The sequence below is a fragment of the Schistocerca americana genome, chromosome 2 (assembly GCF_021461395.2).
Source record: "Schistocerca americana isolate TAMUIC-IGC-003095 chromosome 2, iqSchAmer2.1, whole genome shotgun sequence".
Taxonomy (NCBI): domain Eukaryota; kingdom Metazoa; phylum Arthropoda; class Insecta; order Orthoptera; family Acrididae; genus Schistocerca; species Schistocerca americana.
In genome coordinates this window covers 452,513,933-452,658,111 of record NC_060120.1, presented here as the reverse complement: position 1 = coordinate 452,658,111, position 144,179 = coordinate 452,513,933, and the positions used below count along the sequence as shown (strand labels likewise).

General features: G+C 39.6%; 1 protein-coding gene across 1 annotated transcript; it reads left to right on the top strand.

The window, feature by feature from the left end:
• Positions 1-47,571: 47,571 nt before the first annotated feature.
• On the top strand, positions 47,572-130,800 carry LOC124595442 (probable aconitate hydratase, mitochondrial). Its single transcript, XM_047134186.1, has 15 exons — positions 47,572-47,867; positions 50,548-50,708; positions 50,967-51,192; positions 52,257-52,382; positions 64,539-64,697; positions 73,387-73,537; positions 79,630-79,805; positions 85,061-85,190; positions 99,730-99,887; positions 102,202-102,460; positions 103,810-104,015; positions 118,755-118,852; positions 120,066-120,202; positions 125,204-125,415; positions 129,314-130,800. The coding sequence occupies exons 1-15, from the start codon at positions 47,838-47,840 to the stop codon at positions 129,452-129,454; spliced, it is 2,370 nt and encodes a 789-aa protein (XP_046990142.1). The 5' UTR covers positions 47,572-47,837; the 3' UTR covers positions 129,455-130,800.
• Positions 130,801-144,179: the final 13,379 nt, after the last annotated feature.

Sequence of the window (144,179 nt, the reverse complement as noted above, 5' to 3'; positions counted from 1 at the left end):
CTTAGACCAACAAAGAAAATCAGCCTAATACTCTGATCTGTGAAGGATGAACGCCCTCCTCTGTCGGCATGTGGTGTATACAAAATTCCGTGAACATGTGGTGAAGTTTATATTGGAACTACCAAGAGGAGCGTAAATACACGGCTAAAAGAGCACAAAAGTCTTTGCCGACTAGGAAAAATAGAGAAATCAGCTGTAGCAGGGCATCCTCTTCAGTCAGGAAACCACCAAGTGAAGTTTTCTGAAACACAAATTTTATCTACGACGTCAAATTATTATCCATGACTATGCAGAGAAGCCATTGAAATTTATAAGCATCAGGATAATTTTAACAGAAAAGAGGAGGTAATGAAACTTAGCGACATATGGACAGAAACTCTGCAGAATAGCTAGACAATTTTATCTTTGACAAGACGGCAATCGATGGTTAAGTTTTATCTTTGACAAGGATCATCTCTGCTTATCACGTGTTACTTCGACCACGCCCCCGTTCTTACAGTATATATGTCGCTCTCGAATGTCCGACTAGTCAGTCGGCAAGACTCAGCGGAGGAGATGTCCAGCGTAGTTCTGGACGAAATGTCAGGAACAGAAGAGTTTCTTGGACCACGACCTCACATCCTGAAAGGTTTACCAACAATTATGCGTGTAAACGTTTATGCATTGTGTTGTACAGGTGCTGGTTGTCAGTTTGTGGGATGGAGTTCAATGCCTGTTACACTTGGTTCGTCAATACAGGGATGGTTGCACAAGTGGACACAGATCTTGTCATCAAGTCGGCCAAGACAACATGTTAACTCTCTGTAGACCATGTTGGGTTACAACAGCGGTATGTGGTCGATCGTTGTTCTGTTGGAAAACACCCCCTAGAGTACTGTTCATGAATGACAGAACAACAGGTCGAATCACCAGACTGGCTACAAATTTGCAGTCAGGTCGTGTGGGATAACCATGAGAGTGCTCCTGCTGTCGTACAAAATCGCCAGAGCTCCACTAGGGTGCGCAGATTTGAGTGAGGCCTTCTAATATCTTCGAGAAGTAGAAGTTCGTTTGCGTTATTGTAGCGACGAACACATTGAAGTCGTTTCTTCAGTTTCAGAGGGTAATAGGCAATGATTGGCTCCCTTTCATTAACATCATTCATCGACTGCAGACCAGTCGCTACTACTTTACCTAACCAAACCAATAATTGTACCTTTGAAAACACATATTGTGCACCTTCATTTATGCCAGTCGGTACTAAAAAGTAGAAATCAAGAAAACAATGCAATAAATCCATTAATGTGGACAGATCTCAAGTTTTAGAAGCAAACAAAGTGTTATAGATGACATCAAAGTTGAGTAAGCCTTTTTTCGAAGTTTATAACCTATTTCCTCATTATGAGGTGTACTGAAGTGGCATTTTTGTTGATATCGAGCTTAATTTGAAGAATCATTCTGCTTTTTCCTGTTCCAGATTTTTAATTTTTGTTTCAGTCTAACATTGTGGGACTGTGAATAAATCATTTTTGTAAATATTTTCTAGCTTCATTTCGTAAATCCTTGAATACACTGGATGTAATTTCCTATTGTTGAATCAAAGTGACATCCATATTTATATTAATAACACACAAGGATGTACTTTGTACATACAATTGAAATTCGCTTAGCCCTACTGTCTGCCTTTCAGCTACTTATGTAATTTACCTTAAAGATAAAAAGTGGTTAACTAATGTTCAGTATAGTGTGGTTCTCTGGGCCTGGTTGCGGATTTACTTCAACTATCAGTCTTTTGAGATACAATAAGGTTTATTTACTTCTTGTCAGATTTATGAGGGTGGTATGAAAAGTTCTCGGAATCACCACGAGAGGTCAGCGCTAGCGCAATGAGTTGTTCACGTGATATTCTTTGGACCATTGCCTGTAAACAAGTGCTACATCAGTGCTCTTGGAAGAGAGCTGTGGCGGTAAGGTTGCCATATGCCACGGATTTCACTGACAGTCCGCGATTTTAGGGTAAATGAAAACGTCCGGGCCGAAAAGGCAAATGTCCGGGATATTTACTGGATTTGAAGTCAACTTACGGTAATTTCAAAAATTGCTGCCAAAGAAGCATGAATATGTTATCTCTTGCCTTCACATTATATAAAATCCAAACAGAACAGAACAGCTTTCGAGATATGGAAACAATGGGCAGTCAGGCTCAGGCGTACGGTACATCCTCTTCCATTTGCGAGATTGCGAATTGTCGATACAGTGGGCGGTCAGTCATCTCTGGCAATGAAGAGTATTATCCTTTTTGATTAGCTTGTTGAATGTTCGCATGGTTTGTTGTGCTTGCGATTTCGTTGTGTTACATTGTATTAAATAGTTGTTATTATTTGCCTGGTGGTTTAATATTGTCGGCTAGACGGAAGGTTAAGTACAGGGAGGAATATACTGAACAGTTTCCAAGTATAAAGCGAGGAAGAACTGAATACAAAGCTTTCTGCAAAATTTGCGGGTGAGTAACATTACGATTATACACAGACCCATTGAAATCGTTGTTTTCCTAGAAAAATTATTCTATTATACGTTTTTCCTCTTCACAGTTCCTACATTTCAATCAGTAATGGAGGTAGACGTGATATTAACGACCACGTGCAATTGAAAAAGCATAGACGGCAGTGGGTTCATCATCTTCCAAACAGCTCACCAGCTTTTTCAAAACACAGACAGATGGTAATAAAGTAGCTGCAGCAGAAGCTGCATTTGCATTACACTGTGTCAAGCACCATCATTCATACAACTCAAGTTCTTGCACATCAAAAATTATCTCTCACGTTTTTAGTGACTCGAAAGTTGCAGTAAACTTCTCCAGCGGCAAAACTAAAACAGAAACCATCGTTAATAAAGTGATATCACCGTTCATTGAAGACAGAACAAGGAACAGTCTATCGAAGGCCAATTATGTTAGCATTAGCACTGATGCTATCAACCACAAGTGTTTGAATATATTTCCTGTTCTCGTGCAGTATTTTGATTATGACGAAGGTGTCCAAAGTAGATTGTTAAATTTAAATGAATGTGACATTGAGGATTCTAGTACAATAACTGAGTGTGTACACAGTGCCATTTTACAACATGGGCTTAGTGATAGGGTATCTGCTTTTGGTGGAGATAACACAAATACTAACATCGGGGGTGTTGCGAGAAAAGGAGAAAACAATGTGTACAAGAAACTGAAAAGGGAAATTTTAGGAGTAGGTTGTCCAGCTCATATTTTGCATAATGCAATTCATACTGGTGCAGATGTCCTCTCTTATGATATTGAGAGCATTATCATAAAGGTTTTTAATTATTTCTCCATATATACTGTTCGTGTAGCATCACTAAAAGAATTTTCAGAATTTGTTGATGTGACACATAAGGACCTACTTAGACATGTAACAACCAGGTGGCTCACCATGTTTCCTGCTATAGAGAGGTTCATCCACATGTTTAAGGCACTTAAGTCTTACTTTCTTTCACTTGATACATGCCCTTCCCTTCTCAAGAAATTCTTTTCTGATTCTGTTGGTGAAATGTATCTGCTCTTCTTGTATGCACAAATGAATCCTTTCCAGAGGGCAGTTAGCAGCATTGAGAGGGAAGACATATCAGTGAATGAGGTAAGACTGGAGCTAGAAAATATACTGCAAATTTTAGGAGAGAGAAAACAGTGTGTTTTCGTTACGTCTAAAGTTAAAGAATTAATGTCTGACCTCACACAATATCAGCAGTCTACATTTCTAGGGGAAGTCTCTCTTTTCTATCAAACTGTTATTGATTACTTGATAAACTGGAGTAAGCCCTTGTCTGATATTAAACATTTTGGCTGGATTTTGCTAAAGACTGTACCTTCATGGGAAGATGTTGAAAAGACATTCAAGTGGATGCATGAAAACACAAGCTGTAAATTGAATTAGTCCCTTCTCTGTGACCAAGTACTGAAATTAAAATGTGTTTTGAGGGAGGTCAAAGATGAAAGTTTTGAGAATATGATGTCACATAAGAAATGGGTGTTCTTCATTCATAATTGTATTTCTAGTGAGCAGTATTCAGAGTTGCTGAAAATTGTGGAATTTTATTTCTCCATTCCCAGTCGTAACACCAATGTAGAGAGAGTCCTTTCCCTCATGAATTCTCAGAGATCAGAAGAAAGGAATAGGTTAACAGTAAAATCAATTAATGCAATGATGCAAATACGGTACAATATGAAAAATGTAAGTTGCAGTGAATTTCATAAACTGGTTGAGAATCAGATTATAAGAAAAGCTCAAATGATGACAATAGAACTTCGTGTACTGAATAATGTAATGAATATTCTTATTTTTTGTAATAAATGTTTTTTAATGAGGCAGTCCTTCCTAAACTCTGGATCATTGATTAAATGCTCATTTCCCTTAGTTTATGGGCATGAGGACTCCTTATTCCTCTTATTTCCTTCGATCATCTACGGTGACTGTAAGTTTTGTCCTGGTTTTGGATTCCGAGATTATGGCAACCCTATGTGGCGGTGATGTGGCTCTGTTGTTGTTCCCACATAGTGATTTGCGAAGATGGAAAAAATCGAGATTCGAGCAGTGATTAATTACTTCGTAAAGAAAGGTATGAAAGCAAAGGACATTCATGCCGATTTCCAGAATACACTGAGGGACTCTGCTCATACATATTAAGCTGTTGCCAAGTGGAAAAATGAATTTAAATTTGGTTGGGAGAGCTTGGATGATGATACGCGCAGTTATCGGCCAAGATGTGTCACTACTCCAGAAATCATTGCAAAAGTGCACAAAATAGTCATGGAGAATCGCCGATTGAAAGTGCGTGAAATTGCTCACGTTTTCCAGATGTCATCTGAAAGGGTATATCACATTTTAACTGAAGAATTAGAAATGAAAAAATTATCTGGAAGATGGGTGCCGTGACTCTTGATGCATGAGCATGAACATATTGGAACAATGTTTGGCTCGTTTTAGGACAAACGAACAAGATTTTTCGCGCCTTTTTTTGACCACAGATGAAACTTGGGTGCACTTCTATATCCCACAGACAAAATAAGAGTCAAAGCAGTGGAAACATGCTGATTCTCCACCAAAGAAAGCAAAGACAATTCCTTCGGGGCGTGGGGGGGGAGGGGGGGGGAATGTCATGGCATCAGTTTTCTGGGATGCGAAATTGATTCTGTTTGTAGATTATCTCCCCACTGGGCAAACAATTACTGGAGAATACTGAGCTAACCTCCTGGAGAAATTGCGACAAAAGATATGAGAAAAAAGGCCAGGTTTAGCAAGGAAGAAAGTCACCTTCCATCAAGACAATGCGCGCCCACACATGAGTCGTCGCCATGGCAAAATTACACGAACTAAGATATGAATTGTTGCTACACCTGCCTTATTCACCTGATATGGTTCCGTCAGACATCCTTCTCTTCCCAAAACTGAAAATTTTTCTTGGCAGACGAAATTTCACTTCAAACGAAGAACTGATAGCCAGAGCTGACATCTATTTTGCAGGCCTGGAGGAAACTCATTTTCGAGATGGGATCAAATCACTGGAGCATCGTTGGACTAAATGCATTAATCTACAAGGAGACTACAATGAAAAATGAAAAAAAAAGTTTCAGTGATGTAAGTACTTTTTTTCTATTTCGTTCTGAGAACTTTTCATACCACCCTCGTAGTTCTTGGGGTAGAACAAGTTTTCAGATTCAACAAATCAGTTTAACTAGCCCAGTACTGGAAAATGTTTTACGGACGCCCATAGTCATAATGCAAACAATTCACCAAACATTGTCAACACCCTCTATGAGCGTTGCTTCCTCATCAGACTCCCGGAACTACCCACATTGGTTTTGTGACATTGGAACTTTAGCGTAGTGCAGTGTATTCTGAGGTGCAGGATATTGTGCAGTCTTCTTACAGCAAGTTTTTCAAGCGACTCTGTGGCCCAGTGATGAAGTAACCCAGTAACCAGGCCCAGAGGACCGCAAGATGCCGACCGGCCGCCGTGTCATCCTCTGCCATATGGGGTCATTCGGGTGCGGTATGAAGGGGCATGGGATCGGCACATCGTTCTCCTGGCTGTTGTTTTTTCAGACCTTTGGAGCCGCTGCTTCTCAATCAAGGAGCTCCTCAATTGGCATCATGAGGCCTAGTGGACCGTGGGTCCTCCGCACAGATGTCAGACGCGCTGACCATTCCACTAGGGAAGTCGACCAGTAGTAGAAGGCCAGATTATAAATCCAAAGGTCACAAATTCGATTCCTGGTCACTCCTAGGATTTAAATCTGTCACTTGCCACTTCTTTCACCTCTGGCAATGTTTGTTGATGAGAAAATTGCCCATTTGCACCGTGGCTTGGAGACCACAGTAAACACTGGAGTAAATCACTTCAAAGGATGGAGCAAATCAATGGCATACCACCTCAATAAGGCTATGCCTAGTAAAGCACTGTGGCATTCACACGAACCGTTGGATTGATGACAGCTTTATTTGAGTCAGTGATCGTCGAGATGCATTTCAACTTCCTGGCAGAGTGTCTACACTACTGTCAAAGGGCCTTCTACTACAAACAAGGTCAAGATATGAGTTATCAATATAAACGTGTGGTATCTGCATGATAAACGTTCAACTTATATCACGGGAAATTCTACAGCATGTGATTAACAAACGTTTCTCCGCCAGAGGATAGAGCGAAGAGGACCTCAAAGCTGTTAGTCCCATTTCTCTGATCTGACACCACGAGGTACATTGTTTACAAGTACACGTCTGTTACGCCGATTACATGAAGGGCCATATAAGAGCAGCATGTTCGAACATTTCATCGCAAATATTAAGTAATATTCAGCGATAGCTGCATACTTGACTGGTAGCTTGTACCGAAACTAACGACAATCATTTTGAAGACACCTGGTAAAAGAATACAATAGCTATGACAGGAATAGATACAAGGTATGTTTTAGGTGATATTTAACAAAATGAAATTGTTTTTGGAATCACCGAACAGCTCCTTCATTTCGTGAGCAACTGTCTGTACTTCCTGTTTGTGACAACACTTTACGGCGTAACGACGTTATGTTACGAAATTTTTGTAGCAGAACTCCACGCCATTCTCTGTTATGGTTCAGATCACCCTACTATTACTTTCAAAGTGAAACCGGCATTTAACATGTTTTCTAAACATTTTTTCTAAATTTTTACTGTATGAAAACTTAGGTATGTGAGGAACAAAGAGCTTTCCGTCTGAAGCAATTGATTATATGTCGAGTGAGTGGCTGCCGTAGATCCATGACTGACAGAAAACGTGGTGGAATTAAACAACGTTATATCACAGTAGGTGATAACAGGCGTCCCCGACCATAGCAACAGTTCGTAATCGAGAATTTTGTGTAGCGCTGAAAATGCACCTGTCCATACAGAAAGGTTCATTGCACAGTGATTCGAATAAAATCCAGTAGATTTGGCAGTCTTGCTCATAAAGCCCTAGTACGATCCGCATGTTTGGAATGGAACAAAATGGTTCAAATGACTCTGAGCACTATGGGACTTAATTTCTGAGGTCATCAGTCCCCTAGAACTTAGAACTACTTAAACCTAACTAGCCTAAGGACATCACACACATCCATGCCCGAAGCAGGATTCGAAACTGCGACCGTAGCGGTCGCGCGGTTCCAGACTGTAGCGCCTAGAACCGCTCGGCCACTCCGGCCGGCAGAATAGAACAGAAAGGGTATGATTGCCAGCCAGGTAAATTACTTTAAAAACGTTAACTTAGTTGCATATCTTGTCAAACTTCCCCTATTATTAACCAGCCGCCTTGAGGAAGTGTAGTAACACTGTGTGTAAGAGATTTAAAGTACCTCCATGCCCTGAAGTGTGAGCTGTAATGACTTCTTGGTAGAATAACGCTGCGCACATCTTATCGTATTAGAGTTCTTGATTCCTGAATGAAGAGATTGCGAGCCGGATTACCTGCGGCTGCTGTTTTCAGTTTCCACGCTACTTTTGAAAGTACGTTAGTCCAGTCTAGAACGAACGTATTATTTTCACTTTCAGGATGTATTGCAGAATGCATCAACATCACCTGCTGCCTTCTTCAGATGTAATTGTTCTCTCGCATGATGAGCGGTCTTCCTGGAATCCTACGTACAATTGGTTTATATTTCAGCAAAATATTCGGAAATCTGTTATTGTTCATTTGTTCAATATGCTCCTTCCGTTTTAGTTTAACGTCCTGTATTCTGTTTTATACAGAAAATTTCCATTCTTCGGCATCTCATTTCTTAGTTTTTAATTGGGGAGTGAATATAGATTTTAAAAATCTCACCTCGGCGACTTCTGATTTTCCTCCGTCTGCTCTGTTTACTGTCTAATGTGATGGCAGTCCTGCCATCATATTAGAGAACTTCAGTTGTAGTGATTTCTCCATTTTTCCCCTAACGTCCTTTTGCTTGAACCCGGCGTCACTTTAAATATACTTATTATGCTGGTGAGCTCCATTCTTTCAGCATAAGATACATTACACCCTTATCAGAGTCCGCAGCTTGTGGTCGTGTGGTAGCGTTCTCGCTTCACACGCCCGGGTTCCCGGGTTCGATTCCCGGCGGGGTCGGAGATTTTCTCTGCCTCGTGATGACTGGGTGTTGTGTGATGTCCTTAGGTTAGTTAGGTTTAAGTAGTTCTAAGTTCTAGGGGACTGATGACCATAGATGTTAAGTCCCATAGTGCTCAGAGCCATTTGAACCCTTATCAGTTGTAACTGAGTATTTGTTCCACAGTTACATCGGTTGTAAATACACTAGTTACTTTTCAAACGTTGTATTGTTTCCATCGGAAGCTCATCGCCTTGCTCTTGGTCACTGGTACCTTCAGCTTAAAATTTTAGGTTTCTGCAACAAATTGATGTCAGTTGTGTAGGCGTGAAACTTTGTTCATTAAACTTACAGTTCCTCTTGAAAGCAATAGGATCTCTCTCCAATACACAATCAACGAATTGTTGTACTACCTACGCAGGATAAGTAAGAAACAGAGTATAACGTAACTGTTCTACCCATAGGTGCCAGGCACTCAGGCAATTAATATTATCTTTCAGATGTGCAGGTGGCGTAGTTTTTCACCGCAGCCGGCCGAAGTGGCCGTGCGGTTAAAGGCGCTGCAGTCTGGAACCGCAGGACCGCTACGGTCGCAGGTTCGAATCCTGCCTCGGGCATGGATGTTTGTGATGTCCTTAGGTTAGTTAGGTTTAACTAGTTCTAAGTTCTAGGGGACTAATGACCTCAGCAGTTGAGTCCCATAGTGCTCAGAGCCATTTGAACCATTATTTTCACCGCAAGCTCTGACGCTGATAATAATCCGTCAACTTGTGTACGACCTTGCTGTCCTTATCAGTACGTAGTCAACAAGTCAGTTACGTAACCCACGTTGACAGACTCTGACGTCCACATTGCTGTGCAGCTTGATTTTCTACGTATTTGGGCTGTGCGAGGCTGTTAGATAAGGCGTAATTTTCTACGGCACTCATGCCTAATTAGGCACAATTTTCTCCACTGTCGAGATAAGACACCCAGCATCACGTTACTGACGAGCCGTAGGTAGAAGTCGGGAGCCCACTGCGTTAGTGCCGAATATGGCCGCAGGAAGATTTCTCGATGCAATTTTCAGCAAGCTCGCTTTACAAATACTTTGTTAGCTAACAGAATACGACTCGATTTGTTGATAAGATAATGTGAACTCGCCATTCTCAAACAGCTGAGTTACAACTTGGGGAAAGTAGGATGTCTGAACGTATAGTTTTTCTTAAAGGTTAATAGCTGGATAAGAAAGCACGATCAGTGTTTGAGGTCCCGTCGGCAGCAAGGTCATCCAAGATTAAGCATAAGCTCAGACTTTCATGAATGTGGAAGGAAATCGGCCGAGTCTTTTTCAGGGGAATCATCCTGATATTTTCCGTGAGGGATTCACGAACACCACAGTAAACGCACATAACGATGGATGGACTGGGGCTTGAACCGCTGTTCTTCCGACTGTGAGTCAAGAGGGTTAATCACGGAACCACCTCGTTCGACCAGCTGCATAAGAGATGCTTGGAGAGTCGGACGTTGTGCTTTAGACAATATAATACTGAATGTATAGACTGCGTACTTTTTTGAATACTTGCTATTTCCTTTTCGTCCCTTCTTTAGTTCTTCTTTTGCATATCCTGCTCCATCCTCTACCGTCCCCATGCTTCAAACTGACAAGCGTGTGATTTTCAAATTCGATTATACTCATATACACTGATGTCGATTCAATAAGAGATCTCCAGATCCACTAAACAACGTGAAGCACGGCGCTAATTGTGGACAAAAAGGTTCTATGTCATCACGGAGATACGTTGAAACATGCCCATCGACTTATTGTGTCACTTGGACGTCATTTTTGTTGCTCCATTATCGCGTCTGCCACGCTAAAATTTACTGTGCACTAAATTTTGGAGAAGTGGACCAAGCGAACTGTCTTATTTCATTTATTCCTATCGGTGCTGTTTTATTTTTCCTTACTCTGTATTTCATAAGTGAGTGTCTTTAGATGACTGTGTGGGTGTTTGATAATTAACGAAGCATGCAGGCAGAGAAGGGAATGGGCCATATGAGACTCGGGATGAGAGAGGTGGTTGGTAGTTTCAAGCCCAACAAATCTCCGATACTCTACTTTTTTAACAGAGGAACGAGTCTTTTCAGCATTTCGCTTTAGACACGACAGAGAAAGGAACAGACAATGATAAGGATAAAAAATTGAGGCAAAGTGAGAGTGTGATTTGACAGTTCGAAACCAATGAACCTTTCCACTCTGCTTTTTGAACAGAGGAACCGTTCTCTAGATAGCGTGATGGTAGACACGGCAGAGAAGAAGACACCTTCGTACAGGGATAAAAAAAAGTTAGGAAGGGTGCAAGAGATTTTGGTTGCTCATTTCGAAGTAAACGAATCCACCTTCCTTCTATTTTTAACAGCAGAGGAGTCATTCCGCCTGTGGGGGTGTTTTCGGAAAACTTTTGGCGAACTGGGTAAGAGGGCAGATGTGTTCATCAGAGAGGTTTTTCGTGGTTTCGGGGAAAAGATACCAGAATGTGTTAGCTTTGTGATTTAGCGTTTTAGATTACGATTGTTTCAGCTCAGTTATGTTAGTGAAATGTTTCGTGTTGTTATTCCCTTTTACTGGCGTTTTGGATTCGATAAGACTTTCGTGGGACTTCCATTCTACATTAGGTAGTACAATTTCCCCACGCTGTCACCGTTGTTTTATCGTAGTGAGCAGTAATTAACAGAAAGACATGTTGTCTATGTGTATCTGCGATGAATACGAGAGAATAATAATTTTTCTTTGTCACAAATGATTACCTCAGTTCCTCCTCAAAGAGTGCTTCTTTGACGTTTTAACTGAATTTTAAAGTATTGCGTGTTAGGGGAACACTTTTTGTTGTTGTAAATGTTCTGATTCAGATTTTGTGGTGAATCATCTGACCTTGCTTAAAGGAATAAAAGACACGCAATGTATAAATTGTGGAAGCGTTTCACTGTTATGCGAAGAGATCCCGCGCATTTCCGAGACTTTACCCACACCAAAACTTGCATAAACAGAAATAGTAGGAGAGGTTTTATAGTAATTCCTTTCAGTATTTAATCACGTCTGAACTGAATTATGCACAATACGTCCAAACGCTATTTGCACTCGACCATGTCACTTCCCAACACCTGTTTGCTTGTAAGTCTTTATAGCGTATTGCGCCAAAGAAACTGGTACACCTGCCTAATATCATGTAGGGCCCCCGTGAACACGCAGAAATGCCGCAACACGACGTGGCATGAACTGACTACTGACTGAATAGTGCTGGAGGGCATTGACACCATTAATCCTGCAGGGCTATCCTTAAATCCGTAAGAGTACGAGGGGTTGGAAATCTCTTCTGAACAGCACGTTGCAGAGTATCTCACATATGCTCAGTAATGTTCATGTCTGGGGAGTTTGGTGGCCAGCGGAAGTTTTTAAAGCCAGAAGAGTGTTCCTGGAGCCACTCCGAGGCAATCCTGGAAGTGTGGGGTGCCGCATTGTCCTGCTGGAATTGCCGCAGTCCGTCGGAATGCACAATGGACATGAATGGATGCAGGTGATCAGACAGGACGGTTACGTACGTGTCAACTGCCAGACTCGTATCTAGACATATCAGGGGTCTCATATCACTCCAACTGCACACGTCCCACACCATTACATAGAGCCTCCATCAGCTTGAACAGTCCCCTGCTGACACGCAGAGTCCATGGATTCATGGTGTTGTCTCCATACCCATACACGTCCATCCGCTCGATACAACTTGAAACGAGACTCGTCCGACCACGCAACATGTTTCCAGCCGTCAACAGTGCAATGTCTGTGTTGACGGACCCAGGCGAGGCGGAAAGCTTTCTGCCGTGCAGTCATCAAGGGTGTAACCTCCCCACAAAAATTTACATGAATGACAATATTATTTAAGAATGCTAATGGACATTGCTCTAAGCGTAACCTGCCCACAATGAAATGTACTGACAATGGCAACAAAATGTGAAATACGCAATCTGACTCAAATATAAATTCTTCACAAAATTTAAAGTCCGTTCAGTGACAAGAAAATACAATTAAACCGAAATATCGGTCTTTGGCCCTGTGTAAAACAATCAGAGTTAAAGTCTTACCTCAGAATAAATGGATGTCACATTTCTGCTCTTTTTGTTGCGCACCGCTTGGAGGAACTGCATTGCAAATGATAATATTCCTTTTTTTTTTTTTTTTTTTTTTTTTTTTTTTTGTGATTTTACTGAAAATTTTCTTTAAAAAAAATGGAGTGAAATAGGAAGTGCAACGAAATCTTTAGTTCAATAAAAATTAAATTTTTGAAAAAATGCTTTTGAAATAAAATTATTATTGGGGGACTTGTTGGAGAATAATTACAATAAATAAATTTTTACATTATCTAATGATTATATTAATTAATAGTATACCTTATTCACCATCTTGACCAGTGTTGCCGACCGCCTACATCACACAACCGCACTGGGCTGCTACTACTGACCGACCGCTCTGCATGACGACTATTAGCGTACAGCACGCGACGACTACTGACAGAGTACTGCTCTCAACTAGACAGAGCTACAGACTCGCAACGACTACTCGACAGACTCGCAACGACTAATCGACAGACTCGCAACGACAGACTGACAGACTGAGAACCGCTCGCAACACTCGCGCGGTCAAGCGCATACTCTCTGGTCACAGATGCTACAATGCCTCGCCATCGCTGCTATGTTACATACGTGTTTCATAACCCTCCACTGGGGGGGCAAAAATTTGGCAGCGATGGTGAGTCATTTGGACTTGCCAAGCGCGGCAAAATTTTTCTTTGATTAACAAAATTCTACAACTTACAGAATATTTAAATGTTGTGCACACGCACTAAGTACAAAATATATCAGACAAAGACAAAATGTGAGTACAAAACATAGTAGCAAATCAGAAAAATGTATATACAAAGTATTTGACAGATAACAAAGTGCACAGGCACTGAAAAAAATTCTTTAGCATATTCAGAACAAATAAACAGACTGGCAAAATATTATGTTGACAAGTGACATGAGTGCACATGCATTGCAGTTGAGAACATATCAGTAAATGATGAAATGTATGTACAATTAGTAACAAATGACATAAGTGCATACGCATTGAAGTATTGAATATACAGTATAGTACAAATCATATTGAAAAATAAGAAAAGTGCACAGGCACTGAAGTTCAATAGAAAACATATTAACACCTAACATAAGTGCACATGTACTGTAGTTCAGAACATATCATAAAAATAAAAATGTATATACAATATAAAAGACAAGAGTGTACATATACTGTACTTCAGAACAAATCGAAAAATGTCTTTAGCATTTTGGCAATAAATAAACATAATGGCAAAAAAATCATGTCCAAAGTGCACACGCACTGAAGAAATGTCTTTAGCATTTTCACAACAAATAAACATAATGGCAAAAAAAAATCATGTCGACCAGTGCCATAAGTGTACTCGCACTGGAGTTCAACAAATCGAAAAAATGTATAACCTATGAACATAAATGATGTAACCAAAAAAAATTTTTTTTTTCTTTATGTGACAAGAATCAGGATAGGAAAGGGAAGGATTGCATCATGGTTGTAGCACTTTAGATTGCACACAGCTGTTCTGAAAGTCCATATCTTTCCACAGAAGTACAACACCAAGTGACACAACTTGAAGATCTTTTCCCATCAGAATTTATCAGTGTAGCCAAGACACTGAACTGTCGTAGTAATGTTCCATGTTTTCATTTTGGCAGTACATTAGGTACACCAAACAGTGGGACCATAATAACGTCTTCATTGCTCACGGTGGTGGACAGCATGTCATGTCAACACCACGCTCTTACAAGGCACACCAACGTAGAATTAGTGCATAACTAAAGATAGTGCTCCATGATCACTGGGATAAACAGGACAAAATGGACATTGCAGTAATTCAGGGTAGTCAGCTTATGAGGTGAAGGACATCAAGTCACATAATATTGACAATTACAGACTTAATTAGCAGTTTGTGGCATTCATAGCCCAGTTATTGAACATTTCTGTACCAAGTATGTAGTATTACAGAAAAATGTTCATTAATTGTTTTACATAGAATCAGTAGCCTTCTTTTCCTGGTTACAAAGTATTATGAAATAATAGCATTCTTTTCGGTTACAGAGTATAAGTAAGAATCATTAACCTTCTCCTAATTACAGTTAATTAATCATTTGTCATTCCAATAATAATCATTAGCCTTTTCCTAATTACAGTTAATTAATCATTTGTCGTTAATTAATCATTTGTCTAATTACAGTTAATTAATCATTTGTCATTCTAATATAGTAAGAATCATTAGTCTTCTCCTAATTACAAAGCATTATTAAACAGTAATTAAGATTCATTAGCCTTCTAATTACAAAACATCCTAATTACAGTTAATTAATCATTTGTCATTCCAATCTATTAAGAATCATTAGCCTTCTTCTAATTACAAAGCATTATTAAACAGTCACATTCTTTTCTGGTTACAAAGTATCAACATTGGAAACAAGAGCTAATCAATGGCATAATTAATAACAATTCTTCAAGTGACATTAATTATTGGCACTCAGTGGCCAGCAAGTATTGAATAGAATAAAACATAGTTCATCATTCAGTATTATTCAGATCATCACGAAGTCATTATTAAAAATCAGTTAATTACAGTCATAGCATTAATAATCACAGGCATTATAAGTAGTCTCATTACAATAAATAGTGGCAGTTATTAGCTAGTGACAAAGCATTATCTTAAATATATACTTTTTTTTTTGTCTCATTAAGACGTCATTACTCAAGTGACATACTATTCAGAGCTAATCAGTATTATTCAGAATTTTCTCAAACTGGTATCACTACTTGGGACTGGTAATACTTTTTTTTTTTTTTTTTTTTGTTAGCAATGCATTGCGTTGGGATCGATAATTAATTGCTGAGGCATAACACTATTTGCTTTTGACCTATTGCTGCAAATGAGGACAGGTAACGTCATTCGTCATGAGTCAGCTGTAGCAAGGTTATGTAACAAGGCAGTATATGTGATCACATTCATAAACGATAAACACAAATGGGTAAAAAAAAAAAAATGCAAGTACAAGAACAAGTATAATAACTAACAGGTTTAGTAAGTATCATGAAAAGCTTCTCCTGGAAAAAATACAAAATGGATTATTGACCTGAAAGAAGAAACGCACACTATGCTGAAAAGTAGTGAACTTCGAATTAACAGGTAGTGAAATGTGTATAAAATGTGTTCCATAGCTGTCCTTTCCAAAACTTTCTGTCATCCTACTATGCAATGTAACACCTGCTGTCAAAGCAAACTGCAACAAATACTTAAATAACTACGTAGCATAAATACATAACTTCAACACTATCCTCATCTGTAAAGAAAACTTCATTATCCATATCATCATAACTTCACTATTATCATCACCTGTAAAGAAAAACTTCATTATTTATAATACCATTTCCTTCATCATTATTCATCAGTATTCATTATCATCTGCAAAAAATCACTTCACTACTCATTACCTAACTATTCCTTATCTCTAGCATATTTCATCATTAAAACTAAGATGTGTAGTTCAGTCTGACAGCCTGCATCAATCACCTTGTATTCTGAAAGAAAAAATTAGTTAAGACTGCTATTCTACGATGAGTATAGTATATTCTTGTTAATGTTTGTTAATCCTGATCCATTTACTCTTCCTCATAAAGTCATTGCATCTCCTTTCGTTTATTCCGTAGGTGAAATTCCCATTTCTGTTGAATTTATTTCTTACATGCATCATTTCTTTCTGAAATTGATGACAGAGATTAATGTCCTGCATTTAAATCATATACCCACTAAATAAGGACTGGTTTATGGTAACATACTTAAGCATACAGCATAACATGACAGAAAACGTAATATGTCAAAGGCATTGACAGTGTTCAGAGGCAAAATGTACAGATAATAATACAATGCAGTAGCAAAAAAAAAATGTAAAACAGTCACGATGTTGAGATGTCATAGGGCAAAAAAAAAAAAAAGTCAAATTCGACTGGTGTGTGTTATATCTTAACTATTGCACAGTGCATACCAACAAAACTGAGAACAATCTTACATAAAAGGACAAAATGTGACGTTCGTTGTGTTCAGCTTGTATAGAGGCGAGAATTAAAGACTTTAATGGAAAAAAATGTAATGAAATTAACATGTCATTAGCTAACATTGCATAATTAGTCATAAAATACGTAAGTTCATCTGGAAAAATATGCACGGTCTGATGTGTAACGACAAGAAAAGCGATCTGCTAACCTTACCTTGCCGGGCACTTGCCAAGAAAAAATACGATAATCATCAGTAATTAGTCACGTGAAATAATTGCATTAGTAAATGGCATCATAGTGTGTTGAATCATACAGTGGTTTCACTCAATAAACGGTTTAATGTTTGAGATATCGTGATTGCCTTTCGATTTTCTAGTTCTCAAAGTTTCGACGTGTACAACATTGGGGTGAGGGATGCTGCGAATCCGATACGGACCTGCGTATAGAAGTTCAAATTTACTGCACTTACCTTTTAATTTGCTGGATAAATAGTGTGTACGTACTAATATCTTCTGTCCAACGTGAAAGTCGCGGCGTGTACAAACCTGTTTTTGCTGTCTTCTCCGGCGCTCTGCGGCACGTTTGATGTTCTTCAGCGCAATGTCAATTATTTCGTGGTGTCTTAGTCACCTACATTTGGGTAATTTTACTAATTCTTTAATTTTGTTCGCTGGTTCAACGTTTTTCAGTATAACAGTCGGAGGTAGCATAGTGGATTCATTTGGAATGGAATTAATTACATCTTGGAATGAGAATATGTGTGTGTCCCAATCAATATGTCTTTTGTGGCAGTATATTCGGCACAGTTTACCAATTTCTTTCATTAATCTTTCACAAGGGTTCGAAGAAGCGTGGTACTTGGATATATAGATCGGAGAAATGTTTCTGGCTCGTAACATACGTGTCCATACGCCACATCGAAATTGTGATCCATTATCAGAAATTACTTTCATTACATGCCCTACATGAGATAGAAAATGTTTTACAAATGCTTTCGAAACAGTTTTAGCAGTAGCTTTGCGTAACGGAGTGAAAGTAACAAATTTTGAAGTGAGCTCAACAGCGACAAATATGTAGCAAAAACCTCTGTTAGTTCTGGGAATCGGACCAAAAATGTCTACTGCGGCCATGTGTCTTAATTTAACAGGTATAATGGGATATAAAGGAGGAATATGTGAAGTGGTGTCTGATTTAGCTTTCTGGCAAATTTTACAAGACGCTAAAACTCGTCGTATACGTTTTTCCATGTTAGTAAAATAACAGTTCTGTCTCAGTATAAGAAAACATTTTCGTGCTCCGTAATGTGCGTAACTTAAATGATTGTACCAAATTAATTTGTTAACCAGTTCGTCAGGAATGCATAATAACCAATTGTTGCTATCAGGATGAGAGCGGCGAAACAGAACGTCATTGCGTACAGTGTAGTGGTTCCTAATCGTAACATTATTCTTATCTTGCCAAAGCTGTTTAATTTCTTTCCACACGTTGTCTTTGTTTTGTTCTTGTGCTATGTCCTGTAATGACGATGAAATAAAGTTTTCAAATGCAACTTGCTGAATGTACATGACACTGAAATTTGTTTTGCAGAAGTTGGTTGCTACGTCTTGCTGATTGTTGCCGAGAGAACGCGATAGTGCGTCTGCTATAACATTTTGTGTGCCGGGAATATGAACAATCGTAAAATTAAATTCTTGTAAATATAGTTTCCATCTACTTAATCTGTCGTGAGTAAATTTAGTTGAAAGCAAAAATTGTATTGCTCTGTGGTCTGTGTGGACGGTGGTATGTCTGCCGTAAAGAAAATGCCTAAATCTCGTAAAAGCCCATACAACACATAATGTTTCCAATTCTGTAACGGAGTAATTTCGTTCAGCAGGTGACAGAATGCGGCTTGCAAATGCGATGTTTTTAATTACTATTGAACCATCTTCTTCAATTTCCTGGAAAATATGTACGCCCAAAGCGGTGTTCGAACTGTCAGTGGCAATGGAAAAATTTCTAGTAAGATCTGGGTGCGATAAAAGTGGTGCATTCAACAGAGCATGTTTCAGGTTCACAAATTCAGAATGTGCTTGCTTATCCCAAGACCAAATAGGGTTTTTACCTGTTAATTGACATAATCTAGGCGTGTCTAAAGCGGAGTGATGAATAAATTTACGAAAAAAGTTAATTAAGCCCAAAAAACTGCGTAATTGCTTCTTCGTCGTAGGAACACTAATGTCACGTAGAGCTTGAAGTTTTTCCGGATCAGGTGCAATGCCTTCTGCTGAAATTACGTGTCCAAGAAATTTTAGAGAAGTTTTGCCAAAATGCGATTTACTGAGGTTAACTGTAAGTCCTTGTGCACGAAAAGTTTGTAACAGTTGTTCAAGAATCAGATTGTGTTCAGACCAGTTAGCTTCTGCAATAAGAATATCGTCTACATACGTCGTAATTCTGTCCTTAATGCAAACGTGTGTCGGATGTCGTCAAAATTAATAACATTTTCGTGAAGAAGATTCTGCGTGTCAAAATTATTGCTTACGTTACTGTAATATGCAATCTGTGCTGTATCTGGTTAAAATCTATCGTACGTGTTGTTATTTACGGGAGGATGCTGTGGCATATCCATTATATGAACTGCTCTGTTATTTCTTACTGACGTATTACGCTATAGATGACACCTATTGTCTGTTTCATTCATCACAATATGTTGTTGCTGGTGTTGTTGCTGCTCATAAGATCGACTGTTATTAAATGTACGCTGAAAATTGTGCTCATCATTTTTTTTACGTCTGTCATGATAGTAATTTCTATACGGCGCATTGCGATACGAGTTGAAATAGCGTGTTGTCTATACGTAGTTATTTCTTTGCTGCCATGCGTTACTATTTGTTGGACCTGGGACTATACGTGCACGCGGCGGAACATTAAAGTTTGGTTGACCTTGTAGACTGCATTGTTGGTTAGGTATGCTAAGCGGTTGACTTTCATGCTATTGTGGTGAAAAACGTCTATTGTTACCAAAAAATGCGTTTGCTGTTAACTTTACACATACTGTTGATTACGATTTTATCTGTTATTAAAGTTACGGTGGTTCTGGAGTGCCTAAAGAATGTTGTCACTTTCAGTAAAAATATTTGTCATATCCGGTTTTCATTACTCGTTTCTTAATACTAGGTAGAGCAATAGTTAAAGAGCAATTTTGATAGATATAAAGGATAGTAGAAGAAAAGGCAGCAGTGCAGAAAACTAAAGATGAAACAGCACTACTACAGCTCGGGGCCCTATGCTCGCTACGGCACATATTCATTAAAGCGTAATGAATCCCCTGAGGTCAATTACGCACTGCAAATAAATTTTAGCTTTTGCGTTGCAAGCAATAGCGGAAAAATTCCAAAAGTAAATAGTTGTATCCATGTTAATTCAAGTTTCCTTATTACGGGCAATGCTGATGAAAATACAAAAATAAATTGTCGCATCTGGTTCAAAGCTAGCTTTTGCATTACAGGTAATAGCGGTGAATGTACAAAGATAAATTGTCGTATACAGTGCAAAGCGTGTACCTGTACGCTGTCATTATTAAGTTCTTTACATTTTCTTACAAATGCAAATTGCTCGAAATCTACGTTCTCGTCACTCGGTTTGATAACACGTTCAGGTTTGTGTGTGAATCTGTTCGTCTGTGTCATTTCGGATTTCAAGTTGCGTAGCTTTTCATATTTTAAGTCGCGTGGCTTTTCGGATTTTACTTCGCGTAGTCTCTGTAAATTATTCACATTATACACGCTGCGTGTGTCAGACTCATGTTCAAAAAGTGGCGTCTGTTGTGGCATGTTATTAACTGAAATGTTTTTCATCTCTGTTACTTCTTGTTGTAAATTTGATAACTTCCTACGTAACGTGTTGTTAGATGAATCGATCTTATTAATTGTCTGCTGTAAATTTTGAAATTCAGGTGTTTGGATAAATGAAACCGGTGCAGTATCGTCTGATTTATTGTCATTAGTATTTTCGATAACATCAATACGACTGGCCAATTCATCACATTTTTCAGTCAGTATTTTAACCTGATCGTCGGTTTTAGAATCGGACGCATTAATCTGTTTTTGCAACTTACGCGTAGTTTCGCTCAGTTTTTTAACATCAGCTTTGATGACATCGCAATCCTGTGTTAGATCTAATTGTTCGAATCTGTCTGTCACTGTTTGAATATTTACTGTGTGTGTATCTGTTTTTGATTTAAGGTCAGAAATTTCATCCCGTAATTCCGCGTTCAATTGTTCTATGGTATTAATTTTGTCGGACACTGTAGTAATATTATTGTCTACATACGTTTTCGCTTTCGCGAACATTTTACGTTTGTCCTCTTGTCTTTGTGCAGTGATTGTTTCCATAACCTGACGTTTTACTTTGTTTTGATCCTGAATAAATCTGCGGAAACGCGTATCACTGTTCTGTATGTGCTGATTAAAGCGCTCGTTCAACTGAGTGTTCTGTTGTTCAAATTTCGCGTCTATCTTTGCGTCCATTGTGCGCGAAAGTTCTACCGTCATTGCTTTAAACTCATCCCGTAATTGTGTAGCTTTTTCAGAGCATTGTTTAGCGACTCCGCTAATTTCGTCTCTGAGTGTGTCTGTTGCGGCTGTTTGCATTTCTCTTAATTCCTGCGCAACAGACTTAATTTCTTCGCTATTTTTTTTTTGAACAAGCTTCAATTTCCACGCGCAGCTGTTCCTTAGTGTCATGGCACTGCGCGGCAACGGCTCTAATTTGTTCACTAAGCTGTCTGGAATTGTCGTCTAATTTTTTATTAAGTTGTTTGAGATTTTCGTCATTATTGTCAAGTTTTTCATTTAAGTGTTTGTTATCTTCCCTAAGTTGTTTGAGATTTTCGTCATTATTGTCAAGTTTCTCATTTAAGTGTTTGGAATCATTATCCTGTTTTTCAGCCATTTGTCGTAAAAATGCCATAACTTGATCCCACCCAAAAGTAGCTGTTGCATTCTCAGTACTGTGTGGTGGTATATGTGCAATTGTCACGTTCTGTGCGACCATTTGGTCATTCTGCATTTTAGAAAAAGGTTTGCCAGTCAAATGTACATTATCAGTCATTGTTTCGGAATTAAATAAATCCGTCCTACTTTGTGTGATCTGTTCATTTTCATTAGACAAATTTGTCTGTTCGTTACTTGAGTTTTCCAAATCGGGTGTGTTAAGCTCGGCAGCGCTCATTACAATAGAGCGTTCTGCGTCATCAATTGTCGTCCAATTAACAGACGAGACAATTGAGTTCGTTTGTTCATTATCAGGGTAAAAGTCATCACTAGTGGTTGGAATGCACTGATTGTTAGTGAACGCAGGATTGTCATCATTACACTGCGTGTCACGTGTCCTATCGGTAAAGTTGTTTGAGTCGGTAATTTCATTCAAAATACCTCGCGATACACTATTCACAGTCTTTCGCGGCATTTTAACAATAGTCAAAATTATTCACCAAAACAAATAAGCACAATGCAAAAGTAACACACAAATACAACAGAGCAAAGAATTGCCGTTGACCTGTAGAAAGAAAGTCACAAGTTAATAAAAGCGTTGCGCCAAATCCTAATTATATCTAAGCAAATAAGAGCAGATATCTGACTGTTGCTCAAAAGACTCTCAATGAAATACGATCCTGGACTGGGTGTCGCCAAGTGTAACCTCCCCACAAAAATTTACATGAATGACAATATTATTTAAGAATGCTAATGGACATTGCTCTAAGCGTAACCTGCCCACAATGAAATGTACTGACAATGGCAACAAAATGTGAAATACGCAATCTGACTCAAATATAAATTCTTCACAAAATTTAAAGTCCGTTCAGTGACAAGAAAATACAATTAAACCGAAATATCGGTCTTTGGCCCTGTGTAAAACAATCAGAGTTAAAGTCTTACCTCAGAATAAATGGATGTCACATTTCTGCTCTTTTTGTTGCGCACCGCTTGGAGGAACTGCATTGCAAATGATAATATTCCTTTTTTTTTTTTTTTTTTTTTTTTTTGTGATTTTACTGAAAATTTTCTTTAAAAAAAATGGAGTGAAATGGGAAGTGCAACGAAATCTTTAGTTCAATAAAAATTAAATTTTTGAAAAAATGCTTTTGAAATAAAATTATTATTGGGGGACTTGTTGGAGAATAATTACAATAAATAAATTTTTACATTATCTAATGATTATATTAATTAATAGTATACCTTATTCACCATCTTGACCAGTGTTGCCGACCGCCTACATCACACAACCGCACTGGGCTGCTACTACTGACCGACCGCTCTGCATGACGACTATTAGCGTACAGCACGCGACGACTACTGACAGAGTACTGCTCTCAACTAGACAGAGCTACAGACTCGCAACGACTACTCGACAGACTCGCAACGACAGACTGACAGACTGAGAACCGCTCGCAACACTCGCGCGGTCAAGCGCATACTCTCTGGTCACAGATGCTACAATGCCTCGCCATCGCTGCTATGTTACATACGTGTTTCAAGGGTAAAGGAGTGGGCCTTCGGCAACAAAAGCCGATATCGATGATGTTTCCGCACGCTGCCATTTGTTGATGGCCCAACACTGAAATCTGCAGCAACTTATGGAAGGGTTGCTCTTCTGTCATGTTCAACGATTCTCTTCAGTCATCGTTGGTCTCGTTCTTTCAGGATCTTTTCCGTCTGCAGCGATGTAAGAGATTTGATGTTTCACCGGATTCCTGATATTCACGGTATTCCTGATATGGTCGTGTAGGAAAGTCCCTGCTTCATCTCTGCCTCGGAGATGCTGTGTCCCATCGTCGTGTGCTGTGTATAACACTTACGTTCAAACTCACTTAAATCTTGATAATCTGCCATTGCAGCAGCAGTAAGCGATCTAACAACTGCGCCAGACACTTGTCTTATATAGCCGTTGCCGACCGCAACGCCGTATTCTGCCTGTTTACATATCTCTGTATTTGAATATCCATACCTACACCGGTTTCTTTGGCACTTTAGTGTAGATTACCGTTTTTACTGGGCCATGATTTAGTTCTTTTATCCGAGTTTCTAAAGCAGCAGGTAACGAATCCAACATGAAGGAGTAAATCAAAGGTAAAGAGACAGTTCGAAGTAGACACAAGTGCTCTATTCGGCAATTTCCTTGCGTGATAGTAGTAATAGCTTGACGCACAACTTTCATTTTACGGCCTGCCTTCGAGATGATGGGCATAATAGATAATTTTTATTCGGTGACTTCCTACGAAATATGTCGTATTCATATGCGTTTTTTGTAACAAAAGTGGATCTTAGGATGATTAATAACTTGTAATTTTCTGCTTGTGTTGAAAATCCGCAGTTGCGTAGTAGCATTGTTAACGGAGTTGTGTTTTCTTTTAGGGATTTGTTTGTTTAAGAGTGTGTGTTCATATGAAATTTATTTAATAAGTGCTCAGGTTGATTTTTGTAATAGTAGACTTTTTTATTTCGTGGTTTGTCACTCCCTATTTTTGAGGGAGTATGGAAAAGAATTGAAGGTCATATTACGGCAGTAGTAGGAATGAAAGTTAATACAAGAATGAAAGCTTAAATTTTCAACACAATGGACGGTGAATAGCCACGTTGTGAGGGTGCAGAAACCGAGGCAGGCGACTCTGACCAAAATAAGGTTAAGTATCGTGGAGTTACAGATAGAGACGCGACTGGCTATATACCAGGACAGTAGAAAAGATTCCGAAATCGGTACAGCGGAGACTGCAAGTGGACAACAAGGCGAAGAGACAATTTTTACCTCAAGAGCTGAATCTGTCTAGACAGAGGCTCCAGGCACATCACAATGCCAACCTCGGGACACTCACTAACAGAAATCCTCGCACTGTCGTTACAGGAACAATGGGAATAAGAGAAGACTGTTCATGAGAGACAACAGGTGCTAGATAAAAAACTTGATGATCAACAAGAGTTAAATTAATAACTTGATGATCAAAAACGAGCGTAGACAAAAAAATGCCGATCAAGACGTTCAAAGAGAGACGACAGACGCTGGATAAAGCTTGGAGAATTAGGAATTGGTAGTTGCAGAGACTAACGCTGTTGCAGAATCCATGCACCAAGAAATGGCTGAAATAACGGAGGAGCTTAGTGTGGTCACCCAGTGGAAAGACAAAATAGTAATGAAAACTGATTAGGTTCAAGGGAACCAACAGGAGTTGGGACGAGTACAGATATCGATAAGATAAGAGGGGTTATCGAAAGGTTTATGGCCAACACTACGAGACTCTCGAACGAATGTGCCAAGTCATCCAATAAGAGACTTTGTTGCAAAAACACGGGACCGAGGCTTATGAGGTAGCCGAAAAAATAGTTGCCCTTGTAGACACTCTGGCAGCGAAAGTTGACCAAATGTCGTCCAGGAATGAAGGGGATTCAGACTGAACGGAGCCAGTGGCACTTGGAGAGAGTGAAGAGATACTTTCCCTGTTACATCTCAAACAAAACCGGTGTGAAATAAACAAGCGCCGTCAGGAGGCTCTAGGTCAGGGGTAGTCAACCTTTTTATACTTACCGTCCTCTTTTCTATCTCTGTCAGCAGTAAATTTTCTTATCGCCACTGATTCATAAAGTAGGGAAGTAACCTTACTTTGCACAATTTATAAAGCAGAATTACAGCAAGTTAAACATACAGTAATAATAACTTACCAAGTATTTTATGTCGAACTTTCTCTAATTTTGGCAGAGTAAATCATTATAAAATGACATACACCAGTTAAATCTATATTTTTATTTATATTTTGCACATATAGAAGCATGAATTCTTATGAAATTTAATTTAGGTAATTACATTATTAATAAGATCCTTGAGGCTGATACTGAGGCAGTAACACTAAATATCTGGCTCGTTTTTTGTAATGAATAAACGAAGGTCTCCTCTTGAGGAAAATCACTATAAGACAAGAAAGATAGAAAAAGGAAAAGAAAGCGACCTATCACGCAGGAATTATCTCAAAGGGACGAAAATCGGTAGATGTGATGTACAAGCACAGACAAACAAATGATTACACTTTCAGGAAAATAGGATAATTTATTCAAGAAAGAGAGCTTTACAAATTGAGCAAGTCAGCAACGCATTGGTTCCCATGTGGCCCTTATGCAAACTGTTATTCGGCTTGGCACTGGTTGACAGAGTTGTTGGATCTCCCCCTGGGGTTAGCGTGCCAAATTCCGTCCAATTGGGACGTTCGATCGTCATATTCCCGAGCTGGTTGGGGCCCTGCCCATAGTGCTTCAAATGTTCTCAGTTAGGGAGAGATTGGGCGATTTTGGTAGCCAAGGCAGAGTTTGGCAAGCATGAAGGCAAGCAGTAGAAACTCATGTCGTGTGTGGGCTGGCATTATCTTGCTGAAATGTAAGCCTAGGATGGCTTGCCATGAAGGTCAACAAAATGGGGCATAAAATATCGTCAACGTACAGCTGTGCTGTGAGAGTTGCACAGATGACAACCAAACGGGTCCTGCTACAAAAATAAATGGCACCGCAGACTATTACTCCTGGTTGTCGTATCATATGGCATACGACACTCAGGTATGTATCCCACCTATGTCCAGGCGCCTACAGACAATTATTCTGCCCGAAATCTCATTGACTGGAGTAGAATTGCCTTCAGTGGCGAGTCCTGCTTCCTACTGAGCCCCGATGACCAGCAAAGACGTGTCTTGATATATGACCTGGACAATAGCAGGATATCAATCTGACTGCCATCCACCGCATGGCTATGCACCCAGAAGTGATGGTCCACAGCGCTGTTTCTTTTCATAATAGGACTTCTTTCGTGGTCAGTCGTGGCACCCTTAAAGCACTGCGATATGTCGACGATATTCGATGCCCCGTTTTGATGCCCTTCGTGGGAAGTCATCCTGGGTTTATATTTCAGCATGATAATGTCGTCTCACACATGGAGAAAGTTTCTACTGTTGTCTTCGTGCTTGCCAAACCATACCTTCGCCAGCAACGGTGACAGACCTTCCCCCAATTGTGAACGTTTGGAGCATTATCGGCAGGGCCCTCCAACCAGGTCGAAATTTTGCTTGTCTAACTTGCAGATTGGAGAAAATTTGGCACAGTATCCCTCAGGAGGAGATCCAACATTTCTGTCTCATCAGTGCCAAGACAAATAACTTCTTGCATAAGGGCTACAGATGGACCAACACATTACCCGACTTGCTAAATTTGTAAATCTCTCTTTCTTGAATAAATCATCCATTTTGTCCGTGCATGTACATCACATCTACCAATTTCCGTCCCATTCGGGCAATTCCTTTGTGCTAAGCCTTTTTTCTTTTTTTGTCTGAGAGTGAATTCAGGTGCTTTCCTTCCTCGTCCACAATATGACTGACAGGACTGAAGCCTGAGTCCACAAGATATGAGATAGGGAAGGGTATGCATAAACTGAACATCATTTCCTAGCTATTTGGATATAAGACAGTCACTTGTTTGTAGTACCTTAGGTTTTCATACCCAACACTATCAAATTTATGTTTACTTTCTCTGTCTTATTTCATTTCTAACGGTTCTTCTAAGCTAGTTTTATCAGCCTCAGTAGTAACTGCAGTAAAGGAATTTTTCATCCTGTCATACACCTACCAGTTCAGAATATCTTCAAATCGTTTTTCCATGTCCAATTTCAGTTCATTTAGGTGGCTTCTGAATCTGTAACTATCCTCTGGAGTTACATCATCTTTTGTAGAAGCTAATTCAGGATAGTTATAAAATTCTTTATTTAATAGATTATAATGAAGTAGTTAAACGTGGTCCACATAAAATGACACTCTACTTTGGCAAAATATAATAGTTTTATTAGCCCCTCGAAGCTGTAAATTGGTGTAACTAAATCTCTTGAAAATATCTGCCAAATGAAGGCACCTTTCTTTATTGTTTTAATTGTTGAAGCAGATCAGTCTCACTATTATTTTCAAAATACTGTGTGACCCTATCAGATAAAGCTACAAAACGAACCAGAGAGGTACGCTTTCACAGCTAACTTAACCTAATAAAATTTTCATTACTGTTCTGACCGAAATGGTCTGTTATTTTTCGAGTTGGATTTGATCTTGTTTATGGCACAGATTATTATAGTTACTGATGAATGGGGATGTGTACCTATATGCCTTCCTACAAGACGTTGTCTGTGCACCAGACCATGAATACATAAAACATTTGGCACTTGTTTCTTCAATTAAGCAACAAATTCACAATAGTGACCTACTGTTGGTGGTGCTCCATCAGTAGCATATGCAACAATATTATTCAGAGGAATATTATCTTTTTTAAAATATGATTTCGTAGTATTAAACATAGATAATCCTGTTGTGTCTTAATGATATTTACTGCAAATAGCATTTCTTATGGTAATGTTTTGTTTTCATCAAAATATCGTACATATGCAATCAATAGAGCATTATTATCTGCAATGATAGACTCATTCAGCAGCATGAAAAATGAAGAGTTTTCAAGAATACTTACAAGTTTTTTTCAACATTAACTACCATTTCTTCAATTAATCACTTCCTCTGCTGTCACTTAGGGGCAACGATTTCAAAATTTCGGATGTATATTCTGATGCACTGCTGTTGAGATAGATTCTTTTATAGAGGGTATTCTTATAGTTTCTGGAATATTATAGCTTTTACCACTTTTTGCAGTTAATTATTAAATATGATAAGTGGCAATTTATCTATCTTCATTTGCTGCCTGTCATTTCTTACATGGGGTTGTTTCTTCAGTGAAGTTGCCCTTATCATTTGGATGCTTTGTGGAAAGATGTTCTCACAATTGACATGGTTTCATTGCCTCTTTTGATAATGTTATATAACACAATAAACACATTGGGAGTTGTTTATTTAAAACAGGTTCTATGAAATCCATCTTCAGTTTCTCTGACCAATGGTATATTCATTCTTATAAACCTAACTGTGTACTGACTACTGCTGGGCATGTGATAAATTCAAGCAGTAATTTTTTTTATAATGCAGGGCCACAGTCATAATATATTTCTTTAAATTCAATACTGCCATTAGACTGTTGTTTATTTACAGTGTTACATTTACACTTACACATTCATGATTTCGGCTTCAAAGTGCCATTATCAAGTGTTTAAAGTGTTATAAATTGCCTAATACGACAGTGTGCCATCTTAGGCAAATTATAGCATTTAAAACACTTGATAATGGCATTTTAAGTCGAAATCATGATTGTGTAAGTGTAAATGTAACACTGTAAATAAACAACAGTCTAATGGCGGTACTGACTAAAGAAACATTCAAGTAAGCTTGAAATTTCCTGATACACCACAGTGCTCGATACAGTATAAAATGCTACTCCATCAGTCATGCAAACTCTTGTTGAATTTGAACTTATTTCCAATAACAGTTCTCATACAGTGTTAACAGAAAAAAGTATGGTGATTTTCTGTGTATAGATAACGAAGGCGAAGGCAATGTCTTTCTAAAATATTATTCAACTCTGACTTCATAAATCTTTTATTTATTTATTAGAGACTATAATAATTTACCAAGTGAACTGCAAATGAGCATTTCGATTTCTGTTAAGATATTAGAATAATGAGTAAAAACATCACAGTTTTTTAGAGTCTTTAAAACAGTATGTCAACAGAAACTTCCTGGCAGATAAAATCTCTAACTTGGGTCCTTTGTCTTTTGCCAGCAAGTGCTCTACATCCTGAGCTACCAAACCACAATGCAAGACCCCTCCTCACAGTTCCACTTTAGCCAGTACCTCATCTCCTGTCTTTCAAACTTCAAAGAAGTTCTCCTCTGAAACTGCATTGCGGAGTGAAAATTTCATTCTGCAAGCTATTAACATTCAGATCAAACAAGAAAGAAATTAATAGAGAACTGAATACCCAGTAAATGAAAATATTATAGCTTTTACTACTTTTTGCAGTTAATTATTAAATATGATAAGTGGCAATTTATCTATCTTCATTTGCTGCCTGTCAATTCTTAAATGACTGTAATTGCCATCGTGAGAATAAAGTAATAACAGTGACAAGACCCATAGTATCTACAGACATCACTATATAGCAGGAAGAGCTAATCTCGATCGAGAGCCCTTACAGAGCTCGAGAATGAGAATGAATCGTGACTGTGATCATTTATTTATTTATTAGTGGCTGTGTTTAACTACGACCTGTGCTCTGTAAAACACTGCATTAGGTGTTTCACGGTTGTTTTTATGATTAAAATCCACTAAAATCCATTGAAGATAGCACCAACAGAAATCGATAGATCGTGTGGCGATCGAAAGCTCAAACAAAGCCCAAATTTCTCGACCTGTGGCGTCTACTACTTGAACTGGTACCAGCACTAGCACTGACTCCAAACAAAAGAACCTGCGCCATATATCGTTGTCTGTAGATGCCTCTCGTGCATTGTGGATTGTGGCTGAGTTGGGAGCAGCATCAGGTATCATCTCTGCTTATCTATTGCACCTTGGTGGTTTGTGGAGAAATTCACAAGCTATTCTGAGCAAGACTCTTTTGCTTGCAGTCACACCGCAGCACCATTTAATTTCACATAACATAATGTGAACTGAACTTAACCGTGGGCACTACTAACAGCATAGATGTTTTAGCCATGGGGAATTTTGTAAAAACCTAATGAAAATTGTTTTAAAACCCCTTACCACCTACCGCCACCATGAAAGCTGAAGTACTGACTAATGTGTAATAGGGACTAGGTTGACTACCACTGGTCTAGAGCATGTTGGATCATATAACTGATGTACATGAGATTTTTAAGTACATGTTCTTGTGGAAGGGTGTACTCTCTCTCTTTCATTCCCTCTCTCTCTCTCATTGTAATGTTTAACAGTTTATGTGAAGTTCCCTGCAGAGATCGTATAATCAACAAGTATCACTGAGAGAGAATGAACAGTTCTGTGAAACGACCACAATTTGCACTGATGTGTCACACAGATGAATTCATTCACCCAGGGATAACACGACTTTGGTATCACTGTATCATTTATTTTAACTACCACCAGATAGAACCCATGATCTGACACCATTCCCACACTGATGCATATACTGCCACTGATGTTTGGGCTGTAAGTCATGTTAAATACTGTTAACTTCACGTTGAGTGCCACCTGCTCACAAGAGGGCTGTTTTTTAGTGGAGAGAGTTGCTATGGAATTCTACATGTTTACTGAAATTTAAACCATGCTGGGGAATTTTATGAAAACACAATGAAAATGTTTTAAAACCCTTCCAGTTACTGCATACCATGAAAGCTTGCACGATGACTAGTGGGGTGGTAGAGACCAGGCTGACTGCTACTTGTCTAGAACATGTGGGATCATATAACTGATATACATGAGATTCTTAAACATATGTCCTTGTAGAAGGGTGAAGTCTCTCTCTCTCTCTCTCTCTCTCTCTCTCTCTCTCTCTCTCTGTCTCACTGTACAGTTTCACTATTCTTATGAAGTCTCACACAGCGTTTGTATGATCACTGAGTATCACTGATGGAGAGTAAGCATTTCTGTGAAACATATAAGTAATGTTAAATAGCGTTAATTTCGCATCGGGTGACATCTCCACATATGAGGGCTGTCTTGCAGTGTGGACTGTTAAGATGCATATCGAAATGTTTACCTTCAAGAGTTCCCACATGACTGGATGAATGATTTATCAGCCACTGTAAATATATATTATATTAGCAGCAGTGTATGTAACTTTAAAAAATTAATTTATATCAACTTTGCAAAATACAAATACCACCTATTACAACTACACTGTGAGGACTGACAAATAAGAAATGCATTATTTTTCCTAATTTTTTTAAATGTATGTAGTCACTGCATCTTAGCAAGTTGGTTGGATTATTGTCTGTTTATGAATGAAACACCGTACCCACTATCCTATGATGGCTACAAGAACTCCCTCTCTAAGATGTGAGTGGCTGGGTAGTGGTGCTTTATCTCTGTCAAAAAACAATCTGGGAAGTGTTTTCTGATGGCAATCATTGCCTAATTGACTTGTTATTGACCAAGTGTGGTGGCAGCAGCGGTAGCAGGATGGCGGGATAGGCTCCTGCACTGCTGTATGTGACCTCAATGTAATGGTACCGTTTCTCCCCAGCGATCTGTGCCTATATGCACTGAGGTAACTAAAGTCATGGGTACCTCCTAATATCGTGTCAGATCTCCTTTTTCCCAGCTTAGTGCAGCAACTGGATGTGCCTTGGACTCAACAAGTCAATGGAAGTCCCCTGTAGATATATGGAACCATGCTGCCTTTATAGCCGCCTATAACTGCGAAAGTGTTGCCAGTTCAAGATTTTGTGCACGAACTGACCTCTCGATTATTTTCGAAGGGAGTCATGTTTGGCGATGTGGATGGCCAAATCACCTGCTCAAACTGTCCAGAATGTTCTTCAAACCAATTTTAAACAACTGTGCCCCAGTGACATGGCACACCGTCATCAATAAAAATTCCATCACTCTTTGACCTCCAAGTAGCCGAAAATAACCATTTCCAGTCAATGATCTGTTCAGTTGCACTAGAGGACCCAGTCCGTTCCATGTAAACACAGTCTACACCATCATGGAGCCAACAGCAGCAGTTACTTCACGCAATGTTGCTTGCCTGTTAGCGCTGACAGTTGTAAGACAAAGAAAACGTGTGCAGCATCGTGCAGTTTGCCTATCTCAGGGGTAACCATACCTCAAGCACAAGCATGCAACTAGCAACAGCACAAGCATCCCTTGCCCTCCCCTCCTCCCATGTCCCATCCCACCTCCTCCCCTCCATTCCCTTCTTCTCCCTCCCCTCCCCATCTCTTCCCTCCCTGCACAGGTGTGCATTGTCAGAAGTTCACACAGTCAAATGGTGTTCTGTTGCTGCTTTCAGAAGATTTGATGGAGGTTTAATGTTAGTTGCAAACAATGGAAACACAAGGTTTCATCTTGGCCGCCAGTATCAATGAATCCAGCTTCAGTTACTTTCTTAAGACGTTGCTTAATAGCTGAAGACAACCTTTAAAAGACGCCAGCCTTTACATTGTATGTTCTATATTTAAGGTGAGTTAACCTAATCTCCTGCACATCACACAAAACAAACAGTTCAACACATCGATATACCTCCCCAACACCCTCAGACATCCACAATGTCACAGAGTGCTCCGCTCCCTTTATATATAGCCTACTCTAAAGATCCAAGATGCTGACACATCTGCTCACGTGATCATGACGTCACTTCTGGCCACGATTCTAAATTTGCTAGTATATGTAGTACAGTTGTAAACACTTAGCACAACTGCACTACTTTTCTATGTGTATGTGTCTTGGTTTTACATGGGATGCTCTGGTTCAGGGTTAGTTGGGGATAGGACAGGAATAGAACTTGTGGGTGGATCCACCATGCATTTCATCTGGGATGGGATTTGAAGGTGGATCCATCATGCATTATGATTAGGGTAAGGTCCAGAGATGACTCAACCAAGCATTATAGATGGGATAGGGTTTGAAGGTGAATCTATCCATGATATGTCCAGGATGGAGTCCTAAGGTGGATTCAGTAGGTCCAAAGTAGATTTCGAATGTGAATACACCTGCGATACGTCTTGGGTGGTGTCTGAAGGTGGATTCACCAGCAGTAAGTCTGGAACAGGGTCTGGGGAGTCCCATGCCAAACCAGTACACACACACAGAAAACAGCACAGTTATGATAGGTGTTTGCAACGGTACTTCATTTACAAACAAATTTAGAATATGTGGCCAGAAGTGATGTCATGATAATGTGAGCAGAAGTATCAACATCTTGGACCTTTAGAGTAGGCTATATACACTATGTGATCAAAAGAATCCGGACACCCCCCAAAACATACGTTTTTCATAATAGGTGCATTGTGCTGCCACCTGCTGCCAGGTACTCCATATCAGTCAGACATCGTGAGAGAGCAGAATGGAGCCCTCTGCAGACCTAACAGACTTTGAACGTGGTCAGGTGATTGGGTGTGTCAGACGTCTTTACGCGAAATTTCCACACACCTAAACATCCCAAGGCCCACTGTTTCCGATGTGATAGTGAAGTGGTAAGGTGAACGGACATGTACAACACAATAGCATACAGGTCGACCTCGTCTGTTGACTGACAGAGACTGTCGACGGTTGAAGAGGGTCATAATAGACATGCATCTGCCCAGACCAGTACACAGGAATTCCGAACTGCATCAGGATCCACTGCAAGTACTATGACAGTTTGGTGGGAGGTGAGAAAACTTGGATTTCATGGTCGAGCAGTTACTCATAAGCCACACATCACGCTGCTAAATGCCAAACGACGCCTCGCTTGGTGTAAGGAGTGTCAACATTGGACGATTGAACAGTGGAAAAACGTTGTTTTGAGTGAAGATTCACGGTACACAATGTGGCGATCCGATGGCAGGATGTGGGTATGGCGAATGCCCGGTGTGCGTCTTCTGCCAGCATGTGTAGTGCCAACAGTAAAATTCGGAGGCAGTGGTGTTATGGTGTGGTCGTGTTTCTCATGGAGAGGGCTTGCACGCCTTGATGTTTTGTGTGGTACTATCACAGCACAGGCCTACATTGATGTTTTAAGATCCTTCTTGCTTCTCACTGTTGAAGAGCAATTTGGGGATGGCGATTGCATCTTCTAACGCGATCGAGAACCTGTTCATAATACACGGCCTGTGGCGGAGTGGCTACACGAAATAACATCCCTGTAATCGACTGACCTGCACAGAGTCCTGACCTGAATCCTATAGAACACCTTTGGGATGTTTTGGCACTCTGACTTGGAACCATGCCTCACCGACCATCGATACCTCTCCTCAGTGCAGCACTCCATGAAGAATGGGTTGTCATTCCCCAAGAAACCTTCCAGCACCTGACTGAACGTGTGCCTGCGAGAGTGGAAGCTGTCATCAAGGCTAAGGGTGGGTCAACACCATAATGAATTCCAGCATAACCAACTTGTAAGTCATTTTCAGCCAGGTGCCCCGATACTTTTGATCACATAGTTTATAAAGGAAGCTCTGAAAGCAGGGCACTCTGTAACGATGTTGTAAGAGGTATCATCTTCTTATGAGATACTCTGGATACTTTGTTAACGCCCATTGTGAAGAGTAAAGCCTTATCGTTAAAATACGTTCTTTTCTTGTTTTTCCCTACACCAATCACACTTAAGTCTGCTCAATATGATAGCTGTGTAAGATTGTGACCTTAACTCCTTCTGACCTGTGTTGATGGACAGTGATTTGTTTAGTCTCGAAGCACGGAACTGACATAGAATATCACTGTTTTGTCAATGTATGCAGTCTTCCATGTGGTTAAAATAAAAAAAAAACAATAGAATTTCGGCCCCAATGGAGTACTGTTGATACGATCTGTGCCATACAGTCCTATATGAGCCAGTAACAAAAGGCTTTGTGACGTGTACACCCCACTAAGCTAGTAGTGACTGCATTCTGTACTGAAGTGTGTTGTAGGAAGAAAAAGAAAATCTGAGTGCTGCCTACAACCATGCATCATATTAGTTTAGTATAAAGGATTACACAACCAATTTTGAAGGTACTTGGTTTCTTAATGTATGCAGTTTTTGTTGGATGCAAGCATGATGCCCTACACCAGTACCTTAAAAGGGGGAAGTCTGCATGCACTGTACAGTGGCTCATTGTGTATTTGTTCTAGATGTGGGATGTTCGTAGTTGATGGAGTCATCTGCTAGTAGACAGGAAGACCTGTTGTGGAGTTGGCAGGTGATCTTATCATAACAAAATCTATTGCACAGTAATAGAACTATAAATCCCATACACTATCATTGGAAGCATTAACTGCAGTAAAATGCTCAGCAGTAAGCATCTGGAGGGAGCTGAAGAAGAACACACATGTTGGGTCGGATTTATTGGCTGGAGTCTTAAGGGAAGCAACCCAGATGCTGAAGGCTGACAGTTCAGTGAGCTAAAGTAGAAGAATACGCCAGGCTCAAATCTATATGCATGGATTATTAAAGGGGCATAATCCTTCCAGTAAGAAGTGACAGTGTAGGAGGTGAGTGGCTCGAATTTCCATTGGCATGTCAACTGGAGACTATGGCACTACAATTCGTATTGAGATGTAAGGGGCACTAAGATAACTGCTGTTGCTGGAGGAAACATCGACACTAATTTGGTCTGGCTTCTACTTATTGGTCAATCAGCTCTCAATGTATAACTGTCGGATAAGTGTGTAAGTACTAGGTTTCTTTCAAAATAAATAACTACTCTGACAAAGGGAGACTGAGAGGTGATCTCTTTATGGCTTCTTCTAATCATAGTGACCAAACATGAAATGTGAGCAAACATGAAAGTGGCTGCAATGAAAAACTTAGCGACTATACCTCAACTGATCGACATGCTAATCGAGGAAGTATAAAATGATTATGGGAAGAAGGTAATACGGCTATATAAATACCTTAGGAAGGAGATAAATAGGAAAAGCAGGGCAGCAAAGCCGATGTCACTGCATAAAAAAATTTTATGTACTATTTTTCTTGTTAATGACAGCTCTCTGCCTAGTCAGTAACGGATGGGGGAGTAGACAGATTTCTGACTAATGGTACAGCGCTGTCGAAACGTGATGGGATATCGAGGGAATTAGTAAGGGTCTATCAATTGGCGGGGAATATCTCTTACTCATCAAAACCACGTGGGCTCAAATGCTATATATGGAAGACTGGAAGATTCACGAGAATATGGCGGGTATGTGATACTCTAACAGAAGGGGAATTGAAAGGTGAGTTCTGTCCCACTCCTTCTAACATATTACAGCCTCTCATATACGCACTTACTATAATTTTGAAATCAGTCTCAGTTCAACAGCAGTTCAATAATTTTCATGAAAAAGGTAGCTTCCGATCGCAGCACAGACGGATTGGCTGACTGTCATGCATTTGAAGAATTTCACCGACTACATTGCAGCAAACTCTCTGACTTTCAGCGTGTAATCTGACGTGAAAACTTAATTACGACGAATAAAAGGTGTATTTTCAATTCTAAGTGTTTGAAATTAATTCTAATTAAAAACAAATAATGCTTGTTTACCAAATTGACTGAGCTTGCTTAATAACATGGCTTGTGAATAAACATTTTACGACGATGTCAAGATGTGTTACGTCTGCTATTACTCTTTCCAGAGATTTTAATTTAAGTGTATGACTCGTCCTCCTAGATTTAAATAAAAATAAACTGGAGGTCGAAGACGTCGTCGCTCTCCAATTTAGTAAACTCAAGTTTAGCACTCACGAAAGATACAAAAAGGAGTAGGAGCCACAAAGAGCTTAGGTCACTAGTGGGAACAGATTTATTACAGTATATAATTCCTTACCGAGGTTGTGACTAAAACGGCTTCCTCAAAACATTTGGATTGTTTTGGCAGCAGACAGAGAGTTGCCACTTGGTGTGCTAGCGGATGAGGTACAAGCCATTACAAGTTGTTTATAGTACAACATTGGCAGTCCAGAAGCAAAATACTGTAGGGCGGATGGCTCCAAATTGCACACAGTGGCTTTGGGCCACGCATTCTAAGCAGTGTGCTCTCAACAGCCACAAATGATAAGAAAGGCAGCCCTCACTAACTCGTTCGATCTGTATGATTATCACGTCATGTTGTACAGTTTGCAAAATGTGGCACAAACATGGCAGCAAAACAAGGCATTGATTTTGTATTTTGTTACATGGATGATATTTTAATGTTTTCAGAGTCTCTAGAGCAACACGAGAACCATCTAAGACATCTTTCCCAAGACCTAGGCCAATATGGGATTGTCATCAAAAAGACAAGTGCTTCTTGGGAAAAAGCAATGTAAACTTTCTCGGTTTTAACATATCAGCTCCTACGCCTGAGAGGGTAAAAAACATTCGCAAATTGCCGATACAACAGAAATACAAAGATCTGTGCCGCTTCCTCGGAAAGCTTAATTATTACAGAGGGCACATACCGAAAGCAGCAGAACTGCAGGGACCTCTCATGGAGTGATTGAAAGGAAAATATATGGCCTGTAGGAGAAAAGTAAAGTGACGTCAAGAACTACTTATAGCATTTAACTCAGTTAAAGAATATGCAGCTCAGGTAGTGCTCCTTGCACACCCACAGAATAATGCATCGATGGCATTAATGGTGGACATCAGCCATGCTATCGAACTGCCTTGTAGGAACTTGTACATGGAGTCTGGCAGCCAATACCATTTTTCTCGCAAATGATTAAGACAAAACAGCAAAACTGGAGCACAATAGACAGAGAATTGTACGCTGTATATGCTGCAATGCAACACTTCCCTGGCTCAGTGAAAGGCAAACACTTCACCATCTAGACCAACAATGCTCCACTTACCAACTTCTTTTCAAGTATCTACACACGGCTCACTGAGTCACTGTAGACAGCCTGAATACATTTCTCAATTCATTACAGATGTAAAACTCATCAGCAGCTGTATAAATGTTTTTGCTGATTTTTTAATCAAGTTTTTGTGCAAGTGTGAAGGCCATCCCATCGGACAGCACAGCAGAACATCAACAGATCGACAACGGCCTATATCTCACACTTGAGTTGCAGTCAAGCCTCAACTTGTCACAGAGACATGTGCTCCCACTGCAAGCTTCATTGTGGTGTGACATATCAGGGAACCTTCTGCACATTTTTGTATCCAGAAAATCTGATGCCCAGTTTTTGAGGCCTTCCACAATTTAGCACATTTGGGAGTTAGATCAACTGTGAAGTGGATAACGAAAAAGATGGTTTGGCTGGGCATTAAGAACGACTGCCGAAAACGTGCTGGAGCATGCTCCAGATGCCAATAGTACAAGATTGACAGGCCCATATTGGCGCCCTTTGGCAACATAATCACACCTATGGCGCGCTTCATTAATGTTCATGTAGACATGGTGAGACGTTTACCATGTACGGGACAATTTAGTTACTTATTAAAGGTGGTTGACAGATACACATGCTTGCCCAAGGTCTTTTCAATCACTGATATGGCCACAAAAATGGTGAACAGAACTTTTGTAAATGGCTGGATTGCAAGATTTGGGGTACCCTAGATGATAACAACAGACTGAAGAAGGCAGTTCGAATCGTTACTGTTCCATTAGCTCCTATGACTATGCAGTTGCTCGCATATTGCAACAACCAATTACCATCTCACTAGCAACAGGATGGTAGAGAGGTTCTATCAGAGCGCATAGGTGATCATTATCTGCTGGGGAGATCAGTGAACTAGGCGTTACCTCCAGTGCTATTATGATTACAGAAGGTGTTGAGGGAAGATCTGGGTTACACCACAGCTCGCCTGGTGTATGGAGAGCATCTGAGACATCTGGCCAAAATCATATCTGCCAAACGAAGATTTCTATCTATGGAAGAAGCCACAACGGAGGGACAACTTCTCCAAAGAAGCATGGTACTAAACATATCTCCATCCACAAGAACCTACAAAAAACCCTCACATATTTGACTGCACTATGATATCATACAACCACCTTCAAGACCTCCTTGCACATGACTGTGTAAAGTCATCCACCATGGAGTAAACACGTTCGAAAGACTGAAGTCAGCCCATGTGGAGGAGGACGCAATGGATCAGAGGCCATAGGCTACAACTTCTACTCCATTTGGATCTAAGGTCAGCCCATCTCTGTCAATGAAAATGACGAGGGCTTTGAACGACATGGCGGAAGACTCGCCGGCGCCCAGCAACCTCCAGTCTCTGTCACCACGATCAGCAGTGGTAACAAGAGCGGGCAGAGCAGTAAAACACCAATTTCCCCTCATCTCCAGTGCTCTATGGTCAAAACAAGGCGAGAGGGTCTAATGTAGTGGCCTCAGGATGGACTGATCAGTAATGTACAAAGAAAAGGCATATTCTGTGGGACATTTTTCCTATGTTCTGCTCTCTGTACTTGATTGTTTATCACGAGCTTTTGCTTGTTTTGACAAGTTTTCCCTATTTTGACGTATTGATATCACTGTTACTTTCTTATCTTATTTCAGGTGTTGGAAACGACAAATGCAGTTGCTTCCATTGTACTCTGTTCGAGCAATTCAATGGCAAAATATTTTCAGTAAATTCAAATTCTGGTTTTACGATGGTATTGCATCCCACAGATCTTTAAAATTATCGTATTCCTTGTCCAGTGTATATAAACTCGTTCATTTAATATTCTTTCAGACAACATTTTCTTGTAATAAGTCTACTCAGTTTGTTTGTGTCTTAATTTTTGTGTTTATTGGACTTGAATATGGGAGCTTTACCCCGAGAACACATTTCGTAGCAAAATAAATCTGGGCTCATGTCCAGTACGAACATACACATACATATAAATTTCAGATTCGAAAAATGGAAAATGTCGCTTTGAAACAATAATAGTACAAGACAAATTACTTGGTTTTTTTTTTGCCTTTAGCACGTAACGAACTTCCCTAACAATCGTAACCTTAGCTTCACTTTCACATTTTCCTCGTAATATGTGAGAAAATGTACACCAACCTCTTTAACCTTTTCAAATGTTCCCTCTTTTTAAGAGATTGCCGATTCACTGCTGTATATTTAACAGAATGTGTGTGTTTTATGGTGTGAAACATTCCTTCAGTCATTTCTCCCTTGTAGTACAAGTTGCAGCAAGAACGATTAAGATTTTTCAAATGTTGCAATATGAGTGTTTTAGAAAAATTTCGTTCACTATTAATGAAGCAGCACAATGTAGCAATACGTTTATAGTGCACTGGCGTGTCTGCTTAACACTCACATTCATATTGGATCACATTTGTCACAGTCTACATGAAAAAAAAAGAGGCACTGCACATGCCGCTCAGTAACGTTATAACATTCTCGTATCACACAATTACAATAAACTTAGTTAAATGACTAACTGCGAGTTCAACCACATAAGGTTTCTGATTGACACTAGTTTCTCTTAAACACTTGCCGGACACTACCTCCCCAAATATTTTCTGAGCTTCAAAACCATGATACGGTACTGTTTTGAAGGTCTATGCTTTTCTATACTGAGGAAGACTTGAAATACGACAAGTCCCATTGTACATTCTGGAGGCCAACATGAATTTAGGCTTGCAGTGGTGGATGCTATACACAAGACGTGCGCCGTAATACATCTGACCTCTCGATCTCTCATTCATAAAATTTTCTGCTGTAGTGATGCTGCTAGAGATGCTCACAGCCACAAATGCTACATTCACACACTCCCTATACCGAATGACATAGCATTGCTTTAAACAGGCTGGCTGTTTATTCAGGAGGGTTTAGTCTTCACCCAGCCACCCTGATTTACGTTTTCTGTGGTAAATTACTTCAGGCAAATCCCAGGTCATGGTCGACTACCTGTCACATTCCTTGTCAGACTAGATCTGTCATTATGTAAATGCCTGCGTGCACGAATTATGTTATTTTTTTGTTCGTAAATAGTATCCATCTTAAAGTTATGTGAGGTCATCCCTTCAGGAAAATCCCCAGTTACATGTTTTAATATGCAAACCGTAAAACATGCTGTCCCTCATGGATCAGTTTTAGGCCCAATTGTATTCCTCCTGTTCATTAATGATCTTCCTCTTCACCTACTGACTTGCAATACCTTCCTTTTTGCTGACGACACCAGTATGCTGGTATCTGACTCAGATGATTGCATTGAAGCTGCAGTTAACCGATGTACAGCTCTACTAGATTCAGGGCTTACAGCTAATAGGCTACTTCTTAATGCAAAAAAGGCCTAACATTTCATACAGTCCAGAACAGAGACCCCACTGTCCCAACTATACAAATAGGTGGAAATAGTACTGAAATGGAAAATGTAACTAAATTTCTTGGAATATCTACACTCCTGGAAATTGAAATAAGAACACCGTGAATTCATTGTCCCAGGAAGGGGAAACTTTATTGACACATTCCTGGGGTCAGATACATCACATGATCACACTGACAGAACCACAGGCACATAGACACAGGCAACAGAGCATGCACAATGTCGGCACTAGTACAGTGTATATCCACCTTTCGCAGCAATGCAGGCTGCTATTCTCCCATGGAGACGATCGTAGAGATGCTGGATGTAGTCCTGTGGAACAGCTTGCCATGCCATTTCCACCTGGCGCCTCAGTTGGACCAGCGTTCGTGCTGGACGTGCAGACCGCGTGAGACAACGCTTCATCCAGTCCCAAACATGCTCAATGGGGGACAGATCCGGAGATCTTGCTGGCCAGGGTAGTTGACTTACACCTTCTAGAGCACGTTGGGTGGCACGGGATACATGCGGACGTGCATTGTCCTGTTGGAACAGCAAGTTCCCTTGCCGGTCTAGGAATGGTAGAACGATGGGTTCGATGACGGTTTGGATGTACCGTGCACTATTCAGTGTCCCCTCGACGATCACCAGTGGTGTACGGCCAGTGTAGGAGATCACTCCCCACACCATGATGCCGGGTGTTGGCCCTGTGTGCCTCGGTCGTATGCAGTCCTGATTGTGGCGCTCACCTGCACGGCGCCAAACTCGCATACGACCATCATTGGCACCAAGGCAGAAGCGACTCTCATCGCTGAAGACAACACGTCTCCATTCGTCCCTCCATTCACGCCTGTCGCGACACCACTGGAGGCGGGCTGCACGATGTTGGGGCTTGAGGGGAAGACGGCCTAACGGTATGCGGGACCGTAGCCCAGCTTCATGGAGACGGTTGCGAATGGTCCTCGCCGATACCCCAGGAGCAACAGTGTCCCTAATTTGCTGGGAAGTGGCGGTGCGGTCCCCTACGGCACTGCGTAGGATCCTACGGTCTTGGCGTGCATCCGTGCGTCGCTGCGGTCCGGTCCCAGGTCGACGGGCACGTGCACCTTCCGCCGACCACTGGCGACAACATCGATGTACTGTGGAGACCTCACGCCCCACGTGTTGAGCAATTCGGCGGTACATCCACCCGGCCTCCCGCATGCCCACTATACACCCTCGCTCAAAGTCCGTCAACTGCACATACGGTTCACGTCCACGCTGTCGCGGCATGCTACCAGTGTTAAAGACTGCGATGGAGCTCCGTATGCCACGGCAAACTGGCTGACACTGACGGCGGCGGTGCACAAATGCTGCGCAGCTAGCGCCATTCGACGGCCAACACTGCGGTTCCTGGTGTGTCGGCAGTGCCGTGCGTGTGATCATTGCTTGTACAGACCTCTCGCAGTGTCCGGAGCAAGTATGGTGGGGCTGACACACCGGTGTCAATGTGTTCTTTTTTCCATTTCCAGGAGTGTATCTCTGGCACTCTAAGCTGGGAAAGGCATACTGACAGCTTAGCTACCAAGCTAACTAAAGTATGTTTTATGCTTCTGTCAATCAGGGAAGTGACAAGTATAAATATACTAACGTAAGTGTACCATGCTCTTTTTCACTGAATCCTAACATATGGCCTCATATTATGGGACCACAGTTCTGAGTCCAATAAAACATTTGAACTCCAAAAGAAAGCTGCCTGGATAATCTTATTTAAAAAGCAGAGAGACTCGTGTAAACAACTATTTCAAAAGCTAGGTATTCTTCCACTTCATGCCAGTACATATTTGGGATACTAAGTTTTACCAAGCTAAATATTGGCAGCCTGAAGCAGAATCAGGACTATTGCCAGCACGGCACTAGAGGGAAATACTTGTTGACACAGTTTCCCCATTCCACCAAATTATATGCCGATAGTGTAAAATGCATGGGGATTAAACTTTAGAATCATCTACCACTAAACGTACAAAAACATCAATAATCCAGTACATTTTAAAAGAAGGCTTAAATCTATATTATTAAAATACTCCTTTTATTACTTATATGAATATTTTGAATGTGGTTTTTGTATGCAATATATTTGCACAAATATCTTTATGTACTATAATTTATTTTCAAACTGTAATTTTCAATAAGGCCTTACCGAATGTTAAAAATTGATCTACTTGCATTTACTTACTATATTTGTCTAGTAAATCTTAACTATTGTATGAGTTAAGTAATGCTTATCTGTACTTAATTTGATTTTAAAAGTATCCACAAATTTTAATTTTAACTAGGCCTTGTTGACCTTAATTTTGAACAACTTATGGGCATACTAATGCTCTATCCTGTAATCTACAATTATCAAACAGTTGTGTAAGTCTAGGTGTATTTAATTAAGTGTTACATATTTTTTTAAATGTTTTCGTCCTTCAATGACTTGTGCCATATCTTGTAGTACTCTCTGTACACAAAATGATTCTGTGGATCAATTAAGAATTAATGAATGAATGGATGAATGAATGCAGATGAATAAAACTCCAACTGCTATTATTCCTGCTGGTTTATTTTCGTAAAAATTATTGTAGTGTGCTTCAAAAATGGCCTCAATTGGTAAACAATTTATGTAAATTACTAGCATGATGATGGATTATTAGGAATTGTCAGTTATTATTAACCTCGTTCATTTTCAACACTGTTTTGGATGGGTCTGGTGATAAAACTGTTTTATGTGTAAACAAACTGATTGCAGTTATCCACCCATGCAGACGTATTGCATGCACAAATCGCATGTGATTCACCAGATAACATGGGATTTTCATGCAATCAACAACTGATCATTGCGATTTGCGCATTTGATTTGTCCACATGTGTAATCGCAGGCCCGGATCGCTGTGATCCGTCGGTCTTTTGTGAGTCTGGTATCTGTATACTGACAATAGACGTGAGATTTCTTTCATTTTGTCAAACACCTATTTTATTTTGTGGGTTTCATTGGTACATTGCAGTCGATATATCAACCAAATTATTGGTTGTTTTATTATTTTATTCCAGACATGAAACTCTATTTGCCTCTTAGGTAATTATTGGCTGGTATGAACCAAAGAAACAATTCATCTTTAAATATAACACTTATTAGAATATAAACAAATATAACCTTGGGGTCTGGTGGACCCCAATGTATTTCTTATTATATTTACCACAGTTTTTTGAAATTTTTGTACATATTTTGTTTACATATTTCTCATGTACATTTAATTGTGCTGAAACAATTTTTGGTTGGAAAACTTGTCTTATAGAATTTTAGTAGCAATTTTCAAAACATGTTACATTATTATTTACTAAAAAGTATTGATGTCCAAAAAAATAAATAAAATTTGAAATTTTAAAAACTGGATTGAATCTACTGATATTTTCAGAAAGTAGAATAATTTAGTGTTTTTGGAAAGTGAAAGCATTTAAAGATTTTCTTATAATATCACACAAAAAAGATACTTTTTACTACAAAAATTACCTGAATCCTCTTACATCATAGTTATAGGCTCTTATAAAATAAGTATAAATTGAAAACTAATTAAATCTGTTACCAGGACTTTTATTTACACACTGTAAACTACATTTACTTTGCATAATGTTAAATAAATTTTAGATCATTGAATTCTAACAAAATTAATTAACCATCAAAAATGAAAGCAAATCGACTATTTGCCTTGATGTGGTGTATGTCGTTTTTCTACTCTGTACAATCTCTGTCAACCATTGCATGATGTTCCTCACACATAGCAGATCAGCATGATGAACAGAGGAGTTTTGTTTTCTGATCCCTTGCTCAAGGGCAGGAGGAGCAGCATTGTTTTCTATGTGGCTCAACGTCATTTGCAACTTGATGTTCTGCTGGAATCTGCAGTATTTGTCGAATAGCAAGTTTGATTCCTCTCTGAATCGTTGGAATTTCCAGACGTTCATAGAGCCATGGTTTTATCAAGTTCTTGACAATAGCTGCAAATATTTCCTTCAGCTGAGTTTAGGGTTTTTTTGCATTCAAAAGGTACAAAACCATAAAGTTGACGCCACATTGAACCAACATCCCGAAAGAGAATCTTACCGACCAACGTTTCGTGCTCCAGCTGACACTGTAACCATGGCACAATTTGTCAAAAATATCAGTCCCTCCTTTTGTTGAGTTATAGTTAAGAACTATTTTGGGTTTCTTGGTCTCCGGATCTACATTTGCACTATGATGCATTGTCGAGAGCAAAATAACATTTTTCTCTTTTGGGCTACAGGAAACTAAGGTCTTGTTATGGTCGAAAGCGAATAACGATTCGGTTCAGATTGCAAAAATTTTGCAGGTATCTCAGTTTTATTAGCCCTCATTGTTCCAACCGTTGTTAGTTTGTGGTCGACAAGTATTTTGTTGAACAATGGGATGGACATGAACCAGTTGTTTGTCGTAATATTACGATTTGGCCCATATATTGGCTCAGATAGCTTCCTCACATAATGTGTGGGTACAGGTTCACTGTCCACAGTTTTTACTTTTCCAACGTAAGGAATTGCATTTAACATGTAACTGGTCTTACAATCGTTCGGCATCACTATTTTCAAACCATACCTGCCTGGTTTTGATTTCATGTATGCCCTGAATCCACATCGACCACAAAAGCCTAGAAGTTGTTCATCAATGGTGCAGTGGTGAAATGGTGTGTAATAAGCACGACGGTGCTCCACAAAAGTGTCCCACAAATATCATATTGCAGCCAAATGATCATCTCTTATTTTCTCTTGCCTAGTGGCTTTGTCATCAAAGTGCAAGCAAGTACTTGTAAAGGGAAACCGAGGTACGGACATAGTAGCTCTGTAAACAGAAAATCCTAACTCAGTTGACCAAAGTCCTCTAAATTCCTTTTTGAATCTTTGTCTACGCCAGCCACTGATATGTCTGCCTTACAATGCTGCATACTTGTCTGTCTATTTCTTCATTAGTTCGCATAGTTATCTCTTCTAGCATCACATCATCAATTAGAAGCTTCCAAGCTTTTTCAGGTGTTCCTACCTCTTTAGCAGCTCCCCTAGGACCAGGTAAATGAGTTACCAGGTTTCTTTCTGCAACTCTTCCACGGTGTACTGGCTCTTTGGTGGACCAAATATATGGCGTCTTTTTGTTCCTCCCCCAAATCAGATATCTATTTCGTTGGTGTTCCTCATTTTCACTGCTATCATCTTCTTCACCATCTTCATTTTCAATTTCACGAGACTCACCACTGTTCAGTGCATCATTAGCTTCACTAGCAACCAGTTCATCATCTAAATCCTCATCTTCAAGAACGACATCTGGATCGGAATCAGTATAATCACCAAATAGGCTTTCTGAATCTTCTTCCTCATTTGCTTCTAACAAAGCTAGAATTAAGTCTGGCCTATCATGTAAATTTTCTGCCATTTTGTTAGTACAAACTGATGAAACTCAAATGTAAACAAAAACTTACAACTTAAAAAACGCACACGTTAATATAACTCATCTTCAAGAACGACATCTGGATCAGAATCAGTATCATCACCAAATAGGCTTTCTGAATCTTCTAACAAAACTAGAATTAAGTCTGGCCTATAACGTAAATTTTCTGCCATTAGTTAATACAAACTGATGAAACTCAAATGTAAACAAAAACTTACAACTTAAAAACCCCACACGTTAATATAACACTAGGGTCCAGTACAACCCACAGCACATTGTTTGCTCTTCCGGCAGCCAGGAGCAGACTGACAGCTGCCGGGCGATAGTGCAAAACCATCACATGGATGCCAACAGAATTTACATAGGAGTGAAATATCCCTACCTTCTTTTTTTCAAAGAGAAATAACTTAAAAAGGAAAGAGTGGAGTCCGATGGACCCCAGGGTAATTTTTAAATGCAAATACGGATTTCTGTAGAGACGGAATAGCTGTCAGCAGATTTCATTATGCGATTTGCTAGTGAGTTAACTCATGACAACGCGTGGCAATAAAAAACAAAAGTAAATGCTCTACGGTAAGCCTCTAGAGATTTACTTTTAGTTCGAAAGAATGTGGATGAATGACATTTTGCTAGATTGTTGATAAAATGTCGAAACAGAAGCAGTGTCGCAATGTAGCACTTGATAAAATTTAGTTCAATCGGCGTCCTATCGTAACATACCCTAGAGATTAAGTTCCTGGGTATTTAAGGCTGAACGCAGAGGCGAAGTGCTATCAGATACAGTTGCAGATACTACTGGTGTCGTCTGCTACTGCTGTGATGTACTGCGTTCGGGCTCTTCAAAGCCAGGTAAGAAGACCTGGTTGGTTTTGATGTGATTTGTTAGAAAGTGTGAAGTACTATGCTGTACAGTGACCAGTTGTAAAACTTCATCGAGACATGTAAATCCTACGTACTGGAAACAACTAGCTAAGGTAATAACGGTGTTATGACTTAAAAGACAGCATAAGCCGACTTCGCAGCTTTGAATAGCAGATCAGAGTAAAATCGTTGATGTAACAACTCGCATTGTAATCGCTTCTGTATTTCGGATATGGAATAAAAAAAGTGATATTACTTCAGCTTAACCTCTAGCTTACAATTGGGAATGATTAAATGATAGCCGTCGATTTTGGATCACGACCAGTTCACTGACACGTTTACCGGTGTGTTTTCTGCCAAGGCGAGTGCCGATCTGTATGTGATAAATGCGTACCGTACCACGCCAGATTTGTTGCAATATTTTTAAGTAGGTGCGTAGGTGTTGTACGGTGTTCCATGTATCGTATTTCACAATTCATCTTCACAATATGCCAAACCGACGCCATGAATTAAAATTGATGATGATGATTTTTTTTAATCAATGAAAATTTAGCGTTTCAGTGGCCATAAGATATGTTTTACTATGTGGCTTCTGGAGGAAGTCTGATCCTACAAATAACACATCAAGAACTGATAATGTAGTTCACTGTGTGAATCCTTCAAACATACCATACTGTACCGCACAACACAATATCACTGTCATAGATGGGACATTCTGGGCCATGTCACATTATTTTACGTAAGTGTCATATCGTTTACACCCCCCCCCCCCCCCCACCATTTGTTGTCTTTCCTTTGGCTCTTGTTAACACCTGAAAAGTAAATCTTTGGTTTCCCTCTTGCATTGGCTCTCTAAGTGGCCACTTGTCACTTGGACCTTAAACTGGCCCTGGGGGCACTGCCATGTTTTAGTTTTATACTGCAAACTGCATCTGTCAACACTGATTGTTGTAGCCCTACTGTAATAGCCGGCATATTTTGCAATAAGTAATATAAATTTCTATTTAATTAAGCTTCTCAAAAGCTAGATCATTGACCAGCCATGGGGGGGGTTGTGTTTTGATTACATTGTATCTGCAATGATGTAAAATTGACATTTTAGTGGCATATTGCAGTTCAGAGCACAGTGCTGTGAAATTCTGTGAACAGTAAAATTGTCATTGTAATCACCTAGAAATTGGAATGTTGCATATCAATCTTGAGCATTTATTTCATGCTCAAAATTCAGCTCCTTGCTTGTCTTACAATTTGTTCAAAGTTAAGTGTGTATTCGTTGAGTCTCCAAGTTGCAACAGTAGTTGATAATGATGTGATATCCAGCCTTCAATAGGACAGTGCCTAGTAAAGCCTGGGTAAAAGTTTCGTAGTGGACCCCTCCCTTTTGTTTTTCATAGATTATGTACGTGATGTGCATCAGAAACCTCATTATCTAATATATATTTTTTGACTTTACCTTGTGGTTTGTTTTTATGACAAAAAGTGTGTTAAATATGGCAAAATGCTCTTAAATATTGTCAACATAAAAACTACGCTACACTACAGGTTGGTCTGTTAACCACAACCTTCATTTTACATTCACATTTGTTTGCTTCACCAACACTCAACCAAATTATTGCCCCCTCAGGGGTCACGACACCTAAATGAGTGTGTGTGTGGTGAGCACACTATTGCAGAACCTACTTCCTGCAATCTCTCATACCTGACTATCCTTCCTTTTCTGACTATCTTCGTGAAGACGGCCTTTCCTGTTCAACCTGGTTATTTACTAGGGTCCCCCCCCCCCCCCCCCCCCTCTGTAGTGTGGATGGATTGATGAAGAATATCTTAAATAGCACCTTCTGTATGCAGTGTTCAAGATTATCTGTTCACAGCACCTGCATAGACTCTTATATACGCTTCAAAGCGGACACAGTAGCCAATCTAATATGTAGTTGTCATGTATCCTTCGGTTGGGCCCCACTGATAACATGGGAGCTGAGCCCTGGGAGACCACTTACCTGCTCTAACCGACATATTGATCCAATCCACATACTTTTACTTGTGCATAATTCATTTTTCAGGTCTAGCTTTAGTATTGCCTTCAGTGTCTTGCTTTTACCGGTCTTGTGCACTTTCATCATCATGGCATATTCGTAGTAGACATCACTACCTCCAGATGAATGACCACTTGATCAAGGGATTGATGACCTCTCCTTTAGCCCCTTACCCACTTCCACCAATCAACCAACCAAATTATTACCTTTCAACCTGACCTAGACCTTAGGCTACACTACAGATCAGTTGCCACAACCAGGAGTGCCAGGAATTCAAGAGGGAAATGGACTGGGGGGGGGGGGGGGGGGGCAGTTTTTTTACTGGGATTCACAGATCAAGGTGACACTGCATTTCAAATGTTTCCTACAAGCTCATTTTGTGCCTTTCACATCAAAGTTTGTAATATGTCACTCCTGCTAATGATTTAATTTCAAAATGTCTGTTACTTGATGCCATTAGTTTTTTTGCTAGTGAAAAGTTTATGAGAAACAAATCTGATTACTGTAATTATTGTAGCTGCAAGTAGTTTCCATCTTGAGTTTGGATGTTGCTTGCACAATATTTTGTATTTGTGTGTGTGTGCTATGAAATAACTTTTTCTGTGTAACATGAACAGTTAATGTTTGTGACTTAGGGAACACCATGGCTGATTGCTGCACAAGAAATTCAACGGCGATGCTTTCATGTTTCGCCACTTACTGCTGCAGCTCGGAAAGTCGCCATGAGCAGGTTCGACAAAGACAGTTACTTGCCCTACGAGAAACTTGAAAAGAACCTAGGTATTGTTAAAAAGAGGTAGGTATCTCCCTGTTGATTGTTGGGTTTTTGTTAATGTTTGATGAAAATACAAAGCCTACCTTTTTTGCTTGAAATATGCGATGTTGCACACACTTAACGTGAAATACATATATGTTCATGACACATCCATAGTTTAAATTGCAATTGCTTAGAAATGTTGCATTAAGGTTGAATGCATGGAGGTCATAACCTGTTTAGGTGCTTAAGTTGGTAAAATAATGAATAACACATGATTATACTTCCGTTTTGTAATAGACTGGCTCGTCCTCTGACATTGGCTGAAAAGGTTCTTTATTCTCATTTGGATGAACCAGAGAAGCAGGATATTGAACGTGGCACAAGTTACCTCAGATTGAGACCAGACCGTGTTGCAATGCAAGATGTAACTGCACAGATGGCAATGCTGCAGTTTATCTCATCAGGTCTGCCAAGGGTTGCTGTCCCTTCAACAATACACTGTGATCATCTTATTGAAGCTCAGGTATGTATCTGTTCTGTCACGACTATCTGACAGTACAGAATAAACTGAAAATAAGCTGACAAATAGTGTAACAGTTGCATCATAGTTGTTTAGGGTGGATATCTTAAAAACCACTCAGACATTAGCTTTTGGATTTTAATATGGGCCACTGAATGTGATGATGCGTGGTTTTGAGGTATCACCTTGCCTGGAGTTCAAGAAGTAACGAGGATGTCAACCCTTTGCGAAGTTGATCATATCTCTCTGGAAGCCCCATATACAAGACTTGAGACAATACACTCACCCATCACATCATACTCCAGTCCTGTCACATGCTTATTTGATCCATCAGAGACAGGGCCACCAAAGAAAGCAGTCGTATCATATATCAGCTCTGCTGCAATTCCTGCGCAGCATTTTATGTGGGCATGACCACCAACCTCCACTCAAATGAGTGGCTTCATCAAACACTGGCCAAGACCAGACTTGACCACTCAGTGTCAGAGCCTACAGCTAAGCACAACATGCTCTGTATTCAATGTCTACTTCACAACCTGTGCCATCTAGATCCTCCCCCCCCCCCCCCCCTCAACCACCCCCCTCTCCCCCAACACTGGTTTGTCTGAACTATGTTGATGGGAGTTGTTCCTGCAACACATTTCAATCCTGTAATTATTGTGGGCTCAGTCCCCAATAGCCATTGCTGTCACATCCACCAAAACATGCTGCCTCATGGCCCCAACCTCATTCATCCTAAACTCACACCCTCTTCCCCCCAGTCTCCATTTTCATCTGTTTTGCCTCCCACTCCTACTGTCCTCCTGAACATCATTTTGCGCTGTGTATAACTATTTGCGCGTGCTTGTCAGAGTGAGCTGACTGGTGCCACATTGCTGTCAGATGTGTCTCGGGTATCAGCCACCATTCTACAGTGCGATATGTGTGTCACCTCATTAACGTAACTTTTAAATGCAGAAAATATCTTTTTGAACTTGTCCTATCTACTATTATAATTTGAGGGCCATTAGAAAGGTTCCTCTTTCACATTGGTCATGAATGAATAATTGAGACTGTATGACGTTTAGGTTGGTGGTGAAAAAGATCTTGCAAGAGCCAAGAATCTCAACCAAGAAGTGTATGACTTCCTGAGTTCAGCTTGTGCCAAGTATGGAATTGGTTTCTGGAAACCTGGTTCTGGGATCATTCATCAGGTTGGTTAGCTCTTTTAGCACTTGTACTGTTTTTTCTTTTTGTGTTGGTTTGTGATGACATTTAAGTTGTCACATATGCGTGAGAAATGCACAGCTTTTAATATCTTTGCGTGTAGTGAAAAGAGATTCAATATCAAAAGTACTGAACACAGGAGAGGTTATTTTGCTATTCAGGTTGAGGAGGGTGGACCCTGGAAATGTTATGGTGTTCACATAGTTGTAATTTTTGTGATAAATTACAGTAGACTTGTAATGTAAGTACTGAAAAAAATGTGTAGCACTTGAATATGTTTTTGTTATCTTATTATTTGAAGGTCATTGTTTAGTCACTGTTATTTTGAGAGATCTGTTCAAAAAATTACACAGAACTTTGTCCACAAAATTTTTTGACACTTACCCTATATTTATTGTGCTTGGTATTTTTTGAAGTACTCTCCTTTGCAATTGATACACCTCTCAGTGCCATTTCAACTTCCAAAAGCAGTCTTGGTATGTGCGAATTTTGTTTTACGAGGGCAGTTCAATAAGTAATGCAACACATTTTTTTCTGAAACAGGGGTTGTTTTATTCAGCATTGAAATACACCAGGTTATTCCCCAATCTTTTAGCTACACAACACTATTTTTCAACGTAATCTCCATTCAATGCTACGGCCTTACGCCACCTTGAAATGAGGGCCTGTATGCCTGCACGGTACCATTCCACTGGTCGATGTTGGAGCCAACATCGTACTGCATCAATAACTTCTTCATCATCCGCGTAGTGCCTCCCACGGATTGCGTCCTTCATTGGGCCAAACATATGGAAATCCGACGGTGCGAGATCGGGGCTGTAGGGTGCATGAGGAAGAACAGTCCACTGAAGTTTTGTGAGCTCCTCTCGGGTGCGAAGACTTGTGTGAGGTCTTGCGTTGTCATGAAGAAGGAGAAGTTCGTTCAGATTTTTGTGCCTACGAACACGCTGAAGTCATTTCTTCAATTTCTGAAGAGTAGCACAATACACTTCAGAGTTGATCATTTGACCATGGGGATGGACATCGAACAGAATAACCCCTTCAGCGTCCCAGAAAACTGTAACCATGACTTTACCGGCTGACGGTATGGCTTTAAACTTTTTCTTGGTAGGGGAGTGGGTGTGGCGCCACTCCATTGATTGCCGTTTTGTTTCAGGTTCGAAGTGATGAACCCATGTTTCATCGCCTGTAACAATCTTTGACAAGAAATTGTCACCCTCAGTCACATGACGAGCAAGCAATTCCGCACAGATGGTTCTCCTTTGCTCTTTCTGGTGTTCGGTTAGACAACGAGGGACCCAGCGGGAACAAACCTTTGAATATTCCAACTGGCGAACAATTGTGACAGCACTACCAACAGAGATGTCAAGTTGAGCACTGAGTTGTTTGATGGTGATCCGTCGATCATCTCGAACGAGTGTGTTCGCACGCTCCGCCATTGCAGGAGTCACAGCTGTGCACGGCCGGCCCGCACGCGGGAGATCAGAAAGTCTTGCTTGACCTTGCGGCGATGATGACACACGCTTTGCCCAATGACTCACCGTGCTTTTGTCCACTGCCAGATCACCGTAGACATTCTGCAAGCGCCTATGAATATCTGAGATGCCCTGGTTTTCCGCCAAAAGGAACTCGATCGCTGCCCGTTGTTTGCAATGCACATCCGTTACAGACGCCATTTTAACAGCTCCGTACAGCGCTGCCACCTGTCGGAAGTCAATGAAACTATACGAGACGAAGCGGGAATGTTTGAAAATATTCCACAAGAAATTTCCGGTTTTTTCAACCACAATTGGCCGAGAAAAAAAATGTGTTGCATTACTTATTGAACTGCCCTCGTATATCATCTGTTGTTGCAAATCTTTGTCCTATCAATGGGGCTTTCGACTTTGGAAATAAAAGAAGTCCGTAGGGCCCAGTTCTGGGGAATATGGAGGATAAGGCAGCACAGTGATACCGGTTTTTGTGCAGTAGTCACACACCCACAGGAATGAATGTGTGAGTGCATTATTATGATGTAAGAGCCATGAATTGTCTCGCCACATTTCGGGTCATTTCCTTCTCACATTTTCTTGGAAATGTCGCACCACGTCCCGATAGTATCATCGATTAACAGTTTGTCCCTATAGTATGAATCCATGATGAACTAATCCATCAAAGTCGAGGAAAACTATCAACATGATTTTGACATATGACCTGATCTGTTGCACTTTTTTGGTCTAGGAAAACCTTTCCTGACCTATTGTGAAGATTGAACCTTGATCTCAACATCAGAACTGTAGACCCACGTCGATCACCAGTTATGATTCTCCTAAGGAACATCCCACCCTCATTTGCGCGATCCCAAAGCTCTTCACAGATTGTGAGGTGAAGGTCTACTGCTCTTGACTCGTGAGCCATGGGTCAAACTTGGCGGCAACCAATGCATTCCAGGATTTCATTACAAGATCTAACTTAAATGTTACTTTCTTCTGCAAACTCTCTGATAGTCAGTCTCCAATAGGCACACACAATTTCGTGACATTCCTGACATGAATGTCATCGGTAGACGTTGAAGGGTGTCCTAGATAAAGTCATTTTTAACTTCTGCCCAGCCGTTTTTAAACTGTGTGAACCATTTGTAACACCAAGTACAGCTTAAGAAGTCATCACTGTAGATTTCCTGCATCATTTGTTGTGTCACTGTGAAGGTTTTCTTGAGTTTCACAAAAAATTTAATACAGAAGTGTTGCTGCCCTAACTCTGCCATCTCAAAATTCGCAAACCGTGCGAACAACATTCTACTCAATACCGCACTGTACGATAACTAGCAGACATAAACAATGAAACTCCGGGGAGTTAGACAGTAAACACACGCGTGTTCAGGGATGCCAACTGCATTTCTCTTCAACACACCATTGGTGTGAAATTCCGAATGTTCTGGAATTTTTTGAACAAACCTCCTAGGTACATTAGTGCAAGTGGCTTGTACTGTATTTTATATGTATTCTAGCTTAAATGGAATTACTTCCATGTAAGGTTCATCTTTTCCAGTGAAATAGATGCTCAACGTGTTTGCTTCACATTGTAGCCACAAAATTTATCAGCACACTAATCTCATGCAGCAAAAAAATGGCATTTCTTTACTAAAGAAACATACTTGTCTACTACTGCGATGTCTCTACCATGTCTGTATCTGTAGAAGTTGTGTGGTCTGGCAGCTTTTTTTTTTTTTTTTTTGCTGCCTTTGTTCTTTGGACAGTTTTCTTGACCATTTTGCTGAAGAGACATTGCTGCCTTCATAAGTACGGGTACTGGAACCTTCATGGGTTGGCATTGTGAAAAGGTTTAGGGCAAAGAGAGAACAATATTACCCATTAAAATTAGAGTTCTTCATTCTCCAGATGTTCACCCACTGAATTTTCCACACTCACTCACACATACAGAACTACATGGGTGAGCAGTTATACAAAAAGTTACAGCTGCAGGGTGACATAATAAACTTTTAATTAATATTAGTACAAATTTAAATGATATGTAATCACAAGAACATTCCCTATGAACTACATGTAAAGAGAACTGCAATACTTCATAACCTTTGCATTTATCTCCAGTTACATGAATGAAATCGTATGTTCTTAGCACAAAACAACTTGAATAACATCATTTTTACATTACTGCATATATTATAACTACGGCCTGGATTTTAATGACAAGTCATATTTTTTTTTCTAAACTACATGGTGAATTTTAGAACAATTTATACACAAATCTAGGCATTTTAGTGTCAAAAAATGTATTTTGATTGTGCATATGAAGTCATATTTCAACAAATTTTAGTAATAGGTCATATTGCGGCTAACTTTTAATGTAATAGGTCATATGTCCGTCAACTTTTGCCAAAAAATGCATATACCGTTTTTCCCGTATCTTATGGAACACATGAATAAGAAAATGAATATGTTGCTCATGAGACAATATTTAACGTGCTATTATGAAAGATAAACAGATAAATCAGTACACAGCTTTATTTCTCAGGACTGTAGCAGAAAATCGGTGTACCACAACAGTCATTTCGCGAACATAAAACTTTGTTTCGCAGCGTCGACAATATGCTCTCAGAGCCAACAAAGGTGGCTTCTGCCGTAATAATCATCGCAGTCGCACAGGTGTTCCCAGTAACCAGTTTGAGTACAGCCTTTGCCTTGTTCAACAAGCCTAAAGCAAAGTGCTCCGATGGTATGAAGTTGCGAGGATATGTTCGAGAATTTGGAGAGAAGTTCTTTATTACTGATGGGAAAATATTATTTTGTAAACTGTGTGAAGTTAAAGTTAGTGGAGAAAAGTACTTTAATGTGCAACAACACTGTAATACCGCTAAACACAGCAGCTGTGTGAAACAAAGTGCTGAAAATAACAGCAGGCAAAATGCTGTTATTTGAACAGACGGGTCAATCATCAACCGTGCAATCATTCTGCAAGGATTTGTGTGAGATGATGGTGTCCTGCAACATCCCATTGGAAAAGCTGAAGAATCCACTCTTGAGACGGTTCTTGGAGAAGTGCACAACACATCCAGTTCCAGATGAATCTACACTGAGAAAGAACTATTTATCCATATCCTACAATGATGTGCTCAACACAATACGTTACTATTGCTGAGCAAAAGGTCTGGCTGTCGGTAGATGAAACTACGGATATTAGTGGGCGATATATTGCAGATGTTGTTGTTGGTGTTCTAAAAGTTGATGGCCCTGGGGATATGTTCCTACTAACGTGTGAAGCTCTCGATAGAGTAACAATTCGACGATTGCTATTTTGTTTAACAACTCTCTGAAGCTACTGTGGCCGGATGGTGAGGAAAGAGACAACGTTTTGCTGCTTGTAATATATGGTGCTTCATGTATGGCTAAAGCAGCCAATGGGCTTCAGATTCTCTACCCCAGTATGGTGTACGCCACTTGCCTTGCACATGCGTTGCACGGAGTTGCCAAAAGGCACGATCAAATTACCCTGACATGGACAAATTAATTTCCTGTGGGAAGAAAATCTATGTGAAGGCTCTGCTACAGTGCAGAAATTCAAGGAACAAGCACCTTCAATGCCCCTCCCACCTAAACCTGTTCTTACACGATGGGGTTCTTGGCTTAATGCTGCTGAGTATTACTGCACCAACATCATCCAAAAAAAAAGACAATCTTCTGCGAGCTTGATAGCAATGAATCAAGTGCTATCAAAATTGTGAAAAAAGTTTTTATAGATACTTGGTCTTGCAACTTGGCATATGTCAATGCCAATTTTTCGGTGATATCAAAAGCCATCAAACGACTGGAAGCTGTTGGCACTCAGCTGTGTGAGGCCCTGAGTATTGTGCAACAAGTGCAGAGTGAGTTGGGTCGAGCTCGTGGTCATGTGGAAGTGAAAACCAAATTTGCAAAGTGTTCTCCAACGGAATCCTGGATATTCTACACTGTGCAAAATTAGTGACAGTCTTTCAGGGAATGCTGCAACATTTGAAGATACTGAAACAAAGCTGAACTCCAGTGACCTGGCTGCCTTCAAATATGCTCCAGTGACGTCTCGTGAAGTGGAGAGGAGCTTTTTCAGGTACAAAACTATCCTCAGCGACAACCGTAGATCTTTGACAATGGAAAACCTGAAAATGCACCTTGTGATCCAGTGCAACTTTGCAGATACTGAAGATCGACATACGGTATTAAATAATGTGAAATGCTTTAAATACTATGTAGAAATAAAAACATTGTTTTACTGTTTCAATAGATGATCTTTTCACTGTACTTTGTGTTTAGAAAATAAAACATTCAGACATTCAAAAAATAGGTGCAAATTAGCCACAAACCCTACAGAAAGAAAGAAAGAACTATTCTTACAATATTTTGAGAAGTGAATTTTGTATTACTCTATGGTGAATAAAAAATTAAATGAACAAACGAGAGTGCTGTACATAAACTTCTATTAAGTCATATTTTATTTTTTAAGGTCATATTTATGTAAGTTTTAGGTCACAAATGCTTGCATATTTCACTCTTTTTTAGGTAATTAAAATCTGGGCCCTAATTATAACATTAACTGTTTATTGTGCACTCTGTGAAAAACTATGCATGCCACTGTCGTGGTGAAAGATCTCTTCTTAATTCTGTATGGCACATCCTGTCACATGAATAACTTTTAATGGTAATAAAACATGGGTTTATTTTTACTTAATTGAAACATATTAAAGAACAAAAAGTTGGTATTTCAAGATGACTATACCTTGCACAAGACATTGATTCTTTTCTATAAAGTAGAGAATGGCAGATTTTCTTCACACCAAGGGGAGTGTCTGTTGCGTGACTTAGAAAAAAATGTTAACTGAAAAGTGGTTTATCTTTGATATAGTTTGAAAAAACTAGCAATAACCACTGAAGAAGAGGCAGTAATTCTTCTCTTACTTTTGTGTGAACTTATCCCTCACTTAGCTGACACCAGCACATTCTGTACAGGGAAAAGGGTCATGAGTAACTGTGCAGTGATTTGGGAGTGTTTTGAAATAGTTGAAGAGGATGTACATTGAGAGATGGACATAATCTGCTGGAAACAAGAAATTATGCTGCTCTGATACAAGACTGGAGGGAAGATAAAAACGTAACTTCAAATAGTTTCAAATTGCCAAAGGTGAATAACATGTAAATTAAGATCATTGATTTGATATAGATCTTTTTGTCTGTGAGACAAATATTTTACAATTCTACTAAGCATATTTGGTATAAAAGGTCACATACACATTCTCCACAAGTAGAAACTGTGCTGTAATTGATTGTTTGGTAGTTCAAATGCCTCCAAGAATGCCACTAATAGGGTTAAACAGTAAAATTACCACAGTGTCAATATTTCTTCAGACCAAAAGATTCTGCTTCTTGTGTTTATCATCTTAGAGCTTTTCTCTGTATCCAGTGCACAAATTACATGTAATTTAAGGTCCATAGCCAGCGCTCTGTGATCTGTGGATCTGGAAGGTATCAATTTTGTGAACAACATACATTGTATTTTACTGATTATTGAAGGTGCTGTGCAACATTTTGTAACTACAAAATTTCCTATTTCTGTGGGTTAAATTTCAAACATACTTTACTGGATTTCATTGGGGATTTTAATAGTATTAAAATGTGGTTCTCTTCTATTTTCTGGGTGGCAACATGGGGTGATCACACCCAGGGCATTGTCTTCCAGCAGCAGAAAACCTAAGATTAACCCACGCAAATTGGGGAAGGGGGGGGGGGGGGTCCTTTCGAAATATTGAAACCTACTCGGGTAATGAGGCAGCAAATGCTGAAGGCCGACAGGCTTGAATTTATGGCATGCATTATGGGGAAGGAAAATGACATAAATAATCTGTTATAGATTTATGGTCCTACACTTCGGGAAGGTTTGTTTATACTGCCACCATGAGCTGAACCAGATTCTAACAGATTACTAAAATATATCTAAAAACAGAGATGATGTGACTTGCCAAACGAAATCGCTGGCAGGTCGATAGACACACAAACAAACACAAACATATACACACAATTCAAGCTTTCGCAACCAACGGTTGCTTCATCAGGAAAGAGGGAAGGAGAGGGAAAGACAAAAGGATGTGGGTTTTAAGGGAGAGGGTAAGGAGTCATTCCAATCCCGGGAGCAGAAAGACTTACCTTAGGGGGAAAAAAAGGACAGGTATACACTCGCACGCGCGCGCGCACACACACACATATCCATCCGCACATACACACACAAGCAGACATTTTCTCTGCTTGTGTCTGTGTATGTGCGGATGGATATGTGTGTGTGTGTGTGTGTGTGTGTGCGCGCAAGTGTATACCTGTCCTTTTTTCCCCCTAAGGTAAGTCTTTCCGCTCCCGGGATTGGAATGACTCCTTACCCTCTCCCTTAATACCCACATCCTTTCGTCTTTCCCTCTCCTTCCCTCTTTCCTGATGAAGCAACTGTGTTTGTTTGTGTGTCTACCGACCTGCCAGCGCTTTCGTTTGGTAAGTCACATCATCTCTGTTTTTAGATGTATTTTTCCCATGTGAAATGTTTCCCTCTATTATATTCATATCATTAGTTTACTAAAATAGTAAGATTTGATGACAGAGTCACGAAGCGATCACAGGAAACATAAGTTTGCAGCAATATGAGAAGTTTTTGATAAAATGAATGAATGAATGACTGCAAAATATTATTCTGTTGGGATGCACACTGTTATTGATGAAATGTTGTCATTGTTCCGTGGCATGTGTCCCCTCAAGGTCTTCATGAAGGAAAAGCGTGGTAAATACGGGTTACGTATACACATGCTCACAGACGCTAAAACCAGATATGTTATCAGCATGGAGCCTTATGCTGGGAAAAGAAATGATGGTACACAACAATCAAATTCCGCTGCAGCTGTGGTGAAACGCCTGGTGGTTCCTATACATAATTCAGGGTGAAATGTCTACAGACAGGTATTACACTTCAATTGATTTGGCTGAAGATCTATGGAGGAATCACAAGCCAACTCTCCTGGGAACATTACAAGCTAATAGGAAACATACACCTGAAGAACCGAAAGATATCTCAAGATGAGAATTATATTCTAGTAAACTTGCTTTCAGTGATACTAGTACTGGAAATATTCCAATCACAATTGTTCCTTATATCCCCCGTGAAAAACCCAAAAGAAATCTGCTGTTTCTATCATCTCAATATTATGCTGCTGCAGTGGGTTCACCTACTGACACTATAGTGCGTTTAAAATTAGTTGCGACTTCTGATGTTTAGTTCACCTGAGGGGACATGACACCGTCACCCAGATAACACCAATGGCGAGCTGTCTTTCCATACCGCGCTGCCAGCAGTTCAACTGGTAAAGCACCTCTGTTGCCACTATGTGGATAAACAGCACCACGTAGTGTCACGGTCCTTAGCTCTCTTTGTGAGGTACTTTTTTCTGATCTTGAAGTATTCTGCAGAAATCGCATATTGTGAACAAGTGTTTGCGTTGGCTTCACATTAATAATAACAATGCAGCACATCTGAGGACGAGATTTGCAATAAAAGTGGTCGTCCGAACATGTTTAGCGGCTGTGAAGATAATGTTGTGCCTGCAGAATATTCCTCCGAATACGACAATAGTAATGGACAATGCATCATATCACTCCATTGTGATGCATAAAGCTCCAACAATGCATGGAGGTTCATTGATTTGGCGGAGGGGACCAAACAGTGAGTCATCAGTCCCATCGGGTTAGGGAAGGATGGGTTGGGAAGTCGACCATGCCCTTTCAAAGGAACTGTCCCTGTGTTTGCCTGAAGTGACTTAGGAAAAATTCACAACGCTTGGAGGAAATCTTATATTTTGCTCTGGTACAAATAAATGTTCCATTGGTTAAAGGTGAACATAGATCGTGTATGGCGGAGTTAATGGAACTTTTGTACAAGCCAAAAACTCCATGCTACCAGCTCGATGAACTGGCTAACACTAAAGGGTATTTTTTAACCAGACATCCTCCTTATCATGCTTGAATTCTACTGAGAATATATGATCTAGGTGAAAAGCAAAAAACAACAAGAAATTTATGCTCAGTCAGGGTAAATGTTGATAAAAGAAGCCATTGCAAATATTGCACCACAGCCATATCAAGAAGGTAGCTGAGGAGACATGTATTCATGAAAGACGGTGATGAGTTTTGAGTAATATATAACTCCTCTTGTGCCATTCCAAAAAAGGAAGAGTTTGCAAATATTCATCCCACTAACATTTTAATGCAGCTGAAATTGTGACAGAATCCTAAAACAGCGTATTATCGAACTAGTAACTGAGGGCAAGACTGGTTGATAGTTATGAAAAAGCCTATTCTCAGTTTAAAAATAAATGTGTAACTTCACTTACATTGCTGCAAAACCCACAGAAAATCTCGTTTCACCAGCTATTGGTGGTCCTTAAATGTCACATTATTTCATCTAAAAATGTGTATTGTTTGAATATCGCAGTAGATATGTATTTTTGCATATCACTCATATTGCAAAATACTCTCCCCTTTGTGTGCCATCATTTGCTAAAAACTTGTTTCCATATCTCAGACCTTTTATGAGATATGAGGGATTTATGAATATTTCATTCTGTCTTTTTAACTGATGCGTGCGTTCTTGACGGAGCCCTTTATATACTTTTCATATCCACGACATTGGAGACAGATAGTGACATCCTTCCAAGTTTAAAGGATAATTCAGTATGTCATCTAAATTGCATGCAGCTACATATAACCTAATACATACCAAATGCAAACTCATAGAGTCCCATGTTTTTCATTGCAAATTTTTAAGAACTTTGAGCAGTAGTTTACCTAATATTGAAATATCACAAAAACAGTGACCATTAATGGAATGATAGGCAGTTCACCATGAAGCTGACGAATGAAGCTATGAGAAGGGCGAGAATCAGAATTTAGTACTAAATAGTTTCTTTAAAATCGTTTGAGAAAGACTGCAGATTGGCCGGCTTGCATGGCTTGCTGTTCACGTGGTCAAGCGAGGTTGACAGGTTCCCCATTCAGCATGCTATGGCAACTACGCTACCCACCACTCATCCCATACTGAGCTGTCAAAAGTCGCAACTAATTCGGTATGCACTATAAGATGAGAACAGTTACAAATTTATATTATAATGAGACTAAAGGTGGCGTTGACACGATAGATCAAATGGTGAGGAAATATTAAACTAAGAGGGCTACAGGGAGGTGGCCACTGTCTGTTTTCTATACTCTTGTGGACATAGCAGCAGTAAATAGTTACACACTATTTTTGTTGAACTTCCCGAATTGGAATAAGAAAAAACCTAATAAGCAACAACTTTTTCTTCAAGAACTGGTACTACAGGTCATGAAACCATACATTGAAGAAAGGGCTACAAATATTGCAAGACTGTCAAAGCCTGTAGTTTCGGGTATGGAAAATCAAGCAGAACTTCAGTGAAAAGGAGGCTCATGGAGGTAAAGGTAGATGTCATTTGTGTGTTAGTGAAAGCCGTTCAAAAGGAGAAAAGTACAACAAAGTGAACAAAACAACAGTAATCTGCAACAATTGTAAGAGATACACATGTGGTAAACACAGCAAAAAGACTGTTATATGTTCCAAGTGTGAAATAGTTTCCGAAGAAAGTGATGAATAAATCTTCTCTCAAAACTATGTTAGGTACCTAAGCTATTTGTATATTACCTCAAGTTTTTGTAATATTTTTAGTAATATTTTTTAGTTATAGTAAAGTGTACTTAAATAGCTCTGTAATGAGTTTTACTACTAATTGTTCTCAAGATAATTACAATTAGTAAACTTAAATGACAAAGTAAATGAAAGATATAAGATGCATTTTTGAAAACAGTTTTAAAAGAAATATTCAGGTTCTGGATCCTGATCATGCATCAATGGATCTTTCAAAAGTATGTTATTAATGTAATTAAAGAACAATTAATAAATTTTATTCATTTTTTAAATTTTTTATGGTGAGCACAAAGTAACACACCCCCCCCCCCCCCCCCCCCTCTTGGAAATACATGTGACTGAAAATGGGTTGGTATTGCGAGGGTTAAGTTTAGCATATTCTCATTTTGACCACTCAAGTTTCATGCAAAACTGAAACAGAACTTTGAGATTGCCAAACTCCGACAATATAAGCTGAAAAGATTGCAGATAGGCTGATTAGCTAGTGTCATACATTTTGCTTCCTGTTCTCACAGGCAAGAGATTTTTTATAGTTTTGCTCTTCATTCTTATAATGGTTAAATATATTTTTCATATTTAATTATGAAATATTTTGGTGTACTTTCCTAGAGAAAATGTGAACAGGAAGTAGTCAATTTTGTTCCTCCTTATTTTATTATAAAAAGTTGGGAAGTGTTACATTGCTCAAGTACAGATAGGGAAAAACATTAAACAATTAATTTGTTTGCACCTTTCCCTGATATTTGTTGACAGGTTACTATGTACTTCACATTAACTGACAATGCATACAAAGAGCTTTTATTAAGAGAAGTGTGTTTGTCTGATTTACAATGTGCTTGTCAAAGTCTTATAGCTTATGGCAAACATGTTGTTATCGAGAAATATTGAATAGTCTTTTAACAGTTAATTACCTTGTGTTCTAGATTATCCTTGAGAATTATGCATTCCCAGGACTGTTAATTATTGGTACTGACTCTCACACACCAAATGGTGGAGGGCTTGGTGGTCTGTGTATTGGAGTTGGTGGAGCTGATGCTGTTGATGTCATGGCAGATATTCCATGGGAACTCAGATGCCCAAAGGTAAGTTAACAGCTTCAGAAATATATTTTCCATGTAGTCCTCATTGAATTTATACAGGGAGCTTTCTTCAGAAAGATCTCTCTCTAAAAAACTGTGTGTGTAGGCTGTTGTGGGATAGTATGCATTTGTATTCAAATATTTGCCAGTTCAGGTTTTTCAGCATTTTTACGACATCGTTCCATGAGTCAGACAAACCTGTGATCATTCTAACTGCCCTTCTTTGCATATATTTAGTATCCCTGCTGTACTTACTTGCCACGTGTCTCACAAACTTCGGAAGTATTCTAGGATGGGTGCACTGGTGTTCTGTAGGCAAGTTCCTTTGATAGGGTGACTTCATTTTCCCAGTTATGTCTGCCAAGTGCTTTACTGCACTTGATGGTAATTCCATTTTTTTATAAATACAAATTGTTCCTCTCTGGTATTTGTATGACTGTTGATTCCAGTTCTGACTTGTAGTCATAGCACCCTGTTTTTGAGATTTGTGTAGTACAAAATTGTACATTTCTGAATGTTTAAAGCAAGTTGTCAACCTCTGGACCACTTTCAAATCATAGCAACCAACTGAATATTTATGCACTTTGTTTCATAGTGTATTTCATTATAGGTAACCACATTATGTGAAAATTCTGAGATTACTGTTATTATTGAGTATCAGGTCATTAATATAAAACATGCACAGCAGTCATTTCAGAACACACTCCTGTGGCACGACTTGAAGTTATTCTCCATTCAAGATAATAGGTTATGTCCTGTCTACTAAGAAATTCTCACTCTAGTCACAAAAATTGTTTCCCCATGTGAAAACACTTCCATTAATAATCATAATTGTGATAGTTAGTTACATGTTTGATAGATCATGTGAACAGTTTTTATCAAAATGGTGTGGAACAAGTCAGTTTACAGGGTATGCATAAATGATTAGCATTAATCTTAATGAATACATAATTATTTTAGTCCTAGTTGTGCAGCTACACTTAAGAGTTTTTTGTTTCTGGCTACCAGTTTTTAAGCAGAAATTTGTCAGTGGAAAAGGAGGAGTTGTCCAGGAGAAATGATTTTAAGTTATATTTAAAACTTGCATTATTACCTTTCAGACATTTTATGTTATTGGGGAAATGATCAAACTTGTATTGCAACTTATTGAACTCTCTTTCTGAGCCACTGAGAGCTTTAAGAATGACTAATAAAGGTCACTTTTTCCTTCTGGTGTTTTAGGTATGGACATCACTGTTCTTCTAAGATTGTGATGGATTCTTTATGACAAATTTCCTAAGCCAGTATACGTATTGTGATGGCACAATTAAAATGCCCAGCTTCTTGAAGAGATACCTACATGAAGTCTGTGGGTGAACACACATTATTCATACTGATAATTTTTGTGCAAACAATAATTTCTTCCTAACTGATGAGTTACCCCAGAAAATAATTCAAAAAGACATTATTAAGTGGAAATATGAAAAATATGTCAGGAGGTTGATTTGTTTGTTTCCAAGATAAGCAATTATATGAAGAGCAAAAGCAGCTGAACTTGATTGCATGAGAAGCTCAGTAATATTCTTCTTCCACTTCAAGTTTTTGTCAATATGTACACCCAAAAATTTGGAGTATTCTACTCTATTTACTGATTCCTGTTCATGTGGTACCTCAATTGTTTGTATGACTCTACTTGCTGTACAGAACTGAATATTGTGTGTGTGTGTGTGTGTGTGTGTGTGTGTGTGTGTGTGTGTGTGTGTGTGTTTTTCTCCAAAATTGAGGAGAGTCCATTTTCTGAGGACCACTTTCTAATTGTTTGAAAAATATCATGTACCATATCTTCTGATGTTTTCTCTGTAATGGGATTTATTATAACACTAAGATTGTCTGCAAAAGGTACCAATTATGCTTGTTGAATGTTAAAGCATAGGATTGGACCCAAAATTGAACACTATATGACTCCTTTTGTGATTTTTTTTTTCTTATCACTAAAATTTTCAACTTCTCAGCGTAGTTCATACTATTCAGCACAAGCTTTTGTAGTCTGTTTGCTGAACATGATTCAAATTAGCTGTGTGTAAAGCCATCAGTTCTGTAAAACTCAAGTTTTTCTAAGAGAGTAACATGATCTCACAACAAAGTGCACTGGAAAGATAAAAAGAATACCAGCTGGAGATATTTTTTTATTTAAAGCTTATACTGTTTTGAGTGAATGTACCAGACAGTTATAATTAAACATCCCCAATTTAACACTTTATAACAAGGAAACTAATTACCATATGAGGACCAAACTTCGTAGCATTAATGTCAATGACATGGGGAAGGGAAATAATGCAGAATCAATTCAATAGAAACACTTTTAATGTGCTGCTATGGTACATAATACCATTACATACCAGTACCATTACTGCTACAAAAAGGACTTAAATGGTGCCAATCAGTGTCCAGAAGAAACTGAAAGTGCAGGATTGCATTTGCATGAAACATGCCAGTAGGTATGCTGGCTACCTCTCCTGATAAGCTGCACTTCAGATCAGCACATGTGTGAATGTTCTCCTGGCAAACACTGTCCTTCAGGTAGCCCCACAACCAGAAATTACAGGAAGTGAGATCAGGTGATCGTGCTGGCCAAGCATTTTGAAACAACCAGCTGATAATTCAATCATTTCCAAATGTGTTTCATAGAAGCACGTGAAATTTATGAGCGATGTGTAGAGGACGCCATCTTGCAAGAAAACTGTTAACTTCAATGCATCTCTCCTGTAGGGCGAGTTGACATGCTGGCGAAGCATATTGCAGTAATGTTTCCCAGCCACACTGCACGTGTCTGGGCCTTGAGTTCCATCCTATTCAAAAAAGAATGGGCCAATGATGAATGAACCATTGAAGCCACACCATATGGTGACACATTCACCATACAGAGGAACTTCATGCACAGTGACTGGAGGTGAAGTTCCCCCACACCTGACAATTCTGTGTGTTCACCGCACCAGTCAGAGAAAAATGACCTTCATCTGTCCATAGGATGGTCTAGGGCCAGCCCTCATCAACTTCAATCATTGCAAGAAAGTGGAGGGCGAAGTCAAACGTCGTTGTATGTCGTGTGGTGCAAGCTACTGTATCATGTGGATCTTGCACGGATACTACTTGAGAATGGTTTAAAGCACCTCCTGTACAGTGGACCGTAGGAAATTCAACAATCATGACACAGCATGTGCACTGCCTGATAATTGTGAATTGTGTGGTGTCACCGCCAGATACCACACTTGCTAGGTGGTAGCCTTTAAATCGACCGCGGTCCATTAGTATACGTCGGACCCGCGTGTCGCCACTGTCGGTGATTGCAGACCGAGCGCCGCCACACGGCAGGTCTAGAGAGACTTCCTAGCACTCGCCCCAGTTGTACAGCCGACTTTGCTAGCGCTGGTTCACTGACAAATTACGCTCTCATTTGCCGAGATGATAGTTAGCATAGCCTTCAGCTACGTCATTTGCTACGACCTAGCAAGGCGCCATTATCATTTGCTATTTATCTTGTGATACATGCACCGTCAGACCGATGTTCATCAATTATGAATTAAAGTTAAGTATTCCAGTAGTTACTTACGTTCTTTGCTACTATAAATTCCCTTACCTGTTCCAGACCTCACGCCAGCCTGCGTGAGCTTAAACGCGTGCCTTTCGGCTATCTCCTAGTGGCTTGGCTGTCTTGCCAAGTCACAACAAATTGCGTGTAGCATTGTCTGCCATAGCGACAGCGATTTCATCAACCACCTGTGATGCAACCGGTTATCAGCCTCTTCATGGAGCGACACCTAGTTCTCCAGTTGATTTGAACTTCTTCATCATGCTATGCACAGTAGGTGGAGAAAGAGGACCCTTCCATAATCCTTTCAGACGGCAATATTCTCGAAGTGCAGCAGCAGCATCATGATGACTGATCATGGCGCGTGGTGGCCATAGTTAGAACTGGACGGTGGTGCTGTGATGCATGGAAATCATGCACCCCGTACTCTGGATGTTAATTCTGCCGAGTTTGGTACTGGTACGGTAATTAGTTTCCATGTTATAATGCGGTAAATAGGGAAAGTTTAATTATAACCATCTAGTATAAATAACAAATTCGGTAGAGCAACCCTTCTCAGATCCAAACTTTGATATGTTAAGTAAATTGTTTCCACTTAAGTGTGAGAGTACTCTTGAGTACATTACTTTTTTGAATATTTGGTAAAAGAGATGTCAGTAAGGAAATTGGATGATAGTTGTTTAAGTCTGTCTTGTCACCTTATGAAGAAGTTTAACAGTTGAATATTTTGAACTGTCTGGAAAAATTCCTTGCACCAGTGAAGCATACTAAGGCCATTACTTATTAAGTTAGAACAACTTTTTTAGAATTTTGTCTGAAATTCCATCAACACCACTGGAGCTTTTGCTTTTTATAATTCTGTTAATTTAAGTGAAGGCTGTTGGTGCTACTTATAGTTGCTTACAGTTATGTGGAATGGCATTTTAATATATTCTTTTGCTTCTTAAATGAAACCATTTAATCCTGTTTTTGCTGCTACATTTATAAAGTGATTGTTAAAAGTACTTGCAGCTTGTGAATTATCAGTCGCAGCATTGCCATTTAGTTTAACTGTTATGTTATCTTGTACACTGACTGTCTGTCCTCTCCCATTTGACACTATCCCATATAGGTTTAATCTTATTATCTACATTGTTTATTTCTTTTGGGACATGCATACTTCTGAACATTTGCCTTTCTTTAAAATATTACCGTATTTTTTTGTAGTAAGCATGTTATGTCGGATCTTGGCTTGATTTGATTTTAACAGGGAAGCTAAAACAGCTTTGGTCTAACCCACCACTGCCCACACCAAAACTAAGTTTATTGTGCGTTATCGCTTGCTGTATATCTAGTAAAGCCAGCCAGTGCCCTTAAATAGTGCAAGGAGTGAGTCCCTCTACCAGTTCTTTGTTAGACACAATTCCTTCAGGTCTAGTTGTCCCGAAGATTCTGTATCTTTTACTCTCCAATACCATGCATTCGAAGATTAGGCGTGATGCAGTTTCTTCACCCTCATCACAGATCCTACATTTAGGGTCCTCCTCCATTGTAGCCATTGTGTGTAGGTGTTTTTTGAAATTACCATGGCCAGTCATCAATCCAGTCATGAGTTTGATCTCTTTCCTGTTCAATCCCAAGATTACAGTGCTTCTTTTAAAACATGGCTTGGGCATCATTACCTTACCATGTTTCTGTTTATGGACCTTGGTCCTATATCCTACGTTATTTTTTCTAAGTCAGTTCTGTAGTTCTAATTAGATCATAGCCTTGGTGATTGTCAGGACAAGTTCCAGTCTAATATATGAGGTTGTTGCCCTCATCCTAGCCAGTCTGTCGGCTTGTTCATTACCCCAGATCCCTGAGTGGCCAGGGACCCACACTAGGTTTACCTTATTGCTTCCCCCTAGCTCCACCAGAGCCCTGTGGCATTCTGCAACAATCTTAGATCTTGTTGCAGGAGCTGCCAATGATTTCAGGGCTGCCTGGCTGTCTGAATAGATGTAGATGTTATGATCCTTGTAGCACCTATGCATATTCTCCTCCACACATGCCCTGATTGCAGTAATTTCAGCTTGGAATACGAAGGCCAGGTTTCCTAGAGAGATTATGGCCCCTGGTCTTGGCTGAACCCCCATACACCCCTCCCCCAATGCCTTGGTCTATTTTCAACCCATCAGTGAACCAATGATGTCTCCCATACGGTGTCGAACTGTTTTTTCCCACTGCTCCCTGCTTCCAATTATTATATTGTAAGGTTTGTCAAAGCAGTAGGGAGTTATTACACAGTCGGCAGACATTTCCCCAGCCATTCCTATATTTACCTCACTCACTATCTTAGTGTGTGATTCTGGATATCTGAATGAATCCCAGATTTTGCCTGCTTTAAGTCTGTGTGCCCCAGCTGCTGCCTCCACCTTCACCCAAAGGTGTAGTGGAGGCATGTCCAGCATGGCTTCCATTCCAGTTATGGCTAAGCAGACCAATCTCTGCACCTTAGCAAGCTCCTTAGCTGCAACCCACTGTTCAACCTTCTTCCATCACACTATGGCCCACATAGGAAATCCTAGGTCTGACCACTGTGATGTATATCCAGTGCATACCCCTGTGGGTTAGGCCTCAGTTTTTGCCACAAGCCGTTCTAGTACTCACTAGAGTACTTTTTGCCTTAGAGCAGATACAATTCGAGGGGTCCACGTTAGCTTCTCATCTAATGTTGCCACTAGATATTTCACTATCCCCTTCACAGGTAGTTTCATCGAAGAGATTTTAGATTCCAACTTGAGTGTTGAATATGTCTCTTCATAAAGGGCACCACAACAGTCTTCTTAGGATTAACCCTCAGATCCTGTTTAATGCACCAATTTTGCACAATGTCCAAACCTCCTTGTGCCATATTTCTAACTGTGTCAGTAAATTTGCCAAGTATTACTATGACAAGGTCATCTGCATATCCTTGGCAGAAGCATTGTCTGGAATTTAATTCCTCAGTGAGTTCATTCACCACTAGATTCCACAATAGGGGACAAAACTCCTCCTTGTGGGCAGCCTCTGGTGGTGTTAATTACCATCTTTTCATTCATCATGGTAGCCTCTACCTTCCTTCCACTAAGCATGGCCCTGGTCCACCTGCATATAGTGGTCCCCAGGTCATGCACCTCTGCTGCCCTTACCATGGAATCGAAGGTCGTGTTACTGAAGGCCCCCTCGATATCTAAGAAGATGCAGAGGGCTATTTCTTGAAAGTGAAGTGCTTTTTCCACCTTCCCGACGAGTTGGTGGAGAGCTGTCTCACATGATTTACCTGCTTGACAAGCGTGTTGGTTTGAATGCAGGGGGGCCCGGGACATGACTTACTCTGGCATTTACACAAATTTCTCTCTTCTTCTTACATGAAATTTTAATTCACCAAGTTCTTGACACCGTACCCATTTAATTTTTAAATTGATTTTCAGGATTTCTTTTTAGAAAAGAAACTTTCAATTGTTGCCACAAATTTATTATGGAATAAATCGAATTTGACATTCCCAACTCTTTTTACATATATGGTACTTCATTCCATACCACCCCTTTAACTTACCATTGAAACATTTGTATCCTTTTCTCATTAATATGCCTCACAGCTTTGTATGATCCTGTCTGAGGGTTGTAAGGTCTCGTAGTGTTTTTTTTTTCCCTCCATTAATTGTGCATCATGATCAGGTAGTCCATTGACGATTGTGTAAACTTTGTTTCAGCCTGAGCACTGTCTATAAAAATATATGTCTTACTATCTTGGTGCATTGAAAAATAGAGCACGGAAATTAGATTGGAATACCCAAATAATAATTCTAGTTCATTTGTCCTATCAGTATCTTTTAATAAATCTACATTGAAATCTCCATAAGTGACAAACCTTTTCTTCTTTTCTTGAATGTAGCTTAGCAATGCATCTAGAGTTCTGATAAATAGCTGAAAGTTTCTTAGAGGGGATTTATACACTTTTACAATTATTGGAGAAGTATCCTGCAGTAAGGATTCAAAAGCACATGCTTCTCAATGTCCGTAAACTGACTCTAACCTAAAAAATGTGCCACTTTTGACATGTGTGCTTGTGGCCCCCCTTACACTTTTTACAAGATGCTCAGCAAATCTTTCCTCCCCCCCCCCCTTTTCCTATTCAGGTGCAGGCCATCCTTATAAATGTATCCCCATCTCCGACCTTTATTCATATTTTCATTATATTCACTATCAAGATGGTAATATAACATATATACAGCAGTAATCCCAAAACACACATTCAAGCTAACATGTTATATCCTACTTGCCAAGAAATCCTTACACTAGACACACAAATTCATTCCACTTATGATAATACTTCCATTAATATGCATTATTGTGGTACAAGAAAAGTGCTCTTCGGAAATCGAGAAGTTCTACAGACTGCCTTGTTCCATGCTGACTGGCATGGAGGAAGTAATTGTGTTAGAGACAAGTAAAGATATTTTAAGATTCCACAGTAGGTGGATCAGTGAGGAGATTGGATGAAAGTTTTGTTGTACCCTTCTGGCACCCTTCTAGTAGGTGGGTGTGACCTTTGCTTTCTTCTAACTACTGGGCACATTCATTGTTAGAGGATCTGTAGTATATTGTGGTTAAAACTGGGGACATCTCACTTGGAAATTTTATAAAGAATCCAATCAGAATTTAGTAAGTAAGTGTAATACCTGCGGTAGAAGAATATATTTTCAGAGGTTCTTCAGCACAACATACAGATAAGTTCTATGCAGAAAGAGGTGAAACACTGAACATACTGTTCAATGCATCATGACAAGTAAAATTATTCTAAGGACTGGTTGAGTACTGAACAGAAAATTTGTAATGATTTGCATTCTGAGACTTTCTGGACAGAAAGTAGTTTCCCAAGGCTTTGGAAGAGCATAAGCCCTGCAGTAACTGAAGAAGTTGGTTTTGCAGTTTATAATGGAAAGTAGGTTGACATGATTTACTGTATCTTTGGTTCCTTTGCTCATTGAACCTTTTATGTTAGTTCTCTAAGTTAACTTCGTACTAGGATCGGGCATTTCTATTGGAAAATTTTCTGTATTGAGTCATTTTATATGCTGCCAGATGTTGCAGAATTCTACATTGGTATGTCATTTGCAGGTAATTGGAGTAAAGCTGACAGGCAAGTTGCAGGGATGGACGTCACCCAAAGATATCATTTTGAAAGTTGCTGGAATACTCACTGTGAAAGGAGGCACTGGTGCTATTGTGGAGTACCATGGTCCTGGAGTGAACTCAATTTCGTGCACTGGTGAGTAAAGTGTGTGTACTGCAACAGATAACACATCTAAATGTATCTACACATGGGAGCCTTACATGCCACAAATAGTAACCGAGAACACTATTACTCCTCTACCAATGGCACATTTGTGGCTTAGTTCAAGAGAACATTAGATGGAACACAGTATGTTTGCATTTGAGGAACGTAGTGTCAGTGATAGGTGAGATTGAAACTACTGATGTTTCAAAAATTGCTCTTGGTGAGCAGTCATGAAAGTTGAGCATTCATGGGTAGATGTCAAGTAGGGACACACATTTGACTAAAAGCAATTTACACACTGCACTTGTGCATGATATTGATTTCTTGACATGAGTCATTGTATGAAGTATGGGGCAGCCAATAATGAGCTCTGCAGCAGATTAAGACATGGCATTTTGCTGTCATAACATTCTGTCCACTAAACTTGATAATTTTATACAATTAATCATAATAATTAAGAAAAGTAATTGTTAATTGATGCAGTATTTTATTGCAATAAGAATGATGAAAATTAAGTATCAGAGTATGTATATTTGACATACTTGTGTTTAATGAAGTGAGCCTATCAGAATTTATTCATTGGAGAGTGAAATGCAAGGAGGCAAAATATAGCTTTCAGGGGTAGATAGGACCAGTGCCCCCCCACCCCCCACCAATATTGTGAGTCAGCAGAGCAGACCAATCCAGCGTGGTCTGGAAAGTGGAGGAGCAGGCAAAGTGATTGATGCTGAAAAGCAACCCGGAGTAAAAGTTAATGGGTGGTTTCCAGGGTTTGACACCCATTCACCTTGGATCCTGTGAATAAGTCCATAAGTGGACTCAGTCAAAGAAAAAAATAGTCCTCCTCAATTTTTTTGTTGTTGTGGATAGAAGAGAATCTGCAGCTTTCATTAAAGTAACATTTAGAGTTTGTCTCCATGTAAGTCAATCAGAGAGAGTGATATAGTTGCAGTTGCAATTAATATTTGGTAGGCTGTTGTGTCTGATGTCACTGCCATCAAGAATCATGAGCAGTGGGGCAACATGCCATTGTTAAGAGAGACATGCCTCAGAGGTTGAAATGGGCGAATGTGCGTCAAGTGTCTTCTGCCTTGATTGCACAGTAAGCTTTGTTAATGCTCATACTGGGCTAATAATGTTGTCTAGGTAAAGCAACACAAGCATTGAACTTTATGAAGCGTTTTAAGTATATTTGTGCTGGTGACAACCTGCTGAGGCTTAAACGCAAGTGGTTAATGAGTATAGTTGAATATAGTGTTTGGCACATCACTTCATAGTGTGAAGATAGGTTAGACGTGGTGTACTATTGAGCTGCTTTCTACTCAAGTGTTGTGATATTGTCATCACTGATGACCTTTTGGTCGTGATTGGTAATTTAGTGGAAGTCTGTTGATTTGGACAATATCTGATGAATTATATCTGGCTCTCCCTAACTATACTGGTCAGGTGTGATATGTTCTGTGTGGCAGAAAACATAATTAGGCATAATTCAGATGTTGGAGTGCAGCTTACTGATAACTGCACTGGAGATAATGTCAGGTGAATTTGACAGATTGGGGAAATGCAACTGGTTTTCTGCGGACACATTACTGGCGGATAGGTCATAGTGTCACACTCCCTCATAAACTGCTGCTTACTGTAACAGTGCATTATGTCCAATAGTATGTTATCAATTAAGGTATGATGATCTAATTTCTCTTTGAGTTGGCTGATGTATTTTTGTTGTGTTTGTCAGCAACACAGTTGTTAAATTTAGAGTAAGAATTAATCTGGCCACCAGAGGGTATTATAAATGTTAAAATATGTATGGCCTTTTCTCTACATTGTGCATTTTGAGTATTTTTTGTGTATGACTTTTACATTTACTTGTAATGCTGAAGTAAGTGTTGTACTAAATACAAAATACTATAATTTTGGCAGCAGTCAATTCTGAGTATAGCATAATGTGTAGGTTAGGTAATAAAAACATAATTTTATCATGAGCAAGTGAATTTTTTAAAAAAATCCAAAATAAGATTTCTTTGGACTCTTGTCTGCTGCCATAAATATGAAGCTATACAAGTATTACTTATGTTACCAGCTTATATTTGTTACTGCAATCAAAAGCGTATCTTGTTGTTGTTGTTGTTGTTGCCCACCAAGAATAAGGTAAGACCTGAGTTTCTCCTGGCGTATACAACTTTCAAATAACTTCCGGGAATTCAGCCAGGTAACACTTTCAGCGACCGCCGATATTTCGGCGGGAGAACACCCCGCCATTTTCAAGGCAAACTGCAACGGACAGGCGGCGTACATGCAAATTTAATACCTCAGTTCTCGGACCCAAGCAGGAAAGATGACACACACACACTGAACACTAGTGCCACCAAAGATGGCCAAAGTCAGAGCTATCGATAGTGAGACTATGAATTCGCAGGTGAGGTAGCATTGAGTCTGTCCCTCTGTTTCTTGACAAGGGAGAGAGCCGGATTCCAAACAGAGTTTAAGCAGAAACCTCCATCCCTGTTAACAAGGTTGCTCGCTAATTTAATCTCAACTGCCTCCCGAATCACACTGTCCCAATAGCTGGACGTGCATGCCAATATCTCGGTGTTATTATATAACATGGGGTGACCAGTATCCAAGCAATGTTCGGCAATAGCAGATCTATTAGGCTGCTGTAATCATGTGTGCCGTTTATGCTCAGTACATCTGTACTCCACGGTCCTGATAGTTTGACCAATATATGCCATGCCGCAGCTACAAGGGACACGATATACACCCGCCTTACGCAGTCCAAGATCATCCTTAACGGAACCCAAAAGTGCTCTAATTTTAGATGGAGGTCGGAAAACGCATTTCACATCGTATTTCCATAAAATACGACCGATCTTATTGGACGTGTTTCCTACGTAAGGCAAGAAGGCAGTAGACTTAGGTGTTGACTCAGAATTATCATCAATCACCTGATGTACAGTTGGTCGATAGCGCAACGCACGTTCAATCTGTCTATCACTGTAACCATTTTGACGAAATGTAACTTCAAGATGGGACAGCTCAGCTGGCAAAGTCTCAGCGTCAGAAACGATATGTGCCCTGTGTGCCAAGGTACGAAGTACCCCTTCACGCTGAGCCGAATGGTGACAACTATTAGCTTGTAAGTACAAGTCGGTGTGAGTACGTTTCCTGTAGACTGCATGTCCCAATGATCCATCATCCTTCCTCCTAACCAACACGTCGAGAAAGGGAAGACAACCATCCTTTTCCACCTCCATCGTAAAACGAATGTTCGGGTGGATCGAGTTCAGATGTTCTAGAAACACATTCAAATTCTCCCTACCGTGAGGCCAAACAACGAAGGTATCGTCAACGTATCTATAGAAACAGGCGGGTTTTAAAGGCGCCGACTCCAATGCACGTTCCTCGAAGTCTTCCATAAACAAATTTGCGATCACAGGAGACAACGGACTACCCATCGCAACTCCATCTGTCTGCTTTACGCTCTCTCAAAGTTGATCCCAGTATTGTTATTTTACCTGCTGACAAGGGCAATGCCACCGTTGTTTTAAATAAACATGATTATGTACAAAAGATGCAACGTTTACTATCTGATTCAACGTATCGCAGAATCGATGCTGACCCCACGAAAAGTGTTGAGAGAAAGACCAACAGCCTCCTGAAGAAAAGTGGTTTGTCGCAGGACACAATCAAGAGGCTTAACACCTATAGTGCGGTTCCCCCTAGGTTATATGGCCTTCCAAAGGTTCATAAGGAAGGGGTTCCTTTCCGTCCTATAGTGAGTAACATCGGCGCCCCGACATATTGTGTATCCAAGCATCTTGCTTCTCTGTCGAGTCCACAAGTAGGACGGTGTGAACATCATATCAGGAACTCAGCTGAGGGACTGAGGCTGAATGACTCTGATATTTTAGGGAGTTTCGATGTGGTCTCTCTCTTCACTCGTGTTCCTCTGTCTGATTCGTTGCGGTTAATTGAAGCCAGGTTTGGTGCTGATTTAACTAATCTCTTTAGGCATGTGTTGACATCCACTTATTTTTTATTTAATGACCAGTATTACGAGCAGACAGATGGAGTTGCGATGGGTAGTCCGTTGTCTCCTGTGATCGCAAATTTGTTTATGGAAGACTTCGAGGAACGTGCATTGGAGTCGGCGCCTTTAAAACCCGCCTGTTTCTATAGATACGTTGACGATACCTTCGTTGTTTGGCCTCACGGTAGGGAGAATTTGAATGTGTTTCTAGAACATCTGAACTCGATCCACCCGAACATTCGTTTTACGATGGAGGTGGAAAAGGATGGTTGTCTTCCCTTTCTCGACGTGTTGGTTAGGAGGAAGGATGATGGATCATTGGGACATGCAGTCTACAGGAAACGTACTCACACCGACTTGTACTTACAAGCTAATAGTTGTCACCATTCGGCTCAGCGTGAAGGGGTACTTCGTACCTTGGCACACAGGGCACATATCGTTTCTGACGCTGAGACTTTGCCAGCTGAGCTGTCCCATCTTGAAGTTACATTTCGTCAAAATGGTTACAGTGATAGACAGATTGAATGTGCGTTGCGCTATCGACCAACTGTACATCAGGTGATTGATGATAATTCTGAGTCAACACCTAAGTCTACTGCCTTCTTGCCTTATGTAGGAAACACGTCCAATAAGATCGGTTGTATTTTACGGAAATACGATGTGAAATGCGTTTTCCGACCTCCATCTAAAATTAGAGCACTTTTGGGTTCCGTTAAGGATGATCTTGGACTGCGTAAGGCGGGTGTATATCGTGTCCCTTGTAGCTGCGGCATGGCATATATTGGTCAAACTATCAGGACCGTGGAGGACAGATGTACTGAGCATAAACGGCACACACGATTACAGCAGCCTAATAGATCTGCTATTGCCGAACATTGCTTGGATACTGGTCACCCCATGTTATATAATAACACCGAGATATTGGCATGCACGTCCAGCTATTGGGACAGTGTGATTCGGGAGGCAGTTGAGATTAAATTAGCGAGCAACCTTGTTAACAGGGATGGAGGTTTCTGTTTAAACTCTGTTTGGAATCCGGCTCTCTCCCTTGTCAAGAAACAGAGGGACAGACTCAATGCTACCTCACCTGCGAATTCATAGTCTCACTATCGATAGCTCTGACTTTGGCCATCTTTGGTGGCACTAGTGTTCAGTGTGTGTGTGTGTGTCATCTTTCCTGCTTGGGTCCAAGAACCGAGGTATTAAATTTGCATGTACGCCGCCTGTCCGTTGCAGTTTGCCTTGAAAATGGCGGGGTGTTCTCCCGCCGAAATATCGGCGGTCGCTGAAAGTGTTACCTGGCTGAATTCCCGGAAGTTATTTGAAAGAATAAGGTATTACTCTGTCATCTTAAATACCAATCATAGCTCGTGACTGCTATTACATGGCTCTTGGGGAAGGATTTCCAGTTCCTGCATTGACTGTTGCACTGCTTAATGTCACTTCACACTGTGAGAAATTAGTGGAAATAGTTACGTACACAAATGTGGTGGCAAGCTTGTGACTAACAGCACTAAGAAACAAGTAAAGATAGAGTGAGAGAGGTAATTCTTGACATCTGCTCATAGATAAATTCAAGTTCCATTCTTGGCCTTGATCTGTGCTATTTTGGATATAGCATTCTCTTTTTAAGTGACTGCATTGGTATTTCTTTTTGCCTTGCCTTATTGATCATTGATTATTCCCATAAGTACTAAGTTTTTTTCCTTTTAAGAGCATGGACAAGAAAATTTTATTTGGCTAAATGGTATGAATACAAAAATTTAGTCCCTAGTATCCTAAACTTCAAAATTGTGCTACTGACTGAGTAATGATATGTAGTACAGCTCCATTATTCATCTACAGCTTCCATCTTGTCATCTCTCTTTGCAACTTTTCGCACTGTTCAAAGAATATTGGTTTTGAAAAATATTTTCATTTCTCTGTTACAGTTTGGCATGTTACCAATGTCCCACCGGCCCTTCTTCCTCACCACCTCTCTAGGCTAACTGTTCAAGAATTTTTTTCACTTATAAATCTTGATACGCTAATTACAAGTATTATGTTGTTTCAGGTATGGCCACTATTTGTAACATGGGTGCTGAGATTGGTGCAACCACTTCAATTTTCCCATACAATCGGCGTATGAGAGACTATTTGGTAGCCACAAATAGAGAGGAAATTGCTGAGGAGGCAGACAAACATGTTGAGTCACTTTTCTCAGCAGATCCAGGAGCAACTTATGATCAGGTATAACTCCCTCTTCCTAACGTCTCCTTTCCCTTCTTCCACCTCTCTCTCCCAGTGCGCACACACACTTATAGCAGTGCCTGTCGGTGGTGTTGTGGAGCGCACATTTAAGATGTGTAAGTTAATTTGCTGAGGCTCCATTCCAACAATGAAGTTTGTGTTTATAAATTGTATTAAACTAAGAAATTAGCAGACCTTCATCACTACTCTTAGCTTCCCTGCCTTGCTACTTTTCATCAGGTATGAGGGGTCAGGGTTGTCCGAGCATTGTTGACCCTGTTACATGTCAGGATGATGGTGCAGGTTGGTGGCTTGGGAACAGTATGCAGAACAAGTTCCTCGGCCACTATGAAATCGTAACAACAGCATGCTTATTTAGCAGACTTCATATTATCAGTGTAGTCAGTGTTGCAGTGGCTTGTGATAACACTGGGCAGTGCCACTTGCCCATTGAAGTAGGTGACAATATGAGGTGCCTGTGGGGACGACAGGCTGGAAAGGTGGCCACAGCAAAGGAGCGGTGTCAACGCTTCAGCTGGCTGGTACACAGCCGTGTTGGGCCTGCAGGCATCAGACGTGCAGTGGGAGCACACTTGTGTACAGACCAGCCATGCCATTAGGTGTGAATGCGGCATCCAGACAGCAGCTCACCAGGGATCAGGTGCAGGAGGACCTCTTGGAGGTACCCAGGAGTTATTCAGTATCAGCCTGCATTGATTACCAGTTGGTAGGTGCCAGTTCAACCCCCAAAAGCATCAGGACTAGGTATGGCTCTCCGTAGATCAGTGGTTAGCAGAGGCAAGGCTACTTGTAGATTAGGCCGAATAACGTACGTTGGGTTCATGGCTGGCTTGATGGCTTTCTGGATGTGGACAGTACTAAACAGCCACTGTATGGCAGAAGTGGCTACTATTTGTACTCACTCATCACGGTCTTATTTTGCCAGATCAGTGCTTCCAGTCACATAAGGGGCCCAGAGATCAAGTGTCAGAGCTTAGCATGTGGTAACCCTGACTGCCACAGTCCCAGAGGAGAAGTTGTCACCATGCCAGCTAGCAAATTTCTGGCTCTGGCAGTGGAATTTGGAAGGCAGCCTGCCGGCTCACTTGGCTGCAGGATCGTGCAGTTGGCTTGGGAAGGTGGTGCTGCAATGCTGGGTCAGATACATTATTTTCATGCCTTGAGTGTAACAAACAGTTTGCTCCTGTGGTTACAACACTGTTCTACAGTGTGGCTTCCATCTATGTCGGTGACTTAAGTGGGTTGTGTTGCATATAACTGTAGTGAAAGTTCGCATGTGAGGCAAATACTCCACTTCCACATATTTACAGATATGCTTGCGACAGGAACATATCTAAAATACAAATAAAAAAAAAAAAGTGTACTCATGGTAACCAATCAATGTGAAATGAAATGAATATTGAAACATTAATATTTTCAGTGGTGGAGATATGCTTTTTCTTTTATTTGCATCTTTTTACACGAGATGTTCATATAATCAGTGCCTTTACACTCCTTAGAATTTCAGCTTGGCCTGCAGCTACTCTCGCCCACTTGAAATTTGATACATTATTCATTCTTATTCGAGCAGCACAGCTCATTTTTTAACTGATGTTTCAGTTAATTTAGTGTGTTGATAGTGAGTGGTGCCATGTTGGCAAACAAGCTGCATTGCCTCCTCCTGACTGCTTGCCATTTGTTTTTGTTGTGGTTGTTGTTTAGTTGTTGAACATAAATTGGAGATTGGTGTAGTGAATTGTGGGCAGTCTATCCGTTTCCATAAGTGGAATCTGGAAGTGGTGCTTCTCCTGTAATCAAATTACTCCTGGTACACACTTGACATGACAACATGTGAAAAGCTCAGTGCCTTCATAACCTTGGAGATTGTGTTCCATGCACTGAGCATCCATGATCTGGTGGTAATCAGATATACTTGCCACACTTCTCACCCATATTTTGCTTGATTGTAGTGACTGTCAGTGTAAGATGATGACACCTGTGATACGGCACGCTGCACTAACCTGCTAACCACTGCAATAGAAGTGCTGTCTATCCAACACAACAGTCACATAAATTTAAATTGCTAATGTGTTTATGCACAAAGGCAATTATATGATAATCGGTGGTGGTGGTGGCGGCGGCACCGGCGGTGTGGTTCAACTGGATTAAATTTTGCTGCAAGTGTTGGAAACTATTATTTCCTCATTCAGTGTATATGAGGTGGTTCTGCCGTGTATCAGGCAGCTAGAGAAATAATGTCAGCCTGTTATGTTGGCAGGAAAAAGCAAACTACTCTTGGATCACATTCTTCTTCTTTTTTTTTTCTCTCCAAGAAATAAAGGATAATATATAACCCTCAATCGTACTGTCACTTTGTTGGCGTATGGAGCTGCACACCTACTTAAGGGAAAAAAGTTTGGTCCCAGAGACTCATTAAAAATAGGTTTTAAAGTAAATGGAAATGCTTTTCTTAGCAGTAGGTACTGCCAACCTTGCTTGACACTTAATTAAATGCAAATACATCACATTTTCAAATATTTAAGAAAGAGAGCAACGAAAAATAAGAAACCACACATCTCAGCATAAAATACCCATTTTATGACATAAAACTGACAGTTTTGGTTTTGCCAAGTGCTTCATCTTCTATATGATCTTCAATTGAAATATGCTGAATGTTTTAACTGTCCTTCAATAACTTTTTTGAGTAAAAAAGTGCCTTGTCTTTATGTATTTTGTGCAACAATGGAATTCGGAATTCAGGATTTTTTTAGTCTCAGTATTGCCATATTATCAACCTTGACAACTAAAACGTCAGTCAGTTTTCTCATTCCCCCTAAAAAGTCTACACAGATAAATTATTTTGTTATCAACTTTTGTTGCACTGACCACCTCTGTTTTGGTTATAGATTGGCAGTCATTGCCTTTCTTTGACTGTCAGGAGATAGCTCCATCTTTAAGTGTAATAAGGACACTAGATGTTTTGTTGCACCTCCAGAGTCTGTGTCACTGTGGCAATCTAATATGCTAATGCACAAATCTGGATGATATTAAAGTCACACGTATCTGCTACATTGCTTCACTACATCTTTTGTTGATGTCATCGTATGTGTTTTACATACAAAGGTAAGAGCATTGTATGTGTGTTACTTACAATGCACTTAGCTTTTCACTCATATTAACTCGTTCATAATGTTTTAGCACTAATCTGTCTGTCATATTACCCTGTCTTCTACCTTTAAGCTCTCAGGTTTCCAAATCTCGTCCAGTGCTGTCCTCAACAGTCAGTCTTTCCTTCTCATCCCGTCCAGTAATTCTCCTCTGACCCAGGGTTCTGGGAGACTTTTCCAAACACTACCCCTTTTCCTAACCCTATCCAGTCCTTTTACTTCACTGCTCTTCCTTACCCTACAACCCTTGTGCTGGAAGAAGAAGCTATTGGCTCTGAAAGCTTGCATATCTAAAACCTTTCTTAATATGATAAGTCACCTTATTGAATTTTGATCCTACAAGTATACTATTAGGGCAATAGCTTTCAAATTGTGCGCTCAACTTGATGCATTTCATGGAAATCACACCAGATGTCGTAACAAGTTCATCGCTTCCATTGTGAGTCCACCATTTCAGTTTTCCACAATGGTGGACGAAGCACGGTTGACCGTCGCGCAAAAGACGAAGATTGTGTTACTGTACACGATGACAAACTGTGTTACATTGACGCAGAGAAGGTTTTGTGCTCACTTCAGCACATGGTGGGCTTCCAGCCCACAGACAATACCCAGATTACATCAAAAATTTGAAGGTACTGGAACTGTTTCAGAGTGTCAACGGCCACATGCATGTACTGTATGTTTGCTGCAAAACATTGAAGCAGTTCGAGAGGCTTTGACTTGTAGTCCAAGTAAATCAACAAGAAGAGCCAGTGCCAAGTTTGGAATTTCACGCCGATCTGTACAAAGAATCATTCAATGTGACGTTCGCTTGTATCCATGCAAGATGAGTGTGGCGCATAAGCTTACTGCGAGAGATAAGGAGCAGAGACTGCAGTTTGCAAGGTGGGCAGTCGAGCAAGACCAAGAGGCAATGCTACGCAACACATGGTTTTCTGATGAAGCTTATTTTTACGTGAACGGTTTTGTGAACAAACAGAACGTTCTATTCTGGGCATGTGAACCTCCATGAATAATCCACACGAAAGACACCTATGGGTAGAAAGTGTGCGTGTGGGTTGCGATGTCAAGGCCTGGAATCATCGGTCCATTTTTCTTTGACGATACAGTAACTGGTGAATGCTATTTATACATGCTGCGAAACCAGTTCTTTTCTCAGCTCATGGCCTCATGTCTTCCATTGCAGACACAATGGTTCATGCAGGATGGAGCACGCGCCCATACTGCCAACGTTGTGCTTGATTTCCTATGCAAAAGACTTGGCCTTAGTGGATTTTCAAACAGATTTCCAGAATGTTATGCAGGAGGAGGAATATGGCTGCCACACAGCCTGGACATTAACCCATGTGACTTCTTCCTTTGGGGGTTCCTTAAAGAGAAGGTGTACTACAGATAACCCCAAAATGCAGTGCAATTTAGGGCCATCATTGTGGAGTTATGCCGCGCCATTCCAGAAGATTTGTGTTGGAGAGTCATCACAAATGCAAGTGTGCAACTTGAAGAGGTTGTAAACCAAAATGGCAGTCATATTGAACATGTGATTCATTAGGTTGTATTTCCAAGCTGTATCCTTTACTTCTACACCAATAAATTACAGATCTTGTCAACAACAAATGTGTTATTCATGAAACAAATCAGGTGACTTATCATGCGCCACCCTGTGTGTGTGTTCTCCTGCTGGCGAGTAGATTTTTATCTGTCTGATTACTTTATATTGTTTAAAACTAATCAGTTACATGGATATTTCAGTTTAAACAATATAGAAATGTCACTATTATTGTAATGTGACATGATGTAAAATGAAATTCTAAAATGAAAACATTTTTCTTGGCATTTTAAATAAAGAAAGTGAAAGAATTGTTTAACAACTACTGTGAAGTGTGTCATTTATTGTCTGTCCAATTTCTTACCTTCTGTTCCAGTTTTGATGTGTATTTTATTTTTCATTCTGTCAACATCACAGGCATAAAAATTGCCATTATTATTCCATTATGTGTTGTTCAAGTTGAGTTTGCCATTTATTTATCTGTATAACAAATGACATCTGATACACAATTCATTTCAGTTTTCTTCTTTTTTTTTATATAGATAATAGAGCTGAACTTGGACACATTAGAACCACACATCAATGGACCTTTCACTCCAGATTTATGTCATCCTGTTTCAAAAGTTGGTCAAACAGCTAAGGAGAAAGGATGGCCTGTGGACATTAGAGTGGGTAAGTATTTTTACTTTGAAAATGTTGAAAAATGAAACTAAGCTGCATAAAGACTCACATTCTGTGTTACTCATCTTAATCAAAAAGTGAATGGTAAAACATTGTATGGAGTAGACACATGTTAGTTGCCAGACTGTTTACCAAATTGCATGTAAATGAGGTAACTAACATAATAAATATATCCATAGTGTCTTGAAATTACACACTAAACCATATCGTTCATATTATAACAACTTCTCTTTACTTACCTTGTAAAATTCAAGTGCCATGCCGGAAACTTCCCTGATGTTTTGAAATCCTTAATTGTTTCAAGTTATAAGGAAGATAAAATGTCTTGACCGCTGTTGAACAGTATCCATCATGTCCATAACCTCGTCTTAATTGTATGGTTTTAGGCTTAGTCTGTCTACCATTAACACTGTGATGTTCTCAGATGTTTTCCAATGTTTTGAAAGCAATTCCTTTCCTGTGCTATGCTCCTTAATTTAGACAAAGCAGTTGACTGTATCACATGATACCGTAGTACCTACATTTGAACAACATTATGTATATGACAGTGAACTATAATTAATCAAATTGTATATATTAGACGGGAAACAAGTTGTCATAGTAAGTAATTGAAGGTTGAATGCCCTTCCAATTGCTACAAGAGTCCCACAACATTTTGTTCTAGCACTTTAACTTTTTTTTAAATATATGTGATCCTCATTGTCCAACAAGTCTGTTAATATTCACTGATGATACAACCCTTATAGTGATAGATCTCAAACTAGATGTTGTGCTGAAAACAAAACTATACTGATCACTTACATTAATGTATTGCACTACACATATCACCATTATTTACATTACACTGACTTGAAAGGAAAAAGTAATTTGTTATGCTTGATAATTAAAGAAAAAAATTACGCTTTCAGACAAATACTGCAGACAGTTTTTCAAGTACTTTGTCATTATGTCTAGATTACCATCAGGCAGACTTCACTGTAGTTAGAAAACCGTCTCTCACTGTCTGCATTGGAAGAGGAAATCCAAATAGCCTTCAGTCCCACAACTCCAGACTGCTGATTGTCAATTGCTGTTGCCTTTAAACATTTGGCTATGTCGGCGTATGCTGATCACATGGACATTTTCTTCCCTGCACCATTCCACAGTGTCCATACTACTGAGACCAGTCATTCCAGCTAAGACTGCAGGATCTTTGCCATGTCTACATAAATGAATGTCCCAGCTTATTGCCCTTGGGTTGAAACCTAAATCTAAAGCCTTGAAGACTGATTTGTTTGGATCTGTGGCCTTGAGAGTTATCCTAATATAAAAATGCAACCCAGTATGCTTCAATCCCTCCTATACTTCTGCATGAAGCACTTGCCACCTTACCTTTTTTAAAATGTTATTTATTTGTTGCACAAAATACTGAAACATTCTTTAAGTAGAGCTCATGTGATGACAGATATTTTGAAGTCCCAAAGGAAATATTTATATCAGGTCACTGGCATGTTTAATGAAATTGGCCTCTGTAAGAGTCCAATTCACTTCATCATCTGACAGCAAATTTACATTCTGATTGCATGCTTTTACTTGACCCCTGAGTGGAGGATGCTGGGAGCAGAAGCCTGTAATTGGCTCATAGCACATTGGCTGTGGATACAAGCCCTGCCTTCTTTTCCCATGTCACCTAGCTTATAGCTTACAAAAGAAATGAACATGTAATGATTATTGTGTTGCAGAAGTGACATGAAAGGAAAGTTTATGGTGAATCACTAGAAGGACCACGTACAGCCTCTTCGCTCATTTTTGTAAGTAATATAAACAATCATTATGCACAACAATACACACAGATCAACACTTTATTCACAATGGCTATTTATTGTTACAAACTACAATATTGTTAGGTAGCTATGGTTGGCAACGAGCGTAAACATTCCAGAGTGGCACAAAGTCAGCTGACTTTCGCTGATCACAGAGGGCTCTAGTAAAAGTGTACAATCAGCACTCTGCCCACGTTGGAAGACACACTCTGCCTACGTTGGAAGACTCCTGAACTTATCACTGCAGAAGAATTCAATCATTTCTTCAAAATGATCTGCTACATGAAATTGCTGTGGAGAGCAGTGAGTCCTGGCATGTTAAAACTGGAAGATCAAAAAACTTTTTGTCTCCATTATTTTCCTTCAGAAACTGCAAATACAATTGTTTCCTTTTCTTGGTGTTGAAGAAAGCATGCTTTGAATTGCTGCTAATAGTGTACAACTTACTAAGTTCCTTTGAAAAAATGTTTACAATCAGATGCAGTTTATGTGCCCTGCACTGTATGTGGTTTAAGTTATTACCTATTATTATTATCGAAGAGGCAACACATTTCTTAATGTGTCTAGAAGTGTCACTCGCTACTGCTTGTGTGTTATCTTTTTCTGTGTATAGTATTTCTCAAGACCCCCAAAATTGCCCAAGTTTATTACTTTGAGTTTGCTGTCTAGAGAACCTGTATACTTGCAGCCAAAGTTTCTGCTGGTTTCGCACTACAGCAGGCCTCAACAGCACAGCAGAAACACAATGGCCTCATCTGTGAGTGCACTCGTTGGCTGAAAGCCATGTACGCACTGCTACTGGATATATTTTTTTGTTGCAGTTGTGTTTCCAACAGTGTTCCACAACAAGTTTGAAACTGCTTAGTGTTAAGGTTGCTGTACACACTTCCAGCACTATTAATACTTAAAGGTACATGCAAATGAAAGAACACACATTATTAGTGGATGAAGAACTGCTGCAGAACAACATGTAAGAATAACTTGCTACAGGAGCTGAATATGGAAGACAGCTCTGATTTCTGTAACATCTCTTCGATGTCATTAACAGATATTTAAATTCTGGTAGATTTGATAGCATCAGGTGTTTCAAAAAAAGACCTAGATTTCAGGGAGCACTTCCAGTCAATGAAAGATTTTCTGGCTGCTCTCCATGTTTTTTTTTGACAACGGGAGATTCATTCAAAGCCCTTTGTGTTTATTTCGCACTTCAAAGCAAGCATTATCTTAAATATACCTGAAGTTGTAGACCACTGTTGGAAGTCTTGAAGGGTTGTACAAAGGTAACTAAACGTAAAAGCTTGTTAAATATGTATTTTGTCCATTTTTTTTTTTCAAGAACTGGACACCCACAATCAAAAAGCAATACTACCTCAGTTGTGTTGCTTGCAAATATAACTGGGAAATTAACACTGCATGTTGATGCACATGGCACACCCATACACACTGACTCCATACTTGTGTAGAAGGCTTAACTCTGGCTGAAGCAAGATGTCATTCAGCTTTTGTTTTTGTGATTGCCCTCTATACTTATGGCAATTTTCTTAGTGACTGTGCCATTTATAGGCCACAGATGCAGTATTCATCAGTATCCTCATTTTTCCTGATTCTACAGTACTTCTAGAAGTAGTTGGGAAGAGACATTGTACATATCTTGCCACCCATTCATTTTAATTTCTTGTGTGTAAGAGATGATGATGATGATGTAGAAGAGCCAGGAACTTGTTCATTACCTCTTTCCAGTATAAAATCTTCTGAAATCTGAAATCAGATTTATTTATTTCAGACTGGAAAAGTCTGGTGTGGAACAACATGCCTGTTCTCAGCCACAACACTTCTCCCATTGTATGGGAGCAGTTGATGGGAAGTACATAGTCATACAGTGCCCTGCTACTAGTGGGAGCAAATTTTAAAATTAAAAAGGGTCCTATAGCATTGTGGTGCTTGCAGTCGTTGATGCCTGCTATGATCCAGATGCTGGTTGCCATGAGAGAAATGGAGGTGTATTGAAGATCATAATCGTAAATGAACAAGTTCTCAGAAAACTGCTGAACTTGCCACAAGCTGACTGACCCTAAGATACATTTTCATAGCAGACACTACTTTCCCATTAAACAAAAACATGAAACTATACCCAGCAGTGTATATCCAAGGTTCAAATGAACAAATTTTTAATTACTGATTGTCTGGGGCTAGAAAGGTTGTAGAGAACATAGTTGGTACTATGGCTTTAGTTTTTCATATCTTTCAAAAACCTGTGTTGTTGCAAGATGAGAAAGCAGAAATTGTCATCCGTACAGATTTGTGTCTACATAATTTTTTTAAGTGACTTGCTAAGGCAAGGAACCAGTGTACCCTACAAGGAAACTTAATTTTGTATGGTTTACCAATAGGTGAGATGATCCCAGGCACATGGAGACAAGATGACATTACATTGAATTTTACTGTACTCCAACTCCTACTACATAAAGCTTCTAACTGAAATGAATACATTACTGACGAGTGTGCAAAATATTTTCTAAGCCCACATGGAAGTGTCCAACGGAAAGTAACTATGAGCGAATGTTACTGTATAGTTTAAAAATACTAATAAAGACAAGCAAGCATAATTGTTTGTACCTCTGTCTGTAGTTTCGTTTGGCCCATGAACATTATTGAGAAACTGCAAAAGTGGATAACCAAATGTGACATTCACCATTTGGAAATTTGTGAAATAAAAAATATAATTATCATTACTGGTTCCAAAAAATACACTTTAAAAATATACAGACAATTTTTATTGGAACAATTGCCAATGTACATGACTGTGAGTTGCAATTTCAAATGACACACATATAACTAAGAAAAGTATTAACAATATACTTAGCTCTGGGAACTGAAATTCAATCATTTGCCTGGATTTTTTTGTAACTATGTCAATAATGAGACAGCTGTTCCAAATTTCTTCATTTATTGTATCCAATTTATTTAGACAAAATTAAACAGATGTTCACTCAGTTTTTTTTGTAAAAGTGATCTAGCAACAGCTAACACAGACTACCTTCCTTAACTTCAATCGTAACAGTGACTACCTACTATAGGCGTGATACAATGATAAAAATGCTACTGAAACACTTGGAAACTTGCAAGTGAATGTGACGCCAGTCTGTGTCAGTGTGGAGTCTAGTGTTTGAAAATTATTTTTGTTTTTTTGTAAATAAATGGCAGATATTGTTTGGAAATTAGATCATAAAATATTTTATGGGTTCTGAGCCCAGCACTTTCATTTGCAACATAAATTAAAGGACAATTCTTAGCCACATGTACTTCAGTAATCATGAATTGTGAGCCTTGCATCTAATTATCGTGATTATGTGGTGTAAATAGTGTTATAAGCAATGACCAAGGAAAAAAAAAAATCTTGTGATGATAAGAGTCTGTAACTATGTCTATGTAAAATACCTATTTTCACACCACATAATCAACTATGCCACTGTAAATGACTATCATTGCAAATATTCTCACTCTAATGGTTAAACAGTGCATGGTCCCACACCTTTACTTTGTAACATGACCTGAAATTATGCCTTTATTAGTTCGCAGACAGGCCAGCTGAAAAATCAATCCTTTATTGTGCACCTAATTGTTTCAGTGTAAATAAAATCTCCTCAAAGTCTGTAGGCTCCTGTGAAATAGAAATGTTATACCAGCTGCACAAGCAGTTGCGTGAGTGTAAAGAAAAGTATTAAAATCAAATTCGCCATGTAATGTAGCTCCTGCGATTCTATGTTGTCTTGACTGCTCAGCCAGCTATGCGTGAAATGAAGCATTAAATAACAGTTCAAGCTAAAGTTCTATTTCACAATTGTGAATTATTTAGGAATAAAGAAGATAACTCACCGAAAGGCAGAAGTGCTGCGTCGTTGATAGGCACGCAAATGAAAGGTATGGAGCTTGGCTAGCTTTTGGAATTCACTTCCTCTTTCCAGCTGTAGGACACACACACGCACACGGACACACAAAGCACCCCAGCTAGCCCCCATTCTCTCACAAACTGCTAGACGCTCCCCCCCCCCCCCCCCCCCCACTGTCTCTTGCCTCTCTCCATCCCTCACCCCACCCCATCCCAAACCCCCTTCCTCATCCTAGATCACTCACTGTGGGCCATTAAAGAACTGGCAGTTGGCTGAGCACAGTGTAGGGCGAAAGGTGTATGCACATGAGTGAGTGAATATGTGTGTGTTTCTGTGCATGTTTTTCCTACAGCTAGAAAAAGGAAGTGCACTCCAAAAGCTAGTCAAGCTTCATGCCTTTTGTTGGTGTGCCTATCCATGGCGCAGTGCTTCTGCCTTGTGGTGAGTCGTCTCTTTTATTCCTAAATAATTCATAATTTTCAACCATAACTGTCCATACATTATTTCGTAATTAATGACACATTATATAGTCTTGCAGACATGGAAGACACAGAGTGATCCTATAACAATGATGGGGTCGGTGAGAGAGTGCCAATAAGGGAATTGTCAGGGAGAGGGGGGGGGGAGAGAGAGAGAGAGAGAGAGAGAGAGAGAGAGAGAGAGAGAGAGAGAGAGAGAGAGAGACTATTACAGTGGAACTTCTATGTATATACTAAATTGTAGGAGTCACAGATATAAATATACTGTTTCGTCGCACATTATATCAAGTCTCTATTGTCGTTGGTTTTCTCAAAAGTAACATTTTGTAGAATTAACAGTCTTATATTCCAAGGTCATTGATTTCCTTTATCACTAGTTACTACGTTATATGGACTTTATTTTATTAAAGTCTCTCAATTCATTAATTCATAACAAGTATAAAAATGTTCGTGACAAATACATATGGAGATGCAATCTCCAAACCAAATGCGCTCTGCATATTCTCTCATTTGTTTACTGCAGATTGCACATGACTTCCCGTTTGTACTGGGAATAAGGTACATGTGAGGGGCCTATTTGTTATCTGCCACATCCAGGTGAAAGACGGATTCTGAAATTGTCCACCCACCTGGCATCTTCTAAGGGTGTCCTTGCCCTGCAGAGAAGTAGCACACAGGCTGTATATTCATCGTGGGCAGCTGTAAGAAAGTCTCTAGCGAGTTGGCTATGGCTCACTAAGCTATTAAATGAAGGTTCAAGGTCACCTGGAATGCCAGTGATTTTCCTTTTATTAATGACACACACACACACACACACACACACACACACACACACACACACACACACACACAGCAGGGATTCATAAACCGCTAAAAAGGAATTTAACAAATGTTTGCCTACAACATTAAATGTAAAACTGTTCAAGTGTGTAAGAGCTATAAACCAGGTGCATTAAATACATCGTAGAAATTACAGCTAAGTTACAATCATACATTCGTGTTCTGCATTGCTCGCGTAGTTGTGATTTCTTAAACTTGTTATATGTAGGGCATGCAACTTAAACCTCAATTATGTTGCCTCTTGCTTAGAAGCGTCCTATTGGCCCCTACTGTTGAACTGAATTGGTCAGCCCAAAACACTTTGCTCAGTGTGCGTTTCTGGCATGAAGTCATTCATCTGTGTAGTGTAATTCTAATGTTATTAAAAATGACCATAAAATAAAATCACAGTGGAATGTATGATAGCTAGTGTTGAGAGGATAGCTACTATGATTGTTGATTAAATCTGAATTATATTTTAAAAGATAATGTTGAACCATCTGTTCCCTCGACTTCGCTCCCCTGCGTATGTCATAAATCAACTAATGCATACCTTTTCAACCATGAAGTGAAGCTTGGTTAGATTAGATTAGATTTACTTTCATTCCAATTGATCCGTAGTGAGGAGGTCCTCCAGGATGTGGAACATGTCAGAAAAACAACAATACATGACAAATATTTAAACTAAAACAAATAAGCTAATGTACCATTCCACAGGTCCCAAGTGGAATGATCGTCATTTTTTAATGAACACTAAGAGTCATTTTACAAATACTATTGCACTGAATTTAAAATAAAAAAGTTTTATATTTATTTATAAGGTAAGAAACATGTAATACAACTACTGTAATACTTATTTACAATGAACACATTACTGCACTGAAATGGTGCAGAAGTTAGATTATACTTACACACACACACACACACACACACACACACAAATTTTCAGTGAACACATTACTGCACTGAAATTGTGCAGAAGTTATGTTGTACTTATATACAAATCAGTTGGTTTTCCTCAGAAATTCATCAATGGAGTAGAAGGAGTTGGCCACCAATAAATCCTTCAGGCTTCTCTTAAACTGAATTTCATTGGTTGTTAAGCTTTTTATGGCTGCTGGCAAGTTATTGAAAATGTGTGTTCCTGAATAATGCACACCTTTTTGTACAAGACTAAGTGACTTTAAATCCTTGTGAAGATTATTCTTATTTCTAGTATTGATTCCATGAATTGAGCTGTTGGTTTGAAAAAGTGATATATTTTTAATGATAAATTTCATTAAGGAATAAATATATTGGGAAGCTGTAGTTAGTATCCCTAGTTCCCTAAACAGGCTTCTGCAGGATGTTCTTGAGTTCACACCACATATAATTCTTACTGCACGTTTTTGTGCCCGGAAAACTTTAGCTTGGCTTGATGAATTACCCCAGAAAATAATCCCATTGGGATAGAATATTATGGGTACCAGAGCCATAAATGTGACAGTGGACCCACCCCTATAAATTAGAGTTGTGGCGATTCGTGAATGAGTCGTTCATTTGAACGACTCTAAATAAAGAATCGAATCGTGATACGGACGAATCGTCGTTCAAAAGAATCGTAAGAACGATTGCGTGTTTCCGAGTCGTGACGATTCCAAGTTCCAACGATTCTTAGTACGCTATGCTTCGAAGGCAACTTCCCGAATCATGCCGAGTCGTGCCGAATGATTACGACCGACAGATGGCAGTCAAGTGGAGGATGCGTGTGAACAAAGGAAGCTCGGAAGGAACAAACGAAGTTCGTGGGCTGTAATATTACTCGACATGAAAACCAAGCTGACACCACACTTGGCTGTGGCTGACGGGAACGAGCGTAAAGGCATTTCCCATTTACTATCCCCATATAGTGCACATACGCGGATTCGTGTCATCCTACGGTTTTCTGTGCGCTTTCCAATTCCACAGCACCTTATATTTCACAATAAAGCAACTGTCAGCCCTCACACACTGCAAATTTAGCTTAACTTTTGTTTCGTCGAAATACATAGCATAGGTATTTTGCTTTTAATTTGTCTGAGAACTTGCTTCTGCCACTTCTATTTACGTGAGAAGACGACATAATTCTAAAGTGTAGGATACAATCGTATACAGCGTCATTACTTCACTGCTAATTTGCTAATTGTGTTAGTTCCACAAGTCCCGCCACCAAATGGCTGTCGCACTAGACCAATATTACAGGGCCTATATAGAGAGAATATAGACTCTCTAGCCAATACCTTTCTTGGCAGATCGCCGTGTAATACCGTCTTTAAACAAAAGCTTTTTAATTAATAATTTCCAGTTCGAGTTTTCAAATGTTATCCTGTTCACATTCATATTAAATTTTAGTGAAGTAATGTCGACGTATACGATTGAATCCTATTGTTTAGAAGTATGTCGTCCTCTCACGTAAACAGTAGTTACAGCGGCAAGTTCTCAGACAAATTAAAAGCCAAATACCTATGCTTTGTATTTAGAAGAAATGAAAGTTAAGAGGCGCGTTCAAGCCACACAACCAAACTGGCATACCACGTAATTTTGCACCACCTTCCGCACAAATAGACTCCTCTCTCCTGGCATACTGAAATAAAACAGTAGATGCAATCAAATCAAACGTGACCTTTCAACAATTAAGGCATTACACGTATAAATCGAGAATCGCACTTGTAACGTCATGTGCATGTTTACTCATAAATAAACTATTTCTGGCATATCTTATCAGTTCGATTCTAACCTCTCTGACAATTTTAGACCTGTCCTGCCACCTGTGAGTAAGATGTAGAACTTCTTGCATTCCGTAAGAATGGCACATCGCAGACTAGAATGGATCGTGAACGAATCGTAGGAATCGATTCGCAATGTGAGATTAAATCGTAGGAATCGAATCAGGAAAAAGAATCGTGTTGCCCAATTCTACTATAAATATACAACAATCACAGCGTTTTATATAGCATTGTTTAAATGAGAGCATAGTTGGAATTACAGTTGAAAGTTGTGCATCTTTGATAATCTACGTAGAGGATTACTTACTACAAAATATGATTACAAATTTTATAAAAGCAGAATGGGATAGCACTATATTTTTAGACTGAAAAGTAGATTTTGTAAGCAATTAGTACAAAATAATGGTGATTTATGCTTTAATTTTGTCATAGTGGTTGATACTAACAGTATCCTTGAGTCTTTGGTAAAGTTTAACAAATTAATACCATCAAAATTTCATAAGTATTTTTAAGTTAATTTATTTTCTGGTATGTTCTACAATGTGGTTTTACAGAAAGTAATAATTATTTTTATACCTAAAGCTATTGTATTTGATATTAATTACATTTGCAGCTTAATACTAAATCAGACTTTGAAAATAACAACAGTTATTGGATTAGGTTCTTCATTAAAGTTAGGGGCTCAGATTCGACATCCATCTGATCATTAGACGTACCCTGTAGGTTTGTATAAACCACTGCCCAATCTTTGGTTGTTCACCAGTTTTACATAACCAGTTGGTATTGCACCATAAGTGATTGAATTTTTTTTCTCTGTGCAGTTGGTGATTGTGCTGGAAATAGCAGCAATTTTCTGCAGTGAATCTTGTATTCTTATACTCCTTACTTCAAACATTACACAGGCCTTCCTCCACCTGGTGCAAAGCACCAACCCCACAGTTTGTTGCCTCATCCATTCAATTTTTTGCAAAACAAGCTCAGTAGTTGCACACAAAAACATAAAGTATAGACATATGGTAGCACTGTTCAGCGGAGATAATTCCCATGCCCTGGCATCTGCACACACTGCAGCCTATGGAATTTTCAATTGTGAATTACTTTAGCATGTATCCTTCACAGAGTTTGATACAGTGAATAGAGACAAATATATTCTCACTTAAGATTTCATGAGAATTTTGGAGGAAATATAGATAGCGCTGCTTTGCTGCAAACTTTGAAAATTCATGCGAAACAGCTATATAAAAAAAAAAAAAAAAGACCAACAAGATGAATTACAACTCAATAAATAGTTGTACACATTTTTTCTCTGAATGCAGAAATGCTTCAAATGACCTTGAAATTGATACCCAAACAATTACGGCAATATTAAATGATATTTTTATAAGTTCATATGTATTACAAGCTGATTTTGCCGTGTGATAGACGCAGAGGATCTCGTGCTTTTACCCATACATGGAATGTTGAAATTTGATGTCTAATCGAACTTTAAATTGTGTAGTATATTTACATGCTTAATAAGGTACTTTTGCTACAAAAATACACATTAGTGGTAGTGAAACACCATACTCGGCTATGACAACCATATTACTATTGTACACTACTTTGTTTACTTGCTAACATTGGCAGTATGCCATAATCAACCAGGATGAAAAAGTCAGTATGTAATTTCAACATTAAATGGCTACCAGTTGCCACTGACTTCTTTAGATTTCACATTTTTCATTTTGTACTGCCAGTTTTGTGTTATGTCATTTAATCACAGTTTAGTCACTAAAAACTCAAGATTTTGTGTTATTCATTACTTTATCATTTAAAAGAATTTGTCCTGCATCTATCATTTGTCAGGGGTGCACAGTGGTTACAGTAAAACAAATATTAAATAAAATCAAAAAAGTAAGTTCAGTGTGACCTGTCAATAGTGATTTACCTACTACTGTTAAAACACTGTCGGCTTTTGTGTCCATACTATGCTTCTATCTGGATATGTGTTCATAGGTTTCATTTGGTATGTATATGTTGTAAGGTTCCCCTGTTTACACATGAGTGTTCAAATTTGAGCTTGTTAATATTTGGAGACGTGAGCATCCACAACTAAAATTAAATTTTCTTTGGACCGTACTAGTGCAATTATGCTGGGCTTCTTCATTGATGCAGTCTCGCTTATGCTGTAATTGAAGAGTTTCAACAAACACAGAAATTCTATAGATTAATACAAAGCATTTCTTCTGAAATGAAGCTCATACACTATCGCACAAAATACAATAACTTCTTGTATTTCAAACTTGTCGAGACAGGGAATACCACTGGAGTATACATCATGAGCTCAGACATTAGAATGACATTAGTGACATTTCAACATTCTTCTTGTGTCTTACATAGACATAACGCTATATTGTTAGGTTTTGTGCATTTACTCATTGGTCCACCATGTTACTCCAACGTAGGATGACACAAGGAACATATATAAAGCCCACACTTATGATACTTATGATAATACTGTGATCGCTGCCCCACTCTGAAGACAAATGACACCCGTCCATACACTCATTACATGCAAAACCAGATAACAAAACCTCCAAAAAGCCTCATATTCTTAATTGCTAAATCATTATACAGGTCAACAATTATGTCAGTCATTTATTGGCTAGGTAGACATAGGATTATGCATCGTTTGGCTGGAGTACTATTTAACTTGACAGTGTTTTCTCAGAATAGACTGTTCTTTAAAATTTAACTACTTTTTGTACCTTTCAGATGAAATGGTCTAAAAGTGTGTGGCACTGTACCTGTTGTGAGTTGTGTGTAGTTGCCAGAGTTGTGTTCTATCATGAAGTGATTAAGAATGCTTTTTGAGACTGTCTATCTGCTTCCGCACTCCCAATGCTGGTTGTTCAGAAATTTTTAATTTCTGTCCAATTGAGATATCCTGCAGGAGGGGCCAAATATTGCATCTCCAAAGCCATGTGCTATGGTTTATTATATCAACAGCTTGAAATAAAATGATATGACTGTGTTGCAGTTAAAGTTCTCCCTTTGGACAAAATGTGAATTGAGATTCACACACACAGCTTAAGTGATACCACAGCTCACAGCATTCCATGAGCTACCAATTGTACAGGATGCAACAAATTCAATGTACTTGCACACTTTTCAGTATGGCATCAAATGAAATAATATGGGCAGATATTATTGTTTATAGTGCAGATCACATCATTAAGAGTTTTAACTAGATTTAAATACAAGGGGGGAGGGGGGAAATGCAAATGTTGGATCCAAAAATATATTTCATGCAAACAGAGAAGTGGCAAGAAACACAATTATAAAAGAAGTGATACTAGAAGGTGAAATGCAGTCTAACAAACCAACCAACAGCTGGTTTCTAAATAAGATTTTGGAATTTTATTGTATTTGTTAATGTGAGTATTTTGAATATGGTACCTCTAATGTTCAGTTTTGCTGCAGCCACATCACACTCAGGGGCTCTTTCCTACGTACAATCCACAATTTATACAGTACTTGCTCTCTCAAATTAAGGTTTTAAACACTTTACTTTTCTAGTTATGGTGCGTAGTTATTCATACAAAAAGCTTTCAAGATACGTCAGTCATTTGCAAGTACACACACACACACACACACACACACACACACACACACACACACCACCTTCCCCCTCCCCATTCTTCCCCCCCCCCCCCCCAATTCTTCCCCCCCCCCCCCCCCCCCCCCCACACACACACAGCAGACCACCATTTATATGAAAACACATTGGAATCAAATGGAGCACAGCAGCTATTATTCCACAATAACTACAACAGACTGTTGGTATTTTGAAATACAGCTACTATGGACCAGTTGGATGATTCTGCTCAGTGGTGGGGGAAGGATATTGGTGTCACAAAGTACAACTGAGTTGAACTTTTTTGGCATGACAGAAGTTTCATCTCTTGAGAAACACCACTAAAAACTGTTGTGCCACAGCAGTATGCTGCTAGCTGTTGCGTCACTTTAGTTGTGAGTGCGACCCTGGCTTAAAAGTTTCAGTTCTTTAAGAAATTCTAGCATTGCCAGAGAGTAAATTTTTTCCACAGTGAAATAAAACTATTTAATTTGTTGGACTTCAGTTCAGAAATTACAGTTCCTTATTGTCGCACAACTAAGTTCAAGCTGCAGATCGTAGAGAGGATAAATATTACAAAGGATTTTACATACATTCTTCCAACAAATATCACTTGCAATGCTTCATATATTCCCTCAAATTTTTTTAAATATTTCAGTTAAACTCTAATTTGATATTGAACAGAACAAAATCCTGGCGGGCTCAGTGTAAGGCATGTCATCAGTGAATCAGGAATACATTCCAGTGACTGACAGTACATAATTTAATTTCATATTTCTTGTTTAGCAACAATGGTTTCCTGATGCTCCGCGGCTGCCGGAGTATTATTGTGCTGCTGTCACTGCACACACGGTCAAGACCAGGTACTACTTTTTCCTCAGTGCTTATGGATACTGCATGTCATCACAATACTTTTTCTACAATTTTTACATCAAATTAGCACAAAATAAACCCCCTGCTTGTGATTATGTTTGGCTGCTCAGCAATTCCATTCATACATTCTCCTACTGTAATGATTTGCATGACGATTAAAATTATTTACTTACAGTTCTCATAGGCAAACTGTAACAAATATTAAAAAGTAGTCAGTATTGAACTTTCACTTGGAAAATTTTGTGTGGTGGACTACATTCATTCATGTGCCATTTTGTTATTGATGCATCACTATTCTTTTTTCTAGGTCTCATTGGTAGTTGTACAAATTCTAGTTATGAGGACATGGGCCGATGTGCAAGCATTGTCAAGCAAGCACTAAAACATGGACTCAAATCGAAGATTCCATTCAATGTAACACCTGGATCTGAACAAGTGCGAGCAACAATTGAGAGGGATGGAATTGTGAGTGCAGCTCAATGTTAAATTATAAAGACTTGTTTTGTGACAATGTTCAAATTAAATCATTCATATGCAGATTGAAATCCATAAACACAGGGTTGTTCTAAATGATGGACCCATTCAAGTACAAATCCAAAGTCAACAAGCTTGATAGCAACGAAAAGAGGAAGTTTCAATCATAAATGTTCAAAGTGGCCACCATTGGCTCCGTGGCAAACATCGATGTGGTAGCCAAACTCATCCCATACACGCGAATTTGTATCTGCTATTACTGAGTGCTTGGTGCCAGTGATCCGGTTCCGCTGATCATTCAGAGTGGTTGGTAGAGGCAGGACATAAACAGCTTCCTTCATATAACCCCATAAGAAATAGTCGCATGGTGTGAGATCAGGAGATCTCGGTGGCCAGAAGTGCAGAGCCAGGTCCTCAAGTCCCCTGTGACCGATCCAACGTTGAGGAAGGGAGTCATTCAAAAAGCCTCATTCATCATGGTGCCAATTTTGCGGTGCTCCATCCTGTTGGAAAATGAAGTGGGAATCTTCCATAACTTGGGGGAACATCCGTTATTCCAACATGTCCAGGTATATAATTCCCGTTACAATTCTTTCTGCAAAGAAAAATGGTCCATAAACCTTTGTACGTGATACAGCACAGAATACATTCATCTTTGGTGAGTCTCTTTCGTGTTGCAATGTTGAATGTGGATTTTCCAAACCCCATATGCGAACATTGTCTGACTATTTCACTAAGGTGGAACGTCGCTTCATCACTAAAAATTACACGCTGTAGAAATGTGTCATCCTTCATCTTTGCTAGCACATAACCACAAAATGCGAGACGCTTCTCTTTGTCATTGGGTTTGAGAGGCTGCACAAGTTGTAGTTGGTAGGGCTTGTACAGCAAACACCATCCCAGAACTTTCCATACAGATGGTTGGTGTATTCCAAGTTCTTGACTGGCTGTGTTGGTAGACATTGGGACTGCACACACAACTTTCATACATCCATCGGACATCATCCTCTGACACACACACTCGGCCTGTGCTTATTCCTTTGTACACACTCCCAATCTGTTTAAATTGCTTAAACCAATGGCTAATGCTTTTGTGAGTTGGTGGTTGAATACCGAATTTGGTATGAAATGCCTGCTGCATTGCAGTTTGCGACTCACTCACAACTGACAGTGAAACGGAACGATGGCCTTATTGCTGTGCGAACTCTACTGGTCACTTCTGAAACCATCACCACCTGCCCGCTGCTGCCTGCCAAAAACTTTGAATCTTCATCTTTTCATTGGTATAAAGCTTGTTTATTTTGGATTTGTACTTGAATAAATATGAATTTTTGAAAATGGGTCCATCATTTAGAATAACTCTGTAGGGCCATAAAAACAAAACAGTTATGAGGTGTACTCACCTTCATAATTTACATTCTGTCTCATAATGTAGATTAGTTTCATAATTATAATATGGCCCAGTTAATGAACTAAAATGAGGGTGGCAATTCTTCTCTATGAATTCCAGGAATTTCATAAATCTCAGGGAGTTCTTAATTTATAATGTAGCATTGAAATTAAATTTTATTGAGTTTTATAAATCACAAATTTTAAAATAATATTTCAAAATGTGTTAATTATTTGAATATCATTCTATATAAATTACTGCTTTTGAGAACTGTGGTGAAACTAGTGCTTATGGCTGGTATATGGTCTAGCTGAGAGGAAACAAAAATCTTTACTGTGATATACTGCCTCCCCCCCTCTCACTGTTAATTTATCAGGAGAATCTTGACACCATACCTGGAATCCTCTGAATTTTGTACAAGTTTGAGTAGCCACCCTGTAAAACTGAACCACAAGACTTTTAAGTTGTATGTTGAAGGAAATTGAACTTTTCACAGTTACTACTATTGACCATAGTATACACATGCTAGTAAAGTCCCTTAAATGATGTTATGGCTGATTCTTCATTTAGTCCCAGTTTTACTCAAGATTTTCCATGAGTGCGTAATGAGGAGGAGGAGGAAAAGAAGAAGAAGAAGAAGAAGAAGGCCTTACATTGTTATTTTAATTCCCATTTGTATGTTAGGATAATAACTTTTTATGAGACCATTATGGGAACTGAATCATCAGTTCAAGAGGGAAAGAAATTATTTGCTATCCATTGTTTGCTTCACTAATGGGAACTTCTGCTACTGCTGCTGCTGCTACTACTACTACTACTACTACTACTACTACTACTACTATTAATAACAATAATAATAATAATAGTCCTCTATTGAGAACAGCAACATTTTTAGTGCTATAATTAATATTTCAGGCAGAAACACTAAGACAGTTCGGAGGCACAGTCTTGGCTAATGCCTGTGGACCTTGTATTGGACAATGGGATCGAAAAGATATTAAGCAAGGAGAGAAAAACACAATTGTTTCTTCATACAACCGTAACTTCACTGGACGAAATGATGCAAATCCTGCAACACATGCCTTTGTGACATCACCTGAGCTCGTTACTGCTCTGTCCATTGCAGGCACCCTTGACTTTGACCCCAGGAGGGATACCCTGAAGGGAGCAGATGGTATGTTTCTTAGATTTAGTAGTGCTGTTACTGTCATAACAAATATAAACTGTAACAGCTCCTCGTATATGATGGCTCACAAAGACAACTCTTCTGGGTTATTAACAAACCATGTTGGTAGACAGGTTAATTTAGTCTGTACAGACTTCCATATAATTTGTATGTCTTAATTTAAAAAAAATTAAGGCAAAAAGGAGGATGGCTCAAATACGGAATTGTTGTCACTGCTTCATCACACTGAAAAGGCGAATTCTGTCGCTGCTACCTTCAGAAAGTGGAAAAAATTGCAACATGTCAGTTTTGTGGAGTATACATAAGCATTTTTCAGAGGTAATTTTTTTAAATCACTTTTTGCCATATGGAAGTTTAATTTTCTAGATCTTGTAAAGAAATGTATAGCAGCATCATCTGATCTACTTCAAGTAGTGTTAATCTAAGTGCATTCTTCCTCTGCCTGTATTTTCAGTGGGAACGTCAGGACTATTTTTTCAGTTACTGTTTCAAGGAGGAAAAATGTGGTCTTAAACATGAAATTGAACCGCATTTGTTAAATAATTTATTAGAAATATGTTATAATGCGCTACTGCTCTCTCTATCCCATCTCTTCTGGTGTGTTCTTTATGTTTCTGCTCCGTACATTTTGCATTACTTCTCCTAGACTTTGTGTACCTATGTCACTACAATTCATAGTGTACTCTTCCTTTCCCCTTTCTTTCCTAGACCCTGCCTATAGCAGTTAACTGCCCCTATTAAACCCCATACAGAACTCCATACAGCTTGCTGAACTGTCCAGTGTACCTTCGGTATAAGTGTCTCACCCAATAGAGCCAATCAGTATTTTAATGGTTCTGCAGCAACTTTTTAAGTCTAGCTTTCTTGTACACCACCTCGAATGTTACTTCTGACAACAACCTCCTCTCTGTCATTGTTTGCCAAAACATATTCAGTCATAATATTGTTAGAATGCAGGGCAGTGTGGGAGGGAATCTTATTTATGTGAAGATGGTCTTGGTCCCCTTTGTGAGCACTTCTTAAATATTGGATTTAAATCACTGGCATGAACGATTGTTTGTTAATGGCTTTTGTATGTGATTTTTTTAAAAAAGTGTGCTATTGCTAAAGGAAAAAACTTTTCTCAGGAGCCGTCCGCTGTGGCCGAGCGGTTCTAGGCGCTTCAGTCCGGAACCGCGCTGCTGCTACGGTCGCAGGTTCGAATCCTGCCTCGGGGATGGATGTGTGTGATGTCCTTAGGTTAGTTAGGTTTAAGTAGTTTTAAGTCTAGGGGACTGATGATCTCAGATGTTAAGTCCCATAGTGCTTAGAGCCATTTGGATCATTTCTTTTCTCAGGCAAGGAATTTAAGTTGGATGACCCCTTCGCTGATGAACTGCCGCCAAAAGGCTTTGATCCAGGTGAGGACACATACCAGGCTCCTCCAGCAGACGGTGGCAACTTGAAAGTTAATGTTGATCCTAAGAGCCAACGTCTACAACTTCTAGAGCCATTTGATGCTTGGGATGGAAAGGACCTCACTGACATGGCAATACTCATTAAGGTATGAAAGTATTCTTATGCAATCTTGATACAATTTGCATTTTATCATTGATAATTTCAGTGAATGTTGTTGAAGTAGACACTCAAACATAACACACAATTAATTGTTACTAGTTAGGTGATCTAAAATTGAAAATGGGTGACGTTTGTCTCTGACCCTGTAATATGCACTAACTTGCTTGTTTTGATTTGCAATCCAAATCAAATATTTTGGAATTCCAAAACCAACAAGGAATGGCATAAGGAGACTTCAAACACTATACATTTTGTTGTTGATGCTCACTTCTTGTCCTTGTTTGCTTTCAGATATGTAGTTTATAAAATTGTAATTGTACCTTGAGCAAACACCTTTACTTCTTTCATTATTTAAGCTACTGATGGGCAGACTGACGTGGTAAAGACCTTGCTCTTTCCACCTTTCTCCCTCCCTTTCCATGCACAAAAAATAAATCATGAAGCTGACAACATCCTCGTGCCTCTCATTTCATGTTATGATTTAAGAGGGTCACACTGTAACTTTTGGTGGTGATGGCTTTGTTTCATTGCTGCTTTTCCTAGAAAGTCTCACATTAGTAGAATTAATTTAGTAGTAAATGTAACAAGTCACTGGATAGTAGAGGCATTGAGCTGGTGACAGGCTCACAAACGAGACTGAAAACTTTGCTAGCTTTCAGACTACTCCTTTCTTGAGCTAGTGTACAAACTACATTTATAGTCTCAGCATTATGTGACTGTAAGAATCTGTATCTGAAGTCTTTCTATGATTCAGTGAAATCAGATGTCAGTCACTTTCAGGCAAATGTTAGTCTGGGCATTAGGCAACAAATGCTCCAGAATGTAATATTGCTGTACTTTTTGAACTTGATCAGTGGCCTTTTCCACTTCATTATTATGTGACAGAAAGGTCTCTGTTGTGGTTGCCATCAATACAAATGCAAAGTCCATATTGTAGCAGAATTACTACGCTAAGTAGAAGGCAACAACTCTGGCAAATATCACAGTTGTAAGCCATGTAAATGTCTGGAATATTGACTGGTATAACATTGACCAGTTGACTTGTAAAATCAAACACTACACCATAACTGGGAAGGAAATGAAACAGCATTGAAAGCATTCTATTACTGGCAAGATAATGAAGGAAGCTAACTGGGATATCCAGTGCTGGGCAACAATAAATTAGAAAGTTTGAGAACTGAAAGAGGTCATGTATAAAGCAACAGAAGAGTAAAACCACAAGACACCCTTTATTTGATTTGAGACAGTGCAGAAATTATAAATTGAAACAAGGGGCTTGGGGGGGGGGGGGGGGGTGGAGCTGTAGCAGTGATAAAGAAAAAAAGAATCCAAATGCTACATGGATAAATGTTTCAACATAGTTGCAGACCAAATATGGAAAGGTAGAGGCATTTCATAGAGAGCAAATGGGTCCCCTGCTGAACTAATGCAGATATCGTCTACTGCAGCCTGTTATGCACCTTCAAGAAGGAAGCGCACACGAGCCTTTGAAGACTAGCGACTAGTGACTATCGGTAAAGGGCAGAACAAGAATATCATTGTATCCAAATATTACAGACCATTTAATCTTCTAAATATTATAGATAAAATATTTGAATAGCTTTTGTTTAAAGGATTGCAGCACCACATTGACACATGGCATAATTCCTCAGTAGTAAGGCTTTAGAATAGGCAAGAAATACAACATGCCTTTCTTGAATGATATCAGTTTTCTGCACTGGCTGTTATGGTTAAACCATTGTTTCAGTTCATATTGTTCGCTACTAATTAGTTTCGGCTGTGTAACCATTCACAGGTGTAGCGTATGACATCTGAAATGTGTATACTTGGATTACAATCAGTGTATTTGCCTAAGTCACACAATTTTAGCTGAGCTGTATTGGCCGGGCTATGCAATTATAGGCATAACACCACGTGTTCACGAAAACAATAATTACACAGCATAATCAAGTGGAGCACTGAACTAAGACGACAACACCTTGTGACTCCAGGTCATAGTGCTGTGCCTGTAGTACTAAGGCTGACATTCTGTTTCTAAAATTGTGTGATGTAGACAAGTACATTGACTGTAACTCAAGTATGTGCACAATGGTACCTACATCTACACAACTACTCTGCAATTCATACTTAAATTCAAAGGTTTCATTAAAGCACATTCGTATTATTTTTTTACCGTTCCACTCTCGAACAACGTGCAGGGAAATGAAACACTTAAATTATTCCACATGAGCTCTGATTTCTTTTATTTTATTACAGTGATCATTTCTTTGTATGTACATTGGTGCCAACAAAATATTTTTGGATTTGGAGGAGAAAGTAGGTTACTGACATTTTGTGAAAAATTCTTGTCTCAGTGAAAAATGCCATTGTTTTAATGATTGGCACCCCATCATGTGTCCCATATCCGTGACACTGTCTCCCCTATTTCAAGATAATATGAAATGAATTGTCCTTCTTCAAACTTTTTCCATGTTCCCTGTCAATCCTATCTGGTGCAGACCCCATACTGCACAGCAGTATTGCAAAGAGGCAGATAAGTGTACAGTAAGCAGTCTCTTCAGCAGGCCTATTATTCTGCTAAGGGTTCCACTAATAAAACACTCTCTTTGGTTCTTCCTTCAGTTTCAGTAATTTGTAACTGTGATCCCTAGTTAAATTGATAGCCTTTAGATTTGTGTGATTTATTATATAACCAAAATTTAACAGATTACTTTTAGTACTCATCAAACCAGTCTCTGGACCGAAGTCCACAACAACAACAATGGACGAATTCACACTTTGTTATTGAGAGTCAGTTACTACTTTTCACACCATACAGATATCATGTCTAAATCATTTTACAAATTGTTTTCATCTCCTGATGGCTTTACTAAATGGTAAATGACAGCATTACCTGCAAAAAATCTAAGAAGGCTGCTCATATTGTCTCGTAAATTATTTATATAGATTACAAACAGCAGAGAGCTTACAGCTCTGTCTTGAGGATCACCAGCTATCACTTCTGTTTTACTTGGTGGCTTTCCATCAGTTAATACGAACTGTGACCTTTCTGACAGGATGTTATGAATCCAGCCATGCAACTATGACTATACTCCATAAGCAAGCCATTTGGTTAGAAGCTGCTTATGAGGAATGGCGTCAAAAGCCTTCTGGAAATCTAGATATATAAGGAATTAATTTTAGATCCCTATTGACAGCTTTCATTACTTCATGATAATAAAGAGCGAGTTGTGTGTCACAAGAATATTTTTTTTCCTCCCAAATCCGTGCTGGCTCTGTCTCAACAGATAGTTTTCTTCAAGGTAATTCATGAAGTCTGAACACAGTGTGTGTTCTAAAATCCAACTGCAAATTGATGTCAGTGACATGAGTTAGTAATTCAGTTGGTGTGACCTGTGCAACTTTCCAGTTTGTAGATACAGATCCTTTGTTGAGTTAGTTGTTGTACATACAATTGCTCCATGCTTAGCAACTATCATCATAATCTGAAAGGAATCTAAATGGTATACAGCCTGGGCTGGAAGAGTTGCCTTTATTAAGTGATTCAAGCTGCTTTGCTACACGTAGGATATGTGCTTGTAAGCTACTCATCTTAGCAGGTGTTCTTGATTCGAGTTCTGGAGCATGTACTTTGTCTTCTTTGGTGAAGGGATTTTAGAAAACCAGATTCTCACACCTCAACGGCGATCCGGCGTAGACCCCTCGGAGTGGTTGGTGGGTCAAGTCGTCCATAAACAGCCATTTTCAGTCTATACCAGCCATGTTCGATAGGATTCATGTCTGGAAAACATGCTGTCCACTCTAGTCAAGCGATGTCATTTTCCTGAACGAAGTCATTCACAAGATGTGTGTGGTGGGAGCGTGAATTGTCATCCATGAAGACGAATGCCTCACCAATATGCTACCGATATTGTTGCATTATCAGTCGGAGGATGGCATTCACGTTTCATACAGTCCTTACAGCACCTTCCGTGACCACCAGTGGTGTATGTCAGCCCCACATAGTGCCACCCCAAAACAGCAGGGAACCTCCACCGTGCTGCACTCGCTGGATGGTGTGTCTAAGGCGTTCAGCATGAGCGGGTTGCCTCGTAACAAGTCTTCGACGATTGTGTGGTTGAAGGCATATGTGATACACATCGGGGAAGAGAATGTGATGCCAATCCTGAGTGGTCCATTCAGCATGTTGTTGGTCCCATCTGTACCACGCTGCATGGTGTTGTGGTTGCAAAGATGGACCTTGCCGTGGATGTCGGGAGGAAAGTTGCGCTTAATGCAGTCTATTGCTCACAGTTTGAGTCATAATACGACGTCCTGTGGTTGCATGAAAAGCATTATTCAACATGGTGATGTTGCTGTCAGGGTTCCTCCAAGCCATAATCCGTAGTAGCCCTTAGGCAGCCTGAGCGAGGTATGTCATCGACGGTTCCTGTCTCTCTGTATCTCCTCCATAACTGAACAACATCACTTTGATTCACTCCGAGACGCCTGGACACTTTCCTTGTTGATAGCCCTTCCTGGTACATAGCGATTGAACCATCTAGGCATGGGTGAATTACAGACAACACAAGCTGTGTGCCTCCTTCCTGGTGGAATGACTGGAACTGATCGGCTGTCGGACCCACTCCATCTAATAGGCACTGCAAATGCATGGTTGTTTACATCTGTGGGGGGTTTAATGACATCTCTGAACAGTCAAAGGTACTGTGTCTGTGATATAATGTCCACAGTCAACGTCTGTCTTCAGGATTTCTGGGAACCGGGTTGATGCAAACTTTTTTGATGTGTGTATTTCTTTGAATTTAGGCCTCACCTGGTCTGCACTTCCCTAGTAATTTTGGAAGGGACTGAGATTGTCTCTTACAAAGACAACAAGTGCATTTTTATTTGCTGTTTTAGATATAGTTTTCATTTATTTTTGGTGGATTTGGTTGTTACTCTTTTCAGTCTCCCTACAATGACTTGGTGGCCACGAGCCCCTATATCCATTGTGATGCTCCCAATTTGCTCAGGCTTATTTCTTGCGAAGAAATCAAGTGTGTTTTCACAACCATTTGCACCTGGTTGGCTCCTAAACTAATTGATCAAAATAACGTTTAGAGAAAACATCTAGTATGATTTTGGACAATGCTTTGTGCCTGTCACTGACTTTGAAAAGGTATTTTGGCCATCATAGATTTAAGTCACCACCAACTTTAATTGTATGAGTGGGGTACCTATTTGAAATGACTCACTTGTTTTCTATGAGCCATTCTGCAAATGCATCATTTGAGTTGGGAATTGGGGGAAGTGTTAGTAAAAGTAACCAGTTATTAATGGATTCTGGTTGTCAGGTAAGCTGCTACCCATACTTCATTTTCTTCAATCTACTTCATTTTAACTAAAAGATAAACTACTACTAACAGCAACAAACATGCCACCACTGTATTTAAACCATCCTTTCAGAACACTGTTAGGTCCTCTGTAAAAATTTCAGCTGGACTTATCTCAGGCTATAGTCATTTTTCAGTACCTGTAATGATTCAGGCTTCACTGCTTTCTATTGGTACTTTAATCTTTGGTTCTTAACAAATGCAATTACGACTGTTTACAGCTTCAGAGCTGATGGTAAAAAGTTTGCTTCTTCATACTGAAGCAAGATTTTAAACTGAGTATGTGAACTTAGGCTTAAGGTTTTTATGTTTCTCACAACCAAACCTCCAGATTTCAGACACTCAGATTGGTATCAAATGTTTTAATGTCGATTGAGTATGAACCAAAACACCAATTTAGTTCATGCTCTGTGTTATCGTTGAGTAGAATGTGTGTAAATGGTAATTAAAAGTATCACCAGAGCTACGGAGCACAGGAAAAATGTGTACGTAAATAATTGTAAATGTAGATCTCACATGGGTGAGAAGGTAAAGTGTTCGGTCATTGTACCAAAGGTCCCACATTCAAATCCCACTGATGAGAACTTCTTTTTAACTGTTTATGTGTGAAACTGTTATATGGGAGAGCATTTTACTGACATGTAAAAGGACTTTTCAGAGTCTGCAGCAATGTTCTTTTGGCAGTCTGCTTTCGTTTCAAATGGCTCTGAGCACTGAGGCCATCAGTCCTGTAAAACTTAGAACTACTTAAACTTAACTAACCTAAGGACATCACACACATCCATGCCTGAGGCAAGAGTCGAACCTGTGACTATAGCAGTTGCGCGGTTCCAAACTGAAGCGGCCAGAATCGCTTGGCCACCGCGGCCGGCACTTTCGCTTCATTAGTTGAACGTTATGTACTTATTATTGATCTTATTATTTTGTTTATTATTAATTATAATTATTACTATTACTGTTGCTGTTTAGTTATGCATGTGTGACGCAGTTGTTTCTTTATTTTTCTGTTCTGATTGTATATTCTGTGACTCTACAAATGCTCTCTATAGGTTCACTACTTTCAAAGAAACAAACTGAAATCAGATTGCCAAGAGAATATTGCTGTAAACTCGAAACACGTATTTTACATGTCATAAACACATTGTCCCGTATAACACGTTCACACATAATAAAATAAAAGAAATAGTTGTCATTAGGCTTTGAACCCAGGACCCTTAGCATGAGGATCTAACACTCTACTAACTTCCCCACAGAAGCAAAGTCAGTCAGTTATTCATAGCTATGCTTCTGATGTTCTCCATAGTTCCGGTGTTACTTTTAATTAATGCTTGCACCCGTTCTGCCGGACGACAACACATAGTATGAATTAAATCAGAGTTTTGGTTGACACTCTATCGACATACTACATTTGGTACTGATCTAAGTTTCTGACATCTGGAGTTTGGGTGTCAGTGACAAAACCTTTTTTCTTTTTTTTCCCTCCACAACAGCTTTAATAGCAGATAACAGGATATTGTCTTTCAAAAGGAAGTTGAGTCTTTTTAGTTCACAAGTACTGAAGAATAAATTTCTAACATTCCGTACTCTTACATAATTTTTGGAAGACAAAGACTTTAGCTCCCATGGGAGATTTAGGTAGAGACATTATTACTCATCAGAGACATTGTTACACATGTAGAGGTCCTTCAAAAAAGTTTTGGAAAGCAGTTTCCTGAACATTACACAAAACATGATTGAATAAGAAGTAATCATGAAAGAAACTTCCATTGACATGGCCAGTTCAATAGAAGATCTTTTCTAAAAGAAAACACTGCTTTGTTTTTTGATAGGAACAAAAGCAGGATCTTTTAAAACAAGCAATCTGATTTTGGTGTCATTTGTTGATACTTACAGGAGTAAAAGTGTTTCTTATATTAAAAATAAGTACAGTGACAGACTTAGTGTTGATGACAACTTGAGAACTAAGTTGAGTGCAGTCGAGGCAGATTTTGAAGCTCTGACTAAAGATAAACCGCAACATGCCTCCAACTGAAATATGTAGATGTTCTTTAATCAAAATCTAAGTTTGAAACCTAATTAGTGATTCTGAAGCCTGATTAACTGGCACAGTTTGATTTGATCCTGAATTTTTTCGCTTTTTGGGCTCTAATTTACTATACTCTCATGCCCAACAGGATTATATTATTTGTGATGTAGAAGTTTAATAAATATTTTAAATATCCTTCCTCTTTCTCTCTCTCTCACTCACTGAACGTTTGTATCCAAACAGGCTTAATTTAATTTCGTATTATTTGCTGCGAATCAGTACCACATGCTAACATCAACACCTCTCAAAAAAAAATTTGAAAAAAGATGCTCTCACAAAAACTGTGTGTGTGTTGTCTGCACTGAGAAAGTTGGTAAAATATTTCCCCCCATAGCATCCCTGCGGCAGTCATCTCTCAACCATCCACACTCCCCCTCTCCCGCCTCAATGTTCGTTAAAATGTGAACAAGCTATAGCGGTACACCCAAATTTCAAAAAATGTCAAGTAGTATGCAACAACAGAAAGTCTAGGAATGTCTGCACTACACAGTTATTTAAATGTAGGAGTGTGCATATTAAATACACTAACATGCAAGAAATTTAAGCTACAAAGCACACAGGTAAATCAAAATTAGTTGCTTCTATATAGAAGTCTGTAACAAAAAGAAAAAATCACAAACAAAACACTGTGCTGCTGTAGAGACAGAAGCAGCTGCTGACACGCTGGACATGCATTCGGGAGGGAGTTCAATCCATGATTTACCAAACCCAGGCAAATGCTGTGGTGGTTCCTATGAAAAGGCATAGCCAGTTTCCTCCAGTTTGAAACAATCAGAGCTTTTGCTCCACCTCTAATGATTCCAATATTGAAGGGAAGTTCCATCCTAATCGTTCTTCCTTCTTGAAGTACGTGCATTATATTCTAACTTGAGAATAGATACATAGCCAAAACTACATAATAGCAAATTATATGGAATAAAAGGATGATTTAATACTAATAATAACAGCTGGTGTGGTAAATTGGTTATTCAAGAAATTTACTATGGCTGTGAACAGTATTCCAACTAAAACATAGGATGATTCTTTGACAGGGTGTGGGTTTGTCTGGAAATGCTGTAAAACTATGTAGGACACTAGTACCACAGTGAAAAAGCATCGCTAATATGTTCTGGATTGGAAATTACGAGATCAGTGTAGTCGGAGGTGTGTGTGTGTGTGTGTGTGTGTGTGTGTGTGTGTGTGTGTGTGAAGCTATAATGAAGTACTAAAATAAAACTAAATGGTGTGTGTGTGTGTGTGTGTGTGTGTGTGTGTGTGTGTGAAGCTGTAATGAAGTACTAAAATAAAACTAAATGGTGTAATGATTAGAATCAATGCAGAGACTTAATACATCATGTAGAAGACCGAGCGAGGTGGCGCAGTGGTTAGACACTGGACTCGCATTCGGGAGGACGATGGTTCAATCCCGCGTCCGACCATCCTAATTTAGGTTTTCCATGATTTCCCTAAATCACTCCATGCAAATGCCGGGATGGTTCCTTTCAAAAGACATGGCTGACTTCCTTCCACGTCCTTCCCTAATCCGATGACCTCACTGTCTGGTCTCCTTGCCCAAACAACCCAACCGGACCCATCATGTAGAAGTGATAGAACAGGAACAAAACTGATGCTTAAAATTACATTCATAAGAAAAGGAAGTTTGGGCTTCCTTTGAAAACTGCCAGAGTGTAGGTCCACCACCAGCCTGTCTCTTGGTCGTATGGTATGATATGGACATGTAGATTACTGTTTGTGAAGCCAGCTTTAGCTTTAAGAAGAGCATAGTAAGATGTACTACTGAGCTTTACAGACAATTCCAAGTTTGTCCTATAGACATATCCTCTGGAAATCAGGAAAGTATATACACTATTGTTTAAAGAAATGTAATCAAACAGAAGAAACTAGAATATATGGAATTGAGACCAACAGGAACAAAGAAATAAGATATAATTTACAAATGTGGCAAAATGATTGAAAGACATGTAGTGCATGTAGAAGTAAATTAATTTCTCCTAAAATCAAGATGATTTTTCTTTTAATCCCTTGGACAGTCTGATTTACTTCTCAGTAGTTCATGGTGCACATGTAACATATCTGTATGAAATGAAGACCTCCAAAGGACTTTGTTGATGTAGTAGGGGCTTGGCTGACAGACATTTCAGGTGTAGTTGCCCAAAACAACACTGGGGAACAAGTCAGTCTGATGCATTTTGGACAAAACTGCAGCTGCAGTATCCAGGAATGACTTCACAAGAGATTCAGCCACATAAGTTTGTTACCCTTAGTTCCACTTAGTGTTCTGCTGGTGGAGAGAAGGTGATTGAGATCATTGACCATTGGACGAAGTGACCTAATAGTATCGTCACGGAATTAGCATTAAACATACACAAGGAAACGCGAGGTGGAAGGAATGGGAGGGTCTTGGTGAGGGAACTGATTTATTTATTGGAACCAAGATTCCAAGGGTGTACACACAGGATTCAAGAAATTTACAATTTCAGGCAAGAAAGTAAAGGAATTTATATGTAGAGGCTCATACAAAATTGAAATCAGCCTTTGCCCGGAAACACAGTTACAGCATTTTCTTGTATCTTGAACAAATCTTCCTCATTCCAAGGACAACGTAAATAATGACACAGATGTATCACTGTCTGTACTTCTCCACATCGTCAGAGTTAGCACTTGTAAGTATCCCCATTACATTTGGCTGTCCGATTAACCAACCCCAATTTGTAACCTGTTCAGTGATCTCCTTGTGTCCAGTCAAAGTTTTGTCTGACTGGTGAGTATTCTTTTGGCTTTACCCCTGCTTGGACATGACTTATTTCAGCTGCTCACAGTTCTTATTCGGCTTTCTTGGCTGGTATATTTAGTGCAGATATTGACTAAAAAGCTCTTTATATACTTCAGCATAGGTCTTGGTGGAGAATGTCCATGTAGTGGGTGTAACTCAGTTTTCTTTGACACTCTTCTTTTGCAGCTACTTCCTGACAGGAATGTCCAGTAGCCAAGAAACAGAGTGCCATCGTAGAAGTATGGACAAGCTGGGGCTAACCACCTGAATTGCTACCAAGTTTCCATGTGATGGTTTGGGCGGACACCTTAAGTTTGATATTAAGATAGTGCCATCAGTGAGTGTTAGAATCAAAGTATAGTGGTGTCAGTGTTCTAGCTTAATGCCTTCCCAAATCACTTTGTTTTCTTCCTGCCTGTTTATTTCACAGGTGTAAAATGCAAACCTAATTCTGTGTGCAGCTTCAGGTGGTTCTTGTTATAGTAATCAGAAAACATCCCTAGAGCTCTGGTCAGCATCTTTTATGTTTCTGAAGAATTATCTGTCTGCACAGTCAAAGCAAAGACATCAGCATATATGTAACTTTTGTACAGATTGGGTTTTGACTGATCATTTGTGTAAATGTTGTAGAGCACAGGTGACAGTATATTCCCTTGTGAGTAGAAGATTTCTTTGGTTCCTCCAACAGCAGTGTCTTCCTTGGAATTCAACATATAATCTTAGATTGTGCAGTAAGGTGGCAATTATTCTAATAAAACCATAGTCTTCAGTCCGAGTGTAGGTTTTGTGAATCATTATGCAATGCAACTGTATAGTGAGCTGATGAAAGGATGATAAATGCCATTCCAGTTATCTTCTCCCTTTCAAACCCGTCCCCTGTGTGCTGTCCTAGATGAGTTATTTGTGCTGTGCAGTTTCCTTAGGATCTGAAACTGGCCTTTTCATGTACATGTAAGCTATCAATCTTTGGTGACAGTTAAAAGCATGTCTTCACATATCTTACAGAAATGGCATAATAATGAGATGGTTCATAGCTCTGAGGGCCATAATGTTCTTTTCCCACGTTCATGATAGCAATTACTTTTGTTTTCCTCCATGGTTGTGGAATATTGTTCTCTTTTAAGCAGTTATTGCAGAAGTCCAGAAGCCATTTAAGTGTAGTTGGTCTGAATTTCTTTATCGGCTCCATTTGTCTGTCATCCAAACCAGCTACCTAGTTCTAAAATTGTTGTATAGATTTTTTGCAGAATTGAGTTTAGAGCTCATTTGTTACTAGATGTTCTTGCATTCTTAGGTCCTTTGCCCCATTTGTCTGTTTCACCATTTTTATGAAGCTTTTGATTTCGGGGAAATGTTTACATGGGTATTCCTTTGTGTTGTACCATTAGTCAGGTGATGTAGGAGACTCCATCCCATTTGATTACTTTTTGTCATGTCTAGACTGTCTAGCACTTCTGTCAACTGATTTTTCGTACCTTCTGCCACAGAAATTTGAAAGCTGCATCTGATACTTGCTTCCTAAAAGGGGTTTCTTCAAAGAGTTTAGTGAACTAACAAAAAAAGGGTAATGACAGTATTCCTAGTAGAAATATAGGGATTGTGAGTTTAAAGAGCAATGGTAGTTTTGTATTCACTGGCGGCAGTATTTTCTTAGAGTGACATGTAGCAAATACTAATAATAAAATGTAAAATGGTATAGGGGATTAGGTGGTAGATTTTAGCTCTGAAGGCAATAGGCTGTCGTTCGTATTACTAACCAGCTAAAACTGTGCATGGATGAAGTTGCTGGTTGCCTGTTCAACGGCTTCCAGGATCAATGAAAAAATTGACTTTCAGGATGTCATATAATTATTGACCATCTCTAAAAATTTGAAATACCAATGTAATCTACTCATTAAGCAGTATAATCTTACATTAAAGGTTTATCACAATAAACCGATTATTCTAGTTAGAAACTGTGTATATGTCTTGAGGCAGGGCAACACATGGTATGCAAATTACACAGATTATATTCATCCAGTATTTGAGAATGAGAGCACTTAGCAACTTTCAGCAAACTTTGCACATAACTTCAAGACTTCTAAATTTTTCATTAGTCTCTGGGTGAATAATTAAATTTTTCGTTAGTCTGTGGGTGAATAATGGGGTAAAATAAAGCCAACGTAATTAGGGTTTTGTGTCTTCATCATAAATGTTTTACACTCTTATCAGCAAATACACTGAATAGCCAAAGAAACTGGTAGAGCTGCATTATGTCGTGGAGGTGCCCCAGCGAGCACGCAGAAGTGCTGCAACACGACATGGCATGGACTTGACTAATGTCTGAGGTAGTGCTGAAGGGAATTAACACCATGAATCATGCAGGGCTGTCCATAAATCTGTAAGCGCACGAGGGGGTGGAGATATCTTCTGAGCAGTATGTTGAAAGGCGTCCCAGATATGCTCAATAACGTTCATGTCTGGGGAGTTTGGTGGCCAGAGGAAGCATTTAAACTCAGAAAAGTGTTGCTGGAGCCACCCTGTAGCAATTCTGGATGTGTGGGGTGTTGCATTGTCGAGCTGGAATTGTGTAAGTCCGTCGCAATGCACAATGGACATGAGTGGATGCAGGTGATCAGACAGGATACTTACGTGGCACTTGTCAGTGTCGTATCTAGACTTATCAGTGATCCCATATCACCCCAACTGCACATTCCCCACACCATTATGGAGCCTCCACCAGCTTTAACCGTTCCCTGGTGACATGCAGGTTCCATGGGTTCATGAGGTTGTCTCCATACCCATACATGTCCATCCGCTTCATACAATTTGAAATGAGGCTTGTCCGACCAGGCGTGTTTCCAGTCATCAACAGTCCAATGTTCCTATGCTTTGTGTCGTGCAGTCATCAAGGGTACACGAGTGGGCTCCGCGAGCCCATATTGATGATGTTTCATTTTAATGACCCAGCATTGAACTCTGCAGCAACTTGTGGAAGGGTTGCACTTCTGTCATGTTGAACAATTCTCTTCAGTTGTCGTTGGTCCCATTCCTGCAGGAGCTTTTTCTGGCCCCAGCGATGTCGGAGATTTGATGTTTTGCCAGATTCCTGATATTCGCGTTACACTCATGAAATGGTCATACGGGAAAATACCCACTTCATTGCTATCTCGGAGATACTGTGTCCCATCGTTTGTGTGCTGACTATAACACCATGTTCAAACTCACTTAAATTTTGATAACCTGCCATTCTAGCAGCAGCAACTGATCCAACAACTGTGCCAGACACTTGTTGTCTTATATAGGCATTGCCGACCTCAGCAGCATATTCTGCCTGTTTACATATCTCTGTATTTGAATACAAATGTCTATACCAGTGTCTTTGGTGCTTCAGTGTGTTTAATACATTAACTCACATGTAAAATAATGAGACTTTTGAAGCTCTTGTGTACATGGGAGTTAGATTCTTAAAAAAAATCAAGGGGGGGAGGGGGTGTAGCCATAGAAGTAGTTCCATGGTATTGACTGTGCCCCCAGTTGGCCCTTGGTATGGGCACACTTGGGTAGGGTTTCTGGTTGTGAAAGAATATATAAAAAAATAAGAAAAGTCAGCTGTTCTAATTACTTCTGCTTGATAGGCTTAGCCCTGTATAGCTCAGTTTAAATTAAGGAAGGCATCTTGGGATGGAATAATGTAAGGGGGACATCGAGCAATAATGAGGACAACAAAGATATGAAGAAAAAAAAAGAGTGAATGAGGGAGAGACTTATGACAGAGGCTTGACATTTTTATATTTTTAAAATTATTGCTTAACGAGCCTCAAAATAGCATTCATTCACTGAGTCCTTAAATAGAGATGCACATCATAAATTTATTGTGTACTGTGGGCAAATGTTTTTCAGCACCAGCAATTTTTTGAGATGGTAACCAGCGAGTCACTCAAGTTGGGGGAACTATTTTTGTTCAGTATGGACTCAAAAGCACAAAATGTGTAGTTTATGAAAATTTGGCCCTTTGTATACCCATGTAAACTTTACTTCTTGTGTGTATTTTGCACACTTGCACATTCCATATTAAATTTATTCTCTACTTTAATATCTGTGACAGAGCAAATTAAGCCTCTCAGTACAAAGGATGCTGCAGCCCCATATGAATTATATGGGAACATACAAAATATGATTACTAAAATACTGACTGGTTATTGGTAGTATTAGTTGCCGATAGCGTATTGTTTAATGTTAAAACTGCTTCTTTCATGCATTTGATTATAAATGTAATTTTTTTTTGTCACCAGAATAATTTCTGTCTGGTAGTTGGTGTAGCATTTTTGAGAAAATATTTTAGTACAAATTTATAAATTGGTGCTCGAAAGAAATTGCTTCTTGAAAGAAAACACCTGGCTACACTATATTTTTTTCTTAATTGGTTTCAGCTTTTGTAACGAAGCACAGAACTGAATATCATTACAGCTATAGGTTTTGATTGTAAATTAAATATAATTTTCATTGCTGTAGGTAGAGGGCAAGTGCACAACTGATCACATCTCTGCAGCAGGACCGTGGCTGAAATATCGAGGCCATCTGGATAACATTTCGAACAACCTGTTCATAGGGTAAGGTACTCGTTAATCATTAAGTTCGCTTTCTTTCGTGAACTGGAGGGAAAATAGAATCACAAAGTTCATATTACATTAAAGCAAACTTTCAGAAAATATGCTAGCTTAATCATAGGGTAAAAGGTTGTTTGAAAAATGATAGTATTGCTCTTAAAAATTTGTTTATTCATCAAGAAGACTGCCTAGTAGCTTTACAACATTACTGATTTTTGTTGTCACCAACAGTGATTGTCAGTTCATGTTAGTTGCCTTGGACACTACACACAGACAGTCATGCAATACTGAAACTGGTAATGGTGTATCATTTTAGTTATTGGCTAAACAGTATTTCAACACGAATCAAATAGCAGTATGTGCTAATCACTACATCTTCTCATGAATGAACTGTCTTAAAATGAAGGGGGAAAAGTAACTACAGTGAGTGTGTGCGGTAACTCGTGGTGCAGTTCAGAGAATGCATGGCAAACTGTGCCCATACAATAGTTTGTAGGGGTGGGCCTAGACCAAGGGGTATGGAGTATTTTTAGAATTTTAGATGATGAGTAGGACTTGTTAGCATCCGTAGAAAAGTTCCAGTTCCAACCCTGTTAAAAACTTGCATAATACTGACCTTCAAATCTTCTTGAAAGAAAACACCTGGCTACACTATTTTTTCTTTCCCTGAGAGCTGGAGGTGGTGGTTGGGGGGTGGGGGGGGTTTCCTCCTCCTCTCTCCCTCCCCTGATTCCCCTCTCCAGCACCTGTTGTGGGCACCCTTTAGCATGACAACAGTGCTGGTTGTACTAAATGATGATAGCTATGTTGTAACATCATCTATGATACTGTGTATGGAGGGAATGGGACCATAGTAGATGGTAGCAGCAAATTGACATTAATTTTTCATTTTTATACATAAAATGTTAAGGTCAGTATTAATCTTGGGCACAGTAGAAACTTATGTCAGTTAATGAGTAATGGATCACCCTGTAAGATAGATGTCAGTTTCTGAGCAAGCTGAATTTGATTATGGTTGTCATGTCTCTTCATCTGGTGGTATCATAACAGTAGAAGTATTGGATTACTATACATATATAATTTTTTCCCATTGTGTACACTGTAAGATCCGGGGATTGGTTCATATTTGGAAACCTGAGGTACATTAATTTTTTGGCATTGCTGAGCAAAGCGAGTGAGTGAATGTTTGGTTGATTGATTATTTCTTGAATTTCAGAGCTGTGAATGCTGATAATGGTGAAATGAACAAAGTGAAAAATCAACTTACTGGTGAATGGGGACCAGTCCCAGATGTCGCGAGAGCTTACAAAGCTAAGGGTATTCGTTGGGTAGCTGTTGGAGATGAGAATTACGGTGAGTAGTGTGCTTCACTGGTGTCTCGTACATTACTAAGACTTGTTTGTTGGTAAGTGGGCACAGTGACAATTGACAGCCATTAGCATGCTGAAACACAAATTGGTGGTGTGTCAGATAATTCTGGAGATAAACAAAACTTACCTGCTTTCACGTCAGTTGCAACCACATTGTTGCTAGTCATTATAGGCCTAAGGAGTGATAAACAGTTTCCATTTGAGGACGTTGCTGCAACGTGTATGCAACACAGTGCAACACTGATGAAGGTGCACTAGCACCAACACGTAGGCAAGGGATAATTGTGGCATTTGTGTCTTTCCAACATGTGTGTGGTAAATGTGGAAACATGAACTGTGCAACGTTATTACCGACATGCTGTTATTCTTTTCTTGGCCGCTGAAGGACAAGCACCAGATGACATCCATTAGAGAATGAAGAAGGTGGGTGGGGCAGCATGTCTGTCAAAAATCATCATTTTGGAATAGTGTGCCAAGTTCCGTGCTTGTCACAATTTGACACAAGACACCAGACTGTCTGGGAGGCTAGCCTCATCAGTTATGGACAAAAAGTCGGTGGTTGATGATGTGATTAGGGCAGACCAGCGCATAACTATTTGTGCACTAGCAGAGGGTCTCGACATCAGCTTTTGTAGCATGCAACACATTATCTGGCAGGAGTCAGGCTACTGCAAGTTCTGCAGCTAATTAATACATACCCCAGGCATTAGATGCGAAATAAAAAACAATCTGGGTGGCTGTTTGCTTGAACCACCTGATGGTGAATTTCAGTGTTGAAGGGAACACATACCTTGAGTGCACTGTTGCAGCCGACCAAAGATGATGCCACCACTGGGAACCAGAGTTGGTAGTATTGAAGATGTAAAGGTGTGATCCACCATTCCCTCATTCCAAGAAGTTAAAGAGCCATTCATCTGTGGGAAAGGTGATCCTCACTCTGTTCTTTGATTACCAGGACCCATTGCTTATTGATTTCAAGGTACCTAGTGTCTCCATCACTGTGGAACGGTGCTGCACAACACTGGAGAAATTACAGCTTGCAGTTAAAGCAAAACATGCAGGAAAACTGCAACTAGGGGTATTGAAACTTCCTGGCAGATTAAAACTGTGTGCCCGACCGAGACTCGAACTCGGGACCTTTGCCTTTCGCGGGCAAGTGTTCTACCATCTGAGCTACCGAAGCACGACTAACGCCTGGACTCACAGCTTTACTTCTGCCAGTATCTCGTCTCCTACCTTCCAAACTTTACAGAAGCTCTCCTGCGAACCTAGCAGAACTAGGTAGCTCAGATGGTAGAGCACTTGCCCGCGAAAGGCAAAGGTCCCGAGTTCGAGTCTCGGTCGGGCACACAGTTTTAATCTGCCAGGAAGTTTCATATCAGCGCACACTCCGCTGCAGAGTGAAAATCTCATTCTGGAAACTAGGGGTATTGCTGCTTCATGATAACACACATTATAATATCGCAAATGTAGCAGTGCAGAAGTTACACCAATTCAAGTGGGAAACACTAGGGCACCCCTCCCACTTGTCGTGATCTCTCTTGCTGTTCTTACTGCACCTTCAGTTCCTTAAAAAAAGACCTTGAAGGGTCAACAGTATGTTTGGGGTGAGGATGTGCAGCAGGTAGTTATGGACTTCGCCACACAGGAGGACATTTTGTTTTACCAAATAGGTATCTTCAAACTGATGCATCAGTGGGATGATTGCCTCAGTGCTTATGCCAGTTTTTCCTGGGTGGATTGTGAACTGTACAGTCTTTGAATGGAAACTTTTTGGTTGTCCCTTATGTATTTGTTGTTGTTGTTTATGCTGTGTGGTGGATTGGTGTTAAAGCAGCAATGCAATATGTGTTGTTGCAGTAAGAACTGTATCAGCTACTCCAGTTATTTTACCTTAACATAATTTCTTCTGTCTTTGTTATCACAACAGACCTACGGAAACGTTCACATTGACTTGTAACAAGTGCTTCTTGCCTTTCTACAGAGAAGAGGGGGTGGGAAAACCATTTATTCCCCAGGGAAGAAAAACGGAAGCTTAAACGAAGATCAGAATTTTCTTTTGTTATTTCGATTTTGCTTTTTTCCAGTGACTAATGTGTGTGTTCTACCACTCAACCTGTTCATAACTTTCAACCAATCTTGTTGTGAGAATATTGTAAGTGTTCAGGGTATATACGTGGACAAAGAAAAAAAATTCCCGGATTTCCTGGTTCAAAATACATGTTCTCCCGGGTGAAAATACGCTTTCTCCGTGTTAAGTGGCAGTATACTCTTCCTCGTCACTGTAAAACTCATCAATCCTCTGAATGTTTATGGTTTTATATACCGACATAGAATTTCCCAGCACTTTAGAAAACGAAACTCCTGGGGGAGGGGGGGGGGGGGGGTCATGTATGCTGCATATTTTCGCATTATGAAGGTATAAATTTGAATTCCACCAAACGCCGCATGTTACTTTCCAAAGCATTGAAATCGAGATTGCGATGCGCTTTTGTAAGCCGCCCGCTGATGACAGCATAGGACACGTGATGTAGTCAACCAATAGCGAGATTACTCTTAAGTAGCGCGAACACACAAATAAGAAAAGTTCATGCTTTAAATTAAGATACATCAGACAAATGTGCCAGTAAAATTTTTAATAACTACGTAAATGTCTGATCTGGGCTCTAAATTCTTCTAAATGGTCGTCCTCAAAGAGTTGATTTTTAAATGGAGTCAAATGCTTGGTGATTTAAGAAATTCATCGTACATTCTCACACATAGTTCATCTTGCGCAAAACGAAATTTACTTTGAATGTAACACTTTTCAAAGCACCATTCGCAATATTTCCCGCGACCTGTTAGAAATACTTTCATTTCAGCAGTTGCAAGAGAGCGCCAGATGACAGGCGTCACCTCGCTTGCGCAGCTACAATAACGCAGGAAGCCCATATGTTTGTAAGGGTAAAACAAAGCATTAAAAGATCTTACATCATGTCACAAAAGAAACAAGAAATCAGAAGATACTTCAAGAGCATCAGAGTTTTGTGATCCACACTAAAATGCATAATTCGGCTTATAGTACATAAAGTGTGTCCACATTCGGATCTAAATTTTCTTGGAGTACCAGTGCTGTATTATCTCATGTTTGGTTCTTTATTATGGTATAATGCCATACATGCACTTGAAATGCAGCGAACAGTTGAAACCAGCCAAGAGTATGAAATTAAACACTTCGTTTCAAATAAATTGACTGCCTCAGCAGAAAAGATTAATAAAAGCCAAATCTCTTTATCAAACCGACAAAAATAACTTCATTGTTCTGCAAGGCGATTAATGGTTGACTGTCAGAAAACTGGAAAAAATTCTGAAACTAATAACATATTTTAGCCTTCCATTACTAAGCGAACGTATTTTAATTCATTTGATAGCTCCTGGCCACAAAAATCCGTTTCATCGTCATTTAACGTGAGAGCAATAAAGGAAGACAAAACAACAAAATCACTGAACGTAAACACGGGTCGCGTGGAGACGACCCAGCTCCCCACCACAACTCGAACTGCTCTGTGCATCAGCCCCAGATTTACTATATTTTCGAACCGGGGCAATATTAGGTAGTGGCGCCCAGTCACACTTCCGCAACCAGAAGTGGGACAACGTAGTACTCATACGCGAATAAACTGCAAGTGCCCACCCGCAACTACTCAAACGACTCTAATTTAAACAGTTGTCACGTCACGCTCATCTGAGGCAATTTGTTGTTATGAAGCATTGCATAGTCTTGCTAAGCCTTCGACACACTATGCTGTTGGCAGATGCTTGTATGAGCACTGTGCTTTGTTGTATATGGCGCATTTCCTTTGCAACTTACGTTTTATTTTCGTTTTGTTTTCTCTCGTTCATGTTTTGTTGCTGCAGTATTATTCTGCAGTAGTGGGATTCAGTAATATCCTTTGTTAGAGTATTGGTTCTTACCAGTCAAAATCACAAAAATTTTGCTGAAAACCAAAACACTGAAAAATTACTGGAATTCTAAACAATTCCTGGGTTTTTCCCGGTTTTCTCCTGGATGAAAAAATTCTCAGGTTTTTCCCAGTTCTCCCGGTTGTCCCGGGTCGTATACACCCTGTTGTTATAACCTTAGCTGAGTGGTGTGACCGGTAGTGATTGAATTCACACTGTTGTGTGAATTCAGTCACTATCAGTCACACCACTCGGCTAAGGTTATAACAATTATAACAACAATTATGATAATACGAAAATATGCAGCGTACATGTTACTGCGCATGCAGGATCTTTCCAAAATGTGTCTCATCCACCCTGAGTTTCATTTTCTAAAGTGCCGGAAAGTTCTCCGCTGCAGTATAAAACCATATCCACTCAAAGGATAAGTTTTACAGTTCTGAGGGAAAGTATAATTAACACGGAAAAAGTGTATTTTCACCCAGGAGAAAATGTATTTTTAACCGGGAAATCTGGGAAAAAAAAATCCATGAATTTTTTCCTTATCTGCGTATACACCCTGATTAGAGACTAAAAGTGATGACAGTACATCAGTTGAGTGACAAGCACTCACAAGTTGTACGAGATAAATACATCCGCTGTGCTCCAGCCAGCTCCTCCAAGATTCAGGTTCACAGGAAGCCACTGTGAAATACACGGTTAGACTCCATAACTATACGGAAACTAACAAAAATGACTTCAAGTTTCAGGATATTTTAGTCAAAGTACAGTGTATCAGTATGCTCAGGATTTTATTATTGGTGGACTTCAGAATTTTGTAACTCATTATTTTGAGCTTTTAAAGCTATCTTTATATGTTTTCATGTAATGTCATTCATTATAAGATGTTTTTCAGTAATAAAAAAATATTATTTTTTGGGACATAATTTGAAAAAAAGTTAAGGAGTTAATGAGAGTGTCTGAGAGTGTGTTCTTTTTTAAAAAGACAAAAGAAAGAAAAGACTATTATTCCTTATGTGACTCAACACTAAATGTTTCTCAGGAGAAGGAAGCAGCAGGGAGCTTGCTGCACTGGAACCTCGTTATTTGGGTGGTCGAGCCATCATTGTGAAGTCATTTGCTCGTATTGCCGAGACCAACCTGAAGAAGCAGGGTCTACTGCCACTCACTTTCGCTAATCCTGCAGACTATGACAAAATACAGGCTTCAGATAAGATCTCACTTCTTGGACTTCAAAATCTTGCCCCTGGAAAGGTAAGGATTGATGTGCATTGATAATTTATTTCTCTTTCAACAACTTCTCCGTAGTTAAGATGGTATCTTGAATATCTTTCATGAGATAAAAATTGAAGATAGCTAGGTACTCATAGTTAAAACACTCACTCTGCCTCATGACCTCATTGCTAGCCTGTTAATATAAATTAGCCTCTTTTGGCCTGTAGATTGTACAGGAACCACATGCTGGTAGAGCGAGGGACAGTAAATTTTAAAAATGCTTACTGATGATTTCCATTCCTTTGCTCCGAGCTGAGATACTGTGCAGACTGCTCACAACCTACCCAAGGCTTCAGCAGGCACTGCTGACCTGTTGCTGTTCTCATGGTAAGGATTGCTGATCGTGAGATGCCGTGAACGGACTTCATTCACAGTCCCTGGCCAATGGGAGTGTGAGACCAGGACTGCATGCTCCTGGCTCGCTCTCTTGCGTGCCTACACCTGACCTGCAAACATGTCCCTCTTCTGCTCTCGCATGCCATCCTTGAGACTTGGTCATAGTGGCTACATTCCCAAGCAGTTAGTTGCTTCCCCAGATGCCTCAGATGTACTTCCCGTTTCATGAATAAACATTCCTGGATTCTTTTTTGGAATTTATTGCTTTATTATTTCAATTGATGTTTCTGATCCAGATGCCCATATCACACTTGCTATCCTGCACAATATTGTTGGTCGAATGCTATTTCATACATGTATAAATATTACCTTCCCTTTAACATTGTTTTGTAAGTTGTCAACATAGTTTATTTTTCATCAGTATTTCATTGAAGTAGTGTGATTTAAGGTAGTTGGTTTTGTCCCTCTATAGTTCTCTAATTTGGATTCCTACATAATGAAATTTGATGAATGAGTTGTTCTTATATTCATGTAAAGAACAGCTGCATTTCTCATTTGATGTCTATACATTTCAGCGAGAAAAAGAATATGACTGTTTTAATGGCTTGAACTCTGAAGTTATATTGCTACTTGAGATAATGTTGAATTATGTTCATTTATAAAGGGGAATGTAATGTTGCACTTTCTTTTGAAATGTTTTTGCAGAGCAGTAATTAGGTTTTAATGTATCAGTGATGACATGCTCATTAGAGATAACTGTACAAGGAAACCAGAGACCAGAACAAAATCAGAATATTACAGTCATCCCCAAGTTTCTGGTGCTGCCTCCCAATAAAATTTACAACTGGGGCAGTGAGACACACTCTGCCTGTTGGAAAGCTTGCTGTGACACGTCAGTGAGGAGCTAGAGCTGTAGTGTGATATTTTGAATGTGCAGTGAATAATGATTCTTCATATAAAAATGGCAGCAATGTGTGGGGAGGAAGACGGTGCACTGTGTTTGTGTGGATACTTCATTAAACACATTGAAGAGGCTTTTCTGGCAGGTGGAACAGGGTACAACCAACTGCATATTGTGGTACACATTGGAACAAATGGTGGCTGTTGTGTGGGCTCAGAAGCCAAACTTAGGTAAGTCTAGTGACCGGAAACATGCAGAATTGTTTCCAAAACTGTTTGTGGACCCCCTGGTTTTGATTTGAGTGGAATTTATGAACCATGGACTTTGAATGTTGTGTGGCAAGCTGGGCTGTGGCTCAGCTTTGGGGGTCCCCTATATGGACCAGGGGTGTACTACACATCAGAAGTGGCTACCCACACCACAGACACTGTGTGGGTTCCACGAAAGGATATTTTGGATGAGGTGGCTATCTATCAAGCTCAGATATTGATATATGTAGGACACCCTGAAATATTTATGTAAGATCCAAAAAAGAGTCTACTAAAATTCTAATGATTAGCTGCAGAAGTTGGCAACAGTGAAACTTTTGGGGTAATTATATCTTAATATATAACAGAGAACTGTAGAGAGGACCTCAGCTTGCTAATACATAGGTTCCCCAATCATACTGTCATCATGGAAGACTCATCAATCATCAAAAATTGATAGTGATATTGTAAGGGGATGTGATGCGACATCCTGCGAAACGGTATGAATACCTCCTCTGAAAACAATCTAGAACAGACAGTTGGAAGCGTGCGTGTGATGGAAATGCATTAAATCTCATGGTAACAAATAGACCTGACCCTCTAAGGAGCTACACACTGAAGCTAGTATTGGTGACCATAATGTGGTTTTACCAGCAATGATTACCAAAGTACAAAGAGACTGTCAGTTCATATCTGTTAGAGTAACTTCGGACATTTAGCTCTGGCCATGAACAGGTAGAAAGGCTAGGAGGTTGACCAAGTATTGGGTACAGGTGTACTTGGTAGAACAGTTCTTGGTGTGAAGGAGCCTCAGTGATATACATTCTCTTGTAAATAAACAATGATTGCTGTATACAAGTTGTGAAACAAAGCACAAGAGTGTGGGTGCAGAAATGGTAAGGCAAACATGTCTGTCTAAACAGCAATGTACAAAGCCATAATTAACTACTGTAGGAAAGTTTTATGAAAAGAAGTCTCCCAGAACCCATAATTCTGGTTGTATGTAAAGCCTGTGAGCTATACCAAGGTTAGTGCCCATACACTCATGGCTTACACAGGATAGCAAAAGCAAAAATAGAAATGCTGAATTCTGTTTTTCAAATGTTCCTTTTTAAAGGAATTTCCAGGAGTGCAGCTACATTACAATTCTGGCACCACTGCAAAGACGAGTAACAGTGATATTTGTGACAGTTGAGAAACACCTTAAGTGCAGTACCTGTGTGATTCTATACACAGTCAGTGACTGCAATAGCCCCCCGGCTAACTGGAATATACTATAGAAACACCAAACAAAAATTTGTGACTGGTAGTTTCAAGAAAGCGCAGATCACACCTGTTTACAAGAAGTGTTGCAGAAGTGATCCACTCAACTACCATTCAGTACCTTTCTGTTGCAGAATCTTAGAATGTATTACTAGGTCAAACAGAAGGAGCGATCTTGAGAAGAATGACCTTTGCCATGCCAACCGGCATGGATTCTGAAAACATGGCCATGTAAATCCAAACTTGCACTTTCCCCACATGGCATCCTAGCCAAGGCTGTCAGGTTAATGCAATACTTCTTGGCCTAGAAGACAACATTAAGAGTAACATTGGACTTTTTCATATTATGCAGTTACCTATAATGAAGTGTCTGAAAAAAATGCAGAAATGTTTTATCAGCGCATGAAGATTTCAAAGTTGTGCAATTGGAAACGTGTTTAAATGTTCAGGAATGTAAAATTGTGCACTTCACAAAACACAGAAACTAAGTATCCTAGAACTGAAACATCAGTGAGTCATAGTCGGTTATCTCACTAAAAACCTGAGTATAATAGTTTGTCGCTTTTTGAAATGGAACGCTTGCATCGACTCAGTTATGGGTAAAGCAGGTGGCTAACTTTGGTTTATCGGTAGGATACTGGGGAAGTGAAAGAAGTCTAGAAAGGAAATTGCTTATAAAACTTTCAAGCAGCACATCCTAGAATATTGTTTAAGTGTATTTAACCTCACCAAATTGGACTAACAGTGGATGTTGAATGTATATAGAGGAGGTATAGACACACAAACTACACCATCAAATTCTATTTATGAAGCTTGAAGTATCGATCCTAAGTGAAGAATCTAAGAATATACTAGAATTCTCTACATACTGATCCCCTATATACTGAAAAGACAAGATTAAATTACAATGTGCACAGAGGTATTCAAGGAATTCATACAGACCATAAGTTGAGGAAACCTTAATATGTGGTTCAGTGGGAAGTACCCTTTGACATACATTTTGGTGGTTTGCTGACTGTAAATGTAGAATATCAAAGCCTTATTTATTTGGCATTTTGCTCACTCTGTATTAACACATTTTAACAATATTTTAATGCTGCAGTATTGTAATTTTTGCTGTTTATTTCAGCCTGTAACTGCAGAACTGAAACATGCAGATGGCAGGAAAGAACAGATACAATTGAATCACACACTGAACGAGCAGCATATAGAATGGTTCAAGGCAGGGAGTGCCCTTAATCATATGAAGAGAATTGCAGCAGGAAAGTAAAGGAGATATGGTACAGCATTATTTATGCAAGAAGTAGACAATTGAAGGACTGTAACAAGTGAAATTTTGTGTATATGATGAACATATTGTTCTATGTTCGTAATACTACACATTTGTGATAGAACATATGTGCAGTAATTTACACACACTGAAGTATTGTAAGGTAAAATGATGGGAAGTCCAGGATGGAATAATAATAATAATAATAATAATAATAACAATAATAATAATATGAAAAGGGTAGACTGCTAATCATCACATAGAGGAGGTGTTGAGCCACGGAAAGACTCAATGGAAAGACTGTTAAACTTAAGCTTTTGCCACCTTAGACAGTAGTTTGTGTGTGTGTGTGTGTGTGTGTGTGTGTGTGTGTGTGTGTGTGTGTCGCTTCTGATGGAGGACTTTTCTGTCTGAAAGCTAAAAGTATAGCAGTCTTTTCATTGTGCCTGTCTGTGACTTAATGCATCCTGTATGTGGTGAGTAGCAATCTATCCTTTCCATATTGTTAGTATTTAAGACAGTTATTCTAACCATTTTATTGTAAATGGGCTATTGTTACACAGTGCCTTCTTTTCTGTAACTAATTTTTGATAATTACTGAAATCAACGCCAACATTTAATTGCTGTACGTAGTATATTATGGTGCTAATCATGATGATGGTATGTTACTAAAATATTATGGTCTGCTGTATGTAAAAATTAATAACAGACATCAGTGGAGCAAGATTCACAAAAGTTGAAAAAGATGCCAGAGAACTGGAAATTTCTCCTAAAGATATCCAGGACCACAATCTGCTTGAGAAAAAATTATGAATGTACAAAGATTTCTGGGAATAGCTGAAGTTGAAGACAGGGAAGGCTTGGACCAAAGAGAATAAAGAACAACATTGGAAATGAAAGGAGGAGGAGGAGGAGGAGGAGGAGGAGGAGGAGAATGGAGTCATATGATTGTTTACTGAGTATGGACCAGTGCAGCCCTAAAGACTGTATCAGTTGAAGTAAGGCTATTAGTTTTATACTCATTTCCTAAAGCATGGAAGGAGCCTGGAACATGCAAATATGTTCTACTCATAACTAGGGTATTGTGGTGTTACACTTCAAAAAGCAATAATTGAAGTGTGTTGATTTCTGTCTCTGCAGCTGAGACACTTGTTTGCATTGACAAATGTGGTATCTACATTCCTATATGCCTATTGTAAGATAGACCCTGAGAGCTTTCTAAACATTCCATTGTTCTGTAGTTGGAATTTCAATCAGATTTAAATATAACACGTTTTGTGGAGTTTGTTATTCAGATGGAAAATAAATTGTGGTGCTTACTTCAGAATATAAGCTTTTTTCGTATATTCAATCAACTTTCTTATTGTCTTGTCATTTACACCTTTACATCAATGTTCATCCGTAAATATTAACAAAGTCTCAGTAATTCACTATTAGTTCAGAGCAATTTAGCAGCTTTTTTATGTATATGTGCGTGCATGTACATGTTAAATTGCCTGTACATAAATGTGGTATTTTCATATTTCAAAGCTGAATACCCTTATAAGTAAAGCTATGATCAGAAATCGATAAAAAGAAAAAGTATCTTTGTGCTCACAACGTGGCAGTGACACACACACACACACACACACACACACACACACACACACACACACACACTACAAATGTAACTGCACGATCCTTTGGAAATATTTATACCTTATTTTGGTAAAGAAAAAGATAAATTTTATCAGGTATTACAGAGAAAATTTATCAGTACATCCAGTCAAGGGACACTGAATGTGGGGATGGAGAAAGGGAGGTTGCTAAAATTACGTTAGGAAACTGCGAGAAAAAAAAAAAAATACAAACAATGGCTTGCATTTTCTCATTTTGAGAAGACAGAAGGGGCGATCTGTTTTACCTGTTAAACACATACTAAAGCCAAGATCGCATAAATATCTCTTTATTTAAAACAGCCAGTTTCAAGAGACTTTGCTGTCATCTTCAGGTCTGTAAAAAAGTGCATGTACATGGAATATGTCTCATAACATAAGATGTGATATTTGGAATAAGGTTGGCATTACAAAAATGGAAGTGAAACTGTTCATTTACATACTTCAAAATATCTTTTTGTTATAAAATGTGTTCATTTTATGTTGTACCTCACACCAAGGAGGCATGTGGATAAAAAATAGCGCATTACAAAAGGTTTGCCTTAACTAAAATATTTAAAAACAAAGCACCTTGGGCAAATAGCCATGTCCAATCAGATGATTGTTACATAACAAAAACACAGTAGCACATCTGTTTACATAAGCTGGGCATATTGTAAACATTGAAAATCCACCTTAAATGGTGTATAAGATACAACTGTCTGGTAGTATTGCAAAGGTAACGCTTGTATAGCGTGTTAGAGCCACTAGATGGTTCTGGCATCAGTACCATCTGATCAGAGCGTAAATAATTATCTTTTCACTCTACAGTTAACTGCTTTATTGAGTGGCCTTTAAGAATAGTTACGATTACAAAACTTAAGACTGAAACATAGTTTTAGTTCTCATAATCCCCTTCACACATTCTTATTATTGTATGCATGATAGGAAAGTTAAGGTATTTATTCTGCTGTTGTTTACTACATTGTTGTTGTGTTGCATGTATGCCACAAACACAACAGGCACACAAATGCACAGGCCTAGGAGGGGGAGGGGGATGGCAGAGAGCGCTGGCCTTAAGCCTTAGCACCCACCAGAATCTACAAACATTTCAACATTAGAAATAGTAAAGCATTGCAGTATTGGGGGAAGGGGGGGACTGGGGACATTTACCCTCAAACTACAAAGTATATACAAACTTTCCATTGTAGGGCCCTGTACCGACTCACCAAGCGTAACAGGCATGGGACTCCATCCCACAAACTGACATCTAGCACTGGTATAATGCAATTAATGCATATTTCCATGTCTGCATTCAACATTCTGGTGGTTACACTGGTTATTAATGTATCAGTATTTCACATGTGCAATGGCTTATATCGCGCTTACATTAACCTGTGATCTTGCCAGTTTCATGTGGCATCAATGCTGCAGCTCACAACACAGTGACATTCAACCCCACTGCCAGTGCTACACAACTGCACTGGTACCAAATGCAGTTTGGTAGCACTGCATGCAACTGTTGGCTTCTCTACTTCCAAAATGCCAAGTGTGGAGCGAAGTAGGCACACTGGGCTACATATGAACAATAAGAACAATAAGCTACCTCACACATATTGAGCTGGACATGAGCTGCTGACAACTCCACGATCTCAATATGTGGATCAATTAATCACATGTTTCAACTCGGCAGAAATCTGCACTATTCATGGACTTTCCTCTTTGCTGACATATTATTTGTGGACTTCCTTCAATGTTCTGCCTCTCACCTGACCTCAAACAAGCAGCTGCTGTGAGACCCAACACCTGATCACTGGGCTTTTTGCCCTGGTTTCACCTCTGGCAGTGCACTCCGTCTTGGAATCTACTGGTTAATTAACAATGTTAATGACAAATGCTTGACTATCATCCAAGAAAGCAATATGGTCGTCAACACAATCATGATGACACAGCACCAATACCTCAACACTCATCAACAATCAGAGGTTCTCTGCAGAGATAATGAAAACCTAAACCTTCAACTTCACAACATTATATGGGTTCTCGCGTACGTTCTTGAGTAACATAAGATGCTAGCGGCTGCCCTCCCTCCTGACGGCCCTACCCCATCGGATTGCCACCAAGCAGACATGCTGGTGACGCAACACAACTTTGCACAGCAAACACAGGTTAGTTATCACTTTCTGCTTTGCCTTCCAGTTCATGGACTCCACATTCTACCCTCTACATGATGTGCACAAATGCTCGCCAGTGCGCCATTTGCAACAGCACAATGCATCACTTCCTATCTAACCCTGGCCCACGGACTTGCCACAAGGCATGCCAATTAGCTCCTGCAAGCACTCAAGACAGCAATCAACGACCTCCTTCAGTCAGGGATTGTTTTTGCCCCTCTGACAGGTCCTGAGTGTCATCCATTAAACTTGGCGTGAAAAAGAACAATTTTCTCTGACTTAGCGGTGACTACAGAGTGCTTAATTTCTGAACTACATAGGATAGTTACCCCATTCTCAACACACAGGACTTCACTTATTCACTCACAAATGCAGTCTTCAGTGTGATAGACTGCAAAATGTCATATCTGCAAATACCAAATGCATAAATAAGATGATAAAACAGTGATCATTACCCTGTTCGAAATCCTGTTCATGCCTTATAGTCTGAAAAATGCTGCCCAAACATGGTAGAGATTAATTGATGGTATTCTCTTTAAATTAGATTATTCTTATGCATATCTCTTGTTTTCCTCTTACAACAATCAAGACCATGCGTGCAAGCTCAAATTAGTTCGCACCACCGTCTGAGAGACTGGGTCATCAAAAATGAAGAAAATGCAACTGCAATAATCAGAGGTTCCTTTCTCAAACACACTCTGAACGCCGAGCATTAAACCCATACCGCAATGGACTGAATTCATCTGACAGCTACAGCTTCACAAAAATATCACAATTTACAATGATTCCTTCGACTTCTCAAATTTTACCATTGCCATCAGTCACATGTGGCTGAAATTAAAGCCCCACTCACCAATGCTCTCGCCAGACCAAACATACATGGCAGGAAGAATCTGGTATGGACACTGCAAATGCAAACTGCACTCAAATGAGCAAAAGCCAACCTCGGAAAAGCAATGGTGCTTGCCCATCCCTTCCAGATGCACCCTTCATGGTCATGATAGATGCAACTGAAATGGCTATCAGTGCAGTCTATGCAGCAAGGAATAGATGGCGAGATGCAACCCGTACATTTTTTCTCAAAGAAACTTAAAACCTTAATAGTCAAAGTGGTCTGCATTTGACTAAGAACAAAACATGGAGTATGAAGTGGTATGATTCTTGTGCAAGGACATTGAAGGAAGACACGTAGTGATGTATATGGGCCATAAACCAGTAGCAGATGCAATACACAATCCATCAGAGGTTATCAACCCGTCACTTCCGTCACCTTTACTTGATCTTTCAGTATACTAACAGTGTTGGATATTTACGAGGAGCTGATAATATTGTTGCAGATTACTTCTCTTGCATTAACACAATCTTCTTCCACATAGACTACACTAACTTGTTCATGATCAACCGATCAGCCCATTAATCACCAAACTCATCAACAACACATTAATCTTATGAATCAAGCAGTGTGCTATGACGCATCTATGTTTGCTTACTGTGTGAGGTCTCACAAAATAGAGTGAGGCCCCTCATACCAGACTACATGCACTATTTGACCAAATTCACAACCTGGCTCACCCAAGTGTTCAACCAATGATATGGCTGATGACTGAATGATTCATGTGGCCTAATACCAAATGAAACTGCCATACATGAGTGCAGGCCTGTGTCATGTGAACACAGCTTGATCGGGTGTCATGCACAAATGACACTCAGTCGCTTTGAGGTACCATGCACTCGATTGTGGCACATATGTCTGGGTCTGTTTGGCACACTTCCCAAATCACGAAGCTGTAAATACATATTAGCAGTCATCGAGCATGTGTCTCACAGTCATCAATCCATTGGTATCCCACTTTGGCTGCCCTTCGACAATCACTACCAATTAAACGAGAATTTTTCATCCGGGAGAAAACCAGGAAAAACCCTGGAAGTTTTTAGAATTCCGGGAATTTTTCTTTGATTTAGTTTTCAGTTAAATTTTTGTAATTTTGGCTGGCAAGAACCGGTTCTCTAACAAAGGATATTACTGTATACCGCTATTGCAGAATAATACTGCGGCAATAAAACATGAACTAGAGAGAAAAAAATAAAATAAAATAAAACTTCCGTTGCAAAGGAAATGTGCCGCATACAACAACAAAACACAGTGCTCATAGAAGCGTCTGCAAATAGCAAAATGAATCAAAGGCTCTAGGAAGACTATGCAATGCTTCATAACAACAAATTGCCTTCCATGAGTGTAGCATCACAACTGTTTACATTAGATTCGTTCGAGCAGTTGTGAGCGGGCTCATGTGCATGCGGGGTGTCTGCCCCAGGTGGCAATTTTGGGATGGGGGGGGGGGTTTACCCTCTCATGTCAACTGCAGGGTCCTACCATCATACCTGTATTTAAACTGCATCTATTGATCTATTGACACCTCCTAGCAACCAGTATGCCCCTTTCCCCTGCAGCATCTCTAACGCCCGAGCGATGCCTACCGCCACCACCTGCTCCAATGCAGCCATGGTTCAGGTGCACACTACGACCTCCAGCACACGTGGCTCTTTCCAGTACATGCTGCCTCCACCACATTACAGACAATGAGAAATGGTCCAGCCATGCCCTGTCCTGCAGCGAGTCATGGCATGACTAGTCACGTGCACCTGCATCTGCACTACACCATAGTCGATGTGGGTCAGTCACCTCTCTTAATAGCACTGTGTACTATGGGGAGTAGGGGCTCTGTGGGGACAACAACACTATCGATGTCAGAGACCAACGAGCTATAGCTCTAAAATGGTATATCTGTGGGACTAGAGATCAAACAGTGTCTGGTTTGACCTTTGTATTGTGTAGACATCTTGGGGTCAATTCTAGTGTCTGATACCACCCATCGGCTTTGACCAATGACTTAATGTGTGATAGTTTTTTTGTTTGTGCCGCAGATTGCTGTCGATGAACGTTAAATGATTTCTCTGGATTTCCTCGTTACGCGCGTATATTAAAAATATTAAAAATTCGATGTAGATTGTTTTGTTTTCATCTCATAATTTGTTTTCGGCAACTTTTGTTAATGAAAGCAGTCGTGATTTATAAGTAGCCGTGATTTATAAGGTCTTGATTTCTGACGCTGTTCGTTATGGATGAATCAGTTGTTTTTACAACAAAAATTCTGCTTCAGAAAATGAGTGACTATAAATCAACTATAAAATTTTTGCAATCATTGGGCTTCTTTGCTGAATTTTGCAAGTGCAGTGTCTGTGGAAATTATATGGTTTTGACGAAGGTTGCGTCATCACGAACTTCCGACGAATTCATGTCATGCTAACCTGCTATTTTTGCTACGAATCATCTTGCAAATCTGTCATGGATGAAGCAGGGGTTTTGTGTGGCACTGTAGTCGACTGGTTCTCGTTTTGTAGAGAAGTCTGCAGGGAATTTATAAAGTTTAGGGGGTCATTGGAGGGGGGGGGGTAGGGGCAGGGGTTATAGTTGAAGTAGATGAGTCACATTTTGGAAAGAGAAAGTACGAAAGGGTGCACGAGGTTGTTGGGCTTTGGGATTTTGGAGTAGTAGTTTCTGGAGGAGATTGTGCTGATGTTGTATTTAGGGTTTACCAAATCGGACAAAGGAAGTCTTGACATCTTTAATAGAAGAATATGTGGAAGAAGGTTCTGTAGGCGTGTCGGATGGGTTTGCCTCGTACAAGGGGTTGGGTGGAAGGGGTTATCATCATTTGGTCGTGAATCACAATATTCAGTTTATAGATTATAAGACAGGACATGTTCTAATACTATCGAGGGGGGGGGGGGGGGGGGAAGCTGTAAAATCTATTGTCGGGCAGGGAAAGAGAAGGATTTCTGTGTTGCAAGGCCATTTGGATGAATACTGTTGGACGAAGAGTATTCCTAAAGGTTATTGTTTATTTCTTGCATTTATGAAAGTAGTCAGCAAAATGTACAAGCCCAGTTTTGTTAGTTAATTGTTGGTGGGTCTGATATTTTTTCTTGTTTTACGTTGCGTTTTTTTATGTTACTGTATTGTGCCAGTGCTACTTCTTTGGTTTCTCTGGAGGGAGGTTTTTCTGTCGTTTTAATATTTTCTGGTTACAATGGTGGGCCATGGGGTATTGCTGTGTCTTTGCTGGAGGGCTTTTGTGATTGACATGTGGGGAGTGCAGTAGTGGTGGGGGTGATGGGGACGTGTTGTAGGGGAAATGCTGAGTGCTGGAGGGGTAGTGCCATTCTAAACTGAAGCCTACACTCACATTTAAAAAAAAAATATTAAGTGGAGTCCCTCCAGGCTCACACTTGTGTGGCGACCATTCAAAATGATCTGTCACCTCTGCTTTGGGTACAATATGGAAAGAATTCTGATGGAAATGTAACAAAAGCAGCGATTTACTTTTGTCTTGCTTGTTAACCATATGTGACTTGGAGAAAACCATCACGAGTGGGTAATTTTGAGTAAAACCTACACATTTCTCTTATCATGTTAAAATTTGCTTCTTTTGCCAAAACATAACAGAATTTACACAGTGTCACCTCACTAACAAGTTGTTCAGATGCAATTGTGAGACACTTCTGAGACAAAGGTTTATTAAGTGAGGAACTGAGAAAAAGTCAGGTCAGCAGCGTATGAAAAAGTGCATCCTCAGCACAAAAATAAACATGTAGTGTCTGCACTTATGTTGTTCCAAACCCCATAGCATTCACCATTTCACCATCTATCGATGGCCCATAAAAATTACATTCTTTCATCTAAAAAATCTAAATAGGCTACTTTCAGGAAGATTGTAGGATGTGCGGCTCTATTGTGCCATTTCTGACTTGCTGAAAGGTGCTAACACTGTCTCGCCCAGAGCTTTGGACGAAAACTGGTCGCTCTGCATAGACCACTGTATTCTGCACAGCGTCTAACATTAAACAAAAAAGGCTGTGAAATGTTTGCTGGTGTACATCCGTTCACTTCTACTTAATAATTCCTGGGGCCGTTATTTACGCCACTTACCGAAGTTAGTTTTAATCTGTTGGCAACCGAAGTACCAAAATTCTGCAGCCACTGTAAAGTAACAAAGTCCGTTAAAACATCATCTACTTCTAACACTGAAACACATTCGAGAAAGTGCGGCCAACTCGCCGTTCATTCGACACACGCAAATCTGTCAACAACTGCCAGTCATAAAATGCCATGCATACTCTAACGATTTTGATGACTAAGAGTGTGTGAAGTGTATGTGCAAACTTCCCACTTCTCTTATACGAGTCGACTTACTTTATGTACACAGCTGATCCTCTTCTCTGGATAGCCAGCTTCTTCTCCGAAGAAAGATGCTAGTTACAGGAACCTTAAAGACTCTCTCTCTACTTGCGAAATAATAACGTACTCGAAGAATACTTTTCAACAACTATCGATGTATTTGAGCTTCATAAGGAACAAAATTCACACTTCGCACATAAATATTAGACTTCTTGTAAGTCACTCGTATCGTCTCGCATTAGAAACAGATTTAAATACATTTAGCAAAGAGTTGGCTTAACAGCCATAACTCTATTACAAACAAATCGTAAAATACGTCTTGCCTCCAGCAAGTCCAAGATAAGAGTTTTTTTTTCAGACTTCAGAATCTCAATTGTTCTTGTTATTTATAAAAATGGTCACTGATACGATTAGCACAGAATAACCTGAAAGTTCCACAGTTCTTCCGTATACTTTCACTCGAACTTCCATGGATCGCCCGACAAATACTTGTTGGTGCCATTTCTCTGCCGCGTCTACCTCCTGCTCGCGACTGATTTCACACCTGCACACACAGACATGTGACGCGCAGTAGGTAGGATTCTAGCATCCCACTCTCACATCTAAAATATTGTTTGTTCCAGACGGCAGAAGGCCATGTGGTTGTAGAATTTACGCAGAAATTCTCGAAGCACTGTAAATACCTGAGCAACTCCTCTTTCCTTTATTTCCCGAAATGCCACCCTTTCGAACAGCCTATTACAATCCACATATTTGCCAGAGAAAAATAATTCCACAAATTTGCATTAGGCAGCTAGACTGTGTGCGAGGGGTGAGACAGGGAAGCATTCCTTTCCCTCCAGCGCTGCCAACTTCAGTATCCAAAATTCCAGTAAAAAAGGTTTGAAAATTTCAGAAGATTCTTTTAAAAATAATAAAACAAAGATGACCTAGGTGGCAGTTCGCTTTTAGCAGTTTCAAGGGCTTTACACTCAGTTTCTGGCTAGGTTTGTGACATTGTTACTGAACATACATGTCATCAAATACAAGGGTGGATCAAATATAAACGGGATTTTATTTTTTTTACATAAATTCATTTATTGAAAAACTCGAGGCAATTATAATTTATTTTTCCACATAATCTCCTGCTTTGGAAAAGCATTTGTCCCAGTGTATGGGCAGCTTTTTGATGCCCTCATCATAAAAAGAACTGGGTCGTGCCACCAGCCAGTTGCGCACAAAGTCTTCCACTCTCTCGTCATCTTCAGATCATCGCCTTCCTAGAGCTTCAAGTGGTCTGAATAAATGGGAATCACAGAGCGATGAGTCTGGGCTGTAAGGAGGATGATCAAGTGTGGTCCACGGCTTTTCCTGTAGCTTGGAGACAGTTAGAACTGCAGCATGGGGTGGAGGAGGATGAACTGAGTAGTGTGCCACCCCACTGACATCATCCAAGATGGTAGCTGTGACGTCTGCTGATGACGTGAGTACCGTAATCCGAGATGGTGGCCGTGACGTCAGCTGATGACATGAGTACCATTATCCAAGGTGGCGGCTTTTGGCGGGAAAGTGCCCCCCCCCCCCCCCCCCGGTTGGGAAGTTTGAATTTTTGGAGGGAAACTGAATTATGTGCGTCTACAGGTCCCCCCTTTCAGACTTTTTTTAATGTTGGTGCGTCATCCTCTTGGAAAATGGGTGGGAATTTCGAATTTTGGAGGGATTTTTTTTTTCTCCACTCACGTGACCAGAATTGGTGGCGCACATTCAGTCTTTGCTGACCTGTCATTGTGGAACCATAGTGATGTGTTCGGTCATCAAGATGAATGTGAAAGATGGAGCAGCTACCAATAGCAGCATTACATGTACACACTCGAATGAGGACTGTAGCCACAGTTCACTACATGAGGTGTGGAAGAGTATGATAACGGCAGAGTGTAGGAGGAAGAAGCATAAGAATTCAGTTCAGCAAATTGCGACAAGGCAGAGGGATGGAGCCAAGATGCATGTCATAACCAACACATGCTCATGCACATGCACAAACTGTTGAGATATTCAACATAAAGCATTCACTCTCCCAAAACAGAAGAGCCAGGCAGTTGATGTCAATTCACTTCAGTGGAAGCATATTCGTACACACAAAATATACCAATGAAGAGCAGCTGCTCATCCCCATCCTCATGGCTGTGCAGGATGTCTTCTATCGAAGAGCTGTTGGCGTCTGACCGGGAGAACTTTAGCAGCCATGTTGGCTTGAACACATGAAGAGGAAATGCTTCGCATCGAGATGCATTAAAGATGCAGTACACAACGCATCAAGACATCTGTTTCTGCTGGAATTGTCTGTCGTTTCTAAAACCTACATATAAGCTCCCACCCCACAAGAGACAACTGCCTCCGATTCAGCAGACCAAAGAACTGATCTAGTTCGCAAGTTCACCGCTAGACAGCGCTGCGACAGGTCATGTTGCAGTTCAGCCGATAGGAGCACAGCATCATGATGACGTAGGCAGGGTGTATATAAGGAGAGCCCGGCAGCTGCTCAAAATCTATCGCCATCAGTCAGTCAGCCAGGATGATGAAGTGCCAGTCAGCTCAGCAGAACAGGTGGGGGAAGCAGCAGAAAAGTATGTATTGTATCTACTTTGCTCTATTATTATTATTATTATTATTATTTCTGTAGCAGCAACATATGATGCTGATGATTCTTCTTCTCTCTCCACCAGATGTATCTGTAGAGTCCCCATCCAGCTTGTCAGGATCAGGACATGTGTCAGCGAGATCCAACCTGTCAGCACCAGCAAGTTCCATCCCCCAGTATATATGTATTACGATGGGGCAGATGAACTAATAGATAGACTTTGGCTGTTGATGGCTTCAGCTGCAGCTGGTAATAGAGCACATTCAATGAGGTTGTCTCAATAATTTCAGAACTTAGAGATTGAGGAATCATTGAATAGTAATAGCAAGTATGGAAACAGTAGTTCAGGAGCTGTACAAACCAGGACGCAGAACATACCCTCGCGGACATGTGATGATTAAAGGACTGGATGACATGGCAGGAGGATCTTGTGAATATGGGTCTGAACAACTGTGAGAATAAAGGTTTCAAGTATATTTTAATGGTCATTGATACATACTCTAAATGCGCATGGGCATTATCTGTGAGAACAAAGACAGGGAGAGATGTTGCTGCAGTGTTCGAGCGTTTGCTGCAAACAGGAATGAATCTATGTCCTGACAACCTTCAAACCGATCATAGTGGAGAGTTTTACAATGAACATTTCAAGACTGTGATTTAGCGGTACGGAATACACTGCTACTCAACGTTTAGCCACCTGAAAGCCAGTATTATGGAGCGTCTGAACAGAACAGTGGAAGCGATTTAATCTTCGTGGTTCGTAAAAGTGGATGGATATCCTACCGCAGATAATAGCGCGATATAATCGAACCAAACATAGTACAATAAAAATGAGACCGATTGATGTTCATGACAATTTACTCATAGAGTCGGTAAATTTCCGCATTAAAATGCCGGATCCACGCAAACAAAGGTTTAATGTAGGTCACTTAGTACGTATTTCAAAGCACAAGACTGCATTTGAGAAATCGTACTTACGAAACTGGTCAGCTGAAATATTCACAGTACCCAAAGTGCCGAGAACGAACCCCCGAACATGTATCTTAAAGAATAGCAAGGGTGAAGAAATTGCAGGATGCTTTTACACAGAGTAATTGCAGAAGAGCTCTGTACCATATGTAATCCTCATCAAACGAGTAATAAGACGTCGTGGGAACAGAGCACTAATTTAATGGCTGGGATCTCCTTCATCAGAAAACAGCTGGATTGATGCTGACGAATTACTATATAATAGGATGCGTAGATCTCAATCACCTCAGTAGCGTACAATGCATGATAGGTGACACACCATAATGAGGTGGAGGTGGTATTCTCGACAAATTATCAGTTTAATTACACATTCCAGGATATAACTTCTGTGGACAAGGAACAAAGTTTCAGAAACGTTTGGCACATGGCGACAGAGGTGTTAACCTACTCGACGAAACGTGCCTGGGGCACGACCTAGCTTACGCCGCAAATAAAGACCTCCCAGCACGTCACGACGTAGACAGAATTTTAGCTGATAGAGGCAAGGAAATAAGACGAAGAAAAGATAGTGGTATAGGTCAATGTATGGCTGCATTCGTTGTTGATAAAACCATGCGTGGTAAAATTAAGTTAGGCTTAGGAATGATGAATTTCAAACGAATTATGAAAGCAGCGCGGTCCGCTTTGGGTAAGAAGAAGAAGAGATCAGGCTGCTTGAAAAGGCTGCATTCTCACCTCGATGTGTGCAGCTAAGCATGCAATGATGAGTAAGAAGAAGAAGAACAACAACAAGAAGGGTACAATTAAATTTACCCAAGACATCAGGCGGAATTATTCTGTTCCTCGTTCCAGCTCTTGCGGCTCTGTCAGTAGTAGGCTCACTCACAGGAGGGGCTGCAGATGTAGTGAAAACAGTCAAGATTGCTCAAAACGCCTAAGCACAGCTAGAGGAGGCAAGAAGGCATAATCGTATCGTGGAAGCAGCAGCCATTGGAAAGGGTCTATACTTGAGACAGTACAAAAAAAGACTGGACCTCTTCATAAATAAAAAAAAAAAAACCTTAGCGATTCTACCTGACCGAGCGTTCACGAATAAAGATCTCCCTAAGGTTGTTAAAGAAAAACTCCCCATTCCAGGATTCCGTGGTGTCTTTATGTGAGATACATTACCGAAGACAATGTGGCGAACTAATGAATGCGGAATTGTGAATTTAGATGGTGTAGGCGGTCCAGGAACCCTTTGGGTCTCATATGTAAAGAAAAGTGCAAATACAGTTTATTATTTTGATTCATTTCGAGATTTGCAGCCACATGAAGAATTGCAATGATACTTCTCCAGCAAAAGACGAGTCTTCTACAATTTTCTGCGGTATCAGGGCTTTAACACATACTTGTGTGGACATCTCTGCATCACGTTACTCCTCACATCCTTGATGAAACAGCATATAAAACTACACCAAAGATAACTGCATGCTCAGCATCCAGGAAGGATGACGTATATAAGAGCAATCATTGAACGTGCCCCCCATCAGTTGAGGTTAAGATGTGATGTCGTACACTCTGACGTTAAAAGACCGAGTGTCTGCATTACGTGCAAATTACTTTTCGCCGATTGAGTTATGGTGATTTGAGTACTGCGCTGATTGCTCTGGAGGCGTTTAACAGCATCCCAAATATCACAAAGGCCAACAATAAACTGCATCTGAAAATTGACGGTCAGATGGAGATTCTAGAAATACAACCTGGTGCCTACGACATTGATGATTCAAACGAACTCTTAAAACACTCTGGAAAAGGAATTGAACTACGCGCAAATATCAATACGCTCAAATCTGAAATACAAATGGAGAATGCGACGATCGACTATTGGCAGAAAGATTCAGTAGGTTCACTGTTAGGTTTTGCGAAAGACTGTGTTTTGGTGAAAGATCACAGTAAATTTTACGCATCAGATCCGGCTGTGGACATACTACCAGTCAGCACAATCCACGTTGAGTGTAATGTAGCTACAAACACTTATCTCAACGATAAGTTGATTCACTCTATTTACGGATTCTTCCCTACAGTTGGAACCGGATATAAGGTAGTTCAG

Coding starts and splice junctions, on each gene's coding strand:
- LOC124595442 (XM_047134186.1), top strand. CDS start 47,838: ATGTACTGCGTTCGGGCTCTTCAAAGCCAG. Junction 64,698..73,386: donor GGGAACTCAGATGCCCAAAG/GTAAGTTAACAG, acceptor TGTCATTTGCAG/GTAATTGGAGTAAAGCTGAC. Junction 73,538..79,629: donor GAACTCAATTTCGTGCACTG/GTGAGTAAAGTG, acceptor ATGTTGTTTCAG/GTATGGCCACTATTTGTAAC.